A 144179-nucleotide genomic window follows, 5' to 3' on the forward strand; every position below is an offset into this window, starting at 1 on the left:
CCCTCCTCGAGCGGGGGACAAAGAGAGTCAAAGTCAACGGAGTGATGAGATACGCAACTCCACTCCTGAGGCGAGAGGGTATGCCTACCTTCCACGCCCCAAAAGAAGCGACGGAGCGGTATCTATTGAACACAGAGCGGCGCCTAGCCAGAGACCACGCTCAAGCTACTGTGTACCGCGCTGAGATTGACAAGCTAATCACAGCGGGACACATAAAGAAAATTGACATTAAAGAGGCCGATCAGACGACCGAATCATGGTACGTGCCGCACCACAAAGTCCACCACAACGGCAAGGATCGTATTGTGTTCAACTGCAGCTACCAGATCGGATCACAAAATCTGAATAAAGAGCTCTTGCCCGGCCCAACACTCGGCCCCTCTCTACTAGGCGTGTTACTACGTTTCCGCCAAGACAAGGTGGCCATCAGCGGCGACATCAAAGGGATGTTCCTGCAGGTGCGACTAGTGGAGGAGGACAAGCCCCTGCTGCGGTTCTTATGGAGAGAGAGGATCGGGGACGAGCAACCATCCATCTATCAATGGGAAGTCCTCCCTTTCGGAACCACATGCACCCCATGCTGTGCTACGTTTGCACTGCAAAAACACGTCGCAGAGGACCCAGCAGTTGATGAAGAGGTCCGACAAAGTGTAGGAAATAGTTTCTACGTGGACAACTGTCTGCAAAGCGTCTCGACGCCAGAAGAAGCCGAGGCCCTCCTACTCAAGCTCCGCGCCTCCCTGATCAAAGGCGGCTTTGATCTCCGGCAGTGGGCCAGCAGCGACCCTCAAGTATTGCGCAGCCTCTCCCCAGAGGACAAGGCAGCAAGCAGCGAGACCTGGATGGCGACCATCCCAGGAGAAGCCCAAGAAATGACATTAGGACTAGTCTGGCGCTTCAAAACAGACTCGCTCCATTATAAACACACACCCCTGACCAAGGAGCAGGGAAGGTCGACTGCACTACCGACCACAAGACGGAGTGTATACAGAACACTCGCCAGACAATATGACCCATTGGGATGTATTCTACCTTACACCACCAGGGCAAAGATGATTGTAAGAGCGTTATGGGACAAGGACCAGGGCTGGGACGACCCCATACCCGAACACCTTGCCTCCACATGGAGAGAGTGGGAGACAGAACTCAGCTCACTCCCAGGTGTCAACATACGCCGCAGCTACTTCCCACCCACAGTGAGGCCGGAGACGTGCCAGATGGACCTGCACGTCTTCAGCGACGCCTCCGAAGTAGCCTACGGTTCAGTGGCCTACTTGCGTGCCCGAGAGGAGGGAGGAGAAATACATACTGCCTTCATCCTGGCTCGCTCAAGAATAGCCCCCCGCAAGCAACAATCTATCCCGCGTCTAGAGCTCTGCGCAGCCCTAGCAGGAGCGCAACTCGCCACGTTAATCCAACGTGAACTCACCATTCCGGTGCAAAGAACAATCCTGTGGTCAGATTCCATGACCGTACTCACATGGATCCAGTCCGATTCGTGTAGATACAAGGTCTTCGTGGGAGTCAGAATCACAGAGATCCAAGATTTAACAGAAGCAGCAAGCTGGAGGTATGTGGACACAAAACACAACCCAGCTGACGTCATCACCCGGGGAATGTCCCTGGATGACCTCACCCGTCACAATCTATATAGTGACGGGCCCGAGTTCCTCAAGCTCCCGGAAGAAGAGTGGCCTACACCCACCCCACGGGAGGCGAGTGAAGAGGAGGCAGAGAAGAAGAAATCTATGTTCTGTGGGTTGACACACACACTCGTCCCCACAGATCCCAACATAGACGACTGCCTCACCCTTGAGAGTGCGCAGCTAAAGACATTGCTGTGGCACCACCCAGAAGTTCAGCCCACTACTGACATTACTGCAGCTAACTACGAAGAAGCAGAACTCCTTCTGCTACAGCGAGCCCAGAGAGACTCGTTCCCCGACGAGCTAGACTGTCTACAGGGATCAAAGCCAGTCCCGTCAGACAGCAGACTGCTCCACTTAGCCCCTGAGAGCGACGCCCATAATCTCATCAGAGTGGGTGGTCGTCTGAGGAGAGCCCCAGACTTACCGGATGACGTCAAATACCCGATAGTCTTAAACAGCCGACACAAGGTCACAGAGCTTATCATAAAGAAATACGACGAGGATGTGCATCACGCCGGAGCAGAGAGAGTCTTCGCGGAGATCAGACGTCGTTATTGGATACTGCAAGGGAGAGAAGCAGTACGACGCTTCCAGCGGACTTGTCTAGACTGTCGTAAATGGCGAGCACAGCCCAGTATACCCCGGATGGCTGACCTACCCCCCTGTCGCCTCCGACTCGGCGACAAGCCCTTTCACTCCACCGGTATGGACTGTTTCGGCCCGCTGTATGTAAAGAAAGGAAGAGGGACTGAGAAGCGGTGGGGTATTGTATTCAAATGCATGACCACCGGAGCGATACACATAGAACTCCTTCCAACCATGAGCACAGACTCATTCCTTATGGCCTTCCGGAGATTCACATCGCGGAAAGGGAAACCGTCTATATTATTGTCTGATCACGGGACAAACTTCAAAGGCGGAGAAAGAGAGCTGAGAGAGAGCTTCCAAGCTATGGGCCCAGAACTTAAGACCCACCTCGCTCCATATCAGATTGATTTCCAGTTTAATCCCCCGAATGCACCTCACTTCGGTGGAACTTGGGAACGAGAAGTACGTTCAATAAAGACAGCCCTGTACGCCGTGCTTGGGGCGCAGACCGTGGCGGAAGAAGTCCTCACGACAGTCCTCACGGAGATCGAGGGAGTATTGAACTCAAAGCCCCTCGGTTACGTCTCAAGTGATGTAGCAGATGTCGACCCAGTCACCCCCAACACTCTCTTGATGGGGCGGCTGGACCCCGCGCTACCACAGACAGTGTACAGGCCTGAAGAAGCGAACGGCCGAAGAATGTGGAGGTACAGTCAAGTATTGGCTGACAAGTTTTGGAACAGTTTCCTACTCCACTATCTACCGTCTCTACAGACCCGCCAGAAATGGGTGAAAGAAAGAGACAATTTGACAGAAGGAACAGTCGTCATGATTATCGACCAGTCACTACCCCGAGCTATGTGGCCGGCCGGCCGCGTAAGCAAAGTGATCACTGGTGCCGACGGAAAGGTCAGAGCGGCAGAAGTGCTCGTCCAAGGGCGGACATACACCCGGCCCGTGGCGAGGCTGATAGAGTTGCCAAGGCTCCCCGACACTCTTGATGACGACCATGACCCCCTGACTTTGTGAACTGCCTACCCTCACAACAGACATTGAGTAGTGGACAGTGCGGTTAATCTGTCTCTGCTTATCTAATTAAGTGGGACTAATTAGGAGGCGGCTGTTACGAAGGATCAGATTAAACCGAATATATATATTTATTGATTGATATATATTGCATAATATTTGTATATCGTTTGATATCCCTTGTGTATTCCTTGTACATATACACGGAATATCCCTTTAACCTAGTACAGACCATAATATTTCGTTCTCCTATTGGACAGCGGTCCCTTAGGCGCCATTGCCATACCCCCAGGGTCTAGTTCAAAGTCACCGTCAAAGACATGCCTAGGCATGAACGGCTCTGCGCAAGGATACGAGACAGGAATAGGACTGGTACTAGTTTGTTCACCTAACGTATAAATACGGCGCAGGTGAATACAGAAGTATGTTACCCAATAAGTTGAAGCCTCACCCACGATACAACGTGCGGTGAAGTATGGCCTGTTTGGCCCCAAATAGAGCATTGAGACCGCGTGCGAATTAATAACTGAAGTATCAGAGTTTAACGCTGTACCGTCGAGTTCGACCTATTCTATTAATTCAGTAATAGTCTATTTATGTATAGTGTATCGTGCGGCTACCGTTCTACAGTGACCAGCATCACCAACGTTTCCTCGTACCAGCTAGTGTGCTTATCCAGGCTGGGCAGCTTACCCTGGCGCCTTCACCCGAGGAGCCCTAGACGAGGACCGTGTGGACATGTACACTGGATAACCTACCCGACGACTACATAGCCCTTTTCGGCTGGATTATATTTGCTTTGGTCCTGTAATTGATGGAGCGGAGAATCGTCTACACCCACAATTGTGTGGGATTTACCCTGTGAGGAGCAACGTCGAGCCCGCCTCTCAGAAGCCTGAGGCTGGCTAGCTTTCTTCCATGCGGAGCTGCATGCCACGGAGAACAGCTGTTATTCGTCTGCGGATCAAGAGATTATTGCACCGTCTCCTGTACTTGGAGTCTCTCTATTCTTCGTTGACCCAGACTCTACTACCGACAAATCCTCTCCCCTTGCTGGCTTACAACCGGAGGGACCCTACCAGTATCTCCCGCTGCCTTACTAGTGTACCATAGATATAATTCCTAAGATTCAGGTTGTATTCATTATCTCCTGCGTAATATGAGAATGGACTTACGTTATTGATTTGCTCACGCACATTCTGTCGCCTTATAAGCGCGACCCCTACGTAAAGTATTGTTATATACTATCATTGCTGCTAATAAATACTATTAAACCCAGTTTTGTGTGGAACCGTGTCATTGTGGGAAGTGTTCATCTAATATACCTGTGTACTGTATGGCCAGTAGTAATGTACATAAGACAGTAGTGGTTTAATGATACCATACTTATATAATACATCAGGGAATTGTACCCCTCAGTTACATACATGGTGGAATTTTTTATTCAGTGTATATACGCTGAAGCGAGATATATGCAGACAGACAGCTGCTGAGCAAGCCATAACGAAACAGAACTGCAACGCTTCTTCGGTTTTGCAACTGGGGGAATCTTTTATAACTGTTTGATAACTGTTTTTATCATGCTATTTCATCTCGGCAGCAGCAACGTTCAGCTGCGTGTCGATCTTTCATCAGGCTGTAATCTCGTCTGCGTAGTGCAAGTCTCACCTGCCGCAAAGCAAGGCGTGGCTGTCGTGATATCTATCTACGTCATGAAGTAAATTAAAGGGCAGTGCTGTAATTCAAAGGATTTGGTACCCAATAATATGAACTACTTATGTTCTTTTCTTACATAATAGCATTAACTATTTATGTTCTTATTCAATGGCATTAACTATTTATATCCCTATGACTAAATAGTTATGAATCTGAAACCTGGGTTACATCCTCCCCTTCTATCCTAATGCACGTCCCTGTGCATATTATCCCAGGACTACATTATCACAAACCTATGGGGTTCTTGGGAGTCGGAGTCATCTAAAGAGTCTGTGATTACTGAGCTTAGACTCTGCATTAGTGACTGGATTATCGTTACTAGTGGGTTTCCTAGTCTGGGATAAATCAGGACTTTTGGAGGTTCTCTATGTCTTGTCGACCTTCTTGGGTGTTCATCTCTGACATCTCTTTCCTTTTCTTTTTCCACATTGTCTTGGACATTCTCCTGTCCATCTCTGACATCTCTTTCCTCTTCTCTTTCCACATTGTCTTGGACATTCTCCTGTCCATCTGGTTCGGTTTCCGGTTCATTCATGTTAGTATTGTTCTCCTCTGAACTCATAACTGGTAAGGTCTTTTCAGGTAGGTTGTTCTCTTCCTGATCCATTAGTAATTTTCCCGATCCTCTGTATCTGGATCAGGTAAACTGCCTTCAGTAGGTCTCACTGCGGATGGGATAGTCTTGTTCAGTGTCGTCGGGTCATCAGTTGTCCCTGGAGCTCCCTCAGGAAGAATGACTGCGTCTGAGGGGTCTTGCTCGACAGTGGGCACTGGAAAGGGTTGTGTTTCCACCACTAGACCTCCATGGTCATAGTGATAAGTGAGATCAAGATAGTCATCATCTGGGTCTTCTCCCTCTGATTCATTCGAGCTTTCTTCTCTTGGGCTCTGTCGAGTTCTTGGTCACTTAGGTTTGTCTTTTACAGTTGGTCCATCTTCCACAGGGGTAGTAGGAAGGAATCCGCAAGGTACCAGTAGGTCTCGGTGGAGCGTTCATAGTGTACCATCTCTGGTTTCAGGTCTCACTACATAGACTGGGACATTTCCAGTTTGTTTCACTACAATGTAGATATCTGCTTCCCACCGGTCTGCTAGCTTGTTCTTGCCTCTGATGCGGACGTTTCTGACGAGAACCCTGTCACCTTCCTGCAAGGTAGACTCAACAACTCGTTTGTCGAATCTTGCTTTGTTACGGTCCGCCGTCTTCTTTGCATTTTCTGTAGCTACTCTGTAACTTGTTTCAAGGTGGGATCTCAGACTGCGGACGTACTGCGAGTGTGAGCCTGGCTGGTAGTTGACAGGTAAGTTGAAGGCTATGTCCACAGGCAACCTTGGCTGTCGCCCGAACATCAGCTCATACAGGGTGAATCCAGTAGTGTCCTTCTTAGTACAGTTGTAGGCGTGTACTAGAGGTTTGATTCTCCAGGGTGCCCAGCATATTAAGCAGGGTCCTGTTGAAGCGTTCAACTGGGTTTCCCCTTGGATGGTACGGGGTAGTTCGTATCTTTTTGATGCCGGCTAGCTCACACAGCTCTCTAATTGTGCAGGACTGGAAATCCGCACCTTGGGTGCTGTGGAGCTTCTCCGGGATACCATAGTGGACAATGAAGTGGTCCCATAGGCATTTAGCGCCTGTCCGCACTTTTTGATTTGCGGTAGGGATCGCTATTGCGTATTTCGTAAAGTGGTCCGTAATGACCAAGATGTCTTTTGTGTTACTTGAGTCTGGTTCCAGGCTGAGAAAGTCCATGCACAGCAACTTGAGTGGTCGTGTGGCTGTGATGTTCACCAACGGGGCAGCTTTCTCTTGTGGAACTTTAGGCCGTACACATCAGTTGCAGGTCCTGATCTTTGTTTCTACTTCAGCTGACATTTTGGGCCAATATAATCGCTTTCGGACGAGGTCTAGGGTTCGGTCCACGACCATGTGGCCCATGTCATCATGAAGGCTCTTTAAGACCATAGGTCTCAGGTCTTCAGGCAGCACAAGTTGATGGTGGGTCTGTGCGCCTTCTTGTCTCTTCCGGTACAGGACTCTGTCCAATATTTCTAACCGGTTCCACTCTTTTAGTAGAAGGTAAAGTTCAGGGATTTCCTTTCTGAGTGTCGGTGGAGGTTTCTCCCCTGACTCTACAAGCTGTAGTACTTGACGCATACAGGTGTCGGCTCTTTGCTTGAATGATCAGTTATCAGCGGAACGACGGGTAGGCCACCCAGCTGATCTTCTCCTTGGAAGCTGTCTGGGATTGCACATGGGTGGAGGGCAAGTGATACCACCGATGCAATGCTGGATGGTGTCTCTTTAGAGCCGTTGTTGATCACTTCACAAACTAAGTGTCTTTCGCAGATGGCTCTAATGATGTCTTCACTCATGTTTGCGTGCTCTGGTTCAGGGAGGTGTCTTTTCACAAACTGTTGTATTCTTTCCATCTCTTTTCTCAATATTGGGTCATCAGCTGGTCTGCTGTGTGGTCGTCTGGACAGCCCATCAGCATCTTGATTCTGTTTTCCAGCTCTGTATTGCATCTGGAAATCGAAGGTTGATAGATCGGATAACCATCTGTAGCTTGCAGCATCAAGCTTAGCAGTGGTAAGGACATATGTCAGTGGGTTGCTATCAGTGACAGCGAGAAATGGTCTTCCGTAGAGGTAATCCTGGAACTTCTCAGTTACCGACCATTTTAAGGCAAGGAACTCCAATTTATGGGCAGGATACCTGGTTTCACATCTTGACAATCCGCAGCTTGCATAAGCGATGACACGCTTCTGTCCTTGCTGCTCCTGGTAGAGGGCGGAGCCGAGACCTAGTGTGCTTGCATCTGTGTGCAATATGTAGGACTGTTTGGGGTCGGCGAAACCGAGAACAGGGGCAGTTGTCAGCCTTTCTATGATAGCGTCGAAAGCTGTCTGGCAAGCGGGGGTCCATCTGTCATTGAAGGGATCTTTAGGGTCGTAATACTTCTCGGTGTTCACTGTAGCTTTTCCGTGCTTCTTTGTTGGAGGGTATCCGGCAGTACAAGTGCGTTGAGGGGTTTCACTATCTTTGAATAGTCTTTGACGAATCTACGGTAGTAACCGCAGAATCCTAGAAATGCTCTCAGTTCTTTCAGTTTGGTTGGCTTTGGCCAGGTTTTGAGTGCGGTTGTCTTTTCTGGGTCCGTTTCGACTCCTTTCTCAGACACTATGTGGCCTAGATACCTTACAGAGGTCTGGAAGAATTTGCACTTTTCGGGTGATAGTTTTAGCCCATACTCTTTCAGATGGCTCAGGACTCGCATGAGTCTCTCCTCGTGTTCCTCTAGCGTTGAAGAGAAAACGATCAGATCGTCCAGGAAGACGAGGGCTTGCTTCAAGTTCAGTTCTCCCATGCACCGCTCCATAAGCCTCTGGAACATGCTTGGGGCATTTGTTATTCCTTGAGGCATCCTATTGAACTCAAAGAATCCCAGCGGGCAGACAAATGCTGTCTTGTGCTTGTCCTTTTCTTCCATTTCGATCTGGTAAAAAGATTTGAGATCTAGCACTGAGAACCATTTGGATCCAGTCAGTGCTGAAAAGGAATCCTCCAGGTTGGGCAGGGCGTATGAGTCCTTTACTGTTTGGAGGTTCAGTTTCCTGTAGTCTATGCATAGCCTGACATCGCCGTTCTTCTTCCTGACGACTACAATTGGCAACGAGAAGGGTGATTCAGATTCTCGGATGACTTCAGTGTCGAGGAGCTGCTGAATGTGGTTGCGCACAGCTTCTATATCTTGAGGGTGTATAGGTCTCACCCGATGTTTGAATGGTGTCTTGTCATTGAGATTTATGTGATGCTTTATCTTGTCAGTGCATCCGAAGTCGAGATCGTGGTGTGCGAAAACTTCTTGCATGGAGTTCAGCCGTTCAGTTATCCTCTCTTTCCACTCTTGGGGTACTGGAGAGTCTCCAAAGTTAAACTTGAGCTTTGATTTTTGGTTAGGGTCTGTCGATAGTTCTGCGTCAAGTGTCTTGAGGGACTGGACACTCATGACTGCATGTATCTCGGCTATCACAACCTTCGGGGACAGGGTGATATCGTGGTCGGACTCGTTCTTGAAGATGACTTTTATACAATGTGGCAGTTTTCGTGGTAGCTCTGCTAAGCCATCTGATACCAGTATTCCACCTGGCAAGGCCGTTGACCTTGGGGACTCTATCATCACCCAACTTCCTGCGTTGGTTGCTCTGCAACTCACTAATCCCTCAAGGACTTTGGTCTGACCTGGAGCGATAGTTTCAGGGTCTTTGCTATGTAGTTTCACTTCACCCATGCTGGAATCCGCAGACTGTTTATGTCTGGCTCCAAGGGTTTTCAAGACTACCTTGTAGCCGTATGGCAGGGATTGGTAGTTCTGAGATGTGGTGTCTGCGTACTGCTTGTACAGGATATCTAGGGCGTTTGTGCCTATCAGCGCTGATGACAGAGAGGAGCACATATCAGGCACAATCAGCGCTAGGGTGGGCGCTTCGATGTCTACTCCGAACATGCTCTTGGGAAACTTGATTGTAGTTTCGACGTAGCCGAGGTAGGGCATTTCCTGACCGTTGGCTCCTTCCACTTCAAGCAGGTCGTATAAGGAGTGGATGGGTAGATGAGACATGTTCTCTTGATAGAAGGAATTCGGGATCGTTGTCACTTGGGAGCCTGTATCGAGTAAGCAGCTGCACTCTTTACCTTCTATGGTTACTTGTGCAGTGCATTTAGCTCCAACCAGTCCTTTTGGTAGGGCTACTTCTTTGGTAAGGGAGGCCGAGCACATATTGGAGGCTCGCCACTTCCGTCTGGGACATCTCTCTCGTGACTCAGTTCCTGCCTGTCCCTCAGCAGAAACTGTCTTTAGTTTAAATCAGGCTTGGAGGCTTTGTTTTCAGCGTCCCATGCATGCTGTTTTTCCTCTAGTAATTTCTTTTTCGAGACCACCAGAGAGGGGTTTGGTTCACTCTCACAGTGGGGTCTTATGTGTCCATCTTCTCCACATCTGAAGCAATACCCGGGTCTTGGTCTATTGCTTGTGTAGTTCTTTGGGTTTGGAGTCTCTGACTTTTGGGACTTGGGAGTACCTCTGTCAGTCGTCGGCTTCGGTTTAACTGATGCCGGGGCTTCTTGCTTGGGAGCTGGCCTCGCTTGTCTTTTCTTGTTGTCGTTCGGTATCATTCTTGTGAGCTGTGTCTGTAGGTCTGCAACTAGAGCCTTTAAACTTTGGACTTCGGAGCTGGTGTCCGGAATCGGCTGTGAAGTGCATTCCTCTTTGCATTGGTTCCAGATGCCCTGGTAGTCAGTGTTAATTTTGTTGACTAAATTGATGACGAAAGATCACCAGTAACGTTACATTGTTTGTATTTCCATCTAGCCCGTGTTAGCTAGTGGCTAAGCTAGCTCACGCTAATGTGGCTAACTGATCGACCTCTCCCACACAATTAATGACATGTTGCGGACAGCCATACCGGTGACAATGTTTAGCTTTTAGTGCCAAATGATAATAGTCTGAGGCGGAGTCTCAAAAGAGAATGTTGAATATTTATTTTGCATTAAAAATCACAACAGAGAGCCTCTGCTACTACAGTAGCCAACCTAAACGGAGCAGCCTGGATAGGAAGTGCGCAACAACGTATAATGTCCATGTGGAACCAACGTGCCAACAACAACCATTCCGTGGGTGAAGCATAGTTGAGCATAGAACTTTTAATGTTATTACTAAAAAAGAGTATATATAAAACAGTAGCTGTAAATGTATGTTTTATGTATGCACCGGTATTGGATCAGTATAACCAGACCTAGACCACCTCTAACTCTAACCCCTAACCAGACCTAGGCCACCTCTAACTTTAACCCCTAAGTTAGAGTTGTGACTTAGAGGTGGTCTAGGTCCGGATAGGGGTTAAGAGTTGGTCTAGCCCTTTACATCCATCTATCTAAATCAGGGGTGGGCAATTATTTTTCCCAGGGGGCCAAATGAGCAACTGAAAATATTTTGGAGGGCCGGGCCAAAATTCCGAACTCAATTATGCATAATACATTTTATTTCTATATAAAAAGCAGTAAATGGCATTGTTTTGAGCGCTGGTAAGAGTGTATGTTATTATTTGGCAATTAAAAGGTGAGGTTAGCTTTAAAAAATATCATTTATTCAAATAGAATTTCCAAAATGATAAACAAAATGTGAAACATTTAACTCATTTTCAGTCACATTAATAACAAAGGACATTTTGAGTTTCATATACTATTGAAACAAGGATCTTCTTAGCTTTCGAAAGATATTACATCATCTTTGTAGCCAAAATAAACAAGACATGTCACTGAACTGTGTAACTGTGTAAAGAAAAGTGTCCCAGTTTTGTAGCCTTTTTGACTTTACATGCCGATATTAAACATTTAATGTTTTCAGAACTGTGCAAAAAATTATAATGTGTCCCATTTCACTTGTTATATTTCCACATTTTAGTGTTCTTCAGTTCTTTTTTTTTACTGTGCAGAAAAAAAGAAAAGGATCAAGTGTCCCATTTCACTTGTTATATTTCCACATTTTAGTGTTCTTCAGTTATTCTTTTTCATTCAGTGTGCGAAATCCAGTCTCTTTTGAGCTTTAACAAGTCCATCAAAGTCAGGTTGAATGTCTGAGGTGGAGATGCGAAGCACAGCTGACAGATGTTCATCAGTGAGAGAGGATCTGTACCTGGATTTGGTAAACGTCATGACTGAGAATGTCTGTTCACATATGTAGATGGATCTTGAAAACGCCTTGAAAATTCATCATGCAGTGCTCCTAACATGGATTACCTGTGCCGGTGATCAGCTGATGGTTTGACTTCTTTCAGGGTTTTCATGTCTTCGAGATTGTTGCTGCCTAGTTGCCTTGAAATTAATTGCAAATAAAAAAAATATAATCTACCTACCTCAGTTGTGAAAAAACCACACGTTCGACAGTTTTTCGGCTTGCCATTGCCCCGACTGCTTTGTTGTTGAATCAAGTAAAATCCTAGGTAAGCGTATATTGTGCGTGTGAACGTTGACATGAAAAAAAAAAAAAAAAATTATATAAAAGAAATATATATATATATATTTTTTTAATTATCATGTAAATGGTAAATGGCTGCTTTTTTATATAGCGATTTTATCCAAAGTGCTTTACAATTTGTTACTCACATTTTACCCATTCACTCACACATTCACACACCGACGGCGGAGGCAACCATGCAAGGTGCCAACCTGCTCATCGGGAGCAATTAAGGGTTAAGTGTCTTGCTCAAGGACACATCGACACGCTGCCCGGGAGGAGTGGGAATCGAACCGGGAACCTCCGGATTGCCAGATGACTGCTCTATCTCCTGAGCCACGGGCCGGTCAGAATCATCCCGCGGGCCGTATTTGGCCCGCGGGCCGTACAATGCCCAGGTCTGATCTAAATAATAATAATAAATTATAATGAATGCTTAACTACCCCTAAGTTACCCTAACCAGACCTAGACCACCTCTAACTCTAACCACTAACCAGACCTATTCCATGTGGCACTTTAACACTGATCTCAGAATGTGATTTTATATAATGTTTTTATGCAAGCAGATTGCAATCAGTGTGTACTACTACTAGTACTACTGTGTGTTCTGTTTACTTAGTTTACATAGAATAAACCGCTGCCAGACACAGCAGAGAGAGAGAGGACAGACATGACAGAGAGGACAGACACAGCAGAGAGAGGACAGACATGGCAGAGAGAAAGGAAAGACACAGCAAACAGAAGACAGACAGAGTTCAGCGTCGTCTCTCTGGTCAGAAACAACGTCACCACATCCGTAATGCTCTCTTTGATGCATACATTGGACCATGTCTACACCAACATATACTGTAGGAGCAACAATACATTGGACCATGTCTACACCAACATATACTGTAGAAGCAATAATACATTGGACCATGTCTACACCAACATATATACTTCCTGTGTATCACTTGTGCCGCCGACTCAGATTCCCCTAGGTTAAAAAATAAATATGCAATTTAAATCAGAAAATGTTCCATGTTGACTATTTCTGACAAGTTTTTTTCCATTAACTAAAAATAGACAAAAATGTCATCCGTTTTCGTCGACTAAATCTAGACTAAAACAAAAAAGACAAAATTGAGACAAAAACTGACTGCTCAGACATTTAGTTGACTAAAACTGACTAAACGAAAAATAAATGAAGATGACTAAATATGATGAAAACTAAAAAGGAGCACTTGACACATGACTAAGACTAAAACTAAAATGAAAATAGCTGCCAAAATTAACACTGCTGGTAGTTACTCAATACCCTTGGTTTTGAAACGTTGAGGTACTGTCTCATGCGGCATTCTTTGGAAGAGCGCTTGTCTTCTGCTGTGCGGAGTAACAGGAGGAACTCTGCAAAGGTAGGTGGGTTTCTCTTTCTCTGTTCTAGCTGCAGCTCGGTTATCATGGTGTTGTCCCAGCAGCCTCTGATGAATTGTCTTAGAAGTTGCTGATCAAGGTCGGTTGCAGCTACTCCTCCTCTTCTGTAGGTGGTATTCAGCATCACCTGTAGTCGTGGAAGGTAAGCTGAAGGTTTCTCTCTATTGTTTTGCATTGTATGGAGGTACTTTGCAAAAAGGTCATCTCCATCTTCGACGGTTCCGAAGGCGGAGTCGAGGATCTCCAGGTACATTCCTGGAGGACATTCAGGTGTCAGGTGTCTTATGATGTCAATGGCGGGTGCCATGAGGCTATCTAGGAATTTCCGGGACTTGTGTAGATCAGACAATTTTGTGTCTTTGAGAAGAAGCCCCACATTGGAACGCCATGTCTCGTAGTCCACTTCTCTGTCGGGCCGAGGTCTTCGCCCAGAGAAGAGTCTGAGTCTCAGTGATGCTTGGCTGTGCATGGCTGAGTCTTCGCTTCGCACTATGTGCTCCACAATCTTCTTTTGCACCTCAGGTGGGTTGACATCGGAGAGTTTCAGAGCAGGTTGTGCATTCTCTTGAGAGCGCGCTGGTGAAGGAGACCGGCTGTGCTCTAGTCGGACTTGCTGCTCTGGGATTGTTCTGGGTGAGGGGCTAGCTTGTGTTGCAGCCCCCGGAACATGTTGGTCTGCCATTTTTAATAATTCCCCACCTGTTTCTTCGTCAGTTTGGGGTTCAGGATCGTTCAGGGTGAGGACGTCGCCGATGGTGGAGAGTTCTCTCCTAAGGACTTCCGTGAGGTTTCCGCCACTCTGTTTCGCTATCTCCTTTAGGTCTGAGAGATAAGTCTGTGTAGCCGTGTTGCTGACTACAGGTACATAAACGATGGCTAAGTCTCTAATGAGGTAACTAGCGTTGGCCGTGTCTAGTCGGTAATGGGAAAGTGTAGCACTTGTGTCACTAACAGTAACAGCTGTTCACCACGGGCACAGTTCTAGGTTCGAATGAGGAGAGGAGTAATATGCACAATTAAAATAATAGTAGACCAGAGACAGAGTTATAACAATGACCGGTATTTTATTCTCAAGCGCGCTAGCTAGACAGTTACAATACATACAATGAGGTAGAGTGAAGTATCCTTTTTTAGGTTCTTTCATTAACCACTCCTTTCGGGAGGGTTAGTTCGATATCAAGTCCTAGGTTGATTGGATCAACACATTAGGTTTGGTTCAGACGTCTCTGAGGTTATCTCTAGCTAAAAGCTAGGTTCAAGGTTGGATATTGGATCTATCCTTTTATCATCAGTAAACTCTATATCAGTTTATCATTAGTAAACACTATATCAGTTTATCATTTCAATAGGTAAATGTTTAAACATGTTAATTTAAACCTTGAATGCAAATACCTTATTAGGTGAAATGCACCTTTAAACTCTTCCCTTGAAGGTGAAACACAAACAAAGTACCAATAGAAATATTCCAGGTTATAGGAATGCAAATACCTTATTAGGTGAATTTACCATTTAAACCATCTTTCAACTATAATCAATATGTCATCAATGGGATTCAGGTATCTTACTGGGCGTATTTACCCTTTAATTCTCCCTCTGATGTAAACAGCGACTCCTACAGTTCGGTCGGGGCGCCTGCTAAGCGTGGATAGGACCTGAGTGGGATAGTGTGATCCTTCCACACGCTACGCCCTCTCAGGGAGGATCCGCGCTGCCAGGTGAAAAGAAGTGGTTGATTGGCTGGACATGTGTCGGAGGAAGCACGTGATAGCCTCCACTCTCCCAGATGATCTGACTGTGGGGGGTATGTGCGCAGCGACCAGGAAGGGGATTGGGAATTGGCATACGACTAACATTGGGATGGGAGAAAATCGGAGGAAAAATGGAGGGGGAAAAAGATCAATAAAAAAAAAGAAAGAAAAGGATATAGGTCAGTTCAAACCTTGGAAGTTCTTATGATTCAAGTTCAATCAGTTCAATCCTACCGGACTGTTGGTGTAACAGGAGTTGAGCAACAGGGGTATTCACATCAGGCTGGCATTAGCCTTGAGCTATATCAGAGGTTCAGTGGGTTGGCTCGCCATCTTGTATCGGTCCGGCACACCGCCTCGTCCCACGTGGGCACACGTGGTGATGGGTGGTCTGGAACTGCTCCCAGGGTGGAACGGGGGTGCTGGAAAAACCTAAAAACCTGGCCTGCCTCAAGCAGGCATTCAGAAAATAAAAGCTATTTACCATCTTTTATCGCTTCATCATCCTTTCATTGCTTTCAGAATGAATAATCAACCAGGCTACTTTTAGCTATGCCAAGATAACGTAGGCTACCTTGTCATGGCACGTGGGAATATCATATGTCCCATGCTAATTTAGGCTAAAGTGCGCTAGCATGTGGAACGTTCCCCACGTTCATATTAAACTCTCAAAAACATTCAAAATGTACAGTATATAGACCTTGTTCTTATCGTACAGCATATCAATACAATTATAAGTACTTCTGAAATGGTTTCTTTCTAGTTTTCATTTAACCAAATTGGCTTGGAGCTTCACTAGCATGACTCAGAATGAAGCTACGTTAATTAGCTTTAACGTTATTAGCTTGTAGCATGGAGCTAACCATTTTGCATATTCGACAAATGAACAGCACAATGTTGATGAAACTCACCAAAACCGCAGGCTACTTTAACTGCAACGCTTCTTCGGTTTTGCAACTGGGGTAATCTTTTATAACTGTTTGATAACTGTTTTTATCATGCTATTTCATCTCGGCAGCAGCAACGTTCAGCTGCGTGTCGATCTTTCATCAGGCTGTAATCTCGTCTGCGTAGTGCAAGTCTCACCTGCCGCAAAGCAAGGCATGGCTGTCGTGATATCTATCTACGTCATGAAGTAAATTAAAAGGCAGTGCTGTAATTCAAAGGATTTGGTACCCAATAATATTAACTACTTATGTTCTTACATAATAGCATTAACTATTTATGTTCTTATTCAATGGCATTAACTATTTATGTCCCTATGACTAAATAGTTATGAATCTGAAACCTGGGTTACATGACCACATGTGGGGACCAGGGCTAAACCAATTAAGACTGTCAGGCCACCATTATAGGGCATGGGATAACCCCACAGCAGGACTAAATACTGGTGCCTCCATATTATTTAAATACTGGTGTCTGCATATTATTTAAATACTGGTGCCTGCATATTAGGGACTATGTATGCTTTCTTGTATATAACTTACCCTTTATTGTGTATATATATATATTTATTTTATTTATTTAACCTTTATTGAACCAGGCAGGTCAATTAAGAACAAATTCTTATTTACAATGACATCCTGGTGAGAGGACAAAAGGGCCTCTCGGAGGGTAAAGGACAAATGGAAAAATAGAAAGAAAAGAAAATGATAAAAAGAAAAATAGAACAATCCAGTGAGTATAAAGCCCTATACTACCTAAACCCTATATTGAAGTAACGACAGCACTGGGGGGTTGGGGGCATAGCGAGCTGGGCAGCAGGTCCATTCCAGGGCCTGTCTGGGACCTTCACCGCAAGGTGAGGACTCCTCCATTGTCCATAAGCTAACAATAATGAGTTAAGCTCTTTATCAGGTTTACTGCAGCCACCCACCACACATTGACACAGCCCCAGGTTTGCATTTGAAAATGTACAAGAGGGTTTCACTTTTATTAATGTGCCTGCAGTGCAGTTCATGTAACCTAAACCTTTCCTAAAAGAGTTGTTCGCCCAGGTGTTTGTTGGTGTCCGTCTCCACCTGCCTCCCTCCCACTGCCCCTCTCGCCGCGCCGCAGGACTAAGTCTTCTCTGGGGGGAACCGTAGCTGCAGCCATGTCGTTCTTCGTGAAGCAAATGTTGGGCAGTAAGTTGAAGAATATGACGGGCGGAGCGGCTGAGGGAGAAGGTGAAGCGGCAGCGCCTGGGAAGGAGACGCCGGAGTCCAAAGGCATGTCCAGAGAGGAGTTTGAGGAGCACCAGAGACAGCTGGCGGAGGAGAAGTGAGTAAGAACATCACATTACAGTCAAATGTATTGTCATCTGCAGCATAATTATGAAGAAAATTATTATTGTTAAAAAGAAGACCATTATTATTATTGTTATTATTATTATTACTACTACTACTACTACTACTACTACTACTACTACTACTACTACTACAACTACTACTACTACTACTACTACTACTACTACTACTACTACTACTACTACTACTACTACTACTACTACTACTATAAAGTATTCTGTATTTTATTATGACGAATAATAAATAAACTTGAAACTACTACTACTACTCATTTAATGTGTAATACTTTTCATTGTTTGTTAGATAGAGCTTGCTGAAACAAGTCCTAAATCGAATGTATTATTATTATTATTATTATGAACTCACAACAGGAACTTGTAATGTAAACGGTAAGATAAGATATTCCTTTATTGATCCCCTTGAGGAACTTCGGGCATCATAGCAGCATGGGGGAGGGGGGAGGTACAGGTATGGGCAGGGTAATAGTAGAAAGACATAAATATAGGCAATACAATTAGATCTGACTATAATATATGAGAAAAATAAACAGTGCAAACAAAGGTGCAGATGAGGATCTGTATGCCCTATTGGTTATATTATACTTTACTCTCAATAAATATAGGCAATAAAACATTTTATCTGAATATATACAGTACTATGAGTAAGAGTAAAAGTAAACGGTATACACAAGGTACCCAAACTGGCATGATATAATCAACTTGTGAGAAATGAAGTCTGCCTTCAAGTCTAGTAGTTCGTTTACACATGGACATTGAAACAGGTCTTTCTGCATATTATTATTATTATTATTATTATAGCATTTTATGCATTAACTCTTGTGCTTCACTAGAGGGCAACCTAGGTATTAGTGTATGTATGTGTTGACATGCGTGTGTTTGTTGGTGTGTGTATTGTTGGTGTGTGTATTGTTGGTGTGTGTGTGTGTGTCACACCATGTGATATATTAATTAGCCTAACCAGCTTGATTAGCCTCCACATGTTCTCCAGCAGCTATAGTAGCTCGTGTGTGACACTACTGTTTACAGAGTGTCAGTCATGCTGGGCAGTAGGTCATTCATAGATTAGGGACTCAGAGTAATTGACACCAATTATAGCCCCTGTTGACTTCGATTTCAATGTGTGTGTAGGTGTGCATACATGTGTGTGTGTGTGTGTGTGTGTGTGTGTGTGGCTGAGTATGTGCATGCGTGCGTGTGTGTATGTGTGTGTGCATGTGCATACGTGTATGTGTGTGGCTGAGTATGTGCATGCGTGCATGTGTGTCTGTGTGGCTGAGGACGTGCATGCATGTGTGTGTGTGGCTTCCTGTTGCGTATGTATGACGTGTGTATCGTGGCAGGAAGGGAGGCTTAGGGAGAAGCTGTAGGTGAGGGTTTATTTTCCTGTGTGGCTGAAGTTAGCCTGAGCAGCAGATTAGGGTCTATGTATAATAAGCAGAAAGAGCTCTGGTCTAGCTGCTAGACAACCACTATTAAACACATCTCTCAGCAGGTAACTGGGGCAAGAAAAACAAAAGGCTAGGTTAACTTTTAATCTCAGGGTAATCTGGTTGTGTTGGGTCATTCAAATCAAGACAACATGCAAAGAGTCACTGACTAAACACGATCAATCGCTCTACAGAGCTCTATAAGTGGCCTTCTGATTTGTTCTCACAATGACGGATCTAGGGATTGTGTTTGTATTTTTTTTTATTTTACACAATGAATGAGTGACCAGGGTAATATTCTGTATTGATGCAGGAGATGGTCTATATCTATATAATAGAACACTATGGAGACAGCAGGGAGTCTCAGATTAGATTAGATTTAAATGTATTGTCATCATACAGCACAGTACAATACAACAAAAAGAAGTTTGGCATCCTAGTAATCTCATCCTAGTAATACCACAAAGAACAGATATCACCTAGTAATACCACAACAAACAGATAGCGCCTAGTAATACCACAAAGAACAGATAGCACCTAGTAATACCACAAAGAACAGATAGCACCAATACTACAAAGAACAGATAGCACCTAGTAATACCACAAAGAACAGATAGCACCTAGTAATACCACAAAAAACAGATAGCACCTAGTAATACCACAAAGAACAGATAGCACCTAGTAATACCACAAAGAACAGATAGCACCTAGTAATACCACAAAGAACAGATAGCACCTAGTAATACCACAAAGAACAGATAGCACCTATAATACCACAAAGAACAGATAGAGCCCAGCCTAGTAATACCGCAAAGAACAGATATTTTTTTCTTTTCACATGGCGCTGCTAAGACCGGCTGCCTCTCTGTGCGCTCCGTCGAGACTGTGCTTACTTTTGTTAATATTTATAGTTTTAAGAGTTTTGTTTGTACCAACGGTTGGTGCATTTAATGTGTATGACCGTCAGTCACTCATAGACATTGGATTACGGGAAATTTACCAACTGGATTACTCTCTGGATCAGCTCACCGAACAACAACAATGGCCTGCTGAGATCTTGAGGACAATGGGACCAGACCTCCTCGGCCCACGTAACAAAGGAACCAGGCGACGAGGAAGGAGAGCTGGCGTCCGAAATAGACTGAGATACAGGCGACACAGAATGCCACTGCCCAGCATATTGCTGGCCAATGTACAATCAATAGACAATAAACTGGATGACATCAGAGCAAGGATTCAATTCCAAAGAGATGTTAGAGACTGCAATGTTCTCTGCTTCACCGAGACGTGGTTGACGCCGGACGTCCCAGACCACGCCATTCAACCAGCCGATCACTTTTTCATCCACCGCAAGGATCGAACAGCAGAATCCGGGGACGTCCGGCGGGGAGGTGGGATAGCCTTCATGTTGAAGGAGCTTTCGAACCACTGCTCCCCCAACCTGGAGTATATATCCATCAAGTGCCGGCCTTTCTTTCTCCCAAGAGAGTTAACGTCGGTCATCCTGGTTGGAGATCCCACCATAAGCAAACACAGGCGACGCGCTGTCCAAACTCCACGACGAGGTAAATAAGCTCCAAGCAGCTAACGTTGATGCTGCTATTGTGGTTGTGGGTGATTTCAATAGCGCCAACCTGAGAAGAGTATTGCCGGACTTCTACCAGCATGTGACTTGTAACACCAGAGACGGTAACATTTTAGACCATTGTTACTCGCAATTTAAATGTGGTTACAAATCTCAGGCTGCCAGTGGATTCGGCAAGTCGGATCATGACGCCATCTTCCTTCTTCCAAAATATAAACAAAGTCTCAAGCGCGCCCTGGTAGTCTTGCAAGAGGTGCAGAAATGGTCTGTGGGATCAGAGGAAACGCTACAGGCTGCACTTGAATGTACAGACTGGGGGGTGTTCCGAGATAACACAGATAACATTAATGACTACACAGAGACAGTGCTGGACTTTGTTTGTACTTTGGTGGAAGAAACAATCCCCACTACCACAATTAGAGTTTACCCAAACCAAAAGCCCTGGGTAGACAAATCCGTCCGTGAGGCTCTGAAAGCATTTACCTCAGCCTACAACGCCGGGCTTGTGGCAGGCAACATGAATGACCACAAGGTGGCGAGATGCAACGTGAGGAGGGCAGTGATAGAAGCAAAGAGGCCGGCAATGGGTTCTGCTGAACCGTTTAAGATCTGGGGTCGGTCGCTTTAAAGCATCATTAAAGAAGTGGGGCCTGGCAGACAGCGCTGCATGTGAGTGTGGAGACCCTGAGCAGACTGTTGACCACATCCTGACCATCTGCCCCCTATACAAACCACCCTCGGAAGCCAGCCTCTTTGATGTGGGAGTTAAGGGCATGGCTACAAGATACAGAGTTGGACCTCTGACGTTACACAAAAGAAGAAGAAGAAGGGATAAAATTGAACTTCAATATGAACAGGCTGACTCTAGAGCTATGTGGCAGGTCCTCAGAACGATAACAGATTACAAAGGCACCTCCCTCAAGCTGAACAGTGACAGCTCCTTAGCAAATGATCTCAACACCTTCTATGCGAGGTTTGCCTACAAATCCACTGCAATGGAGGGGGGGGGACACTGCTGATGGAGACTCAGTGTTCAGGGTAAAAGAACATGAGGTGAGGAGGACCTTTAACACAATGGCGCCCAACCACGGAGATCTCCGTGTTCCGATTCCACCTGTTGTGGACAGAAGCACGGATATATCTGTGGCAAGTTTTTATTGCTTTTATTCCATTTTAATAACCTATTCAAGGTCGCCGAGTGGCACTGCAGATTTACCCTACTCTTTGAATTCGCCAACGTGCAATACCGGCCAGATCCTCTTAGGGGCGCTATCGCGATAATAGAGTGTTCCCTGTGGCAGAAGTTGTCTTTTTTTTTTTGGATCTCTAATGTAGTTTTCTACTCATCTGAAGTGATAGCTATTGTCTGTTGCACGGGATACGTTTTGAATTGCGGATTTCACTATGCAATAAGGGGATTTATCATCAGCCAATGGACATATCGATCTACCAGATGGCGATCGATAACGGGGAAATACTCGAGGGGATCCAACCGGCTCATGGTAAGATCTTTTTCACATAAATTACAGCCCGATCGAGACTTGTTATGATACGATACGATCGGCCTATGTGGCTAGTTAGACGAACACGGTTATTGGTAATCAATAATAAGAAACTATGTCCCCCGCCCCCCCCCCCTTTCATGCATACATGCTTGAGGATCGTGCCGATCATATGCAGTTTGAGTTTTAACTGTAGCATCTGTATAACGGAAATGCCATTGGATATAACGTTAGCAGCTATTAGCCCTTTATCTAGCCTTCCAGAAAATATACTAGACCAAATCCTGTATAACGCTTATATTCACGGCGCTATAAAATGAGAAAGTATTGATGAATTATTTTTTTCTTTAAGCCATTTCGAAGGGACGGTTTATGGACTCAATTGACAATGAGAATGGACAGATAGCAATACTATAAAGTATAGATTTAGCTCTACAAACAGCCCCACGTCTGTTTACATTCACTCAATCACTCAAATGCTGGCAGTTCGACTAAATAGACACTTGTCAACCATCATTCACCCTGACCAAACAGGGTTCATCCTGAATAGGTTTTCCTTTTTCAATGTCAGACGCCTCCTCAACACCATGTATGCTGGTCAGTGGTCATAGTAGGACCAGTGGCGCTGCGATTTTATCACTTGACACACAGAAGGCGTTCGTTCAGGTTGAGTAGCCTTATATGTTCGAGTCACTGCATAGATTCAGGTTTGGTGATACATTTATATCCTGGGTGAAGCTTATATATGCCAGTCCAACATGCTGGCAGCATAAACTCTGTCAAGAGTTTTACATCTGGAATTATAAGAATCACAGAATCAAAAAAATTCACTTGCAAAAACCTAAGTCTGCCAGTATTTAGGCACTACTACTGGGCTGCCAATGTTAGGGCCCTGTTGTACTGGCGGCGTGAATACTTTGGGCAACCAACATGTCCTTCCGCGTTGCTCTGATTGGCCAGCGATCGGCCAGCCCTCTACGCTCGTGTTCCCCCTACGGTAGGGTGACCAGGTGTCCCCCTTTTGGTTGTACTGTCCCACCATTTGACCAAATGTCCCGCGTCCCTCATATTGAGAGGATGTCCCTCTTTTCGAAGCAAAAAAAAACATGCGTCTAAAAGCCCCTCCCTACAGACAGTAAACGTAGCAACCCGCCTCTTGTCCACACACATTGCTCTGATTGGTTATAGTACTTTAGCGTGCTGCTTACCTGCTTGTGACGTGACTGAGACTGAGTCGTGCCGCTACCTCATATCGCAAATCTGATTGGTCAAAAAAAACACAACAACATTACAAGCGAACTAGTTCAAGATGGAAAGCAGTAAAAAGAAACGGACCTGCAGTTACAACCAAGACTGGCAAACGACACATGACTGGGTGAGGCAGATGGCAGGCAATCCGCAGCAGGCTTTCTGTGTTTTGTGTCATAGTTCGTTTTCAATTGCGCATGGAGGAGAATACAACTTGAAGCGCCACAGTGGACGTGAGTCTCACTTGAAAGTGGCTCACCAAAAAGAAACATCCAGATCTATGTATACTGTAACTGAGGGGTACAATTCCCTGACTGTATTGATAAGTATGGTATCATTAAACCACTACCGCTTTATGTACTTTAACTACTGGCCACACAGTACATGATATAGATATGATGAACACTTTCCCACCATGAAACCAAGTCCACACAAATGTATAAATCGAATATTTAATATATAGCAAAGGGTATATACAACGTTCACTTAATGACATTTATGATTTGAATGCACTTGTAAGGCAAATGAGTATTCGTAGGCAAATCAACATTGAATGTCCAATCTCTGGTTACGCAGGAAGCAAGTATACAACCTGGTTCTTTAGGGAACTATAGCGATGGTACTTAATGGTTATAGCTGGATAGACTAAAGGGGGGTCCTGCTGGTTGTAAGTCAGTAGGGGGGGGGGGGTTAGGAGAGCCGCCGGCGATATCCCATCTGGCCAACGATTTCTTGGGAGAATTCAGAGTGCTGAACACGGTGCCCACAGAACCTTGGTCCACAGATGAATACAGTTGGGCCCTCTTGTAGACGGTAGCTGCCGGTCCACAACGAATAGACGTGAGGCGACCTCACTCGGGGTAGAGCGCCGTCTCACCTGGACTCCTCTCGGGGGGTAGTTCCAACACTCACCAGTGTTGGCTGTTATCCATGGCATAATCAAAGCACCCAAAGCAAGTAGATAATCCAAGCCGTGTAGGGCTCGCCGTCGTCCGGGTAAGGTAATCCAATGTGCAGGTCCACTCGTCCTAGCCCAGAACTCCTCGGATGAAAGCACCACACGTGGTCTGCCCAGCCTGGTTAAGACTCTAGATAACGCGAGGAAACGATGGGGGTACTGCTCACTTTATAACTCTAACCGAACGATGCACCATACATAATAGACTATTATTAACTTAATAGAAATACGTCCCACTCGACGGTATAGTGCCAAACTATGACAATTCAACTATTAATCCACACGATGTCTCAATGCCATTCTGAGGCCAAGTTGACCATACTGCACCACACGTGTATCGTGGGTGAGGCTTAACGTCTTGCCACTAGGTTGGAGGGTAAAGAACTAAGGGCTAAGGGACTAAAAGAAAGTTCTACTTTACTTGCGCCATATATATATGCGCTGTGAACAAATAGTACCATTCGTATTTCGGCAGACGTATTCCTACGCGGAACCGGGGCTAGTAACGACATGTTCGTCGGCACGATTGAACTTGAACCAATGGGCTTGGCTGCTGGCGCCAAGTTCTTGTCCAATGAGAGAATGAAACTATTATGGGCTGTTAGTAGACTAAAGGGATATTCAGTGTATATGTACAAGGAATATACAAGGGATATCAAACGATATACAAATACTATTAAATATATATCCATAAATAAATATATATATTCGGTTTAATCTGATCCTTCACAACAGCCGCCCCCTAATTAGTCCCACCTAATTAGCTAAGCAGAGACAGATTAACCGCACTGTCTACCACTCAAGGTCCGCTGTAAGGGTCAGTCAACTCACAAAGTCGTGGGGTCATGGTCGTCATCGATAGTGTCTGGGAGTCTGGGCAGTTCTATTAGCCTCGCCACGGGTCGTGTGTAAGTTCGCCCTTGGACGAGCACCTCAGCTGCTCGGACCTTGCCATCGGCACCGGTGATCACTTTGCTTACGCGGCCAGCCGGCCACATAGCTCTGGGTAGTGACTGGTCGATAATCATGACGACTGTTCCTTCTGTCAAATTGTCTCTCTCTTTTACCCACTTCTGGCGGGTCTGTAGAGACGGTAGGTAGTGGAGTAGAAAGCTGTTCCAAAACTTGTCAGCTAGTACTTGACTGTACCTCCACATTCTTCGGCCGTTCGCTTCTTCAGGCCTGTACATTGTCTGGGGTAGCGCGGGGTCCAGCCGCCCCATCAAGAGTGTGTTGGGGGTGACTGGGTCGACATCTGCTATATCACTGGAGACGTAGCCGAGGGGCTTGGAGTTCAATACTCCCTCGATCTCCGTGAGGACTGTCATTAGGACTTCTTCCGCTACAGTCTGGGCCCCAAGCACGGCGTACAGGGCTGTCTTTATAGAACGTACTTCTCGTTCCCAGGTTCCACCGAAGTGGGGTGCGTTCGGGGGATTAAACTGGAAGTCAATCTGGGATGGAGCGAGGTGGGTCTTAAGTTCTGGGCCCATAGCTTGGAAGCTCTCTCTCAGCTCTCTTTCTCCGCCTTTGAAGTTTGTCCCGTGATCAGACAACAATGTAGACGGTTTTCCTGTCCGTGATGTGAATCTTCGGAAGGCCATAAGGAATGAGTCTGTGCTCATGGTTGGAAGGAGTTCGATATGTATCGCTCTGGTGGTCATGCATTTGAATACAATACCCCACCGCTTCTCGGTTCCTCTTCCTTTCTTTATATACAACGGGCCAAAACAGTCCATGCCTGTGGAGTGGAATGGCTTGTCGCCGAGTCGGAGGCGACAGGGAGGTAGGTCAGCCATCCGGGGTATGCTGGGCTGCGCGCGCCACTTTCGGCAGTCTAGACAGGTTCGCTGGAAGCGTCGCACCGCTTCTCTTCCTTGAAGTATCCAATAGCGACGTCTGATCTCCGCGAAGACTCTCTCGGCTCCTGCGTGGTGCACATCCTCGTCGTATTTCTTTATGATCAGCTCTGTGACCTTGTGTCGGCTGTTCAAGACTATCGGGTACTTAACGTCATCCGGTAGGTCGGGGGCTCTCCGCAGACGACCACCCACTCTGATGAGATTATGGGCGTCGCTCTCGGGTGCCAGGTGGAGCAATCTGCTGTCTGATGGGACGGGCTTTCCTCCCTGTAGACAGTCTAGCTCGTCGGGGAACGAGTCTCTCTGGGCTCGTTGTAGTAGAAGAAGTTCTGCTTCTTCGTAGTCAGCTGCTGAAATGTCGGCAGTGGGCTGAATCTCTGGGTGGTGCCACAGAAATGTCTTTAGCTGCGCACTCTGTAGGGTAATGCAATCATCTATGTTGGGGTCTGTGGAGGCGACTGTGCTCAGTCCACAGAACATAGGTTTCTTGTTCTCAGCCTCCTCTTTACTCGCTTCCCGTGGGGTGGGCGTAGGCCACTCTTCTTCCGGGAGCTTGAGGAACTCTGGTCCGTCACTGTAGATGTTGCGACGGGTGAGGTCATCTAGGGACATTCCCCGGGTGATGACGTCAGCTGGGTTGTGTTTGGTGTCCACATACCGCCAGCTCGCTGTTTCTGTTAACTCTTGAATCTCGGTGACTCTGACTCCCACGAAGACCTTGTATCTGCATGAATCAGACTTGATCCATGTGAGTACTGTCGTGGAATCTGACCACAAGATTGTTCTGTGCACCGGAATGGTGAGTTCACGTTGGATTAACGTGGCTAGATGTGCTCCTGCTAGGGCTGCGCAGAGCTCTAGACGCGGGATAGATTGTTGCTTTCGTGGGGCTATTCTTGAGCGAGCCAGGATGAAAGCGGTGTGTATCTCTCCTCCCTTCTCTTGGGCACGCAAGTAGGCCACCGATCCATAGGCTACTTCGGAGGCGTCACTGAAGACGTGTAGATCCATCTTGCATGTCTCTGGCCTCACTGTGGGTGGGAAGTAGCTGCGGCGTATATTGACGCCTGGGAGTGAGCGGAGCTCCGTCTCCCACTCTCTCCATGTGGAGGCAAGGGGTGCGGGTATTGGGTCGTCCCAGCCCTGGTCCTTGTCCCATAGTGCTCGTACAATCATCTTTGCCCTGGTGGTGTAAGGTAGAATACATCCCAACGGGTCATATTGTCTGGCGAGTGTTCTGTACACACTCCGTCTGGTGGTCGGTATCGCCGTCGACCTTCCCTGCTCCGTGGTCAGGGGTTTGTGTCTATAGTGGAGCGAGTCTGTTTTGAAGCGCCAGACTAGTCCTAGTGTCATTTCTTGGGCTTCTCCTGGGATGGTCGCCATCCAGGTCTCGCTGCTGGCAGCCTTGTCCGCGGGGGAGAGGCTGCGCAATACGTGCGGGTCGCTGCTGGCCCACTGCCTGAGATCAAAGCCGCCTTTGATCAGGGAGGCGCGTAGCTTGAGTAGGAGAACCTCGGCTTCTTCTTGAGTCGAAACGCTTTGTAAACAGTTGTCCACGTAGAAACTGTTCTTCACACTGTGTCGGACCTCTTCATCTGCTGCTGGGTCCTCTGCGACGTGTTTCTGTAGTGCAAATGTAGCACAGCACGGGCTGCATGTGGTTCCGAAGGGGAGGACTTCCCACTGGTAGATGGCTGGGTGCTCATCTCCGATCCTCTCTCTCCATAGGAACCGCAGCAGGGGCTTGTCCTCCTCCACTAGTCTCACCTGCAGGAACATCCCTTTGATATCCCCGCTGATAGCCACCTTGTCCTGGCGGAAGCATAGTAGCACGCCTAGTAGAGAGGGGCCGAGTGTGGGGCCGGTCAAGAGCTCTTTATTCAGATTTTGGGATCCGATCTGGTAGCTGCAGTTAAACACAATGCGATCCTTGCCGTTGTGGTGGACCTTGTGGTGCGGCACGTACCATGATTCGGTCGTCTGATCGGCCTCTTCAATGTCAATCTTTGTCACGTGTCCCGCTGTGATTAGCTTCTCAATCTCAGCGCGGTACACACTCTCTTGAGCGGGGTCTTTGGCTAGGCGCCGCTCTGTGTTCAATAGATACCGCTCCGTAGCGTCTTTCTTTGCGTGAAAGGTGGGCATTCCCTCTCGCCTCAGGAGTGGAGTTGCGTATCGCATCACTCCGCCGACTGTGACTCTCTTTGTCCCTTGCTCGAGGAGGTTTATGGCGTAAATGTCTTCTTTAGAACGAATGTCTTTCTTTTCGTTCTTAAAGGGCATTGTCTCTAGTGTCCATAGCCTCTCGACATGCTGCAGGAGAGTGGTGTCTTCTTCTGTCACTCTGGAGTGGAGGCAGCTAGTGGCTGCTGTTCGGTTGAGAGATTTAGCGAGGGGGCCTTGTAGTGTCCATCCTAGGCGGGTCTCGACTGCTGCAGGACAGCCTCTGGGTCCTGTATGGACCCGGTCTATCGGGACTATGAGGTCTGCATGGTCGGAGCCTATCAGCAGGGTCGGGGTGGCGCCGTCTATGAGCGGGATAGGTAGTTGACGCAGGTGCACATATTTATCCATCAGCTTGGCGATGGGGTAGGTGTACTGTGATAGTCCTATTTCTTGGCTGGTGAAAGCATTTGTAATCCTATACCGTCGCTCTGGCTGCCCGCTTGCTGCGATAGTGAAGGAGACATTCTCGCCTTTTATCGTCTTTAAATCTCTTCTTATTGTCCGAATCGTCATTTGGTTCTCGCTCCCCCGCAGTCCCAGCTGGGCCGCAGCGGACGCGAGCAGAAGGGTCTTCTCTGACCCGTCATCAAGGACGGCGTAAGTGTCCATGACTTTATCTTGGTAGCTCAATGTTACACGGACTACCTTTAAGAGCACTTGGGCGCCGCTGCTGCTGGCAGGGTCAATGTACATGACACTTGCCTTGGTGCTGCTCGATGGTGCAGGTGCAGGCTTTCTTCTGTTACTGTCGTGTAGGACATCTAGGTGGGCTCCGTCACACCGACTGCACCTCTTCTTTAGGCGGCACTCGGCTGCCATGTGACTGCGCGCACATCGGTAACAGCGCCTGTTGGACTTTATCCATTGACTCACTTCTTCTGCATTCATCTTGGTGAACAGGTCACATTGTGACAGCCAGTGTTCCTTCTCGCAGTACGGGCACACCATCTTCCACTTCTCTTTCCTCAAGGGGGTACTGTGGTTCTTACTGCTCGGTACTGATTCTGATTGGTGCATGACAGTCACCGATCTTCTTCCATCGTTTATTCTCCTGGGTCCCTCTCTGGAGCTTGGTGTGCTCCGCACGAACGTATCCAGTCGTAAGCTGCTGACTTCTCTCGCCAGGAAGTCGGCTAGATCGAGGAGGGATGGTTCGGGACCGTTAGGATCACGGTGGTCTCTCTGCCGCCTGAATCGCTCTTGTCTGGCGGGTGGCAGCTTCTCTAAAATCCTCTCGACGTTAGAGTTGGCGTATAGCTTGTGCATACCCTTTTCTCGTTGCGCTCCCAGCATCCCTACCAGGGACTGCACTTTTATAGACAGGTCGTCTAATGAGCGATTGTCTGTTGCTGGGGGTAGGCGGTCAATATGCCTTATCTCTTGGATTACGTAATCCCATATACGTCCATATCTCTGGTCCAGCGCTGCTAGAGCCGCGGTGTATGGGGTTGTAGAGGTGGCATAGGCTAGCGCTATATTGTGCGCTCGGGGTACTTTCAGGTGCTTCAGTAATATTGCATACTTGTGGCGTTCGTCAACGACATCCACCATCATTGTCTCTAAGCACATCCGGAGCTCCGTGTACTGTGCTCGATTCTCATAGGTGAAGTCTGGAAACGTCGGTGTGCCAATGTATGACGCCGTGGATGGCTGATACATCGGCGAGCGTTGGGGGAGAGGCCTCTTAGGCGAGTCTCCTCTTGCGCCTCTCTGTGGGCTGGTACCGGCAGGGTACCATGGCCCGCTGGTCCAGGTGCTATTCCTCGGGGCTGGTCGTGCGTCATGCTCACCCGTGAATAGAGTCGGGGGTCTGTAGCGCAGCGCCGCGGGGGTATAGCCTGGGCTGTACTGGACCTCCTGGTCCGGTGGAGTACTGTGCTGTCGTCGGGCTTGGTTCTCCTCCTCTCCCTCTTCTTCTTCTATCAGGTCCTCTAGATCCTGTAGTCGTTTATTTAGCTTCTCCGCAGTGTATGCCGCTCCTTCCTTGTAGCTGGGTCTCGCTTGGACCGGTCGGGGAAGGGGGTCTGCGGGGGGTATAGGCTTGGTCTGTTGGTCAAGTTCAGGGTCGCTTGCTCGGTTAGGAGACGCTGCCCTTGACTGTTGTCTCGACGAGTTCCTTGAACCCCTGGCGGAGGGAGAGGGTGTTGCCTTGAGGATCAGCTGCTCCATTAGCTGCGCTTGTAACTTGTCGCGCTCGGCTTGTAGTCTGTCGCGCTCGCCCTGTAGTCTGTCGCGCTCGGTTTCGCGCTGGATGAGAGCGAGGTCGCGCTCTGTTTCTCTTTGGGCACCGGCAGCGGCACGCTGGGTGTCTGCTCGGTCTCTTGCCATATTCTCTTCCGTCTGAAGGCGTCTCATCTCCAGGTGTATGCTCTCTTCTTCGCTCCGTTGCTGTGTCTGGAGTCGATCGCGTTCACCCTGAAGTCGATCGCGTTCACCCTGGAGTCGATCGCGTTCGGTAGAGGCTGTCAGGCTGACGAGGAACGCCTGTGATAGCATCCTCTCCGCTTCGCTGGGGGAAGACGGTTGTAGAGGTGAGCCGCTCCTGGCTGTACTCGTTGGGGAGTCCTGGAGCTCTATCTCCTCGGCGCTCTCCTCCTCTTCTTCCGTGCAGAGTTCTCTCTCTGTAGGGTTGTCTTCCTCCCGGGGCTGGTCGGGGACTACTTCTTCGGTATTGGCGGGGGGTAAAGGCATGTCAGCTCCCTCCTGGTCCCCACCGTGAGCTTGGTCAGTTACATTAGAACCCACTAGGGCCTCTGTGGTCGGGGTAACCTGGTCGTTAAGGTCAGACATAATTTTACTTTCTACTTTTACCGCGTTTACCGTTTGTAGAAGGCTAGGTAGTTGACTGACAGCGTAATCCTCTAAGTACTGAGGTGTCTGTCGTCTGCGCCGCGGGCGTTCTACGTTAGGAGGACCGTTTCGTGGAGTGTTCATCATAGGCCATTTCAATATTAATAACACTATATTAATATTACACTAGTTACCCATCCGGTTCGAAGGACCAATTGTAACTGAGGGGTACAATTCCCTGACTGTATTGATAAGTATGGTATCATTAAACCACTACCGCTTTATGTACTTTAACTACTGGCCACACAGTACATGATATAGATATGATGAACACTTTCCCACCATGAAACCAAGTCCACACAAATGTATAAATCGAATATTTAATATATAGCAAAGGGTATATACAACGTTCACTTAATGACATTTATGATTTGAATGCACTTGTAAGGCTAATGAGTATTCGTAGGCAAATCAACATTGAATGTCCAATCTCTGGTTACGCAGGAAGCAAGTATACAACCTGGTTCTTTAGGGAACTATAGCGATGGTACTTAATGGTTATAGCTGGATATACTAAAGGGGGGTCCTGCTGGTTGTAAGTCAGTAGGGGGGGGGGGGGTTAGGAGAGCCGCCGGCGATATCCCATCTGGCCAACGATTTCTTGGGAGAATTCAGAGTGCTGAACACGGTGCCCACAGAACCTTGGTCCACAGATGAATACAGTTGGGCCCTCTTGTAGACGGTAGCTGCCGGTCCACAACGAAGAGACGTGAGGCGACCTCACTCGGGGTAGAGCGCCGTCTCACCTGGACTCCTCTCGGGGGGTAGTTCCAACACTCACCAGTGTTGGCTGTTATCCATGGCATAATCAAAGCACCCAAAGCAAGTAGATAATCCAAGCCGTGTAAAAATAAATAATAAATAATAGATTGGATTTGTAATGCACTTTTTGTTCGCTGGGATCCCAAAGTGCTACACTACATGGTTAAAACAGTTAAAAAATAGAATAAAATAGTTATTAGTAAAACAAATAAAATAAAATACAGAATAAAAATAGAACATAGTTAATTAAAAACATAGTATAAACAGACAATTTAAAAACAAAGCGCAATAAAATTTAAATAAAAAGCTAACAGTCAAAGGCCTTTTTGAACAGGTAGGTTTTCAGGCCTGCTTTAAAAGAGTCCAGGCTCTGTGGTGCCCTCAGCTGGATGGGGAGGCTGTTCCACAGGCGTGGTGCAGCCGTGCAGAAGGCTCGGTCACCCATGGTGCAGAGCCGGGTATTGGGGACCTGAAGGAGCAGGCTACCTGCGGATCTGAGGGTGCGGGTGAAGGATTGTGGAGTGATGAGTTCCTGAAGGTAGAGGGGTGCGTGTCCGTTTATGCAATTATGGGTGATCGTAAGGATTTTGTAGTTGATCCGGGATGAGACGGGGAGCCAGTGTAGTGTAGGGCTCGTGTAGGGCTCGCCGTCGTCCGGGTAAGGTAATCCAATGTGCAGGTCCACTCGTCCTAGCCCAGAACTCCTCGGATGAAAGCACCACACGTGGTCTGCCCAGCCTGGTTAAGACTCTAGATAACGCGAGGAAACGATGGGGGTACTGCTCACTTTATAACTCTAACCGAACGATGCACCATACATAATAGACTATTATTAACTTAATAGAAATACGTCCCACTCGACGGTATAGTGCCAAACTATGACAATTCAACTATTAATCCACACGATGTCTCAATGCCATTCTGAGGCCAAGTTGACCATACTGCACCACACGTGTAGCGTGGGTGAGGCTTAACGTCTTGCCACTAGGTTGGAGGGTAAAGAACTAAGGGCTAAGGGACTAAAAGAAAGTTCTACTTTACTTGCGCCATATATATATGCGCTGTGAACAAATAGTACCATTCGTATTTCGGCAGACGTATTCCTACGCGGAACCGGGGCTAGTAACGACATGTTCGTCGGCACGATTGAACTTGAACCAAGGGGCTTGGCTGCTGGCGCCAAGTTCTTGTCCAATGAGAGAATGAAACTATTATGGGCTGTTAGTAGACTAAAGGGATATTCAGTGTATATGTACAAGGAATATACAAGGGATATCAAACGATATACAAATACTATTAAATATATATCCATAAATAAATATATATATTCGGTTTAATCTGATCCTTCACAACAGATACGTTTCTTTTTAAACCAAACAATGATAGCCAGACGGACAAGGTCACTGCAGCTGAGATAACAAGTGTCTATCACACAGTACAACACTCCCATTCATACAGGTCAGCCGACTGTGGTAACCTTTAACCTTTGATTTAAATCTATTCGGTGAAGACCATGGCAGTTATTCTAATATAGAAACACAATTTATTTGTATTATTATTTTTTTATTATACTACACTGTTTTCCCTAGTTCTGTGTTAACAGGGAATATCAAACACAAGACATTCCTGTCAAGTGATGACGTTTGAATATTTAAAACAGATGTTAGGTGGTATTTAATTTGTATTTATTTTGATTTAACCTTTAACCTTTGATTTAAATCTATTCAGTGAAGACCATGGCAGTTATTCTAATAAAAAAAATTACATTATCTATCTGTCCCACTTTGTCCCACCAAAATCGTACTGTTGTCCCACTTTGTCCCACCAAAATCTTACTGTTGTCCCACTTTTGGACGTTTTGCATCTGGTCACCCTACCCTACGGCGGTAACGCGCGCATGCGAATTTTTTTGACTGCACTCACACGCCGCGCGAGGCTAATCGCGGAAATGTAATGTTATGTTCGATTCCGTAGAATACATATCAAAACAACATATTTATCAAAACAACTACCAGATTCACTCATAACGTTATTTTGCATGACAACACAGCCCAGCTGTCAGAAACTGTACATTGTAACGTTATATAACATAACGTTATATAATGTTATTTCGCGTTTTATTCATAACGTTATTTCGCGTGACAAAACAGCCCAGCTGTCAGAAACTGTACATTGAGGGGGTTTGAATCACTGTACATTGAGGGGGTTTGAATCACTGTTTACACTCCCCACGTACCATGTTCTACATATAGAACCTCATCTCATGCACCGGTTTGAATCAAAGCCCTATCGAACGTACTCAAGCTCTACTGTCTTTAACTATAAATGTTTACACTCCCCACTTACTGTACCATGTTCTACATATAGAACCTCATCTCATGCACCGGTTTGAATCAAAGCCCTATCGAAAGTACTCAAACTCTACTGTCTTTAACTATAAATGTTTACACTCCCCACTTACTGTACCATGTTCTACATATAGAACCTCATCTCATGCACCGGTTTGAATCAAAGCCCTATCGAAAGTACTCAAGCTCTACTGTCTTTAACTATAAATGTTTACACTCCCCACTTACTTACCATGTTCTACATATAGAACCTCATCTCATGCACCGGTTTGAATCAAAGCCCTATCGAAAGTACTCAAGCTCTACTGTCTTTAACTATAAATGTTTACACTCCCCACTTACTGTAGAACATGGTACATGAGTATTATAGTATATAGGGATGTTGCACTTGAGCACCACAGGTTTCACAACGCAATTATTGTTATTATTATTTACAAGACTGGGCATTTATTTAAAAAACATACATACCCTGACCACATAACAGATATTTAAAAGGTAATTAACAGGCATGTTCTGCAACATATATCCACTCTTGAACAATGAAAAACTCCTTTTTCTTCTATTTACAAATAAGAGCAGCTCTGAAGGCTCACGTGTCCCCCGCGTGTATTAACCTGGGGGAGCCTCATGCGCATGCGCGGCAACGAGCACCTGGGGGGGGGGAGCCTCATGAGGGGGTAAACGAGCGTAGAGCGCTGGTATTCACGAAGGAGAGCGCTGGCCAACGCTGGCCAATCAGAGCAACGCGGAAGAACATGTTGGTTGCCCAAAGTATTCACGCCTAGTACTGGCGGCAAGGGATTGCAGGTGAATTGACTCCCGGGGCCCCCTTGTGGCCGAGAATGGAGGCCAATTCTGTTGTCAACTCATCCTTGCCAGCCATGCTATTTGTTAAACCAGGGAATCCCGGGACCTTAGGAAGCTTGAATTTAAGTTTCTCATGGAAAAACAACTGCAATATGGCCTCTACTGAGAAGATTAGAGAAGAATGGCAGGGGGAACTCGGTATTGATTTATCTGACACTATTATGGGAAAGGAGTTTGTCTGTAGTACAACTCTGCTCAGTTAATATTAGACACCAGTTGATCCAATTTAAAGTTGCACATCGTCTCCACTTTTTATGTATTTTTACTTTCACTGTCTGAGTGTGTTTGTTTGTCACGTTTGTACAATGTTCTGATTTTTTTTTATAAAATATATTTAAAAAAATATATAAGATGAGCGCTGGTAAATACATGCAAAATCCTCATTTTGTACAGTCACTAGTATGGCACCAGGGAGGACGGGGTTAAAGAGGCCCAGGCCAAGTCAGACACCAGGCGTCCAGGGTTGCGGGCCCCAAGACGGAGCTGCTAATCTTTTAAACAGAGGGTCAGTGCCAGGCCACTCTTAAATAGACATGGGTCAGAAGCAAAACCGACATGGAGAGTTGCCCGACAGAGTAGACGTATTAGCATGGCAGCCCGTCCTTTATCTGCACTTGCTAAACCACTTTGAAAGTCAGACAACATTGAAGGAGCTCTCGCTTTGCCATTCACGCCTAATTTCATTACGCAGTGAGTGTGCATGGCTTTTGGAGGTTCAATTGGTTTCAAGTTCACATTCCTCGCATCGTCAAACTTACACCTCCATCAATGTCTGAACAACAGACACAGGTCAGTCCTGATGTGAAAAGAATATATCTTTTTTTCAATGGTCTTCATTTTATTTCCATATGCAGTTCCAACCTTTATTTAAACCCAAAGGTTTTTTGTTACTGAACATTTGTAACCAATCATTAATTAAACTGGACTTTTAAAGAAATCTTTATTCGTAGCACATATTGCAATGTAGTCATGCAGCGACACACACATGCGATGGGTGACACACAGGAAACACACACATGCGATGGGAGACACACAGGAAACACACACATGCATTATTTAAAAAAAAAGAAAATCTCTGCGCTTGCCCCATCCCGTCGTACTTCCCCCCAAGGGCAGCCAGGAGCAGACACGGGTTGCGGTGTGGGGCCGCGACCGGGGACCAATTCAAATGCTCCTGTCAGTCTTCGTCAGGGATGCGACAGCGTTAGTGATCTGTTCTGCATGTTCTGTGTGGGATTTGTCTCTTTTTCTGGAGGGGAAACCATTGCGAGCATGGGGAGAACATGCAATCTCTACACAGATAGGGCCGGGACTCCGGGAGATACTCCACCTGGGTACCTGGCAACCCGGCAACCTGGTCCCCAAGCGGGATTTGAATTCAGGACCTTCTTGCTGTGAAGCAACAGTGTTAACCACAACACCACCGTTCCGCCATGATTAGGCTACGTCGTGTATCAACATCGCCGACTTCTCCTAGGAGGATAAAAGGAGGATGTTGCTGCCAGTGCCATCACATCACATCATTGTGAAAGATTGGGGTTTAACACAACCTGAGCATGTGCCATACCAACCGCCTCCCACTGGAAGACTTATTGGTGACAAGCCTCCAATATATTAGCCTTGGATTTCTGATTTGGACACCAGACATGGGAGAGCGTTCAGGGGGTATTTCCTGGTGGGAAGCTTGGATATCCAATACATCCGACACCACATGAATGCAGAATCAGTATGGGTGATGCTAGATCACACTGTGTCATCGCTCATCTGCATTTTTATTGGGGCTCGTCAGTCTTTTGCCAAGCTGTAAAGCTGCAAGTCATTGTAATATTAACCATAACAGTTGTTTATAAACCTATGACTCTAACCTTAACCACTCTCACTACCTAGAAATAAAAAAAAAAAAAAAACATTTTCTTCCTGGCCACGGAATCTAGCATCTACCAATCAGTGTGGCTGCCCATTGATGATGTAATAAAAAAGGTTTAATCTATCCCACAATGCAAAGCATTTATCCCACAATGCAAAGCATTATTTTGCGTATTTTGCATTAGCACTGACATTTTCTGCTAAACAAAGCATTAATACTCACATTTTCTAACAAACAAAGCATTAATACTAACATGTTCTACCAAACAAAGCATTAATACTAACATGTTCTACCAAACAAAGCATTAGTGCTAAAATGTTCTACCAAACAAAGCATTAATGCTAACATGTTCTACCAAACAAAGCATTAGTGCTAACATGTTCTACCAAACAAAGCATTAGTGCTAACATTTCCTACCAAACAAAGCATTAATACTCACATTTTCTACCAAACAAAGCATTAATGCTAACATGTTCTACCAAACAAAGCATTAGTGCTAACATGTTCTACCAAACAAATAATTAGTGCTAACATTTTCTACCAAACAAAGAATTAGTGCTAACATTTTGTGAATCCATCAATCATTCAGGGATGTAGTTACATCAGTGTTATGTATTAAGAAGTTTTTTTTGTGTGAAAAGTAAGTGATCAGAATACACAGCATCACCTGCAATAGTAACATTTACATTTACATTTACATTTAGTCATTTAGCTGATGCTTTTATCCAAAGCGACTTACAAGTTCTGTACGACAAGTCACCAGGAAGGGTACAACTCTTTCAGCTAAGTAACAATGATCAAACAGTGCTGAAACTTGTGTGCTGCAGTATTGAGTGCATAGTCATAAGACATATTAGTATAGTAGGAGGAGTGCATGGTAGTATAGGTCTACTTTTTCTCCTCCATTTTAACAGGGGCTATAGATCAGCCATCCGTAGTGTGAAATGCTTTACTTAGATAACGTAGTGTGAAATGCTTACTCAGATAACGTGCCAGTAATGTGACAGATAGTTTTGCTTGTGGGTAAGATAACCTTGGAGGAAAGCTTAATCCAGAGCCACCTGCTCCCCTTGCCTACCCTTTAACCCCTTAATACATTCTCCCTCTGTTGGTGTCCAGGGACTGGGGTTAAGGTACCTTTTATAAGTAGGGAGTTGTAACAAATTCAAATCCAACATGTTTCCTTAAGCGTTCCAAGTCAGGGACATAGGCTACTGACATAGACTATTGACATAGACTACTGACATACACTACTGCGGCACAGTGCTGTAGTGGTTAACACTACACTGTCGCCTCACAGCAAGAAGGTACAGGGTTCGATTCCCGCTTGGGGACCAGGTTTCCGCATTGCCAGGTACCCAGGTGGGGTATCTCCCAGGACTTTCTGTGTGGAGTTTGCATGTTCTCCCCGTGCTCACAAGGGTTCCTCCCCCGATAAGAGAAACCCAATGGAAAAACATGCTCAACAGATTGCTGACGCTGTCGCGTCCCTGACGAAGACAGGCAGGAGCACTTGGATTGGTCCCCGGGCGCGGTACCTCGCCGGCGCCCTGTCTGCTCCCGGCTGCCCTTGGGGGGAAGGACGACGGGATGGGTCAAGCACAGAGCTCAATTGCATCGGCGACCCTAAAAAAACAGTGCATGTGTGTGTATTCCTGTGTGTGTGTGCCGCCCATCACTGCATGTCGTTGCATGCCGAATAAAGACTTCTGAGTTAAGTCCTGCATTATTATTATTATTATTATTATTATTATTATTATTATTATTATTATTATTATTATTATTATTATTATTATTATTATTATTATTATTATTATTATTATTATTATTATTATTATTATTATTATTATTATTATTATTATTATTATTATTATTATTATTATTATTATTATTATTATTATTATTATTATTATTATTATTATTATTATTATTATTATTATTATTATTATTATTATACTGACATACGCTACTGGCATAGACTACTGATATAGGCTACTGACATACTGTAGGCCAGGGGTTCCCAAAGTTTTCAGGCCGCGACCCCCGAAATAACGGTGTCAGAGAGCCGCGACCCCCACTCTTATAGGAGGTAAAAAAAATAAAAAAATGTAATTATAAATATATATATATTTTTTTTATAAAAATGGAAATGTATGGTTGAAACATGCAAACGTTCAAACGCACACACACTAATAAGCATTGGAGGCTTTTAACCAGGGCTGGACTGGGGAAATTCAGGCCAGGAAATATAGTGCAAAATATAGCCCCAGTTAGGCCACTTTTTAAGCGGGGGGTCTGGGGGTCCCCTACCAGGAAATGTTTTGTTACAAAGACTTCATTTCCTGCATTCTAGTGCCGGAATTTTTTTATTTGTACCCTTTAAATGCCAGTGTTTGTGATGGCATCACAAATTATTGTTAAAAAACAGGCTAGCATATGTATGATTAGCAACAACACTGATTTTGATGGATTTTCTGTTTTTTTGTAATGTCAGATTGAAAAAAATACTCACTCTTACCATAAGGGACTAAATTGTCGTCTTCAAAAACGCCATAAAAATATTACTATATGTTGAAATACCCTTTTTTCTTTTATAAATCTTTTATTCAACTTCAGCCCTGATCATAACACCACATATAATTTTATAATTCTAACCCTTTAACACATTCCCGGCCAAGCACGGACATGTCCGTGTTTCGGCTCCAACGGTAGAGGGCCAACCACGGACATGTCCGTGGCAAGGTTGTTTTGGCTTTTATTCCCTTTTAATAACCTACTCAATGTCACCGAGCGGCACTGCAGATTTACCCTACTCTTGGAATTCGGAAAAGTGCATTACCGGCCAGATCCTCGCAGGGGCGCTGTCTCGATAATGCAGTGTTCCCTGTGGCAGAAAGGTGTTTTATTTTTTTGGATCTCGAATTGACTTTCCTGTTAGGGTGAATCTATCCGTGTAGCCTGTAGCTTGGAATACATTTTGGGACGCGGAATTCAGTACACAGTAAAGGAATGTCAGCCAATGGACATATGGATCTACCAGATGGCGATCGATAACTGGGAAATCCTTTTTGGGATCCAACCGGCCACAGGTAAGATCTTTTTCACGTAAATTACATGCTGATCAGGCCTTGTTATCATAGCCAACCAGGCGATCAGTGAATGTGGCTACTGAGGCTAACGCCGTTATTGGTAATCAATAATCAGAAACGACGTCCCCCGCCCCCCCCCCCCCCCTTTCATGCATTCATGGTGGAACATTATATCGATCATATGCATTTAGATTTTTTGCTCTAGCTTCTGTAGGGCCGAAACGCCATTCGATTTAACGTTAAAAAAATCCAAGGCCTGTATCTCGTTTTGCAGGAAATATACCAGACCAAATCCCATATAACGCTTATATTCAAGACGCTATAAAATGGGAACGTATTGATGAAAAAAATATTTCTTTAAGCCATTTTGAAGGGACGGTTTATAGTGTCAATTGACAATGAGAATGGACAGATAGCAATACTATAAAGTATAGATTTAGCTCTACAAACAGCCTCACGTACAATGAAACCTTATTATGATATGCTGGCCGTATAGAGTGGGCCCGTCTAATCCCTGTGGCCGTCAATGTGTTAAATGCCAGTGTGTGTGATGGCATATATTTGCAATATATCAAATGCAAAGTAGATTTTTCTGGGGGGGGGGGGGGGTATTACAGGCTAGCATGTGTCAATGATTAGCAACAACACTGATTTTGATGGATTTTTTGTTTTTTGTAAGGGTCCCGCCTCCACCAATCACATGCGGCTCCCTTTGTGTGTGTGTGTGAGCAAGAGAAAGAGAGAGAGATAGTTATCCAACTTGTGTGAGTTGCAGTGATCTCCTGGTTGTTCCCCACATAGGTTATCTAACTATTGCACAGCTGCAACTAGAAACACTGGCCTGGCCTGCTTCTAAGTTCAGTGGCCTGATTGCATAAAAAAATAATGTGTCTGAAACAAATGTGTTTTTGAAGTCCTTCTTGGCCAGGTCACTCTTGTAAAAGAGATTTTAATCTCAATTCGTTTTTCATCTGGTTAAATAAAGGTTAAATAAAAAATTAAGAAAATAGACTACCGATATAGGAGCCATTTTGGATCCCAACCTACCGTTATAATTTTAAATAAAAAAGGCTATGAGACGCTCAGCTGTTACAACCACACCATACATAATTTCTACCATGTGATCTATATGCATGCTCCTTCCTCCCTGCTTAAAAAGCTGGATTCAGGGGGGCAGGTGGCGCACGGAGATTACGTTCGTCACCAACACCGGGAGACACTAGGATTCGCCTGTTCGAATCCAGCTCCCGGCGTTGCTATCAGCTTGGCTGTCCTCTCACGCTGATACAATTGGCTGTATCAGGGGGTGGGAAGCTGAAGGGTGGGTCCTGGGCGTTGTGGACAGCGACCCCTACAGTTCGGTCGGGGCGCCTGCTCAGCGAGGGTTGGATCTGAGGAGAGATAGTGTGGCCTCCCACACGCTACACTCTCCCCGGTGAGAACCTGCGCGGCCAGGTTGGCCTGCCCCAGGCTGCACATGCGTCGGAGGAAAGCATGTGACAGTCTCCGGTCTCCCGGACCAACAGTAGGGGAAAGTATGCAACAACCAGGAAGGGTGGGATGGGAGAAAAATCGGGAAAAAAGGAGGGGAAGAAAGATAATAAAAAAAAAAAAAAAAAAAGCTGGATTCTGCGTACCATACGTTTTGTAACGGGTGCAGGCTCTCGCAGGGGCGTCCATTTGGTATGGCAAGGTATGGCACTCGCCATACCTTGGCAAATAAAAATGTAAAAAAAAAAAAAAAAAAAAATTACAATTTTTTATGTTGATTTAGAATTCGAATGTCAACATTATGAACGAAGCTTGGAACTATTCGGTACAGCCCTAGCATGTTTTGATATTGTCAATTATCTCACTTTTACTAGGTGACTTTTGCTGTGACTAACTGAAATATGCCCAAAAAAAAGGAAAATGGACATAGGGAAGTTTTTTTTATCAAAGGGCAGCAGAGACAAGTGATACAGGGACACAGGTAAGGTCTGGTTTAGTGATTATAATAGTGCAGTTCAGCATTCAGTAACCCATACTTTTTGTGAATGTGTTTTTGTTACTACATTCTGTTGAACACAGACCTCAAAACCGTATCTAAGGAAAATTGGCTCAATTGCAAGAAAAGTAATAGACAGTTATGATATTACATTCTGCATAATTCGTATGCAAAATATTGTGGTTCCCTGCTTCAGTCTGTTGACACATTTCTATACTAAAAATGCTTGTGTAGTCATGTGTCATACCTAAATGTCATATAACTAAATTGTATAGAAACAACTCACCAAAAGTGACTATTGCACAACTGATTTGACAAAAAAAAAACACCAAGGGGGGGAAACCCCCCCCCCCTTCGCCATACCTTGCCTCTTAGTGAAAGGACGCCACTGGGCTCTCGCACCCACCACTGCACTCTGTATCAGTCCTTAGGATGGTCCTCTCTGTACCAAAAAAGACAATCACACATGTTGATTTTTATCCTTAAGTCATTGCTAGGTAAGCTGCCCTTATATATCTCCAGACTTCTGTCCTTTTATACTTGCTTTTTTAATACCAGACGAGCAGCAAATGGGATGCTTTTAAATGTTCCTTTGATGCAGTCAGAGCTTGGTAAAGCTGCATTCTCCCACTATGCTCCCTTTTTATGGAATACGCTGCAAGTAAAACTTTGTCTAGAGGAACTTCCTACTGTAAATGCTTTTAAAGGTATGCTACGATTAGCCCTTCACGAAGCATGTAACTGTTTTACCTGATGCTATTGTTGATGTGATTATGCTCCTTGCCACTGCACAAATTACCTTCTGTATTTATATTTGAATTATATGTTTTTTGTTTAATGCCCTGTTTTATGTTGAAACTTGTTGTGTGCCGTGTTGGTCAGGACTCCCTGGAAGAAGAGATCTTGTATCTCAATGGAACATTCCTGGATAAATAAAGGATAAATAAAAAATACCATGATGTTTGAGTTGTCTGGGATATCTTGAATTCACCCTGAACGACGCTGCCTCGACACATCCTTTGCGTTGACACAATAACTGGAATCATTTAACTTAACCCTCAGTTGAAATCGTAAAAGCATTTAAAAAAGAAAATCTTTTGAAAAGCACAAATCGTAGCAAACACAAACATTTGTGTGAGTGCATGTCCTTGAAGATCAGTCCAGTGTCCTGTGATGGGGATCAGTAACCGCTCTACAGAATACGTCAAGGCCTCTAGGTGGCAGTATACACATGAGAAGAGCCTATTTCCCCTACACACGTTGTAGAAGATCATCTCACTCAAATGGCGTCTGATTTTTCAGAGACTTTATACATTTCTATGGGACCTATGCAGTTCGCCATATTGGATTTCTGGTAGGGATGTCCAATATTATCGGCCTACCGATATTATCGGCCGATATTGGCATTAAAATGTCAGAAAATATCGGTATCGGTTTTCAATAGAGAGCATCCTGACTGGTAACATCACCTCCTGGTTTGGGAATAGCACCGCACAAGACCGTAGCAGTTCAGCCGAACGCACAATTGGAGGTGGGCTTCCCACTCTCCAAGACATTTACAACAAGCGTTGCAGGGGTAAGGCGAAGAGAATAATCAAAGACTCTAGTCACCCAAACAACTGCCTCTTTGAACTGCTGTGGCCAGGCAAGCAATGTCGGAGTCTCATGGCCAGTACAGAGAGACTCAGAAAGAGCTTCTATCCCCAGGCCATCAGGATGCTCATTTATTTACATTTATTTAACCTTTATTTACCCAGGCAAGCAAGTAAGAACACATTCTTATTTTATTTATTGTCAAAAGTATGCATAATGTTGTGTTAATTCCACAACAAGAGATATGTAATGTTAATTACCTGAAATTATTCAGTTTCTTGGGGGGGGGGGGGGGGGGGGGGGGAACCCCGCATATATCGGTATCGGAAATTAAGAGTTGGACAATATCGGTATATCGGTAAAAAAGCCAATATTGAACATCCCTAATTCCCTAATTAGAATGTTCGGAAAATCACTTTTTACCCAATTCCCCCATGGCTGTTCACCAGATTCTAACACAACTTGCTATGTGGCATCTAGGGACCAACCTCTTCCATACTGTACTGTAGGTCTATCTGTATGACCACCACATCCAATCAAATCTTGGAAACATTTATACTAAACAGGAAGAGATGTGTTATTTGTGTCCAATTTGCACAAAAAGAAAAAAAAACATGCTCTTTAACTCTTTCTCTGCCATACGCATACCCGAGATTTATCGGGTTATCTTGCCATGCATTGAATGGGTTTTGGTCCTTTGATATTTTCCTTTGATCCCTGTTGTATACTGTCAGCCGGGGCCATCTAGGTGTCTCTGATTCATATGCCTACGTTGGAATTGCAATGACGATCGAATATCACCAGGTGGCAGTATCGCCTACCTTTGAACTGGAATGGCTTGGTGTGGATACACGTTTTCCTTTTTATTTATTTTTTGGCAAGGGCTCCTCCTCCTGCCTGAATAGAGAGATACAGCGATCGCCTCGAAATGTTGTTGCTTGAAGCGTATTTCCCATATAAACTGTATACACTGGTAATCGCGATGGCGATGCGATCACTTGGAATTATTATTTTTGGAATACCTTCTGGCTAAGGTAAGGTATATTCTATGTCTACTGTATTTTACCAAACCTGAAACATGTTTTTGTAACGATCACAGTTTTGTGTTTTACCGGACGTAAAACATGCTCGACAAACACTATCACAGTTTTGAGTTAAAACGCCCCCTCCGTATTTGGAGCTTCAGGCAATCAACCAGAATGATTTGGGCTTATTGCATATAATGTGTCATATCTCGCGATCTATGGAAAAAGACTGGATTATTCTGGAAATGGGGCGATGTTTAGCGCGTAGCGTGTAGCAAACTACAGTGTGTAGAAATTAACTAATTAGTCAGTAATGGACTATGAACAATGCCTGTCAAATGAGCCATACTGTCCAAATATCTAGCAGTCACCGTCAATGTGCGTCAACTAGATCTCCCCTTTGGAAGGGTGCAGGCGATCAACTGTTTTTATCCGGACCAAAGGAAACAATTCCGACTTTTGCTTGAGGATCTCATATCCAAACACTCAAGCACTCCAATGTTACTACCAAACAGCCACGGGTGGTCAATTAGACAGCAGGTAGCTAGTCACTAGTTAGTATTCACACTCAGTTAACAGTTAGTTAACAGTCAGATAACATTAGTCAGTTAGATTATTTACCTATAATGTAAACGGGAAAGAAAACGGCATTCAATTAGCCACATGTGCTATGCATATACAAATGATAATTGTGAACATAATCAACGCATAATTAGAGATAACAATGCAATGTACTGTTAGCCAGTTAGATCGCCCACAGGGATTTTCTCATTACAGGCCTATGGCTATGAATGTTGCTTAAATAGTGCGTCACGCCGACGCTGGATTAGCTCACCTGTCCACAGTCTCAGACGCATGTTCCGGTAAATGCCCACTAGGTGGCACCAGATGATAAATAATACTTGTATAATAAATGTCTCTATAATAATAACGATAATAATAATTTCTCTGTAGGAATGGCGTAGGATAATTCTCCACATACTATTGTCTCCATAGCTATAATACAGAACACACGATGGGTCTACAAACATCGCTAAAATGGTCAATAACACTGGCGCCATTTAGTAAAGATGACAAAAGCTTATGGCAGTCAATGAGTTAACGGCTTCTCCAGTCATGATGCAATTTGAACTGTGTTGTCCTTTTGTGATGTTCTACTAATGTTAGCAATATGAATGTGATACGTTAGACACTATGGCGCTCGCAGACACAGACTGGGACATGTTTCAAGGAAGCGCCAGTGACGTCAGCGAGTACGCTGATACCGTTGTGAGCTACATAACAACAGTAGATGACAGTATTGTCCTCACGAAAATGGTGCGGGTGTTCCCAAACCAGAAACCTTGGGTGGACAGTACTATCAGAGCAGCTCTGAACTCTCGCACCACGGCTTATAACCTGGGCAGAGAGTCAGGAAATATGGAAGAGTACAAGGCTTCAGTCTACACTCTGCGCAAGGCTGTTAAACTTGCTAAGAGGACATATGCTGATAAACTGGAGACACAAATGGCACAAAACGACACAAGAGGCTTGTGGCGGGGACTGAAGACAATAACTGACTACAAAGTCAGCGCCCCCTCAATGGGGAGCGGCGACGCCTCTCGCGGACAAACTCAACTCCTTCTACGCTCGGTTCGGTGTAGACAGTGTCGCCGCTAGCCCTCTGGCTAGTGACGTCACTGGCGCGCCGGCTGTTGTGGAGGGGGGGGGGCAACCGCGGGGGGGCGGGGGCGCTCTCTCGTTGTCGGAACACAGTGTGAGAAGAGCATTTATGCAGGTGAACACCAGGAAGGCTGCTGGCCCAGATGGTATAACAGGACGCATACTTAAGTCCTGTGCCAACCAGCTTGCCCCGGTGTTCACCGCCATATTTAATCAGTCCCTGGCGGAGTCGGTGGTCCCTGCCTGCTTCAAGATGTCTACCATCATCCCTGTACCGAAGAAACCCTCCCCAACATGTCCAAATGACTACAGACCGGTGGCACTCACCTCTGTGGTCATGAAATGTTTCGAGAGGCTGGTCAAGGACCACATTTGTGCCTCCCTCCCCAGTGATATGGACCCTATGCAATTTGCATACAGGACAAACAGGTCCACTGACGACGCAGTCTCCCAGGTACTGCACAGCACTCTCTCCCACCTTGACCGTCAGAAGGGGGGCTATGTGAGACTGTTGTTCATTGACTACAGCTCAGCGTTCAACACCATAGTCCCCACCAGACTGGTGGACAAGCTGATCGAGCTGGGTCTGAGCTCCGCCCTGAGCGCCTGGGTACTGGACTTTGAGTGAAAGACCCCAGGCGGTCAGGGTGGGGGGTCAGACCTCCAACACCATCACCCTGAGCATCGGGTCCCCCCAGGGCTGTGTTCTAAGCCCCCTGCTGTACTCACTCTACACACACGACTGTGTGGCCAAGTTCAGCTCCAACTCCATAGTGAAGTTCGCAGACGACACGGTGGTGGTGGGGCTGATCTCGGACAACGACGAGAAGGCCTACCGGGAGGAGGTTGAGGTACTGGAACGCTGGTGCCAGGACAACAGCCTGCTCCTGAACATTGGTAAAACCAAGGAGCTGATCGTGGATTATAGGAGAGGACAGCAGGAGACACACACACCACTGATGATTAACGGGGCTACCGTGGACAGGGTGAGCAGCTTTAAGTACCTGGGGGTCCACATCTCAGAGGATCTGACATGGTCAACACACATAGACACAGTAGTAAAGAAAGCGAAGCAGCGCCTCTACCACCTGAGACAGTTAAGGAAGTTCAGAGTATCGGGGAAGATACTCCAGTCCTTCTACTCAGGAGCTGTAGAGAGCATCTTGACCGGAAACATCACTGCCTGGTATGGAAACAGCACGGCACAGGACAAGAAGGCCCTACAGAGAGTGGTGCACTCAGCCGAGCGTACCACGGGTATTGCGCTACCTCCCCTGCAGGTTCTATACAACAAGAGGTGCAAATCCAGCGCCTGCAGAATAATGAAAGACCCCCACCACCCCAATAACAGCCTGTTCCAGCTGCTGAGGTCAGGCAGACGCCTGCGAACCCCAGCTACTAGGACAGAGAGGCTTAGGCTCAGCTTCTTCCCCCAGGCCATCAGAGCCTTGAACAATGAACATTGAGTGCCACAGAACACTGAACTATCCACACACAGGCACACACGAGCGCACACACGACACGCACGCTATGCGCGCTCGCACACTAGCAGCCACTTTAACACGAGCGGGCACACACTCACGCCGCACACACGCACACTTATGGCCAAGAGGAAAGGCCACTTTAAATTAGTATAACAACAGGAACAGTGTATTGCACTACTAAAGCTACCTATCATGTTCTATATGCTCTGTAAATACTATGTACAGATACCGAGATGTCACACCATGTTACCTGTTACCTGTTTATTGCACAATGTTGTTTTTTTATTGGATTCTATTATATGTTGTACCACTGTTTTTTTTATTGGATTCTATTATATGTTGTACCACTGTATTGCACATCGTCGCGGGCAAGACCACCCGCATTTCATTGTATACTTGTATGCCGTGACAATTAAAACTCTTGACTTGACTATGGCTGCCATTTTGATTTATGCAAAAACACGTCCGTGCATCGCCACCATTTTTAAAGCCCTGAGGAAGAACGTTGGAAGGCCAAACCATTTGACCAGATTATGGGTCAAAAGGTGACATTAAGGAGTGTGGGCTTTTTGGGCATCTACCCTTCATTGTCGGCTCTCTTCTATAAGCCTTATCTAACTGGGCGGTGCAGTGGTTAGTACTGTTGCCTCAGGGCAAGAAGGTCCTGGGTTCACAACCCAGCAGGAGGCCTTTCTGTGTGGAGTTTGCATGGGTTTCCTCCCACACCACAGAAACACATACATGCTAGGTTTTCTGCCATTGCCAAGGTACTGGCATTAATTTACGACTGGAGTTGGTCCCTGGGTGCCGCACTGTGTGGCTGCCCACTGCTTTTAATAGTTAGGATGGGTCAAATTCAGAGAACGAATTTCCCCAAGGGGATTAATAAAGGCTCTGGATCTGCCAGCGATTTTAAGAAGAGGTATGACAGGTAAACAGGACTTTCAAATTCCTTTCATATCATGCGGCTGGGTGGCGCAGTGGTCTAAGCACTCGTCACCAACGCGTGAGACACCGGTATCGAATCCGGCTGTCAGCGTTGCCTCCGGCTTGGGCCGGCCGTCATACTGACTCAATTGGCAGAGTCAGCGTGAGGGGAGTCGATGGGTGGTAATCTGGTCGTTGTAAACAGCGACTCCTACAGGTCGGTCAGGGCGCCTGCACAGCAAGGACAGGAGATGTCGAGGGTAGTGTGAGCCTCCCACACGTTACAACTCGCCAATGAGAGTCTGCCCTGGCAGGTGAAAAGAAGTGGCTGGCTGACTCCTCATGTATCGGAGGGGACATGCGATAGATTCTTCAACCCTCCCTACGACCGACCAGTGGGGGGCACATGCAAGCAATGATCAAGACAGGGGAGGGGGGAATTGGCACGACTAAATTGGGATGGGAGAAAAACAGAAAAAGAAGGAGGAAAAAGTGGATAAAAAAAATTATTCCTTTCATATCAGAATTACATTTGACATGTTTACCAATTTTGCACTTGTATTTACGTTATTAACACATACAAATGACCCCATCTGCACTGAAAAGGACGGAAGGACTGTATATGGAGCTATGAAACCTTTTAATAATGGCAACTCTTGAGGTCTGTTTTCTTTCTGCAGTGAGCTGGGTTTGACTACAAAACACATGGATGATGCTGCCAGAGCCATTTAGTGATGCTTGATGGTCATTGTAAGAAACGGGCCCCATGCACTTAAGGCTATTTGCAAGAAGGCTAAGATAGAGCTGCTAACTCACTGTTACATGGACACACAATCCTCAACAAGGTTTTGATTGAGAAATGTAATTCTAAAGTGAACTGCTCCTTTAAAAATCTATGCACAAACCATAGTACATTTACCATTGTCCGGCAAAACAACATTTGAAAAAATAAATGAAATGGGAAAAGAGGAACCCCCCCCAAAAAAACAACAGCCAGAAACTGTACTGTTTACACAGGCTGTCTAATTCCAACTGTTTTCCACAGGCTTGAGCGCGACAAGGAGTTTGCCACGAAGAAGGCGGAGAGAGCCAATCTGAGGGTCTTACTGAGAGACAAATACAGACTTCCAGATGTAAGGAGCCACATGAATGTCACTTCCATGACTGTGAATGTCACCTTCCATGACTGTGAATGCCACCTCCATGACTGTGAATGTCACCCCCATGACTGTGAATGTCACCCCCATGACTGTGAAAGTCACCTCCATGATTGTGAATGTCACCTCTATGACTGTGAATGTCACCCCCATGACTGTGAATGTCACCCCCATGACTGTGAATGTCACCCCCCGATGACTGTGAATGTCACTTCCATGACTGTAATGTCACCTCCATGACTGTAATGTCACCCCCATGACTGTGAATGTCACCCCCATGACTGTGAATGTCACCCCGATGACTGTAATGTCACCTCCATGACTGTAATGTCACCCCGATGACTGTAATGTCACCTCCATGCGTTGCATTAATTAGCATCACTTTGCAAAGTCCACAGTTAACAGTCAAGATTGTCTGAATGAAGTCAGTCTGTTGCAGCCTGATGACAGCAGTCATGTCTGAATGATGTCAGCCTGTAGCAGCCTGCAGACTGATGACAGCAGTCATGTCTGAATGAAGTCAGCCTGTATCAGCCTGCAGACTGATGACAGCAGTCATGTCTGAATGAAGTCAGCCTGTATCAGCCTGCAGACTGATGACAGCAGTCATGTCTGAATGAAGTCAGTCTGTATCAGCAGTCATGTCTGCAACTCTGCATCATCAAAATAGTTGTAAAACATGCATTGCAAGACTCTATAGCCAGTACTACATATTGTCCAAGCTCCTTTCTGAATCCACTAGTTATTTTGACCGTCCTCATTAGTACATACTAGTATTCGCGTCAGATGTGGACCAGAAGGCCCAGGTGTTATATTGTGTCCCGGCCCATAGTGGACTAGGCCTGGGAATGTATTTAATACATAAAAACCCAAGATACTTGTGCCCTAATGATAAGGATAAATGCTCAATGAAGAAACCCAATCCCCTTGCCACACATCGACGCTACTCAGTTTATTGTGAGGACTGAGAAAAGAGGAGGGTGGTGACCTGATACCCAGGAGGACCACCCTCAAGAGCCAGACCAGGCTTCACTCCACCCAGTTCAAGTTTCAAGTTTCTTTATTAGTTGTCATACAAAAATACAGAATACTTTTTTCTGTTTTGCTCCTGAGAGTGTGCTAGATAAAAATAAAAATAGATAAAGTAGAAAGTCAAAAGTATGTAAACAAAGTGTAAACAAAAGTGTTCATCAATATACATATATACAATATACAGTACAATACAGAGTAGAAAAAAATAGTAGCTGAGTTACAGTAAAATACAGTATACTGTACAATGTGGGAATGGGATGAGGTACAACTTAGGGTAAGGTGCAATGAGGTATGAATGAGGTATGAGTTGTAGTGCAAATCTCTTTACCAATAAAATAAAGTGTGTTAAAGTGTCTAAAGTGAGTGCTACAGTGAGTTGTTTATTTAAAGTGAGTGTGTATGTGTGGATGTGTGTGCTGTGAGTAGGGATGGGTACCTTTCACATTTGAACCGATACCGGTACCGGTACCTGTGAATCGATACCGGTACCCAACGGTACCTTTTTTCGGTACTTTAGTCTCAGTCGTAAAAATAAATCCAAACTTCAAATAGCTACAATTTCGACAGTTTTCGGCTTGTCATTGCTCCGACTGCTTTGTTGTTGAATCAAGTCAAATCCTAGGTAAGCATATATTGTGCGTGTGAACGTTGACATGAAAAGAAAAAAGTAAAAAAAATAAAAAAAATTAAAAAAAATAATAATAATAAAAAAGATTTTTTTTTATTTTTTTTTATTTTTTCGGTTTCTCACTTGATTCGATACTCGGTAGTACCGACGTGTTTCGGTTCGGTACCTCAAAAGTACCGAATTCGGTACCCATCCCTAGCTGTGAGTGTATTTTTTTTTTGATCCACTTTTTCTCCCATTTTCAATTTTTCTCCCATCCCAATTTCGTATCATCCAATTCAACCCTCCCCTGTCTCGAACGCCGTTTCTTGCCTCCCACAAGTCGGCTGCAATGTGGACTAAGTCATACATAGCACGAGTCCCCTCGGATACTCGAGGTAACAGCAGTCGCATCTTTTCACCTGCGCGGCTCGATCTTTCAGCGTCAGGGGTCTGCGCTTTGGAGGGGCGCTGCCCCCATCGCTTCCTGATTCTACTGCGCAGGCGCACCAACCGACCTGTAGGAGTCGCTGTCCACAACGCCCGATCCCCACCCATCAGTTTCCCACCCCCTAATACTGCCAATGTGTATTAGTACGGACGACCAGCTAAACTGAAAGCAATGTGGAGCGCTGGGCTCGAACAGGTGAACCCAGCATCTCCAGTATTCATGGTGAGCGCCTTGCCCACTGCACCACGTAGCCGCCCTTGCTGTAAGTGTATTTAATGGATTGTTACATAGTGTTATTGTCGTTGAGCATCCTGATGGCCTGGGGATAGAAGCTCCTTCTGAGTCTCTCTGTGCTTGCCAGCAGTGCTTGCCTGACTGCAGCAGTTCAAAGAGGCAGTTGTTTGGGTGACTAGAGTCTTTGATTATTCTCTTCGTCTTACCCCTGCAACGCTTGTTGTAAATGTCTTGGAGAGTGGGAAGCCCACCTCCAATTGTGCGTTCGGCTGAACGGGCCACTCTCTGTAGTCTGCTACGGTCTTCTGCGGTGCTATTCCCAAACCAGGAGGTGATGTTACCAGTCAGGATGCTCTCTATTGTGCTTGAGTAGAAGTTCTTCTTCCGTCGATGCTGAGGGGGCTGTAGTCCCTGGCCCCCGTCCTTCTAAAGTCCACAATCATCTCTTTTGTTTTGCTGATGTTCAGGGAGAGGCAGTTCTCCTGACACCACTGCGCCATATCCTCTACTTCTTCCAGGTAGGCCCTCTCGTCGTTTGCAGAGATCAGGCCCACCACTACTGTGTCGTCAGCAAACTTGATGATTGTGTTGTTGTTCCACTGTGCCACACAGTCATGTGTGTACAGCGAGTAGAGGAAGGGACTCAGAACACAGCCCTGGCCCCTGTGTTGAGGGTGATGGATGAGGAGGTGCAGTTGCCTGCTCTCACCTGGGGTCTTCCCGTCAGGAAGTCCAAGACCCACTGGCAGAGGTCATAGTTCAAGCCCAGGTCCCTGAGCTTGGCTACGAGTTTGGAGGGGACTATGGTATTGAATGCTGATCTGTAGTCGATGAATAGCATTCTCACATAGTTCCCCTGCCTCTTGTCCAGGTGTGATGCTGCTGTGTGCAGCACATGGGCTATGGTGTCCTCCGTGGACCTGTTGGGGCGATATGCAAATTGCAGGGGGTCCAGGTTGATGGGGAGGGAGGAACAGATGTAGCCCTTCACAAGCTTCTCAAAGCACTTCATGGCTATGGAGGTGAGAGCTACGGGGCGATAGTCGTTGAGGCAAGCAGGCTTGGATTTTTTGGGTACAGGGATAATGGTGGACTTCTTCAGACAGGTGGGGATGAGTGGATGACAGCCTGTTCTAAGGACAGGTTAAATATGTCAGTGAATACCAGGGCCAATTGGTGGGCACAGACCTTTAGGACGCGGCCGAGGATGCCGTCCTGTCCTGCTGCCTTCCTGATATTCACTTTCTTAAAGGTCCTCCTCACCTCATGTTCTGTTATCCTGAACACTAAGTCTCCCAATCCCCAATATTTATAATAAAACTCAAGATGCCCTAATGATAAGCATAAGTGCTCAATGAAAAAACCCAATTCCCTTGCCAAACATCTATGCTACTCATAGGGGTCAAATAAAAGGTCATCATATGTATGTGTGTGTGTTTGGGGGGGGGGGGGATAAGTACCTGGTTTGTTGGTTATAGAAGCGTCTGACAATCATTCTAAACTTTCTTTTAATTTCTTTTATTTTTTTACCCCTCAAAGAGTCCTCAGGATGATGCAACAGTTCAGATGGCAGGAGATGACCTTGACCTGCCAGAGGACCTGGCCAAGATGGTAGATGAAGATGAGGAGGAAGAGGAGATCAATGATTCACTTCTTTTGCAACTTCAGAACATGGATGTGGATGCGTTAAAAGCCAAAGCCCAGACCACAATGGCAGAGGTGAAGCAGGTCGCTGAAGAGAAGTGTGCCATCATGTGAATATGGTGAAAGGCTTTTCGACAACCACTCCTCAGAGGTTTGGTCATATGAACGTTTCAGGTCAACTGAACAGATCATTTTTTGTTGTGAAACACTTAATTGCTAGTGATTTTATCCCAGCAAGATGCATCTTTGCTATTTTTACAGGTATTACAGTTGCTATCATAAATAAGTATGGTCATAGAGGGTATCCTTGGCTTACATGTTATTTTCCAAAAATCTAATTTTACCATAAGAAATCATATCTTTTATACATTACATTAACTATTATATCTTGAAAGAGTTGATGGATCTCTCAAGAAAAGATGAATAAATTGTTTTTAAATGAATGGTGATCTTTTTTGTGAAGACTCTCAGCAGTTATACTATACCATATACAGTAGGTAAAGGGTGCCAGCCAGCCAATGAACTTGACTTATGGGTTGACCCAGGCCTTATCTTACAAGGATGGGCCTAATCTGTGGTGAGTAGAAGGTGGGTGAGGCTTAACCCCTTGATGGCTGTTGTGACAAACGAAAAGATTACAAGCTAAAGTACATCAATGTTTCAAAAGGTTCTGTCTCTCCTAATGGAGCCACAAGAAAGGGATTAAATGATAACGAAACAAATGCAGGCACTTGTCCTAAGTAATACCGTCATCAAGGGTAGGGTTCTAATTGTATTCTCAGTGAAAAAGAAAATCGACATCATCCGATTCAAGGCGTCACAAAAACTCCCTGCATATGGTTCTTTTATACACCATGATTAGTAACTAGTAACTACACAATGTTAAGTTAAATTCATATTTGTTAAGAATTCATATTTGATCATTTTCAAGATTGGGATGAAAATGCAGTGTAATGCAGAATTTAACGTTTTGCCTTGTAAACTATTTGCCCGTTCTGATGATTAACAGACACAATACATTTTTGTATATTTTACTTTACTTAAAATGCAATGGTACAAAAAGGGAAATAATCTTGATAGACTAAACCTAATCCACCTAGGAATAGCAGCCTGGCCACAGACACTATGGGCTGGAGAACAACGGATGGACCGAACCTTCCCATTCTGAATGCAAATATGTGGCTAGCCCTACGCCATTTTGAGAAAGGAGAAAAGGGATCAACTCTACGAGATAAAGGGAGGAACCCGGCCATCCACATCCGTGAACACATAGGACAAACTAGAAAAACCCCTTTTCTACCAATTTAACCGTGTGAGATTGTGTGGATTAATGTTTTGAGTTACTGAAAATGCTGGGACATTTCAGACCAGCAAGTATTTAATAATAATAAATAATATGTACACCAAAGGCAATATATAGATAAAACAGAAGTAAAAGATAAGGGTGTTTTTTTTTTTTTTTTTTTTAAATTGGACATGTTTTAGTCCTTTTCAACAAGTTAATATGGGTCTTTGAGGTCCCTAAACATGTATTTTTTTTGTATTATAGCAGCCTCTATATCTCTGTTTCAGTCCTGTTCTCAACGGGCTGTTTCTGTGCCTGTAACGAGTGAGCTGCCTTGATCGTACAAATACGATTTAAAATGATTGTACATCTAGCAGTGATGCACGATCCTGTACTGTCAAACTTTCAGATCAAATGAAAATCAAATATGACTCAAGATCCGGCAATAGCATAGCAATCTTACCGTTAAAAATGTTGTCAGAAACATATTTTAGGAGAAGATCTACGAGCAAGCCGTTATCTTGTACACACGCATTTTTATCTCTCTTCAAATGCACATACAGTACATGCACGTATGAGGTCTTACTATACGGCAAATGTGGCTGCAATTCTGAATGGCTTGTTTCAATAGGGAGGGTTCTCGTCATCAGCTGAACTGCAGAAAAGGCACAATGTACATATTTAACATGTTCTCAGTGTTGGGACAACCCCTCATTCTGTAAAAACAATGTACATATTTAACATGTTCTCAGTGTTGGGACAACCCCTCATTCTGTAAAAACAATGTACATATTTAACATGTTCTCAGTGTTGGGACAACCCCTCATTCTGTAAAAACAATGTACATATTTAACATGTTCTCAGTGTTGGGACAACCCCTCATTCTGTAAAAACAATGTACATATTTAACATGTTCTCAATGTTGGGACAACCCCTCATTCTGTAAAAACAATGCAAAACACAGAAAAAGGACATTTTGTGTTTCCTGTAAACACAGGGCACAGCAAAACTATGTTCATAAACGGCCACACGCACATATGAAACAATCAAAGACAAAAAAACGGAATCTAACCAAATAGTGTAACGAGCATCGTGTAACGAGCATCAGCTAACGAGTGGGCTATTTTCTGAGCCTTTAGCTCCAGCTGATCACATGACCGGTCTCTGGTCGTTTCCCCTGCCTTTCCATCATCTCTGTCCCGCCCCCTGCTGCTCCCCATCCCCCTTTCCCCTGTAAGCTGACACAGCGCCTTTAAACGTTAGCTGCTTTCTTCCTAATAGGATCACAGGGGCTTAAATTGACATCTGATAAAACTAAGCAGCTTGATAGCTACGCTGTGCCCTCTTAACCAATTTGTGCTCAATTAGGATAATGAGGAAACAAGCAAAGAGGGACAGCCTTAATATATTAACGTGATAAAATCATTATGAACTTCCTTCGCGTATATTGAAACGTTACTCCATTACTCGCGGCACTTGGGAGGTACCGTAATGGACCATCAAGTGGGTCTTATCCACTTGGCCGTTCAGTCAGAAAAGGATGTGGATATGTGAGTTAGATGTTCAGGGTAAAGAGCACAAGTAAAACGTGACTGTCAGGGACTCTGGACACAGTTGTCTGTCATAGGGACTCTGGACACAGTTGTCTGTCATAGGGACTCTGGACACAGTTGTATTGTAACACAATTTACAGTGGCACATTAAAGGTGCTGTAAGTGGTATTTATTTTTGTTAGAATAAGTGTTAAATAGTTCTACACTGATCTAGAGTGTTTGATCAGTAACATGGGTCTCCCAGCTACCCTCAGGTACCCTCAGCTCGGAACTCGGCAGAATCTGCACCTGGCTCGCTGATAACAAACTATCATTACAAAATGGTATCCAATGTAATCAAAAAAGTCAACCAACGAACTAGATTCTTGTACTGGATCTCCTCTCTGGTAAACAAGAATACCCTGAAGACTCTAGCAGGAACACTCATTCAAGGGTACTACGACTATGTTTGCACCTCATGGTACCAAAGCACCTCAAAGGCGCTAAAAACAAAATTACAAACATCACAAAACAAACTGGTCAGACTACTGCTTGACCTTACTACTAGAACCCACCTCACCCCTGCCCACTTTGACAACCTTAGAGTAGACGACAGAGTACAGCAACTTGCAATGGGCATGGTCTACAAGATACACCACTAAGGTACTCATGTACATGTCAAAATACTTCCCAAAGGTCAGTGAATACCACGAACACAACACCAGAGGGAGCTCCACAAATCATGTTAAACCCAGATTCGGCTCAAACAAGGGATTAAACACACTTCGCAATTATGCAACTGTAACCGGTCTCGTATTGCTCTGCGTTGTGTTTCAGATTCGACCCCTGTTAAGGGATTGCCCCGAGTGGGAGTTGAACCCCGGTCTCCCGCGCCGCGGGCGACATCGCAGACCACTATACCAAGAGGTGAATTCACTTCTTGGTAATGTGTCTGGATGCCTTTTAAGGGGGAGTGAGTTTAACTTGCAGTACCGCTAACGTCCACAGTCACTTCACAACACTTGAAGTCCATCGTGACTGTGGATAGACTCGCGGTACCTCCGTTACACAACAACAATGTGGAACCTCTCTAAAAGAGCACCTACGGGAGACTGCAATCCGAAACTGGCCCCTGTAAATGTCCAAACTCAACCCCCTCCAATGTACAGTCCCCCCCCCCTCCACCCCGCCTACTTTTCTGGTATCCCGTTCCCACTTTATCCAATCGGCAAAGATTGGCACACTCGAAAAAACTCTAGATATTTAAACTTATTTCAAGAAATCTTACCAAGCCAGATTTGCTTACTGCATTGGCAGATTATTTTACTTGTTTCAAGCACATTACTTGCTTAAAACTGTTTTTTATTTCTTATTTTTGTCAGACCATTTTTGCAATGTGGAGTCCTCTCTCCTGATTGGATAAAGTGGGAACAGGATACCAGAACATGTATTTTGTGTTTACTGCAGAGCAGAGGAACTGGGAGACCCATGTTACTGACCAGACACACTTGTTATTAAGGTTATTATATTATAATATTATAGGTTATTAAAAAAGAAAATGTAACAAAAAAAGACCACTTACAGCATCTTTAATTAAACTATTAAACTAAGACTATGAACTCATAATCCCACAGTATGAAGTATTCATTTATTCAGGATTCTTTCAAGAAACTGCCAAATATAATATATGATTGGGAGAACACTTCACAAAGGATCTTGAAGGTATTTATTCTTAAGATTCTAGGAGGTTTTTTGGCCTAAATTGCAACAAGATGTCAACATGTCAACACAAGTGGCAATGCTGTATTTGATACAACACCCTCAAATTTTAACTACTTATATATTTAATATTTTGTGTAAACAAATATTTGTGCAGTCACTTTGAATACAAATATATAGTTGAGTAATCGCAAGCTTTTCCAGAGCTAGAACATAATGTAATATTTACCTCTGTATTCAATATACATATATAAATGGGAATAGTTTATAAAGTATGTATACAGTACAATATATGGTCCTCTGAAATATAACAACCACAATGCAGACTAAGAAAAAGCACAAGTACCACATTTTTAAATATAAAATCAGAGTTATATATTTTAACTGTATAATAAAATAGATAAGATGGGCAGGAATCCAAATATGGGGCAAAGCTATTAATTTTTTCAGGGTATGAATTTGCGGGTTTCCGCTGACTGGGCAACAGTGTGTAAACACTGAGGCACTGCATGGTGTGGTTTCTGCCTACCTGGATAACTGAATAATGAAGCTAATTAACACCCTCCTCTAAGTCAAGTCATGCCTGCCTAAAGGTATCACTTTACTAAGGCAATTAATAACGTGTCACCTACATAATGACTTAATTTACGACAATTATCTATTTAGGAAAAACTTTGAAATTCTTCGTGCCGATACATACTTAACCCTTTACCGGCCAAGTAACCATTTTTGGCCACTTCCCCATACAATATATTTAGCCAGGTTGGAGAGGGGGGATCTTTAATCTATGAAAAAAAATTCTTCCAGCCAATCAGCACAGGTCAGGCTATGACACAGATATTGTCACCATCTGACCAATCAGGATAGATCATGGGGATCTGCAACTTCCTTCTTTTCACCACATAAAAAGAAATCAAAATCCATTATTTCCTCAACAAGTCATGGTGAGTTGATAACATTTACTAATTTTTGCAGTTGAACAATCATTGTAAAGGATGGGATAGGTGTTTTTGCATAGGATTAGTGAAATCAGGATTTGTTGTTAGCTAAAAAGTGGTGAAGCCATAAACGGTCATATGCCCCTTCAGGTGAAGTGACAGTGTCCATTTTTAGACATATGCCCGATGCATCTAGTCAGTCACACTTAGGGTATTACTTCTACCATGTAGTGCTGTAGTGCCATGTAGTACCCTGTAGTACCATGTATTGCCATGTAGTACCATGTATTGTCGTGTAGTACCCTGTAGTGCCATGTAGTACCATGTAGTACCCTGTAGTACCATGTATTGCCATGTAGTACCATGTAGTACCATGTAGTACCCTGTAGTACCATGTAGTACCATGTAGTACCCTGTAGTACCCTGTAGTACCATGTATTACCCTGTAGTAGGGGTGTAAAGGTACACGTATCCGTACCGAACCGAACAAGTTTCAGTGTGTACCGTACCGTACCGAACGGCTGTGTAGTGTACCGAACAAATACAATGGTATGTTAACCACTAACGACCGCCCACCGGGGGCTGTTTTTTCACAAGTCGATTATTCATTTCAATATAGAATATTCGTTGACAGCCCTACAAGTACAATTAGTTACTGCACACTGCATCACCCCTGAGTGGAACATGGAAAGCCAAACTTTCCCCCACTGTACCGAAAACCCGTACCGAACCGTGACTTCAAAACTGAGGTACGTACCGAACCGTGGTTTTTGTGTACCATTACACTCCTACCCTGTAGTACCATGTAGTACCATGTAGTATCATGTAGTACCATGTAGTACCATGTAGTACCCTGTAGTACCCTGTAGTACCATGTAGTTATATAGTTTTGTCCGCTATTCTTATTTGGGCCTTTATCGGCTACTGTTGCCATGGCAACGCAAATTCAAGAAAACTCCAAATACATTTTCTTATTTATTTTATGTTATGAATCAGCCTGCCAAGTTTCATAGATATGCCCCCTAAGGAAAAATATGCCCCACATGTTTAGGGGTACCGGTCGAGTTTACGGACACTTTGGTTAACCTTAATTTACAGGGGGAAAATCAAAATTGTTTTATTTCAAAATTGTAGATAACTTTTGAAATAGCACCAAAATATCATTCTAGAGTTGAAATTGTGAATTTCCAGGTATTTCAAGAAGTGACCGGTAAAGGGTTAATAATGATGTTGACTGATGGAGGCTGCAGGTCTGTCGTCTCCTTCCTCTCTACCTGTAAAAGGTGACAGGACGACGCGTGCATGGCGTTCACTGTTTGCCTGACTTGCATTAAGCTCACCATATGGTGGCAAGCACAAAGCCCTGCTAGATAGGGTCATCTGTGGCACTTCCATGACCGTGGAGAGCGAAGGTCCGTTTCTCAATGGATTTGTCATCTAGGAGGGTTAATAAACAAATTTAGCCGGGGTGTATTATTTTAAAAGGCGGGGAAAATTTGTGAGAGACCAAAATTAAACTAGTTAGTAGTTATCTGGAATATCTTGTTTGCTCGGTCGTGTCAAACAACATGCACACATGAAGAATGGTGACACCTGCCTGATTGACCCCCTGGGGATGAGATACCTGTGCGTGGAAGGAAAGGCCCATTGAAGGCGGTTGTTGGTGACAAAAACATATTTGAAAATGATCTCAATTATCCGAGATGCCCTTGATTTAACTTGTCAAGACACACAAATAACCTCAGATTTTTATACTTACTAGGAAGCAATGCAGGTGCTTCCTATTTTCATTTAGGTGCTTCCTATTTTAATTTAGGTGCTCCCTATTTTAATTTGGGTGCTTCCTATTTTCATTTAGGTGCTTCCTATTTTCATTTTGGTGCTCCCTATTTAAATGTAGGTGCTTCCTATTTTCATCTTGGTGCTCCCTATTTTCATTAGGTGCTTCCTATTTTCATGTAGGTGCTCCCTATTTTCATTTAAGTGCTTCCTATTTTCATTTAGGTGCTCCCTATTTTCATTTAGGTGCACCCTATTTTCATTTAGGTGCTTCCTATTTTCATTTTCTCGGTTGCCGCACCCACCCTCTGGAACTCACTCCCTCCAAACATCCGTAGTGCTACATCCCTGCACTCCTTCAAATCCCAACTCAAAACCCACCTCTTCACCAAATCTGTAAATGACCCTGATCCCCTTCCCTTAGCTGCCCCCTCCTGTTAAGCACCTTGGGTATCCTCAAAGGTGCTATATAAATCTAAGATTATAGAAGATATTATTATTATTATTTAGGTGCTTCCTGTTTTTATTTAGGTGCTTCCTGTTTTTATTTAGGTGCTTCTTATTTTTATTTAGGTGCTCCCTATTTATTTAACATTAACATTATGTGTGTTATCTTGCCCATGTGGATGTTCATTTTACAACATGTGATTTGACATCCTATTACGTGGAGGAGTCTTTCAGCTATGAATTAAAAAGGAACTGACAACTTTATATTACAATATTATAAAACATTATGAAACATTATAATAACATTATAAAAGCAACAGTTTTATACCACTTTTCCATGTTGGATGTTCCGTTTGGAACGAGAGCTTAAACTTATCTTTAGATAGATGAAGTGAGGTCAGAGGAAATCTCTAGTGAAGTCTTTAGGCTCATTAAGGTTAGGGTTGATCTCTGTGACACTTAGCTGTACCAGCTTTGGGTGTGCCAGGTGGCTATGGAGAAACCCAGAGGCTACAGTAGAAGAGTCCTGCGACCCCAACCCAGGCTCAACCTGTGCCAGGCCACGCCAAGGGCCGCTAAAGCAAGGTTACTTATCTAGTAATGCTGTATATACTACATATATATACCGCATATACCTATCCTCACCTGTACATACCTGCACGTAGTCCCTTACTATATCTATATCTGTACATATCCTACTCTTATTAGTTACACTGCTGGTCAGTACTGTCTATATTTATATAATACAACTCTGTACATACATCTGATTAGCAATACACTACTAATTTGTATATTTTGTATCCAGTTTAATCACCTGTACATGTATATTGCTGTTGCACTTTACTGCTACATTTGCACTCTGGTTGGATGTCAAACTTCTTTTCGTTGTACTGTACTTGTGCTGTATAATGACGTTGTATTGTGTTTTTAAATATTTAAATGTTCAAATGTAAATAGTTTAGCATTGTCAGTGTGTAACACTCTCACTTGGAACATTGTATTGTGGCTTTACAGAATGGGGCCAAGGCGCTCAACATTGAGTCATGTTGACAAATTGCTCAAACTTGGCCATAAGGAGGATAATTGTTAAATTATATTTACACTTTAACACAATGTCATTTTGACTGCTCTTTGAGTTTCAGTACAGTTGAAAGATGTCATTCAACGTAAAACACAAATAACAGCAACTCTGGAGCTCTCCGATATCATGTATCAGGAAATGAATAAAAACACAGAATTTCCCTGACACAAAAGAAAGTAAATAAATATTAAACCAGAAGTTCTTCACGTTTGTTTTTTATTGTTGCTTCCCACTACTAATGGGAAGGTCCTTATGGACAAGGACCTGTTTGAATAAAGCTGTTTGACGAACACAAGTCTTTACTGTGTGGAACTACTCTAGCTAAAGACCATCTCTGTGTCTTTTCTCCCTGACATTGTCCATAATGAAGGGATTAGCAGAACCTCTCAGTACGAGCCATTATCTTTCAGACAATAGCTTTTTTGAAAGAAAGTTTTGTCAAGGCTTCATTAGCAATGGCCTCCCTCTGTGGTCTGAATGCAGGGCACATTTGGAGCAATTACTTGACCAGAAAACAACTGTCAATCATTCTTAAAGGGGAAGGATTCCAATTAATAAACCTCTTAAATCATCTGGTTTTACTTCCATTCCCCTACATGCTTGGGTGTCCTGTGTGGTTAAAGAGGGGTTTGTCAAGACAGAAAGAGAATTCCATGCGCTTGTTGCACAGGGTTCCAATAGCGGCTCCTTTGCTCACTTGTGTGCACTGTGCAGGGGATTTGAAGGATTTAGCGGGGAGTAACAAGTGGCTACAGGACCTGTCGGAAGTGTCTTTGCTGTCATTTGCCTACTTATGGGCTTGAGAGGCAACATGCGCGCATGCAGCCTGTGATATTAACCTGAGAGAGGTAAGGTAACTTCACCTGCTTTACTGGGGGTTATATAACGTTGTTTGTTTAACTACACGTACGTTAATTAGTTGTAGCTTATTCCAGATAGTGTAGGATGTGTTACTTTTTTTCGTTTTACTACTCTGAGGATGTTTTTGAATATCTTAGATAATAAATAATAATACATATATATATTGTTTTGGAGGTTTATATTTATTTGACTGTCGTGGAAAAAAAGACATATAGCACTTCTACCACAAAACTCAAAGTTAATTAAAAAAGTCAGCCATCCATCACTTCAGTTAGCACTGCTAGCGGGTATCGTTAGCGTGTGGGGGGTGTATATTCAAAGGAGTCATGTAATATTCAACTCCTTGTATATAACATTTTCATTAGCTGACCGCATTTATGTCACACGTTGTCACATGTTTATAATAAGCGTTGCAATAGATGGTTATGCAGCAGTAGTATCAGAATGCAGTAACATCTTACATTATTTCGTTTGAGACCATCACTATGTCTATAGTCTCAAACTACAAGGCTAAGACCATCACTATGTCTAGTCTATGGACTACAAGGCCACTATTCTATTAACAAACACTTTTGAAGGATTTATATAATTGATGAATGTGTTTTAAAAATATATATATATTATTATTATTTACTTTTTTAAATCTTTCAAATAGCTTGGTTTGGACAGTGGACAAATATATGGACAAATATGGACCTTGTACTCAATACACCAAAAACAAGACATGTACTGTACAGGAATTTGTCGGGCAATGGTGCAGAGACACTGACAAGACAGTCAGCCTACTATAACACACACACACACACACACACACACACACACACACACACACACACACACACACACACACACACACACACACACACACACACACACACACACGCACGCACGCACGCACGCACGCACGCACGCACGCACGCACGCACGCACGCACGCACGCACGCACGCACGCACGCACGCACACACACACACACACACACACACACACACACACACACACACACACACACACACACACACACACACACACACACACACACACACACACACACACACACACACACACACACACACACACACACACACACACACACACACACACACACACACACACACACACACACACACACGCTGGTACAGCAACATCAACAACAACAACAACAGGATGTGAGCGATGAACAAAATAGCTTAATTAATTCTTTTTAGAAAACAAGTTCAAATAAGTACTTTGTTTGAGTTGTATGCTGGACAATGTAACCTGTACGCCATTACTTATTTCAACTTCACAATCTCTCTCGTCTCTATTCAACCACGCAGGATGATAATAATTCTCATTCATAATCACATTTTGGAAGGACGTTTTCGAGAAAGATTATCAAACGTATATAGCTTCGACCGTGTCACAAGAATTTTCTCACTTTCCCTCTTTTGCAGATACAAAACGTTCAATGCCATCAAAGTGATCCAGCCCTCTCACTATAGGCCTCGCAGGCAGTCTGCCTGCACCACACGTGAAGAGGGACCAGTGCTCTGAAGGACAGCTAATCCACCTTTATCCCACTTGGTGTCGGCGGGTCGCGCTCGTTCGAGGGAGAGAGCGTCTCTACTTAAGGGGCACGAATGCATTTGTCAATGGATACCTTGGGAATGGTGGACGATGGCTGCTTGGACAATTATGACATGGCAAAAGGCGCGGGCTCCAGCAACGGAGGCCGGGTCCACAGCATCGACGTCATCCTGGGGTTCAGTAAAGACCAGGAGGACCCCTTACTCCAGCCCGTGGGGGACGTGGAGGAGCACAAAACCAACGGGGACAACCTGGGCACCCCTGGGAAGTCCGACCCCTATGGACACCTCCCAGGCCTGGGCGACGGCACGCAGCACTCCTCCTACCACGGTGAGTGTGTGAAGACCCAGAGTACGCCGTGCAGCCTATCTGTGGATAAAAAACACATTACCCCCCCACCAGCCCACACCTGTAAAAAACCTGTTCGTTTTTGACATTATGTGCCAATTAGATATGAAATATCATCAGATTCAAGATATTTATCTGTCATATGCACAGTTAAACAAACAGTCACACCGTACAATGAAAATTGTACTTTGCTAGTCCCCCCTTCACACAGAATCACAAAATAGACTTTAACTATAGACTAGACTTTAAAAACTTGCTAAAATAAAGAATCTTAAAGAGATAAATAAAGTATAAAAATAAGGCACGAGTGACAGTATTGCACATTCAGTTCACAGTGTAGTGGTCGAAGGATGTAAAGTACACTATGAATTGTTGCAAATATTGACAATAAAGGTAGTGGAGGTGACAGTGAAGTCACAGCAGCAGTCAGAGTGTCTGTGTATAGCGTTCACAGTTCAGATCACCTAATTATGTTTGAAACATCAGTAAATATTAGTGGAATTATCACAAATCATATATCCTCAGGCCCCCACGTACACTTTGTGTTAACAAACAAGTTGATTAACAAAAAGAATCGTTACTGCCACAATCTTTTTGTTTTGTTTTTGGTGGAATTGATGTAAACACTGCATGCGTTCTACAGCACACACCAGTCACATCTGTTCACATGGCACGTCACAGCATGCTTAAAACATGTTACAGGGCCGGGCCAGTTGAAGAGGTGGCTGATATTGTATGGCCTCTTTCAATGAAATTAGAGAGACATTACGTTAAAGGGACACTTCACCAAAAACAATGCTGATTCATTATGCACAGAATCACACACATATCCCAGAATGAAAGAAAATGCAACAGGGATTGGGGATTGCTATTTTTTCGTACATCGCTTCGTTAAACTGCAGTAACAACACATGTATTCAGTGTTTCCCGATGACATCACTGGAAGACATCACTCATTAACTCTCAAACTAAACAAACGTGTGCAAAACAGTGAAGAGTTTTGGATTATGTGTGAGATGTGCAAAATAAATCAGCATTGTCTTTTCGGTGAAGTGCCCATTTCAAATTTGCATCGCTATTTTGAATTGTAATTATTATATGATAGTAATACACTTTAAAAGGAAGGTTTGGGATTGTTGAGAAGCCCATACATAGACCACCGATCACTACATCAGTTACAGTGTGCAAAAATTTTTTATTCCAATTTTAACAGTGGCAGACTGCCATCTTCATATATATGCAAGCAACCAAAACAATCAATCCATGACAAAGCTTACAATAAGGGGAAAGGCATCCAGCCATTCTCGTTTGAAAGGAATCCAAGGGAGTGTCATCGTTTCTCTATAAATTGTCATGGCTTCTCCTAAGCCTCATAATACCTTTTAGTGCAGAACTTAGATTTGCTTCAAATGTATTATACAGCACAAGTACCGTACAACGAAAATAAGTTTGGCATCCAACCAGAGTGCAAATGTAACAGTAAAGTTCAATAGTAATATACAATGTACAGGAGATTAAACTGGGTATAAAATATATACATTAGTACTACTGAGTAATAGTGCTAATCAGATGTATGTACAGAGTTGTAGTATATTAATATGTACAGTGATACAGGTATAAAGACACTATGGCCAATACTGGCCAGCAGCAGAGTGGGTAAGGGATATGTACAGACATAGATAGTATCTACATATGTAAAAAGGATTACTGCATATGCAGGTATGTAGACAGATGTGGATAGATTATATACAGTAAGAATAAATATATGTACAGTATATAGTATATACAGCATTAATGTACATGCTATCATACAGATGTATGGGATATGCAGGTGTATAAGTATGTATATATAGAAGGATTATATGCAGGTATATTCAGACAGATACATAAAATATAAATATATTTGAGCACTATTGTTATCATAAAGAGTTATATGGGTAGACTATAGTATGATATGTAGGTAGTTATGATTACTATGATTAGAGAGTATAGGGCAGTTGTAGACAGTGAGAGCAGTAAGTATAAAAGTTGAGTATAGGCAACAGAGTTCAAAGTTCGTTCAAACTTTAGGAATGATTTTTTTGAAAGTTTGTTTATTCCAACAGTCTATTGTTAATTTAATTATTCAGTTTGTTTGTTCCAGCAGGTAGCCTGTTGTTAATTGAATGGTTCCGTTTGTTTGTTCCAGCAGGTAGTCTATTGTTAATTGAATGGTTCAGTTTGTTTGTTCCAGCAGGTACTGTAGCCTGTTGTTAATTGTTAATTGAATGGTTCAGTTTGTTTGTTCTAGCCTGTTGTTAATTGTTAATTGAATGATTCAGTTTGTTTGTTCCAGGAGGTAGCCTGTTAATTGGCTCACAAACAGCATGTTTACAAACAGTCCCAAGCCCTCTCACACTGTACAACTATCTATTTTTATTGGCAGTGCTTTGATTGATTGATTGAAAACTTTATTAACAGATTGCAGAATGGGTACAGTACAGTACAGCTCAATACACACAATTGTTAAGGGGATGCAGACCAGAGAAAGACTTTCGTCTCGTTTACATCAGGGTACCCCATTTTCAATTCATCATAACATATATGACATACACGACATACAGATAGACAGTACTGCTACATCTATACATTTATGACATACCAGAGAATTATAGAATAGCTTGCATGCAATGCTACTGTATGAACCCTGTGACTTGCAATAAGCTAACAAATGCTAACAGGAGGCTGATACCAATTTCTTTGGAAACAGAAATAGGCCTACTGTCACAAAGACCTTTTGAATGTCATGAGACCGGGCCTTGTAAACAAGTTGGGTCTCTAAAATGATAAATTAAGTACTGCAATCTCAATCATCTCTAGTTATATATTGTCTGTGGTGCTGCAAAACAAACATAAAAACTTACATTGTGGCATTATAGGCTGCAATCCAATCAAAAAGAAAATGGCAAAATAGTAAATGCAAGAGTCTGATTTAAGCACATACAGAAGTTGAACTTTAAAGCCTTTGTAAAATGATTCCTACTAAATAACAAAATGCATAAATATTGGACACAAATTAAAAAGAGTATTAACATTTATACTGTATATATATATATATATATATATATATATATATATATATATATATATATATATATATATATATATATATATATATATATATATATATATATATATATATATATATATATATATATATATTTTTATTTATTTTTTACACCCATCCCTTGAATATTAATCCCACAATATAACCTTTGTCAAAATGAATCAGTGGCTTTGATGGGCAGGGCTTATGAAGATGAGGTGATGTAAGTCTACAGTGTCCAGCAGTACTGTTTAAATTTGGTTTATAATAAGACACATTTACCCCCCCCCCCCCAAAAAAGATAAGAAAGCTGGAGATTTAATTGAACTAAGGTGAAGCCTAAATAGCTGAGTAAAATGTGACCTTCCATAAACTGCAAGTGACTTGCCTAGTCGTCTGTTTCTGATGTCATGAATTGCCTTTGCTAGTTGGTTTCTATTTGTCAAGTTATTCAGCTCCGAATTGTGCCATCACAAGATTTTAGGCAAAATGACCTATTCCTGGTAAATACAGTACCAGGGGCGTCTAATGTGGCCATAGTCTACCAGACACAACAACCATTATGGTTAAATGTGCTGTATCATTTTGGATCAAAGAACAAATTAAATTGTGGCTAAGTTTACAAGACACCCTTGTAAACTCAGTGCTTTAGTAGCACAGTAAGTACACAGCTCTTTCATTAAATTACAGCTAGAAATACTCTAATATTGAATATTGCTTTAGGAAAAGTTAAAGTCTTATAGTATTAAAATATTAGCATTAAACATGAGATACTTCAACAAAACTTTTTAAAAAATGCCAAATAATGCCAAAAGTTCTTGTGTTTCTTCCCAATGTTCAAACTTCAAAGAATCGATTTCTAAAGATATAGACTTTAGATAGATAGTAGTAACATTTTGTGCAAAACTATGTATTTCAAAGTAATCGCTAACAGAATTTAGATGCAAAAGAGCAAACCTATTTCTTTTTAAGAGCAAACGTTTCCTAAAATGGGAACAACCAGTAAATGCAGAACCTGAACGACCCAAGAGTTCAATCCCAAGTTTGATCATCGGTTGATAAGAGGGTTAACAAGGGGAAACAGGCTGATAAACAGTATTTTATCTCATGCAGCACAGACATAGCTTGCATTACTGGCTACCATGACCTGAATATTCTAATTCCACGAGGGTGTTGTTGTGGCACATATTCCACAAGCGAGGCATGCATGTGACCTATTACAGCAACAATTAATTATTTAAGCGGTACAGCGAGCACCGGGAGGGGATCTCTTTTGCCACTTGGCATCGCTACTCCAACCCAGTGATCTGATGACCATCTTGCCCCAATAGATTTTGGCCTGATTAAGGAGCTTTACTTCACCCCACACACATGGTTCGCTTGCACTTCATCCATCCGTTTCTCAGAAGAGACAATCGGGTACTTGGGACTTGGTGCAGTGGCCCAAGTAAAGTCCCCCTGTTAGATTAGAGGAGGCGGAGACTCTCGGGTTTAACCAGTAGCATCTGGTCCCGGTGGGATTACCGTGAGGGAGGAATGCATGGAAAGACGTGGCGTCACTTGAACAAGGCCTGCATGTTAGTTCCCCTCTCCAGCCCTCTAAGGTTCACACTGCAAGCCTTAGTGCTCAATTCTGGTTTAAGATAAGATGAGATATTCCTTTATTGGTCCCCTTGGGGAAATGTGGGCGTCATAGCAGCATGGGGGAGGTACAGGTATGGGCAGGATAATAGTAGAAAGACATAAATATAGGCAATACAATTGTATCTGAATATAAAAATATGTTCAAGAATAAACAGTGTAAACAATATAATTAACTCTGAATATAAAAATATGAGAAAAATAAGAGCAGAAGTGTGTATGCCCTATCGGTTATAGTATATATTTATTGCTCAGATCCGATTTTTTCGTTTGGTTGTTTGTTCACATTATTATTATATATATGTAACGGATGGTATCGTGAAGCGCAGTCAAGAAGGGCTTGGGTGAGTAGCGGTGCTATGGGTTAAACTCACTCTCACATCCTCAAAAGACGCATAGACCCATTAGTTATAGGAGTGAATTCACCTCTTGGTATAGCGGTCTGTGTTGTTGCCTGTGACGTGGGAGACTGGGGTTCGACTCCCACTCGGGCATCGAAGTTTAAGGTGACGTTGTCACAACCGTTACAATGGTGCCATGACCCGGATGCCTTGGGTGGAGTGGATTGAGTTTGAGAGGGTGAGTGTAACGGATGGTATCGTGAAGCGCAGTCAAGAAGGGCTTGGGTGAGTAGCGGTGCTATGGGTTAAACTCACTCTCACATCCTCAAAAGACGCATAGACCCATTAGTTAGGAGTGAATTCACCTCTTGGTATAGCGGTCTGTGTTGTTGCCTGTGACGTGGGAGACCGGGGTTCGACTCCCACTCGGGCATCGAAGTTTAAAGGGGAACTATCTTATAAATGGCCTTTTTGAGTGTTTAGCATTGTTTCCTAGCTATGTGAACTTATATTAATATGATCTATGTCAAAATTCTCATATTGGCGCATTCTTCCAATTCTCCTCTCACAATATTCACCCTCACTGAACTGAGTCATTTGAAAATGTGCCTATATGTGATGTCATAAAGACACCGCTGCATGTTAATGTTCAGGCGAAGACGACGCTGCGCAGTGGTTTAGGAGCCCAGGCTCAAAACAGCTCGAGATCTTGAGGTAGAAAAATGCTGTTTTTGAGGACTTGATTAGAAATACAAAACAATGAATAAAAAAAATATATATATTACAGAGGTGTTCCATAGACTCACAAGAATTGTGTAAAAGTGCCCAAATAGTGAAAGAAATAGTAAAATAGTTCCCCTTTAAGGTGACGTTGTCACAACCGTTACATATATATATTTTTAAATGTGGTCAATATCAGATTCCAGGGTGAACTGGTCACGCTCCTAAACTGACCCGCATGCGCAAATGAACAATAACGATGATGGACGTAAACATGGAGGACACTGAAGTCACAGTCTATGGTTTAATTCCTAATTTATGAATGCAGACCTGTATCTGATTTAGGACCACATATAAAAGTGATTTGTGCTGTTCACACCGGTATGAAAAAGAAAAGAAAAACAGGTCGGAGTCACAAAAATCAGATTTTGGCCACTTTTGCCTGCAGTCTGAGCATATAACTGTGTACATCAAGTTCTTTATTTGTCAAATACACAACAATAGAGGGGCATTGCGCAGGTAATGAAATGTTTGTGTTTCGAGCTCAGACTCAACCGTGCATAATTAGAAAGCAACAATAAATACACGAATGGTAACAATAAGTAGTAGTAGTAAGATAAAAATATAAAATGAGATAAGATGAAATTTAAAAGTGTCTTGCATACGTGTATACAAAGTGCAGTGCAGGGTGTGTTTGTGTGTTCAATAACAACAAGTAGTAGTGGTAAGATAAAATAAAATATAAAATGAGGTAAGATCAAATAAAACAGTAAATTAAGGGTACAACATAGGGTACATACAGGGTAAATAGTTGGTATGAAGGGCACACAGAGAACCAGTTTTTAAGGCAAGCGAGAAAATTAACAAAAATGTTATTTTGTGATCAGGTAAAAGAGTGGTAAAATGTATGATTTTGTCCAATGAGCTGATATGTAATTTAGATGGAATCTGAACAAAATCTCTCAATGTTATACACCTCTCTGAATAACCTCTCTGACATGTCGCGCCCTTTTTCAGAGTCAGGTCTTTTCTCCACTGACAAGTGCGACGGGGAGCTGAGCGACCTCCAGAAGGGGACGGACAGCGGCGAGAGGTCCCCAGAGCCTGCTCAGGAGGAAGACCACCCCAAGAAGAAGCACCGGAGGAACCGCACCACCTTCACCACGTACCAGCTCCACGAGCTGGAGCGGGCCTTCGAGAAGTCCCACTACCCAGACGTCTACAGCCGAGAGGAGCTGGCCATGAAGGTCAACCTCCCGGAGGTCCGCGTTCAGGTAGGGACATGCTCTCCTGGCCTGTGACGGGTTTGTATTGCATTGTGAGATTGATAGGGGTGTACTCTACAAATTATAAAAAATTTCTGATTCTAGATCAATTAAAATGTTTAGGTCACGATTTTGATAAAAATGTATTCAAATGACAGAGATATACATCTCTAGGATTTTGCCATCAAGTTAGGCAGTGATCACATTGGACGCCTTTTCGAATGCACCTGTGCCTTTTTCTTATCGTTTTTTTAATGTTTTTGTTGCGATGGGCGTGCGTCTCCTCCAAACTATGCACCTCGCGTTTTTGAAGCAACACTTTTCGGGCGCTCTCAGTTGAAAAAAAGTTTCACCAACGTCAATATCACCTTCTTGTCGCCGGACCAATCCAATCATTTTACAAATCGGAGGTATCTGAAGAGAAATCGACAGAAAAACCAATCGATAATGGAGAAGCTAATTTTGTCAGTTTCCAACAAACCTTGTTTGTACGACCAGGTCTTACCACAACCGAGATATGAACAGCAAGGCCTGGGGGCCTGTGAGTAGTAATGTATGTACTGTAACTTACCTAACATTAGCTGAGGTAGCAACAGTAATCAGTAGTAATGTACAGTATGTAACTTACCTAACATTAGCTGAGGTAGCAACAGTAATCAGTGGTATTGCTCATTGCACCCAGTGCACTTTCGATTCTCTACATACACCGCCCACGCCTCGTGTTTGAGCACAAGACAAAGGCGGCCAACGTGAGCAGTCTTAATTTGTACGATAATCGCTCTAACGTTCCAATTGTTTCTAACCGCACATCCGTCTCTCGTCAAAGGTTTGGTTCCAGAACCGCAGGGCCAAGTGGAGGCGCCAGGAGAAGATGGACACCAGCACCATGAAGCTCCATGACTCCCCCATGCTCTCCTTCAACCGGCCCCCCATGCCCTCCAACGTGGGGCCCATGACCAACTCCATGCCCCTGGACCCCTGGCTCACCTCGCCCATGTCCAGCGGCAACCCCATGCACGGTATCCCAGGGTTCATGGGCTCGCCGCAAGGCCTGCAGAACGCCTACCCCAGCCACGGCTTCCTCAACACCCCCCCGGGCATGGTCCAAGGCATGCAGTCCATGCCGCCGCCGCCGTACCAGTGCCCGCCCAGCTTCAACGACAAATACCCCATGGAGGACGAGCGGAGTTCCAGCATCGCGGCGCTGAGGATGAAGGCCAAAGAGCACATTCAGTCCATGGACAAAACGTGGCAACATATGTAATCTAGGAGACGTTCTGGAAAGGGATTTTTCAGCTGCTCCAGTGAATGTTTACACACACCCCCCCCCCCCCCCCCCCCCCTCCATCTCACGGTGTCACGGTGCAGTGAGGGGGAAACTGCTCTTGGCGCCGGGGGAGTGTGACTGTTGGATATTTTTCAAGAGTGACAAGATTTGACAGTTTTGTGCATCTCTCAAAATGAACTTCCAGTGGACAGGGGACTTGGACGTCGTGGACTTCGAACGACGATTTTCTGAGTAAGCTGAAGGGAAAACATTTGTTTGACGAGAAGGATTTTACCTTTTTTCTTTTGGACCTTCTTCTTACCACACAAAATTGCTAATTACATAGAGTCACATTTTTATATTGTGGAAATAATGCTTGATTTGAGAAGACAATAAGACAGACGTAGAGATACGTGGTGTGATGAACCGCTGCTAAGTATGTGTCCAATGTTTCAAGTAATTCATCATAAAACAAAATATATACATATACATTTTAAAAAGGCCCTTTTTCAGGAGTCCCTGACAGAGGAGGTTTTAAGAAGTCACTGAGCGTAATCGGTCGCAGAGGCTAATTTGGGCAGACAGGCATACCTCTTAACACCTAATTACCGCTTTTAAAGCGATTAACCCCAGGTTTTCTATGATGGACAGAATGCCCTCAGATGCCCCCCCATAACCCTATACCAGGACTGACAACCCGTCGGCTCTGCCCCCCCCTCCAACAGGCAACGATGCCCGTTTAGACTCGTCTCTTGGTGCATAGACTTAACACATGAATGTTGTTTCTTATTCTGTACTGTAGAAAGCCTTGCATATCCTTATTAGTAAAAGCTTGATCCTTGCTGCATTTGTTGACACAATGTTGATTGGAGTGCAGGGGATTTAGTGCTGGAGAGTTAATGAATGCTGGCGACTTCTCTCCTAACGGCACCTTGATGATGATGATACGCTGATAGCTGTATCACATCGCAGCCGTTTAGAAGGGCGATTTCTTTGCACTGAAGTTGTTCAGAGACACAAGTTAGTGGTCAGCTTGTGTGTGTGTGTGTGTTTGAGTTTATGTGCATTTGTGTGTGGAGTCGACATAGATGGGTAGCAGACCGTAGAGTCACTCCCTGGGTCAATGCATTTCTCAGCACTATTGAGTCCATCTTTGTGGCGGTGGTTTCTTGTAAGAATTCGGTAAAAAAAAAAAACACAAAACATAACATAATTTTTTATTTAAGTTCTCCAGATCTCACACGACAGAAATAAAATGCATGAACATAATCACCCAGCCACTCCTTACATGAAGTGCATTTTTTTTTCTAAGAGAGTACAAGTTGTGAAATGGACTTCGGAACGCCCATATTTTTCAAACAGGAGTTCATGGAGACCTTTTACCCAATCTTTCAGTGGTTTGTCATTGTGATTAGCTGAGGGTTAACTGAGAAATATCTAAAGGCGATGACCTTACATGGGCAGAATCTTTTTTTGAAGCAATGGAGATGGACATTACCATTCTTAACCGGGACCAAGACAAAAGTGAAAAGATGAATGCGGTTCATCTGAAAATACAAAATACTCTGAACAAAATCGCCCGCCTGCATTACCTCAAAATGTTGCTTATGTAATAAAGCCTATAGCACTCTCACACATGCTATTCTTTATTATCATTTTTTTTTGTTAATAGATTTTGTTATGAAAAGCCAAAGAACAAATTGCAATTTTTTATTGACTAGAAGACATTTATGACGTTGCTTCAAGTTGTTCATCATGTTTAACCGTTTGTTACCACAAACTCACGTGTCCTCTAGTCTATAGATTCCCCACCTTCCATGTTCAAAAAGGTATTGTAATAAAGATACGGTAGAAAACACTTATCGCGCGTGGATTCTGGCATGTTGTTCTCTCCCCCCCCCCCACATGCATTAGTGAGTCACCAACATGACTTAATGCTGTTAATGAGTGCCCGATGTACAATAGGCCAATGTAAGCTGTGACAGAGGGAGCTAGCCTGGAGGGGGGGGGGACCTGTTGTGTTCCTCCAGCCCTGCGGAGCCTTGCCAGGCCGTTAGGCAGATGAGGCTCCACTCCATCAAGCCTCACCAGGGGTGTCAGGCAGGGGCCGCTGGGGTTGGTGCTCTAATTGCCCTCCGGACCTGCTATGGTAGCCTGTGTGGCCCCCGGCGCTTCGCTTGTTGCTGTGTTGTGGACGTACATGTGTGTGTGTGTGTGTCTGTACATGTTTCAGGGCGGATGGAACGCCAGACGGATGCCGCACCGGTCACATGTCGAGGCGGGAGAATTGATATTGACCTGGGATGGAACTTTGAGAGCCTGGAAATACGTGTCCCAAGTCAATAACAAACATGGTATGCGACTGCGTACAGATAGAACCTTGGAACGGGTTCCACTTTGGCCAGGGGGTGATGCATTGCACCCCCACGCCCGAGAGGAATTGTTAGGGAAATCCTTTGGTACTAATGCAGGACAGGTGCAGGGGTCGGGCTGCTTGTTCTACCATGGCTTGTACTGTACACACACACACACCCTCCCAGGATAGACGTGAGGTTAGTGAGGTCAGAGCAAGTGAAGAGATTAGTGTTTGAATACTGGACATTCTGGCCTTGTTGGCTTCTTTAGACCCCACCCCCCCTGCTTCAGCTATACATTCTAAACTGTTACATCGATTCGGTTCGTTTTGCACAGCTAGACAATGTGCCACAGAAACTTCAGCCCTTCACGATAAGCGTATTTGATCACTCAGTGCAAACAAAATCAGTGTGATGATAACCGAAGAGAGGGAAAATAACTGAAGGGATGGCATTGTGTTTTGTGTTGCATGCTGATGTTACTGATGACAAAATTACATTGTTTATCACCGGTTATCATTAATTAAGTTACCGGAAAGTAACTTTCCCCTCACCGCACCTGCACCACAAGGACATTAGACAGCTACGGCTCTACAACACCCCAGAATTTGGAAGCGAAACGCTCTGGAAATTAATTACACACATTATCTGTTATTTTGCTTGGCGAAGCGTGACCTTAGCTGGGGCCCAGGCTCCAGTTAACAGGCTGACTAGCAGGACGCGGCCCATGGTGGAAATAATAAGGGAAAGGAGCGGAATTAATTGAGTTTGATTAAGAATGCTTTTCAAAGGGACACTATTTTCACCCCTTGACATAATTGGGGACCGGTCGGGGGGCGATTTGATGGCTGGCGCCAGTTGCTTGTCTTCTTCCCCCGATGGTGACTTGGAGAAAAAGGATGTGTCAGTCAGGCTGAACCCTGACCCTCCACTGACTCACGCAGATGTCCCGTTCACCACACTTTACACACACACACACACACACACACACACACACACACACACACACACACACACACACACACACACACACACACACACACACACACACACACACACACACACACACACACACACACACACACACACACACACACACACACACACACACACACACAATGAATGCACAGGCTACACACAAAACAAAAAATATATATGTAAAGGCTCTACTCCATTAAGGATGGCAGTTACAACACAGACACACAGCGGCTCTATAAACACAATGTTCTGTCATTCACTGAAGACAGTGAAAAGCCAAGCTTCTTATAGCTGTGGCTTGAAAGCGAGCGCACGCTTGTGAGTGCACCTCTATAACACACACGTGCACAACATATGACACTTATACTGCCCAACAAGGGCTAACTGCAGTAACTACAAGTGTGATCAAAATGTAGTTATTATGACTGAAATTGTACCTTTGGATATCCGTTTCATCTTTCCGGTTTAATCTTGAACAGTAGAAATTTCAGTAACTACAAAATCCAACTAAAACCCAGGGGAGACCACAGTACGTGTATGGAACTTAGTTCCCTGGAGCTTTGGGATTGTACCAGGGCAAGGCCAACATTTTTTGTTGCAGCCGCAGTAATAGTAATAACAGTTTGGTTACCCCTGAAAAGACAACGCAAGCTATTTAGCGAGACAGGACTAGTCAGTGCATCAGAATCAGAAAGGTCTTTATTGCCAAGTCGCTTTCACATACAAGGAATTTGATTTAGTTGTTTTTGGTGCGACATTGACGGACAGACAATTATGGTAGAATAAACATTTTTAAAAGTGGAATAAAATAAAATGGAATATAAGCTAAATTAACATAGAAGCACAATAGAATAAAATATAATTATAAAAAAAAAAGAAAAAAAAAAAAAAGGGAAAAGGCCAGGGCTGTACAACTGTAGAAGTATATACACTAATTAGAATAAAAATAGCAATACAGTGTTGAATATTTAGCAGGGCTGTGCAATCAGAGTTCTATTAGCAGCGCACGGGCAGTTGACCAAAACCATTGCTCTTGCTCTGTACCGCTCTGGCTGACTCATCCTGAGGTTTGCCTAATGGGAGCAGACAGCACAACCATAACCAGATGTTAAAACATAGGCCTACTTAATAATCTTGCATGACACACTATGATAATGTATGCACTCGTCTTGATCATCTTGATTTAAGCGTCTTTGAGCACCTGGAAAAGCGCTATATAAAATAGATGTATTATTATTATTATTATTATTACTACAAGTATTACAACAATTTAGACATTTTCTAGATTTGATTGATACATTCATTGCTATTATAACAAGAACATATAGTATTACAGTACATATCTTGGTCTAAGAACTAGATTTCAGTATATAGTCTAAATCTCTAAATCATATAATGCAAATAAATTAACAAAAAAATAAATAAATCAAGTTTTTCTCAATTACTAATCTATTTCAACTTTTAAAACGTGCAGACATCCATAAATAAAACAATGAAATACAAATGGAATTCAATGTAGTAGATTAATCCTCATATTGAAAAGGCATTCAATTTGTAGTTACTGCACGTTGCCTTTGCATTACCTTTATAACTGTTTAGGGTAATACAAAGGCAGAGTGTAGTATCTGCATTTTAGGGACATAGGTCAATTATACTTCATGAATATTTATATAATATGCACATTACCACTTTACTACCTACATCACATTTGGGTGGACAATTCTTCTCAGTTTCAGGATTAGTTAGTATGGCAGTCTAGATGGTTTCACTGGAATTCTGTGAGAACAGTTTGGACCCAAACGTATTTCCTGTCAACTATTGCAACAGGAAATAAATGTGGGTCCTTTTAGAATGTTATTGTTTTCAGAAGAATTCCATTGTTATTCTGTTGCCAGGGAAACAACTTTGGCCCCTTATATTTCCTGTCAGCTATCGTATTAGCAACATTGCAACAGGAAATGAACTTGAGCCCGTTTAGAACGTTACTGTCAGGTTTGAAAAGGTCTACACACTCAGCCAGGCTTTTGATAAACACACCACTGCTTGGTTTTCAGGTTAGTTCAGTGTGTGCAAAATAAATAATGTGTAAGATGGGTGGGCGGTACCCTGATCTACAAACGCTGAGCTGGAGGAATCAGGAAGCCTATAAGATGGCGGCACACACCCAAAATAATAATGGAAACGAAAGAAACAGGGGGGAAATTCCACTAAATAATAATTACCTACAAAAGAAAACGAATAAATCACAACTTTGGCTGCACACCAGCCCAGTAGTCAGACACAAAAGTAATTCGTTATTTCTCACACGGTTAATAAATTGCCACAGGGCAAAACATGCACTCAGTCCAATAAGATAAGATATTCCTTTATTGATCCCCTTGGGGAAATTCAAGCATCATAGCAGCATGGGGGAGGGGAGGTACAGGTATGGTCAGGATAATAGAAGACATACAGGCAATACAATTATAGTACAGTAGAAAAGTTAAAATAGGCAGTGTAAACAATATAATTAACTCTGAATATACGCTTATGAGCAAGTAGGCAGTGTGATCAAAGGTACAGATGAGGGTCTGTATATATGCCCCATCAGTTATACATCACAGTAAATATGGTTACAATAAACACTATCTAAATATATACAATGAGTAATTAAAGTAAACAGTATACACCTAGTAGTTCGAGTTCTGCTGCCGTTAGTTCTCCGGTTGCTGGCAGCGGTCCCTGCCCACTGTTGTTAGCCTGATGGCCACTGGCACAAAAGGACTGGCCGAATGCCCGTGGTTACACAATGGCATGCATAAACACCCAGCCCAGTGATTTTCAGGTTAGCTCAGTGTGCGCAAAATAGCTAATGTGTGTGTACCACTGATCTATAATAAACAGTGGTGTGTAGATCTATATGTGTGTAAAAAGAATTATAATATACTGTATATCAGGTCTGTGTGTATGTGTGTGTGCACATGCTCCAGGGCTGCTTTGCATGACTGCACTCTTAAAAAAAAGAAAATTACGGGACATTCACTGTATTATTTTACAGATAACTTTTTGTTTATCTACTTTAAGTGTAAATACCATAAAAATACAGTAAATAACCTTTGATACAAATATTAACCATTAAATAAAGGTTGTAATCTGTAAATTGATTTAATAAGAAATTATCTTTTTTTTTACAGGATTATTCCATTGCTTAATTGTCTTGAATGTTAAATTACATGTAAAACACAGAGAATATACATCCTTTTACTGTATGTGAAAATAAGGCAACTTTCTGTTTTTCGCTGTTAAACTTTAAATATAATGTTAAATAATGTTAAAAAAATTAAATAATATAATTAAAAAACAGTAAAAACCTTCAGTTATTCTACAGGTAATATTTTTTTATTTTTTTTTATTTTTATTATCTTTTTCCCCCTCCTTTTTCCGATTTTCTCCCATCCCACTGTTAGTCGTTATGCCAATTCCCAACCCCCTTCCTGGTTGTTGCGCACCCCCCCCCCCCTACTGTTGGTCCGGGAGGCCGGAGACTGTCACATGCTTTCCTCCGACACATGTGCAGCCAGCCGGCAGCCAGCCTGGCAGCGCAGATTCTCACGGGAGAGTGTAACGTGTGGAAGGTCACACTACCTTTTTCCAGATCCTACCCTCGCTGTGCAGGTGCCCCGACCGAACTGTAGGGGTCGCTGTCCACAATGCCCAGGACCCACCCATGGCTTCCCTCCCCCTAACTCAGCCAAACGAGTTAGTATAGCGATCAGCCCAAGCCAAGGCAATGCTGACTCTCCGGGAGTCGAGACCGCAGCCTCTTGCATTGGTGACGAGCACAATCTCCGCTACGCCACCTGACCGCCCTAGGTAATTCTTTTTAAATACATGTATTTGCTTAATTGTGTTGAATGTTTGAATTACATTGAATTGTATGTAAAAACACATAAGATACTCATAATTTTACTGTATGTGAAAGTAAGGCAACTTTCAGTATTTAAAAAAATTATGATCAAACACCTTCAATAAAGTGACAGCACTTAAAGTTCAGCAGTAACACTGTTATTTCACAAGTTTTTGCTACATTTACGATGAAACACCTTCAATTAAGTGACAGAACATACGGTTATCCTATAACCATAGTTATATGAGTATAGCGAGCGCTCTGCGCTCAAGTGGAACATATCCTATATCAGTCTAAATACTGAATAAATGTCTCCACATGTACACACCCATCCGCCTGGCCACACCCCCATCCGCTCCTCTACATAAGCAGGGGTGTGACCATACTAACAGCTCCTTCCCAAGTCTTTCACCACCGAAGGCGAAGACCACGAGGTCCTCAGTGAGTCCAGCGCAGAGCGCTCGCTATACTCATAACTATGGTTATAGGATAACCGTATAGTGATCAAGCGCTACGTCCGGCTGCCTGTCTGTGCGCTCCGTCGAGATTGTGCTTACTTTTGTTAATATTTATAGTTTTAAGAGTTTTGTCTGTACCAACAGTAGGTGCATTTAATGTGTATGACCGTCAGTCACTTATAGACATCGGATTACGGGAAACTTACCGACTAGATTACTCCCTGGATCAGCTTTCTGAACCGCAGCAATGGCCTGTGGAGATTCTGAGGACAATGGGACCAGATCCTGACCCCAGGAACAAAGGAATCATCAGGCGGAGAGGGAAGAGAGCTGGGATCCGTAATAGACTGAGAACCAGACGACACCGAACGCCACTACCCAGTATATTGCTAGCCAATGTACAATCAATTGACAATAAACTGGACGACATCCGAGCAAGGATTCAATTCCAGAGAGACGTTAGAGACTGCAATGTTCTCTGCTTCATTGAAACGTGGCTGTCGCCAGGAACCCCAGATCACGCCATCCAACCGGCCGATCACTTCTTCATCCACCGCAAGGATAGAACAGCAGAGTCCGGCAAACAGCGTGGAGGAGGTATCGCCTTCATGTTGAACAACAATTGGAGCGATCCAGCCAACGTGAAGGAATTATCGAACCACTGCTGCCCCAACCTGGAATATATAACCATCAAGTGTCGTCCTTTCTTCCTCCCGAGGGAGTTAACGGCGATCATCCTGGTCGGAGTGTATATTCCACCGCAAGCCAGCAATAGTGCCGCGCTCTCCAGACTCCATGACGAGGTAAATAGAATCCAAGCAGCGAACGTTAACGCCGCCATTGTAGTAGTGGGTGATTTCAATAGCGCCAATCTGAGAAAGGTTTTGCCTGACTTCTATCAGCATGTGACTTGTAACACCAGAGGCGGTAACATTTTAGACCACTGTTACACGCAATTCAAGGGTGGCTACAAGGCTCATTCTGCTAGTGGCTTTGGTAAGTCTGATCACGCGGCCATATTTCTTTCACCAAAATATAAACAAAGAATCAAGAGCACTCCTGTAGTCTTGCGAGAGGTGCAGAAATGGGATGTGATGTCAGAGGAGACGATCCAAGCTGCGCTTGAGTGCACAGACTGGAGCGTGTTCCGCGACACAGATAACATTAATGTCTACACGGAGACAGTGCTGGACTTTGTTCGTACTTTGGTGGAAGAAACAATCCCCACTACCACAATTAGAGTTTACCCAAATCAAAAACCCTGGGTAGACAAATCCGTCCGTGAAGCTCTGAAAGCGCGCACCAAAGCATACAACGACGGCCTGGTGGCAGGCAACATGAATGACCACAAGGTGGCGCGATACAATGTAAGGAGGACAGTGACAGAGGCGAAACGGCGCTACAGGGATAAAATTGAACTCCAGTTTGAACAGGCTGACTCCAGAGCTATGTGGCAGGGGCTCAAAACGATGACAGACTACAAAGGCACCTCCCTCAAACTGAACAGTGACATCTCCTTAGCAAATGACCTCAATACCTTCTATGCGAGGTTTGATGCTGGTAATAACAACACCAGCCCACAAGCCACGGCAATGGGGGGGGGGGGGTCTGCTGCTGATGGAGACTCAGTGTTCAGGGTAACAGAGCATGAGGTGAGGCGGACCTTTAAAAAAGTGAATATCAGGAAGGCAGCAGGACCGGACGGCATCCCCGGCCGCGTCCTAAAAGTCTGTGCCGACCAACTGGCCCCGGTATTCACTGACATATTTAACCTGTCCTTAGAACAGGCTGTCATCCCCACCTGCCTGAAGAAGTCCACTATTATCCCTGTACCCAAAAAATCCAAGCCTGCTTGCCTCAACGACTACCGCCCTGTAGCTCTCACCTCCATAGCCATGAAGTGCTTTGAGAAGCTAGTAAAGGGCTACATCTGCTCCTCCCTCCCCATCAACATGGACCCCCTGCAATTTGCATACCGCCCCAACAGGTCCACGGAGGACGCCATAGCCCATGTGCTGCACACAGCAGCATCACACCTGGACAAGAGGAAGGGGAACTATGTGAGAATGCTATTCATCGACTACAGCTCGGCATTCAATACCATAGTCCCCTCCAAACTCATAACCAAGCTCAGGGACCTGGGCTTGAACTATGACCTCTGCCAGTGGGTCTTGGACTTCCTGATGGGCAGACCCCAGGTGGTGAGAGCAGGCAACTGCACCTCCTCATCCATCACCCTCAACATAGGGGCCCCCCAGGGCTGTGTTCTGAGTCCCCTCCTCTACTCCCTGTACACACACGACTGTGTGGCTCAGCGGAGTAGCAACACAATCATCAAATTTGCTGACGACACAGTGGTGGTGGGCCTGATCTCTGCCAACGACGAGAGGGCCTACCTGGAAGAGGTCAAGGTCCTGGCGGGATGGTGCCAGGAAAACAGCCTCTCCCTGAACGTCAGCAAAACAAAGGAGATGATTGTGGACTTCAGGAGGTCGGGGGTCAAGGACTACAGCCCCCTCAGCATCAACGGGGCACCGGTTGAGAGAGTGAACAGCTTTAAGTACCTCGGAGCCTACATATCCGAGGACTTGACATGGACCACACACATTGACAGTGTTGTGAAGAAGGCACGACAACGCCTCTACTTCCTCAGGCGCCTAAGGAAGTTCCAAGTCAGTCAGAAGATCCTTAAGAACTTCTACTCATGTACAATAGAGAGCATCCTGACTGGCAACATCACCTCCTGGTTTGGGAATAGCACTGCACAAGACCGAAGCAGACTACAAAGAGTGACACGTTCAGCCGAACGCACAATCGGAGGGGGGCTCCCCACCCTCCAGAACATTTACAACAAGCGGTGCAGGGGGAAGGCTAAGAGAATTATTAAGGACTCGAGCCACCCGAACAACTGCCTCTTTGAACTGCTGCGGTCAGGCAAGCGATACCGGAGTCTCAAGGTGAGCACAGAAAGACTCAGAAGAAGCTTCTATCCCCAGGCCATCAGGCTGCTCAACGAACAATGAACACTACACAACAACCATCAAACGCACATAGCACACACATCCACACGCACACACTCACTTTAAACAAACACACTGTAGCACCCACTCCCCACACTTTATAGCACACACTCACTTTAAACAAACACACTGTAGCACCCACTCCCCAAACTTTATATTTGTTGATGAAGGATTGCACTACAACTCGTACACCTTACTGTAAATTGTACCTAAATTGTACCTCATCCCATTTCTGCTTTGCACTATATAGTATTGTACATTAGTACACTGCATAGTTGTTGTGAAGGATCAGATTAAACCGAATATATATATTTATTTATGGATATATATTTAATAGTATTTGTATATCGTTTGATATCCCTTGTATATTCTTTGTACATATACGCTGAGTGTCCCTTTAGTCTACTAACAGCCCATAATAGTTTCATTCTCTCATTGGACAAGAACTAGGCGCCAGCAGCCAAGCCCCTTGGTTCAAGTTCAATCGTGCCGACGAACATGTCGTTACTAGCCCGGTTCCGCGTAGGAATACGTCTGGCGAAATACGAATGGTACTATTTGTTCACAGCGCATATATATATGGCGCAAGTAAAGTAGAACTTTCTTTTAGTCCCTTAGCCCTTAGTTCTTTACCCTCCAACCTAGTGGCAAGACGTTAAGCCTCACCCACGATACACGTGTGGTGCAGTATGGTCAACTTGGCCTCAGAATGGCATTGAGACATCGTGTGGATTAATAGTTGAATTGTCATAGTTTGGCACTATACCGTCGAGTGGGACGTATTTCTATTAAGTTAATAATAGTCTATTATGTATGGTGCATCGTTCGGTTAGAGTTATAAAGTGAGCAGTACCCCCATCGTTTCCTCGCGTTATCTAGAGTCTTAACCAGGCTGGGCAGACCACGTGTGGTGCTTTCATCCGAGGAGTTCTGGGCCAGGACGAGTGGACCTGCACATTGGATTACCTTACCCGGGCGACGGCGAGCCCTACACGGCTTGGATTATCTACTTGCTTTGGGTGCTTTGATTATGCCATGGATAACAGCCAACACTGGTAAGTGTTGGAACTACCCCCGAGAGGAGTCCAGGTGAGACGGCGCTCTAACCCGAGTGAGGTCGCCTCACGTCTCTTCGTTGTGGACCGGCAGCTACCGTCTACAAGAGGGCCCAACTGTATTCATCTGTGGACCAAGGTTCTGTGGGCACCGTGTTCAGCACTCTGAATTCTCCCAAGAAATCGTTGGCCAGATGGGATATCGCCAGCGGCTCTCCTAACCCCCCCCCCCCCCTACTGACTTACAACCAGCGGGACCCCCTTTAGTGTATCCAGCTATAATCATTTAAGTACCATCGCTATAGTTCCCTAAAGAACCAGGTTGTATACTTGCTTCCTGCGTAACCAGAGATTGGACATTCAATGTTGATTTGCCTACGAATACTCATTTGCCTTACAAGTGCATTCAAATCATAAATGTCATTAAGTGAACGTTGTATATACCCTTTGCTATATATTAAATATTCGATTTAAACATTTGTGTGGACTTGGTTTCATGGTGGGAAAGTGTTCATCATATCTATATCATGTACTGTGTGGCCAGTAGTTAAAGTACATAAAGCGGTAGTGGTTTAATGATAGTCAGGGAATTGTACCCCTCAGTTACAATTGGTCCTTCGAGCCGGAGGGTAACTAGTGTAATATTAATATAGTGTTATTAATATTGAAATGGCCTATGATGAACACTCCACGAAACGGTCCTCCTAACGTAGAACGCCCGCGGCGCAGACGACAGACACCTCAGTACTTAGAGGATTACGCTGTCAGTCAACTACCTAGCCTTCTACAAACGGTAAACGCGGTAAAAGTAGAAAGTAAAATTATGTCTGACCTTAACGACCAGGTTACCCCGACCACAGAGGCCCTAGTGGGTTCTAATGTAACTGACCAAGCTCACGGTGGGGACCAGGAGGGAGCTGACATGCCTTTACCCCCCGCCAATACCGAAGAAGTAGTCCCCGACCAGCCCCGGGAGGAAGACAACCCTACAGAGAGAGAACTCTGCACGGAACAAGATGAGGAGAGCGCCGAGGAGATAGAGCTCCAGGACTCCCCAACGAGTACAGCCAGGAGCGGCTCACCTCTACAACCGTCCTCCCCCAGCGAAGCGGAGAGGATGCTATCACAGGCGTTCCTCGTCAGCCTGACAGCCTCTACCGAATGCGATCGACTCCAGGGTGAACGCGATCGACTTCAGGGTGAACGCGATCGACTCCAGACACAGCAACGGAGCGAAGAAGAGCGCATACGCCTGGAGATGAGACGCCTTCAGACGGAAGAGAATATGGCAAGAGACCGAGCAGACACCCAAAGCCGGTGCCCAAAGAGAAACAGAGCGCGACCTCGCTCTCATCCAGCGCGAAACCGAGCGCGACAGACTACAGGGCGAGCGCGACAGACTTCAAGCCGAGCGCGACAAGTTACAAGCGCAGCTAATGGAGCAGCTGATCCTCAAGGCAACACCCTCTCCCTCCGCCAGGGGTTCAAGGAACTCGTCGAGACAACAGTCAAGGGCAGCGTCTCCTAACCGAGCAAGCGACCCTGAACTTGACCAACAGACCAAGCCTATACCCCCCGCAGACCCCCTTCCCCGACCGGTCCAAGCGAGACCCAGCTACAAGGAAGGAGCGGCATACACTGCGGAGAAGCTAAATAAACGACTACAGGATCTAGAGGACCTGATAGAAGAAGAAGAGGGAGAGGAGGAGAACCAAGCCCGACGACAGCACAGTACTCCACCGGACCAGGAGGTCCAGTACAGCCCAGGCTATACCCCCGCGGCGCTGCGCTACAGACCCCCGACTCTATTCACGGGTGAGCATGACGCACGACCAGAGGAATAGCACCTGGACCAGCGGGCCATGGTACCCTGCCGGTACCAGCCCACAGAGAGGCGCAAGAGGAGACTCGCCTAGGAGGCCTCTCCCCCAACGCTCGCCGATGTATCAGCCATCCACGGCGTCATACATTGGTACACCGACGTTTCCAGACTTCACCTATGAGAATCGAGCACAGTACACGGAGCTCCGGATGTGCTTAGAGACAATGATGGTGGATGTCGCTGATGAACGCCACAAGTATGCAATATTACTGAAGCACCTGAAAGTACCCCGAGCGCACAATATAGCGCTAGCCTATGCCACCTCTACGACCCCATACACCGCGGCTCTAGCAGCGCTGGACCAGAGATATGGACGTATATGGGATTACGTAATCCAAGAGATAAGGCATATTGACCGCCTACCCCCAGCAACAGACAATCGCTCATTAGACGACCTGTCTATAAAAGTGCAGTCCCTGGTAGGGATGCTGGGAGCGCAACGAGAAAAGGGTATGCACGAGCTATACGCCAACTCTAACGTCGAGAGGATTTTAGAGAAGCTGCCACCCGCCAGACAAGAGCGCTTTAGGCGGCAGAGAGACCACCGTGATCCTAACGGTCCCGAACCATCCCTCCTCGATCTAGCCGACTTCCTGGCGAGAGAAGTCAGCAGCCTACGACTGGATACGTTCGTGCGGAGCACACCAAGCTCCAGAGAGGGACCTAGGAGAATAAACGATGGAAGAAGATCGGTGACTGTCATGCACCAATCAGAATCAGTACCGAGCAGTAAGAACCACAGTACCCCCTCGAGAAAAGAGAAGTGGAAGATGGTGTGCCCGTACTGCGAGAAGGAACACTGGCTGTCACAATGTGACCTGTTCACAAAGATGAATGCAGAAGAAGTAAGTCAATGGATAAAGTCCAACAGGCGCTGTTACCGATGTGCGCGCAGTCACATGGCAGCCGAGTGCCGCCTAAAGAAGAGGTGCAGTCGGTGTGACGGAGCCCACCTAGATGTCCTACACGACAGTAACAGAAGAAAGCCTGCACCTGCACCATCGAGCAGCACCAAGGCAAGTGTCATGTACATTGACCCCGCCAGCAGCAGCGGCGCCCAAGTGCTCTTAAAGGTAGTCCGTGTAACATTGAGCTACCAAGATAAAGTCATGGACACTTACGCCGTCCTTGATGACGGGTCAGAGAAGACCCTTCTGCTCGCGTCCGCTGCGGCCCAGCTGGGACTGCGGGGGAGCGAGAACCAAATGACGATTCGGACAATAAGAAGAGATTTAAAGACGATAAAAGGCGAGAATGTCTCCTTCACTATCGCAGCAAGCGGGCAGCCAGAGCGACGGTATAGGATTACAAATGCTTTCACCAGCCAAGAAATAGGACTATCACAGTACACCTACCCCATCGCCAAACTGATGGATAAATATGTGCACCTGCGTCAACTACCTATCCCGCTCATAGACGGCGCCACCCCGACCCTGCTGATAGGCTCCGACCATGCAGACCTCATAGTCCCGATAGACCGGGTCCATACAGGACCCAGAGGCTGTCCTGCAGCAGTCGAGACCCGCCTAGGATGGACACTACAAGGCCCCCTCGCTAAATCTCTCAACCGAACAGCAGCCACTAGCTGCCTCCACTCCAGAGTGACAGAAGAAGACACCACTCTCCTGCAGCATGTCGAGAGGCTATGGACACTAGAGACAATGCCCTTTAAGAACGAAAAGAAAGACATTCGTTCTAAAGAAGACATTTACGCCATAAACCTCCTCGAGCAAGGGACAAAGAGAGTCACAGTCGGCGGAGTGATGAGATACGCAAGTCCACTCCTGAGGCGAGAGGGAATGCCCACCTTTCACGCAAAGAAAGACGCTACGGAGCGGTATCTATTGAACACAGAGCGGCGCCTAGCCAAAGACCCCTCTCAAGAGAGTGTGTACCGCGCTGAGATTGAGAAGCTAATCACAGCGGGACACGTGACAAAGATTGACATTAAAGAGGCCGATCAGACGACCAAATCATGGTACGTGCCGCACCACAAGGTCCACCACAACGGCAAGGATCGCATTGTGTTTAACTGCAGCTACCAGATCGGATCCCAAAATCTGAATAAAGAGCTCTTGCCCGGCCCCACACTCGGCCCCTCTCTACTAGGCGTGCTACTACGCTTCCGCCAGGACAAGGTGGCTATCAGCGGGGATATCAAAGGGATGTTCCTGCAGGTGAGACTAGTGGAGGAGGATAAGCCCCTACTGCGGTTCCTATGGAGAGAGAGGACCGGAGATGAGCACCCAGCCATCTACCAAGGCGCGTACTCAAGCTACGCGCCTCCCTGATCAAAGGCGGCTTTGATCTCAGGCAGTGGGCCAGCAGCGACCCGCACGTATTGCGCAGCCTCTCCCCCGCGGACAAGGCTGCCAGCAGCGAGACCTGGATGGCGACCATCCCAGGAGAAGCCCAAGAAATGACACTAGGACTAGTCTGGCGCTTCAAAACAGACTCGCTCCACTATAGACACAAACCCCTGACCACGGAGCAGGGAAGGTCGACGGCGATACCGACCACCAGACGGAGTGTGTACAGAACACTCGCCAGACAATATGACCCGTTGGGATGTATTCTACCTTACACCACCAGGGCAAAGATGATTGTACGAGCACTATGGGACAAGGACCAGGGCTGGGACAACCCAATACCCGCACCCCTTGCCTCCACATGGAGAGAGTGGGAGACGGAACTCCGCTCACTCCCAGGCGTCAATATACGCCGCAGCTACTTCCCACCCACAGTGAGGCCAGAGACATGCAAGATGGATCTACACGTCTTCAGTGACGCCTCCGAAGTAGCCTATGGATCAGTGGCCTACTTGCGTGCCCAAGAGAAGGGAGGAGAGATACACACCGCTTTCATCCTGGCTCGCTCAAGAATAGCCCCACGAAAGCAACAATCTATCCCGCGTCTAGAGCTCTGCGCAGCCCTAGCAGGAGCGCATCTAGCCACGTTAATCCAACGTGAACTCACCATTCCGGTGCACAGAACAATCTTGTGGTCAGATTCCACGACAGTACTCACATGGATCAAGTCTGATTCATGCAGATACAAAGTCTTCGTGGGAGTCAGAGTCACCGAGATTCAAGAGTTAACAGAAGCAGCGAGCTGGCGGTATGTGGACACCAAACACAACCCAGCTGACGTCATCACCCGGGGAATGTCCCTAGATGACCTCACCCGTCGCAACATCTACAGTGACGGACCAGAGTTCCTCAAGCTCCCGGAAGAAGAGTGGCCTACGCCCACCCCACGGGAAGCGAGTAAAGAGGAGGCTGAGAACAAGAAACCTATGTTCTGTGGACTGAGCACAGTCGCCTCCACAGACCCCAACATAGATGATTGCCTCACCCTACAGAGTGCGCAACTAAAGACATTTCTGCGGCACCACCCAGAGATTCAGCCCACTGCCGACATTTCAGCAGCTGACTACGAAGAAGCAGAACTTCTTCTACTACAACGAGCCCAGAGAGACTCGTTCCCCGATGAGCTAGACTGTCTACAGGGAGGAAAGCCCATCCCATCAGACAGCAGATTGCTCCACCTGGCACCCGAGAGCGACGCCCATAATCTCATCAGAGTGGGTGGTCGTCTGCGGAGAGCCCCCGACCTACCGGATGAAGTTAAGTACCCGATAGTCTTGAACAGCCGACACAAGGTCACAGAGCTGATCATAAAGAAATACGACAAGGATGTGCACCACGCAGGAGCCGAGAGAGTCTTCGCGGAGATCAGACGTCGCTATTGGATACTTCAAGGAAGAGAAGCGGTGCGACGCTTCCAGCGAACCTGTCTAGACTGCCGAAAGTGACGCGCGCAGCCCAGCATACCCCGGATGGCTGACCTACCCCCCTGTCGCCTCCGACTCTGCGACAAGCCCTTTCACTCCACAGGCATGGACTGTTTTGGCCCGTTGTATATAAAGAAAGGAAGAGGAACCGAGAAGCGGTGGGGTATTGTATTCAAATGCATGACCACCAGAGCGATACACATCGAACTCCTTCCAACCATGAGCACAGACTCATTCCTTATGGCCTTCCGAAGATTCACATCACGGAAAGGAAAACCGTCTACATTGTTGTCTGATCACGGGACAAACTTCAAAGGCGGAGAAAGAGAGCTGAGAGAGAGCTTCCAAGCTATGGGCCCAGAACTTAAGACCCACCTCGCTCCATCCCAGATTGACTTCCAGTTTAATCCCCCGAACGCACCCCACTTCGGTGGAACCTGGGAACGAGAAGTACGTTCTATAAAGACAGCCCTGTACGCCGTGCTTGGGGCCCAGACTGTAGCGGAAGAAGTCCTAATGACAGTCCTCACGGAGATCGAGGGAGTATTGAACTCCAAGCCCCTCGGCTACGTCTCCAGTGATATAGCAGATGTCGACCCAGTCACCCCCAACACACTCTTGATGGGGCGGCTGGACCCCGCGCTACCCCAGACAATGTACAGGCCTGAAGAAGCGAACGGCCGAAGAATGTGGAGGTACAGTCAAGTACTAGCTGACAAGTTTTGGAACAGCTTTCTACTCCACTACCTACCGTCTCTACAGACCCGCCAGAAGTGGGTAAAAGAGAGAGACAATTTGACAGAAGGAACAGTCGTCATGATTATCGACCAGTCACTACCCAGAGCTATGTGGCCGGCTGGCCGCGTAAGCAAAGTGATCACCGGTGCCGATGGCAAGGTCCGAGCAGCTGAGGTGCTCGTCCAAGGGCGAACTTACACACGACCCGTGGCGAGGCTAATAGAACTGCCCAGACTCCCAGACACTATCGATGACGACCATGACCCCACGACATTGTGAGTTGACTGACCCTTACAGCGGACCTTGAGTGGTAGACAGTGCGGTTAATCTGTCTCTGCTTAGCTAATTAGGTGGGACTAATTAGGGGGCGGCTGTTGTGAAGGATCAGATTAAACCAAATATATATATTTATTTATGGATATATATTTAATAGTATTTGTATATCGTTTGATATCCCTTGTATATTCTTTGTACATATACGCTGAGTGTCCCTTTAGTCTACTAACAGCCCATAATAGTTTCATTCTCTCATTGGACAAGAACTTGGCGCCAGCAGCCAAGCCCCTTGGTTCAAGTTCAATCGTGCCGACGAACATGTCGTTACTAGCCCGGTTCCGCGTAGGAATACGTCTGGCGAAATACGAATGGTACTATTTGTTCACAGCGCATATATATATGGCGCAAGTAAAGTAGAACTTTCTTTTAGTCCCTTAGCCCTTAGTTCTTTACCCTCCAACCTAGTGGCAAGACGTTAAGCCTCACCCACGATACACGTGTGGTGCAGTATGGTCAACTTGGCCTCAGAATGGCATTGAGACATCGTGTGGATTAATAGTTGAATTGTCATAGTTTGGCACTATACCGTCGAGTGGGACGTATTTCTATTAAGTTAATAATAGTCTATTATGTATGGTGCATCGTTCGGTTAGAGTTATAAAGTGAGCAGTACCCCCATCGTTTCCTCGCGTTATCTAGAGTCTTAACCAGGCTGGGCAGACCACGTGTGGTGCTTTCATCCGAGGAGTTCTGGGCCAGGACGAGTGGACCTGCACATTGGATTACCTTACCCGGGCGACGGCGAGCCCTACACGGCTTGGATTATCTACTTGCTTTGGGTGCTTTGATTATGCCATGGATAACAGCCAACACTGGTAAGTGTTGGAACTACCCCCGAGAGGAGTCCAGGTGAGACGGCGCTCTAACCCGAGTGAGGTCGCCTCACGTCTCTTCGTTGTGGACCGGCAGCTACCGTCTACAAGAGGGCCCAACTGTATTCATCTGTGGACCAAGGTTCTGTGGGCACCGTGGTCAGCACTCTGAATTCTCCCAAGAAATCGTTGGCCAGATGGGATATCGCCAGCGGCTCTCCTAACCCCCCCCCCCCTACTGACTTACAACCAGCGGGACCCCCTTTAGTGTATCCAGCTATAATCATTTAAGTACCATCGCTATAGTTCCCTAAAGAACCAGGTTGTATACTTGCTTCCTGCGTAACCAGAGATTGGACATTCAATGTTGATTTGCCTACGAATACTCATTTGCCTTACAAGTGCATTCAAATCATAAATGTCATTAAGTGAACGTTGTATATACCCTTTGCTATATATTAAATATTCGATTTATACATTTGTGTGGACTTGGTTTCATGGTGGGAAAGTGTTCATCATATCTATATCATGTACTGTGTGGCCAGTAGTTAAAGTACATAAAGCGGTAGTGGTTTAATGATACCATACTTATCAATACAGTCAGGGAATTGTACCCCTCAGTTACAATAGTATTGTATATTATATGGTAACTCAGTTACGTCTATTATGCATCGAACATTGTACATATGTCTATACTGAACACTGTGACCTCATTTTCTACTTCTAATTTACATGCTATACTATGTTATTTGATACTATCTTGTCTAGCACAGTCTCTGGAGCGTAACAGTAAGAAGCATTTTGTATGAAAGTATTCTGTACTTCTGTATGACAACTATTAAAGAAACTTGAAACTTGAAACTATATTTCGTATTAGCTTACGCTCTGCGCTCAAGTGGAACACAGGAGCTGAGCAGAGTGGAAGCTCGACAAATGTACCCGTTGAGGCACCCCACAACCATCAGAACCGGGGAGGACCAGAGCCCCCGGACACCCCTAGTGGAGGACGGGAGGGAATCGGATCCGACTGTGCGAAGAGGGTTTAGCAACTCAAACGCACAGGGTGAGCAGATCGTGGGACTTACCTTCCCACAGAAGAACCCACGACTACACAGGCGTGCAACCCACATGCCACTAGGGAACGATCGGGAAGAAAAAAAAACCTGTTACAACCCCTAATATCATGGGGTCAAGGTCAAGAACCCAACCCCGTGGCAAGGCCGTAGCAGCGGAGCGCGAAGGAGGACCCAGCCCCAGGAAGGGTCAGGACCCCCCGGAAAAAGGGGGCCTCGTGGCGTGTATGCTTTCTACAACGCAGTTGGGTTTCCGGGTTCCTCTGATTGGCCACTAAGCCCACGTGACCCTATGCTATTACGCCCCCCTTATCGCCGCCAGTTATCGCTTACGCCCGCGCATGCGCATGAGCCGCGACAAGCCCCTCAGCCAGCCAGCAATACTAAACTCCAGTTAACCTAATTTATACCGTAACAAATCATTAAAAAAATATACCGTTAACTGGAATATGTTGTTTCTTTACACATATGTTGGATTATGTAATTGGTTTGTCATGACAAACCAATAAAAAATCGCGCAACTCGGGCTTCATCAGAAAGATCTCTGCGCCGAGAGGCATTCTATAAAGCTGGGAACTAGGTTAGTCCTTCTCAGCCAACCTCAGCACGCGATTGGCTGAGGTTGAGTAAAATGCCATGGTAAGCCAATCAAAGGTAGAGGTGGGCGGGTTCATCCAGTGTCTGCACACAGCGCGACAACACAAACCAGTCAACGTGAGACCGCGGTCCGTGTACGTTTTGATAGTTGTTTTGGTGGCCAAATAATCCAAAACTAATCCAACGAACAACACACGCGAGCATTCAATGACAGACAGCGGGTCCATGAGCGTTTTTGTTCACTCTAGTCTTGTGTTAGTTGTGTGTTGCACTGCAGTAGTGGAGGCTCTACTCTGCTGACATAGTGCTGCACTTCCTGGTTTAATAGCACAGTCTTCAGGTGCTCAGAGTCAGATATATATATATCTGTATGTCATGCATGTCTTAAATGTCATGATTAGATTTGTACATAATCCAATATATTTAAAGAAACAACATATTCGAGTTAAGAGTATATTTTTTTAATGATTCGTTACGGTATAAATTAGGTTAACTGGAGCTTAGTATTGCTGGCTGGCTGAGGGGCTTGTCGCGGCTCATGCGCATGCGCGGGCGTAAGCGATAACTGGCGGCGATAAGGGGGGCGTAATAGCGTAGGGTCACATGGGCTTAGTGGCCAATCAGAGGAACCCGGAAACCCAACTGTGTTGTAGAAAGCATACACGCGGCCTGGTGAGGCCAACGACGCCGCAGCATCGAGGCCCCACCAGGCGGTCACTAGTGACACCACCCCCCACATCGCCAGCGTATCGGACAGGGCCCATCCAAGAGCAGGCCCTTCCCCCCTACAGCACGCTGCCCTGAAGGACTCAAATAGGCTACACCCCCACAGCGGGACCAGGCAGCGCACCGGGGAGACAACCCCCAAAGAGGTTGATCCCTCAATCCAGGCAACAGGTCAAAAAGACTCAACCTGAGCCTGGAGCACTGCGGACAAGACAGGCGCCTAAGGGGTCTGCTGAAAACAGCACCCCGGCAGAAGGGGCGTTCGGTATGCTGTGCACGATTGGCAGACGTCATGAAGGGTGCGGGGGCACACTTGCAGGCAGACGGGGTCAAGCCCGGCCTAACCCAAGAGTTGACTCCGCTACCAACACACCTGGAAACCAACCACCACCTAACAGGAGGCGGTTGTTCGTACAGTATAACCCCCCCAAGAAAAAACTCCAAAACACAACTGCGGGTATACACCGGCTATACAGCAGTACAAGTGTTTCAGTTCTCAAGAAGGGGTTAACCCAGGCCAACAGGTCGACGAGAACGAGTCCGGACCTGGGCCCGGCGGACCGGGACGTATACAGGGATGCCAGAGGGGTACAAGAACCACCTCGACAGCCCCCTCCCAGCCCCGCCAAGCAGGAGAAGAGAGGGGCGAAAAAAGAATGGAGAAGGACCAGGCTCCTTTAACACAGCGCAAGGTACAACACAATATGGACCAAGCAATAGTGAAGGATAACACACAGTGACATAACCACGAACACCTCCATAACATCAACCCCTGCAACGCCCGGGCCAACCCGTCAAGTCCTTCAGGGTACCAGAACAGCAGATCTGCGCCCCGGCGGACAACGGGTTAACTGACCTGGTCCGGCGCGACCAGAACCAGTCCCGTGTCCTAATCATGCCACCATCCCCAGTCCTAAGAGGGGGGTAGGTACGCGTGTCGATCCAAAACATCACAGAGGGCGCCACCAAGACAGTCAGAACATAAAGCACCGCGCCCGGTGGCCCACCCCAAAAGCGTGAGACCCCTCCGCCAATGCTTTGATCTATTCCGTTATCTCCCCCCAGAGATGAATGAGAATTCATCGAGACTAACCTAGTACACTGGCGCTCGGAAGAGACAAACTCCATCCTAGTTGCCCCATAAAAACGCTGTTTCAATGATGAGCAAGCAACCAAGGCGCACAAGCCCATGCATGGTTCCACACAGAAGCACCCAGGGCCAGCACTATGTACACGTCGAGACCCAAAACATATCAATGGTAATTCTAACAAGAACCCAGATAACGTTCCCTCCAAGCCGCCTGGGAGAGCGGCAGGAAGCTGGCCAAGACACAGATATGGGTCCCATATGACGCGTCCGAGGGAAAACACCCCTGTCAACCCTGCCCTGTATAAAAGAGAGGAGACAGGGAACCCCCAGAGAGACTTCCCACGTGAGTAATAATTGAAAAGATATATGTAACATTGAGCTACGTGACCAAGCTCAAGACATATGCAACAGAGTGCAGAGCAGAACTTCTTTTTAAGTTCTCACGCACCGCATAACTCATTTTGACAATAACAGAGGTCCACAACATAGAGCCTGAAAAGAACTCACGGAAGTCTCACAACCAATAGAAACGCACCCAGTGACGTACTATATGGCGGGGGGAATTCCGTGACCCACCTGCCCAAATATGGCGTGGGACCAGGGAACTCCCTCCCCCCCCCCTCTCCCTACCCTGTGACGCGCTGACCCAACAGCGTGACAGGAAGCCCGAAAGACAGGAGGTCCAACCCCCTGACCAATCAGAGAAAAGGGGAGGGAGGGTTTATCAGTTCACCCCCTCATGACCCCTCACCCCTGATACGATGTAAAGATAAGCAGAGCCATGATACCAGTCATAGCGTGCTACATGAAGCGCATGTATACCTGTTTAAGGCAACAGCTTCACATACAGTAGGCTCATGTGCAAACCTGCCACCTGAATTTCTACACCTTTACCCTAAAGGAAGAAAAAACACAGACCAAGAGAGGGGCCAAGGGCCCTGGTACAAGAGCTTACACATGTAACTTCTGTAGGCCAACACCTAACCCAGTTGTGGATCTTAAACGTCGAAAACGATACACACAACCCTCCATCACAACATAAAAAGAGCAAAAGTACACTCTCATGGGGCGCCCTCGTGGCGCATACCATAGTGCCTCGCGCACCTACGTGGCCGACCCGGGTTCGATCCCAGCTCCCGTCGTTATTTGTCGCATGTCCTCCCCACCTCTCCTCCCGTTCGCCCTCTCCTCTGTCGGTCCTGCGTGACCAATAAAGCTGTAAAAATGCACAAAAGAAATACAAATAAAAAAGTACACTCTCACTACTGTAAGAGGAACGCTGTTTTTCATGATGAGAGAATACAAAGTCCTCGATTAAGTACTGGTCAGAGGCCTTGCTACGGTGGTGTAGTGGTTAACACAGCAAGAAGGTCCAGGGTTCGATTCCCGCTTGGGGACGAGGTTTCCATGATGCCAGGTACTCAGGTGGGGTATCTCCCAGGCCTTTCTGTGTGGAGTTTGCATGTTCTCCCCGTGCTCGCAAGGGTTTCCCCCCCCGATAAGATAAACCCAATGGAAAAACATGCACAACAGATCGCTAACGCTGTGGCGTCCTTGACGAAGACGGACAGGAGCACTTGGATTGGTCCCCGGGGCGCGGCTCACGTTGACGCCGTATCTGCTCCCGGCTGCCCATGGGGGGAAGGACAACGGGATGGGAAAAGTGCAGAGAGACATTTCATCTGCAACTCAGTGCATGTGTGTGTGTGTTCCTGTGGGTCGCCCATCTCACGTGTGTGTGTTAAACTGGATGACAAATAAAGACTTCTAGTCTAACCAATTATTATTATTATTATTTGCTAAGTCCACATGACAGCGACCAACAATTTTCAGAAACAAAATTGCCTCTCTCTAAGCAAGAGCACAACCCCAGCAGAAGCTGAGGGATTACACCGTATCCCCAAAAACATAGTGAATCAACACACATCTTGTAAACAAAATCATATTTGAGGGGAAGGGGGGCCCAGGGGAAAACCGGGGGGAAAACCCACCCCTCACCACCTTACCCCTGATACGACGCCAATGTGTAGAAGAGTAAGCTTTACATCATGCACGCCAGCACAGCCTAAGACCTTGTTTGAACAGGCACAGCCCTGCTTATGTGTGAAAAAAACTTGCACTTGTTATTGTCATCATTACCCTCAAGTAAGAATAACAAGCTGAGAGAGGGACTCATCCCTCGATCACATGTCACTATGCACAGTATTGTAGGGTAACCCAGCCAGTTGTGGGCTCAGCCACGTTGTCTAACGTTACATGAACACACACACAACTTCATACAACAAAAACCCAGTTAATTTTTACTCACGTAAAAAACAACACTGTTTCTAGGTAGAGAGAAAGGCACAAGCCTTGGCCAACGCTACCCAAGCTATACAAAGCGACCAAGACAATTCACACACAGCAAATGGCGTATCTCCAAATGTAGTGAAGTAACATATGGTTTGCAGACAAAGACATCGTTATTAACAAAACATTCGGGAGGGGAAGGAAGGAAGAGTGGGGTAATGTCCAATGGACATCTTACCTGCACCAATGAACGCAGGGCGCAGGGGCGGAGCTATAGGCGCGGCTGGGGAGGCAGCTGCCTTAGGGCCCGCCCACCGTCTGGCGGGAGGGGGGGCCCGGGCCCCGGGCCCAGGCCCGGGACTGAATGGAGTTGCCGTTCGCGTGTGGGACTGGATCGAACACAACTGGTGGTAACGGCAACTGGGACTGGTGCGTTTGTTTTGATTCTAGGCTCCTCCCGTTTTGCCAGTACTGTGGTACGAGTACGACTGATAGCGTGTGGTTTAGGAACAGGGCGTTTTGCACAAATCCAGCGCTCCCTTTCCTTGGCTGTGACGTAGCCACGTAAATCTCACAAGCAGCGCGGAGGTGATATTTTTCTCTGATGTCGCGTTCACGTTACGTGGGAAGAATCGGAAGAATCAGCTTCCGACTGGGAAAAACCATTCACGTCAGCCTCCTAGTTGTAATTCCTACTAGGACATATGGGATTTTTTATAGACCCCGATATCTCCCACTTCGCGTCACGAATTGCGGAAGTATGGATGTGGGCGTTTTGATCGAGTCAATGCGTGAAGGCTTCCTAGTTGTAGCAACGAGATGTCCTCTGGTTCTTCCGCTTCTTCCCACGTAACGTGAACGCGGCACAAGCAGCGCGGACGTAAACAACAAAGATGCCGTCGGTACTAGGAATAGTTTCAGAGGAAAAAGATCGCTTGCTATTTGTAATAAATGCAATGCAGAAGTTCCACGAGGAGGGAAAGGGGCAATAAGCTATAACACATCCAACATAATAAGTCACCTGAAACATCACCACCGCTACCATGGTGTATTAAAATCCGAAGACGCCGAGCAGCTAAAGGGGACATTTACCGAGGACCAGCACACAGTGTGGATATATTATGATTTAACAAGTCTTATCTGTCCAGGACGATGACAACATTATTGCAGGTAAGCTAACTAGTACTACTAACGTTATCACGCTAGCTTGGATGCTAACTAACGTAATGTGAATGAATGAATGAATGAATGAAAACTTTATTTAACAGATTGCAGAATGGGTACAATACAGTACGGCTCGTTAAGGGGATGCAGACCAGAGAAAGACGTTTGTCTTGTTTACATCAGGGTCCCCCATTTTCAATTCATAGTGATCATAGAAAACATATACGTTACCACCTAGCCACAATCTATGGTATTTCTAGGTTACCACATGGGTGGCGCACGTGAACACTTTGTGAATTATGTGAGGGTGTATCATGATGATGGTAATTTGGCACTTAACGAACGTTACCTATCTCTTTGCCGTTTTGCATAGTGCACTGCATAGTACCAGAGATGACAAAAGTTATGTGGTAACATAGGTCGCATCACTGCCAGTAGTCGGCATATTACCCAATTCTGACTCTGGTATTAGTCAACTAACGTACTGTTAGCCAGCTACTGTAATAACGAAACTGAAATATCTAATGATGATAGTCAATCATAAAGACAGAAAACACTCTCATCACAGACAAGCTGGATCTGGCCAAATACCTAAACATGTCATGGTGAATGAATGAAAACTTTATTTAACAGATTGCAGAATGGGTACAATACAGTACAGCTCAATACATACAATTGTTAAGGGGATGCAGACCAGAGAAACACTTTCGTCTTGTTTACATCAGGGTCCCCCATTTTCAATTCATTATAACATAATGACATACAGATAGACAGTAGTGCTACATCTATACATGACATACCAGATTTGCAAATGCAGTACTGTTTGTGATACGAAAAGAGTCCAGAAAAGAGAGTATATACATTTGACGTATTATTATTGTATTGTGATATGTTTTGTTTCATGTTGGATTTTTTTTTTTTTTTTTTTTTTTTTTTTTTTTTTAATAATACAATAAATATCGGGGGGGGGGGGGGGGGCCCGAGCTGTCAATCTCGCCTCGGGGCCCGTGGGGCATTCCAACCGCCACTGGCAGGGCGAAAGGCCGCAACACAGGTTGGTCTCCACGTTGACGAAGGCCTCTCGCTGGCGGGGCAAAAAGAAGCAATGACCGGAGCCTCGCTCCGGTGAGACGCCCCCCTCCTGCAGCCGGTCATGGTGCAGGCCTGACTACATCTTCTGTCAAAGATGATGTCGTAGTCAGAGTGCCAGGGCCTATTCTCACGGCTAATGCCAATGGTTGTAGCACAAGCTAACAGCTAACTCTAGGCTAACTGATAGCATCAAGCTAACGTTCCCAGCCGAGCGAAAACGGGTAGCTAACGCCATTGCTAAACAGCTAACTGGCTAACAGTTAGCTCAACCCAGCTATCACTAACCACTAGCTAACGCAGAAGCAAGCTAAGCGGCTACCACTGAAAACTGTACAACGTGAGAAAAGCAATACAGGCCAACACTTCAGACAGCCGCTGTCTTTTCCTCTTCTCATCCAAAGAAAGAAGGGAAAAGAAGGCAACACACGTCCCTCTTCAGAACGGTGTTTACCAGACACAGCGGTGCCGGCAACAAGTCCCTCACGGACTAATAGCCGACTTGAGCATGGAGATATTCTCGTAATGAAACACCAAGCTCACCTCCCTCGCACCGGGTGCTTTTCATTTTTTTTAACGGGGCCAGCACGGCGACAGTGGGTATCCGTTTGTCCAGAGACAATTGAACCGCAGATTCGGAATCACGGTCCCAGGAAAACAAAGCTCTTACTCGATGAGAGCTAATGTTAACATGGGCATCAAACTAGAACCCCCTCCACGCCGCTAAGGGGCAGCGAAAAATATCCTAGCCTGGAGCCGGCCTTCGTAAGCTGTGTAGTTGTTCCCCCCACAACCAACACACCTGGCGCCCGCGTTGCAAAACATCACCCGCCCAGAGAGGCCGTCAGCCCTCACATGGCAGAGCACCTCCCAAGCAAAGTGTCCAACTGCAGAGCCGGAGGTAATGCCGGCGGGGATTGCTCAGCGACACAAGCCCCTAATACGAAGCGCCGGTGGAAGTCAGAATGATCATCATCTTCTAGACACTCTGGTGGCGAAGACATTATCGCTGTATTTCCTCGAAAAATTGTGAGAGAGAAAACAAAGATATAATGTCAACGCAGCTCCTTCTCTTCAACGTAGCTCCTTTCCAACTATTTCGGCACTAAACTCAAGTGGTGTATACAGACACTTGTCTGGTGAAAATAAGGAAGGAGCTGTTAGTATGGCCACACCCCTGCTTATGTAGAGGAGCGGATGGGGGTGTGGCCAGGCGGATGGGTGTGTACATGTGGAGAAATTTATTCAGTATTTAGACTGATATAGGATATGTTCCTGAGCGCAGAGCGTAAGCTAATACGAAATATAACTTAAAGTTCAGCAGTGAAACACTGTTATTTTACAGGTTTCCTCATAATTATTACAATCAAAGTCCTTCAATTAAGTGACAGAGCTCAAAGTTCAGCAGTGAAACACTGTTATTTCACAGGTTTTTCCTACATTTACGATGAAACATCTTCAATTACGTGACAGAACTTAAGGCGCGTTCACACCTACCCTGTTTGGTCCACTTTAAAGGAAAACTCAACATTTTGGAAAATTTGCTTATTTGCCATCTACCCTGGAGTTAGACAAGAAGATAGATACCTTTTTTCTTCTCTGTGCATGCAGTAGGAGTAGGAAGACGCGCATGTTAGCCTAGCGTAGCGTCAGTCACTGGAAGTAGGGTCCTCCATTAGCCTAGTTACCAACGTCTTCCTACTCCTACTGCATGCACAGAGAAGAAAAAGGTATGTATCTTCTTGTCTAACTCAAGGGTATAGGCAAATAAGCTAATTTCCCAAAATGTTGGAGTTTAATTACTTTAACACAAACCGAACTATTTTGAGGACCAAACAACCGAACCATGGTCCTCTTGAAAAGTTTGGACTCTGTCCGTTTCAATCAAACTATATTACCTAATCCAGGAAGCAATGTAGCCTACAGTGCATTGCAGTGTGGCTCTGAAGTCAGACTCGTGCCGCTCCGTCTCTCCTCTACTCGCGCCACGCGCGGACAGTCTCTCTCTTTCTCTCTCTCTCTCTCTCTCTTCTCTAGACTGGCGCCGCGCACGGACAGTCTCTCTCTCTCTCTACTCTCTAGTCGACTTGCGCCGCGCTCGTAATGACAGTATCTCTCCCTCGCATTACACTGTCGGCAACTGTTTACGTTTGTGAGTGCTATAGTCCAATGTATGAACGACTTGGCGACTGAATGTCCTTTGTTTACAAATTAGATCCGCACCAAAAAGGTAGTGTGAACGCAGACCAAAATCAAACAATGTATCATTTTCACATTTGGTCCACCAGAAATCCGCGGACATTTTGAGGTGTGAACACGCCCTTAAAGTTCAGCAGTGAAACTGTTATTTTACAGGTTTTCCCATAATTATTACAATCAAACTCCTTTAATTAAGTGACAGAACTTAAAGTTCAGCAGTGAAACAGTGTTATTTTACAGCAGGTTTTCCCATTATTATTACAATCAAACTCCTTCAATTAAGTGACAGAACTCAAAGTTCAGCAGTGAAACACTGTTATTTCACAGGTTTTTCCTACATTTACGATGAAACACCTTCAATTAAGTGACAGAACTTAAAGTTCAGCAGTGAAACAGTTATTTTACAGGTTTTCCCATAATTATTACAATCAAACTCCTTCAATTAAGTGGCCATTGTCCACTTAAATGAATAGTCTGTTTCGTTTGTAGAGGTGTGAACACCAAAGTCAGATTATTTAACACCAACGTCAAGGCAGTCCTACTATACGGAGCAGAGACGTGGAGAACTACAGCTGCAACCATCAGGAAAGTGCAGGTCTTCATTAACAGCTGCCTGCGGAAGATTATCCACATCCGATGGCCAGACAGCATCAGCAACTGCGAACTCTGGCAGAGAACAAACCAGCTGCCCGCAGAAGAAGAAATTGCACCCGGATCAAACAGGCTTTATTCCTAATAGACATATTTATTACAACTTAAGACGGTTATTCAATATACTTTATACGAAACACAATACAGAGACAGTGGTGATTTCAGTGGATCACTTCGATCAGGTCGAGTGGCCATATATGTATGAGACCCTAGAGGCATTTGGTTTCTGGAAGGTATTTATTGACTGGATACGGATTTTGTATGCTCATCCCACAGCAAGTGTAGTTACTAACCAGGATATTTCTTCTCAGTTTCCACTATACCGTGGGACAAGGCAGGGAGATCCATGCTCTCCTTATCTTTTCGATTTAGTCATAGAAACACTAGCTACAAAAATTCGACAACATCCTAGAATATCACCTGTCTCCATTAAAGGGCAAAAGCATCATTTATCAATGTACGCAGACGACATTTTGTTATACGTATCTAACCCACAGGAGTCCCTTCCTCCAATTATGGAATTGTTTAATTATTTTGGCTCTCTTTCAGGTTTTCAAATTAATTGGGATAAAGTGAATTAATGCCAATACAATTAAATAAGGATAGCTCCTCATTGAACTCTGTCCCCTTTAAGATTACCAAAGATAGATTTACTTAGGAGTGACCGTTACTAAAAAACCTGAACTCTTACTTGAAGAGAATTGGAAATTAAAAATAAAACAGTTGAAACAGAATATAGATTTTTGAAAGACCCTCCCACTGTCACTGGTTGGGAGAGTAAACGCTATTAAAATGGTGGTTCTTCCGAGATGTACATACATCTTTCAGTCAATTCCAGTATTCATACCACAGCGGTATTTCAAAAAGTTAGACTCGATTATAATCCCCTTTATTTGGCAGAATAAAGCTGCACGTATTAGCAAAAAACACTTATGTAAAACAAAAAATGAGGGTAGCTTTGGTCTTCCAGACTTTAAATGTTACTACTGGTCTGCACATTTAAACAATATGGCTTTCTGGAGAAGTGCTAATCTTACGGAGGGCATGGAGGAGGTCACTCCTGTATGGCTCTCAATGGAACGAGCAGCCTGTCAGGGAACCTCTCTCCTAGCCCTTTTGAATAGCCCTGTCAAGATAAACAAATCACTATATGAAGGGAATTTTATAGTACATAGCTCCTTGAAGGTCTGGAAACAGATTAAAGCATACTTGAAAGCTCTAAATATGTATACAGACACTCCAATCGGTAATAACCATGCTGTTGTGAAGGGCCAGATTAACACTGAGAATCTACGTTTTATTGTTTTATATAACTTGTATATTATTTATATATATAAGCTATATCCCTTTAAGCCTCCGTTTGAATCATAGTAATATTCGCTTTCCTCATTGGATAATGCCCTTGACGTTCGCGGCGCCAAGGACCGCGCCCCTGAGTCAGGTTCAAAGGCGAGTCTGGACAAGTTGGGACATGCCTGGTGCCGGCGCATTGATTCCAGACGAGAGCTGAGGCTAGGCACTAGAAAGCCCCTTAAGTATATATATCGTGGAAGGTGCGAACAGAAGCAGTTTGTTCGTAATGTGTCAGATCTAATGCAGTAACGTGAAGTTCGTCTAAGCAAGCAGTGTACGTCTAAGTAGCAGTTGTATTAAGTAACGTCAAGTTCGACCTAACTTAGTGTGAAGTAAAGAGTCGTCATTTAGTGTGAATCGTATTACAGCAGTTCGTTCGGTGTGCAGCATTAACAAGCAGTTCGTTCGTGTAGTAACTAGTTTAAACCTTAGCAAGTGTGTGTGGACTTAATTAGTGCCAGCACACGAGGAGGGCCTAGTCTCAGAACTATTGGACATGTGCATATTGGAACCTACCGCGGCGATATTGTAGAACCACTATTGGTTGGATTATAGTGATTGTGGAACGTACTACCGTGGAGAAGAGCATCGTTAATACCCACTGTCGTTTGGATTAACCACCTTGAAGATCTTACCTCGGGCTAGCTTCGAGGACGAAGCTGGCTGGCTATCATCATTGCTATCGAGCATTGGATTACAGCTATTACCTTGCTACTGAGCACTTGGATTATAAGGACCGGATCCGTATGAGAACCCCTTTTCTTCAAGTGAACAGACTGAGTATCCGTGCCTTCTTCCTTCTCCTAGAGCTTACAACTCTGGGAGGATATCACCTGTCTCCAGCGGTACCCTCGTTTGCCCCCCTATATTGCCATCCCACGCCAGGCGGCGTTTGGTCTAGTATACCCAGTTTAGGAATTATTCATTCCCACTGACTTTGCTACTCACTGACTTTCTCATATTATTCGCCATAAAAGCGCGACTAAGTAATTCCCATTTTGTATATTGCTGCATAATAATAAATACTATAAATGATATTTCCTTGTCACCGTGCCGTCTATTCTGAGTGTCTGCCATATAATAACTGTACTGTCTGGCAAGTAATAATAATAATAAGTAGTAGTGGTTTAATCTATCACAATCTTTAATACAGTCAGGGTTTTGTAACCCCTCAGTTACACATGCCTTTAAGCCATCCACTATGGATCAAGGATTTGCACAGTGGAAGGTGAAGGGTATAGGGAGCTTGAAGGACTTGTACCAAGAGGGCCAGTTTCTATCATTCGAGCAACTGAAGGTCAAACACGATTTACCGTCAACAAATTTTTTCCACTATCTACAGATACGGAACTTCGTAAGGACTCATGTAGATACATGGTCAGACATTCCTCAACATCAAGCACTGGAAAATATAATTAATGTTAGACCAGGTAGTAAAGGGGCGGTGTCAAAAATATACCAGACACTTTTCAATCAGGTAATAGTTAGCACAGATAGATATAGGACTGAGTGGGAGTCAGAACTGGGGATACCCCTCAATGAGGAATTCTGGGAAACGTGTCTTACAAATATTCACCGGTGCTCTGTAAATGTTAGAATCAACTTGATTCAATTTAAAGTGATACACAGGTTGCACTACTCAAAGGTGAAAGTGAATAAGATGTATCCTAGTGTATCAGCACTGTGTAACAAATGTAAAAATCAAGATGGTACCCTTACACATCAACTCTGGTCTTGTCCCAACTTACACACGTTCTGGTCTGATATATTTGACTTTTATTCAAAAGCTTTTAATAAACAGTGGGAACCCTGCCCCTTAGTGGCCATTTTGGGCTATAGCGACGATGTCACTAAGTACTCTGACAATGAAAAAAGGCCGATATATCTAGGTGCTGTGTTGGCTAAAAAGCTCATTTTGAGACTTTGGAAGTCTGATGCAGCACCCTCATTTGAAATGTGGATGAGAGAGCTGGGTGAGACCCTCTACTTAGAGAATGTTATGGTTTGAAACCGACCCCAACAGCACGGCACAGACAGGTAGTTCAGAGTTAGCCAAACACTAGGGCGTATTTATTACAGAATAAAAAATGAGCCAAATAACAAATCAGAATTAACAAAAAGGAGAATGCCTTCGGCAGAGTTGTCTGCGGCTCTGCAGATCCTCCCGGTTTAGAGGTGGGGAATCGGCGCAGGCGCCACTACCTCTGCGGCTCTGCAGATACTCCCGGATCCAACTCGGGGAGGAAACGGAGAGATTCAAGATTCAAGATTCAATCGTTTTATTTCAAACCACAGTGTTAGTTTGGCTACATTTACCATTGTCCGGCAAAACAACATTTGAAAATAAATGAAATGGGAAAAGAGGACCCCCCCCCCCCCCAAAACGTTTAAAAATAAAACAGCCAGAAACTATCCACTGTTTGAAAAGGAGATGGAAGAAGCAAAGCTTATATGTTTCCATCCCCCATCAATAACTATATACTTCAGCAAGTATATGACACGATTACCAATACATATAATACCATACAATTTGCAAATACTTCAACTACACACAACACAATCACACATGCACACACACACACACACACACTATACTCTCATGTCACCCTTCAAATCATTCTCATATAATACGTTGGTCTTCCTCCCTGGTGTATTTTGTGAACACCATCATTTTGAATTTCCTCTTTAATATATTTATGGATTGACTGGATTTGATCTCCTCCTCCAGATTATTCCACAAGGTAACTCCACACAGAGAAATACACATAGCCTTCTTGGTTAGTCTTGAAGATTGCTGTTCCAGTTTGAGTTTCCCTCTAAGGTTATATCTTTGGAGTCCAGCTCTCTCACAGAACAATTTCTGTATCTTGTCAGGAAGGCTGTGGTGAATGACTCTGTACATGAACTGGGCAGTTTTGTAATCCACCAGGTCCTTTCATTTCAGAAATTAAAGTTTTAAAAACAAAGAATTTGTATGTGCTTTGTAGCTCTCATTTGTTACAATCCTAATTGCTCTTTTTTGGAGCATAACCAAAGGAAGTAGGTTGGTTTCATAGGTATTTCCCCACACCTCAACACAATAATTCAAATATGGAAGGACCAAAGCATTGTATAAGATAACAGAAGATTGTTGGTTCAGCCAATACCTTGACCTCCACATAATACCCACACTCTTTGAAATCTTTGTTCTTACATGGCTTATGTGAGGCTTCCAACAATTTTTTTCATTTATGATCACTCCTAAAAAAGTGGTTTGCTGTACTCTTTCAATAACGGTATCATCTATCGTAACTTGGATCGGTGTGTCATAATTACGATTTCCAAAAATCATTAGTTTTGTTTTGTTCAAGTTTAGAGACAATCTGTTTTTGTCAAACCACTTTTTTAATTTGACCAATTCAGTCATGGTTTCATTCAGAATCTGTTGTAAACTCTCACCAGAGCAAATCATATTTGTATCATCTGCAAATAACACAAATTTCATTGTTTCAGATACTTTACAGATATCATTAATGTACAAAAGAAACAAAACTGGACCCAAAATTGAACCTTGTGGTAAGCCACACCTAATATTCCTGTTTGTTGAGATGGCACTGCCCATTTGTACAAATTGATTCCTGTTACTCAAGTAACTTTTAATCCATTCCAATGCTATACCCCTAATGCCATATGCCGAGAGAGAGAGTGAGTCAATAATCAATCCAACTGTACACAGAGGCAGTGCAGTTCAGTCCTCCTTAGCTGAGTCCAGTATAAATCACAAGTGACTTGATCTTCGGTGTACCAACACACAAGTAAGCTGAGTCCAGTACAAAACAAAAACGGTACTTCTTCAGTGTTATCCTAACACACAAATTAGCTGAGTCCAGTACAAAACAAAAACGGTATTTCTTCAGTGTTATCCTAACACACAAATTTAGCTGAGTCCAGTACAAAACAAAAACGGTATTTCTTCAGTGTTATCCAAACACACAAAAAACAGATAATCCAAAAGGTTTGTCTCCAAAAACTCACCAAAGTGCAAACGCGTAAAGCGGGCAACGAGGCACAGCTCCAACGGATGATCGAGATATACACCAGCGGCGACTTCCAAAGATGTCCTGGAGAAGAAGTAGACGAGGCACAACAACGGGGGGGAACAGGCAATAGCAGTAGTATCCAAAACGACCCGACAACGATTGATAGAAGGCCTGAGTATATGAAGCCTCTGGAGCGCTAATTACAAACTACAACAGGTGCGTGATGGAAATTGGTAATCGCTCCTGAAGCGTGTGGCGGGGAATGGACCAATCATCACAGTACCTTGAAGAAGCGTGTGGCGGGGAATGGGCCAATCCTCACAGAATCCTCACAAGAGAGGCTTAGATTTAAAAATACAGGACGGAGAAAGGTGTTTGATACGACATGGGGACCGGTGTTGGACTACTTAAAGGGTCTGAGGGAGGATGAAGAGGATATATAAGCTCAAAATGTTACTCATATTACAGTAATTTCTCTGTTGTGTCTTGGCTTTTGGCCTTTTTCTAATGATATATAAAATGAAATATAAGTTCAAAATGTCACTCATATTACAGTAATGTCTGGACTGAAGGTATATTCGCTGTTGTGTCTTGGCTTTTGGCCTTTTTCTAATGCTCTGATTTTTATTTATTTTTTTTGTCTCTTTTTTATTTCCCAGCAAAAATCTAGCTTATTTAACTATCCTGTTTATATGTATGTATGGACCCGCCAAAGGAAAGAAAGAATGTTTATTTTTACTTTGAATCTTTTTTGTTATATGCCGCTGGACAATTGTTTTTGAACAAGAAAAAAATAAGATTGCATGTGTGCATCAATATGGAATGTAACTAAAGTAATGTGCAATAAAAATACTTATAAAAAAAGACGAAGAAATTAAGAAACGCAGATGGCGCTGGATAGGCCACACCCTGCGAAAGCCCGCAAGTAACATCACCAGACACGCCCTAACATGGAACCCGCAGGGCAAGCGGAAAAGGGGCCGCCTAAGAAACACCTGGCGCAGAAACCTGGAGGCAGACACCAAGACCATGAAGATGACCTGGAACCAACTGGAGAGAACAGCTCAAGACAGAGATGCTTGGAGATCACTTGTTGACGGCCTATGCCCCAGAAGGGGTAACAGGCGTAAGTACGTCACCACAAGCCCGCCTTTTACCCAGACTGACAGCCAACCATGTACCTATCAATTTGATAAGAACCGGGAGTGACCCTAACGAGAATGATACTCTGCATAAGTCATGCTATTTCATCGGGATAATAACTACATTGAGTGAGATGCAATAACCAAGTATTAAAGGTGCTATAGATAACATTCAGCCACTAGATGTTGCACTAGAGCAGCTATTCCCAAACTGGGGTATGCGTACCCCGAGGGGTACACGCAATGACAGGGGGTACAGAATGCGTTCTCGCTCTGATCAGCGGGAACGCACTGCGTCTCATGTGAATAGCCTATACAAAAACACAATTGCTCCGCGATAAAACGTAGGGCGGTCTGCGCGCAGCGGGGGGAAAGCTGACCACAATCCAGCTTTTGTCGCGGGCGGGCATGTGCCCGTGTGCAACATTTTCACGGCCGCCCGCTTGCCACTCCGCCCCTCTGATTGTCAGTCCAAGGTATTGAATAGCCCACTCTCACTGCCAAAAATAAACCCATGTGTTAGCGTTGGGGTAGGTGTGTTGGACCCATGCGCAGAGTAGAAGAGAGGAGACGGAATACAATGGTTGATTTTCACAATATAATAATGTCTTTATTGTGAATAGCGGATCACTCAGTAGCTCATAGCAAACAAAAAGGGTGAGAAACAAAGTCTCCACAAACCTTGTATAATGTAGGGAAGAAAAGGCGAGGCCCCTTGAATGGCCCTTCTAAGGTTTCTCTCCTCCACATTATTGCTAGGTTTTAGTGAGTTTTTCCTTACCTTTGCGTGGGGTATATCTGGAAGTGTTGCATTTATTTTAAATGTTTTGGACTTTATGGTGTTTGTTTTGTTCTTGATTTATTGTGATGTTTCTTCTCGAGTTGTTTAAAGAAGACATGTCCGGCCCATGGGGACATTAACATGTGTTGTCGGGCCTTACAAATACATTTGATTTGACAACAGGGACCTGGGCTTGAACTATGACCTCTGCCAGTGGGTCTTGGACTTCCTGACGGGCAGACCCCAGGTGGTGAGAGCAGGCAACTGCACCTCCTCATCCATCACCCTCAACATAGGGGCCCCCCAGGGCTGTGTTCTGAGTCCCCTCCTCTACTCCCTCTACACACACGACTGTGTGGCTCAGCGGAGTAGCAACACAATCACCAAATATGCTGACGACACAGTGGTGGTGGGCCTGATCTCTGCCAACGACGAGAGGGCCTACCTGGAAGAGGTCAAGGTCCTGGCGGGATGGTGCCAGGAAAACAGCCTCTCCCTGAACGTCAGCAAAACAAAGGAGATGATTGTGGACTTCAGGAGGTCGGGGGTCAAGGACTACAGCCCCCTCAGCATCGACGGGGCACCGGTTGAGAGAGTCAACAGCTTTAAGTACCTCAGAGTCTACATATCCGAGGATTTGACATGGACCACACACATTGACAGTGTTGTGAAGAAGGCACGACAACGCCTCTACTTCCTCAGGCGCCTAAGGAAGTTCCAAGTCAGTCAGAAGATCCTTAAGAACTTCTACTCATGTACAATAGAGAGCATCCTGACTGGCAACATCACCTCCTGGTTTGGGAATAGCACTGCACAAGACCGAAGCAGACTACAAAGAGTGACACGTTCAGCCGAACGCACAATTGGAGGGGGGCTCCCCACCCTCCAGAACATTTACAACAAGCGGTGCAGGGGCAAGGCTAAGAGAATCATTAAAGACTCCAGTCACCCGAACAACTGCCTCTTTGAACTGCTGCGGTCAGGCAAGCGATACCGGAGTCTCAAGGCGAGCACAGAAAGACTCAGAAGAAGCTTCTATCGCCAGGCCATCAGGCTGCTCAACGAACAATGAACACTACACAACAACAACCATCAAACGCACATAGCACACACATCCACACGCACACACTCACTTTAAACAAACACACTGTAGCACCCACTCCCCACACTTTATAGCACACACGCATTTTAAACAAACACACTGTAGCACCCACTCCCCACACTTTATATTTATTGATGAAGGATTGCACTACAACTCGTACACCTTACTGTAAATTGTACCTAAATTGTACCTCATCCCATTTCTGCTTTGCACTATATAGTATTGTACATTAGTACACTGCATAGTATTGTATATTATATGGTAACTCAGTTACGTCTATTCTGCATCGAACATTGTACATATGTCTATACTGAACACTGTGACCTCATTTTCTACTTCTAATTTACATGCTATACTATGTTATTTGATACTATCTTGTCTAGCACAGTCTCTGGAGCGTAACAGTAAGAAGCATTTTGTATGAAAGTATTCTGTACTTCTGTATGACAACTATTAAAGAAACTTGAACCTTGAAACTTGAAACAACAGTCTCCGCAAAAGTCAATACGAAAACAAAACACTTAAAGGTGACATGCATTATAAATGTCATTTTTCAGTCTCTAGCATTGTATTATAGTAATAGGAGTTAGTATCAGTGTTTTTGTGTCTAAATAGTAAATACCATATTGGCGGATTGCTCTCATTCAGCTCAGACCATTTCCTGCTCGATTTAATTAGGTCGTTCTGATTTGAGGCGCATGCTGACGTCAGTGGGCGCTGGGTAAGCGGACAGCCCACACAGCGATAGCAGAGCGAGTGGAAACCACTTCCTCAAACTGCGAGGCAGATAGTGAAACCCGACATCTAGACTGCATGCACTCTGCGAGGGAGAGAGAGAGAGATAGAGAGGGAGAGAGTGAGGGAGAGACAGAGAGAGAGAGGAGAGAGCCCGCGTGTGCTTGTTTAAACAGCGTTTCATTCTCAGTCCCGCTGAGTCCGGTGCTCTCTCTCTCTCTCTCTCTCGCTCTCTCCCTCTCCCCCCTCTCTATCCCACCCCCTCTCTCTCTCTCTCGCTCTCTCTCTCTCTCTCTCTCCCCCCCTCTCTCTCTCTCGCTCTCTCTCTCTCTCTCTCCCCCCTCTCTCTCTCTCTCTGTCTACCAGTTGCAGACTCTGGTTGACTGCCACTGAAAGTGCTTATGGGCGGAGCCCAGCCAATATCAGGCTGAAATCTTGAGGCTGGAAAATGATGCTTTTGAGTACTACATTAGAAATATAAAACAATGATTTTTTTTTAGAAACCTTACAGATGTCTTCCATACACTCACAGGAATTGTGTAAAGTTGCCCAAATAGTGCTAGGAATAGCAATGCAGGTCCCCTTTAAACAGGGAAAAACAAATGGGAGAAGCCAGTCTCCAAAAACGGGATAGGCTAAGATAACACGACACTTGATGGTGCTGCAGAGCACACACCAAAGTACATACACTCAATTATAATTACGTACACAATAAAGCAAACCACGGAACGAAACGTATCCTCCAAAACGGGAGCGATAAGGGTTGCTTCTAGCAAGAGTACTCACGTTAACGATGAGTGAACGACTGACAGTAACAGGGAGGACATAAAAGCTGGGGAAACACAGCAGGTACCAATCAGGACAGAAAGACAGGTAATTAAGCATTGGGCAACGCCAGGGCTTTTGCTCCCAGGTGAGAGCAAAACCCCAAACGTCACACCCATGCACCCTCTAGTCAAGTGTACCAACAGCGGAATAACATCACAATGTCAAATAATTTACATCCAATCACGTTACTCTCTTCCTATACAACCCAACATTGTGGAGTTATGCGCATCATGTCAAGCACACCCTTCTCATTGATCTGGTGAGTCAATCACAAATTGTGTGAGCTGATGTGCAAATAACATGTTTGATATGTGAGAGGACTTTTACAAGGATAAATAAAGAGCCAATTTATTGACAACTCACTCTGTTATATAATATATGCATCTTTATTTATATATATATATAGCAGTGTAGCAGGCTTACAAACATGGCAAAAATGTTAGAATGCGCTGTCCCTGGTGCTAGAGGGGGTACTCAGCTGTCCCTGGTGCTAGAGGGGGTACTCAGCGGGAGGTTGAATGTCTGAGGGGGTACGGGACTGTAAACATTTTGGGAATCACTGCGCTAGAGCACCAGCATCATTCATTTATCCAATCAGGTGCATTCCACATGGGGAAATGGGAAGTAGGTTATGATTAATTGAAAATGGGGGACCCTGATGTAAACAAGACGAAAGTCTCTCTGGTCTGCATCCCCTTAACAATTGCGTGTATTGAGCTGTACTGTATTGTACCCATTCTGCAATCTTAATACAATTTTCAATCAAAAGGTAAGGATACATGCCTGCAACATGTAAATAACTACATACATTTTAGACCCGCAAATTATTTTTAAATGATAAATTAATCATTTAAAAAAAATATTGGGGGGAACAATACTTTTATTCTACACTTTTCTAAAAGCTCTGTGTATGCATTATTAAAAAAATTATTACTCTGCATACAAATGTTATCTATAGCACCCTACCAAAGGTTGTCCAGTTCCTGTTAAAAACAGGAAAGCCCTCATGTGCAGGAACACACAAGAAGCTGTAGAACAATGGTATTTCATTCCCTCAACTTCCTAAAGATAAAGAAAGTACACTTCAAGTCAAAACCATGAATGGTATCATATATCATTGCATTCCTGAGACATGGGTTGGTAAGTAAAAAAAAAAAGTATTCTATTTATTTCTGGGGTTTCTGTATTTTTCACCTACACATTTTTCACAATTCCCTTCCTGGTCGTTGCGCGCATTGCCCCACTGTTGGCCTGGGGAGGGTATAGAACTACCACATGCCTCCTCCGATACATGTGGAGTTACCAGCCGCTTCTTTTCACCTGACAGCGAGGAGTTTCACTGGGTTCACTGAGTTTCTCTGGAGCGTAACAGTAAGAAGCATTTTGTATAAAAGTATTCTGTACTTCTGGATGACAACTATTAAAGAAACTTGAACTTGAGAACTTTGCGCTATTTCCCCCAGATCCCCTCCCTGCTGAACAGGCGACCGACGACCAGTAGGAGTCGCAGTTTATGTCGACCCCACCGGCTTACCACCCGCTAACACTGCCAATTGTGTTAGTAGGGACGACTGACCAAGCCGGAGGTACTGCTGACAGCTGGATTCGATCCCAGAGTCTCTGCGGTTGTAGGTGAATGCTTAGTCCACTGCGCTACCCAGCCGCACCTGTAAGTTGGATTTTAAAGGTGATGTAAGTGGTATTTTTTTTGTTAAAATAAGTAGTCTACATGTTAAAATAATAGTTCTACATTCCAACAGCCATCACTGATATAGAGTGTCTGGTCAGTAACATGGGTCTCCCAGTCCCTCCTGCTCTGCAGTAAACACAAAATACATTTTCTGGTATCCCTTCCCACTTTATCCGGAGAGAGAACCCCACACTGAAAACAATGGTCTGACAAAAATAAGAAATAAATATATCTAGGGTTCTCTCTCCTGATTGGATAAAGTGAGAATGGGATACCAGAAAATGTATTTTCTGTTTACTGCAGAGTGGAGGGACTGGGAGACCCATGTTACTGACCAAACACTCTATGTCAGTGATGACTGTCGAAATGTAGAGCTATTTAACACATATTTTAACAAAACAATTGTTACGGATAGTGTTGGTGGAGGACCCAATAGCTGAACAGGACGAGGAGAGAATAGGCAGACGAGACGTGGAGCCAGGGGTGTAGTAGTAAAAATAGGCTTTACTTCAAAGGAAGCAACAGAGGTACACGACAAGGGCACAAAAGTAAAGGCACAGCCGAGCTGGCACGGAGAAAAGAGTCAACTGACTACAAACGAAAACCTAACCAAAAACGAACTGTGACATGAAAACAAAGATGAGCAGCAACAAAACATGTAGTGATGTGACGTTTGAAGCGAGGCTTCGGAGCTTGTGTCGAGCAATCCAGCCTTTTTAATGTGGAGCCTGTATCGAGGCGCGTATCAGGTGACGTACTGATGACGTCCGAAGCCTCACTCGGGGGCGTACCGCGTCACTGATTCCGGAAATGGCTTCGCGATTTGCGCGAAATGTGAAGTCAAGTGTATAAGATGGAAAGGAAACGTAATGTCATTTGCCTATCCCTTCACACTTGTGTGCACATAGGACATCGTTACGTGTTTGTTTGCTGCTTGTTTTGCTATTTTTTTGCTAACTGCTTTTTTTTGCAAACTTCTTTTTTCACGGACGACTTTGCTTCTTTCTTTGCTGACTTATTTTTTTGTGATGGAGCCAGCACCAAAGAGGCGATTCATGTCCCCTGCATGGGACTATTTCGAGCTGATCTCTGCTAATAAGGTATGCTGTATGCACATAGTATTGCACTATTTTACTCTGTCAGTGTCTATTCTATCTTACTCTTTTTATTATTGTCTATTTTTTAAACTGAACCAAACCATAAACAAGGTGGCCTTTTGGGATGTTAGACCCTAATGTGAAACTGTCTGCACAGCTCATTTTATGCCTGTCTTTTTTCTGTTGTGAAGCACTTTGAGCTGCAGTTTCTGTATGACAGGTGCACTGCTAATATAACGTTGTATTATTATTATAACAGTGTATGCCTTGTTCTAATTTATTTCTTCAATGTTTTTTATTTTAAAAGGTGAAGTGTAAGTTGTGTTCCAAGGACTTTGGATACAACAACAACACCTCATCTATGCTGAGGCATTATAGAGCCGTACATGAGCACAAGGACACCAACCAAGGTGGACCAAGCTCAGGTCAACCATTTTAGAATGCAATTATAAGACAGCATACACCCTGCTACAGTACATCTGTAATTTAATACTGCTTTTGTTTTTGTCATCAGGAGAGAAGAAGGATGTGGATGAGGCCTTGGTCAATATGGTCATTGAGGATTCCCAGACCTTTAGTGTTGTGGAGGACAAAGGATTCAGAAAGCTGGTTCGAGCTTTGAATCCTACCTATGTTCTCCCCACAAGACAGGTGCGTATGTATGTGAGCACATATACTGTAGCATTCTACCCCATTTCCCTTTGCCATTCCAAGACTGTTCTCTTCTTTCCTTTAGGCTTTGAAAGCTATGGTGGACGACCGTTACAAGGAGTCCAAGGAGAAAGCTAAAGCCATGGTGTCTGAGGCAACTGCGGTTGCCTTCACATCAGATATGTGGACCTCCATCAACACGGATGCATATCTAGCGGTGACGAGGCATTTCATAGATGCAAGCACCACTTTGCATTCGGTTGTTTTGGGGGTTCTGCATTTCCCTGAGGCACATACTGCTGTCAATATGGCTAGAGTGAAAACAGAAATGATGTCGGAGTGGGGCATTACTGAGAGAGTGCATTGCATTGTGACTGATGGTGCAGCAAATATGGCTTCCTGTGTGACATTGCTTAATTTGCATCACGGAAAATGTGTGGCGCATTCTTTAAATTTAATAATTAAAAAGTCTCTTGACCAGAACCCTGTGCTGGCCGAGATCCGGGACAAAGGAAGGAAGATAGTGGGCTATTTTAAGAGCAGCACCACTGCAAAGGTGAGCTTCTTTATTTCATTGCAATATTCTAAATTATGCTGTTTTTTTTAAGTTGCTGCTGCAGTGACACTTGAATTAATCAATTATTGTTGGCTAATTTTATAGGAGAGACTGACGCAGGTGCAGAAACAAATGGGCCGGCCGACACTGAAGCTCATCCAAGAGGTGGAGACCCGCTGGAACAGCACCTACCACATGCTCCAGCGGCTCTATGACCTCAGGGAACCTGTAGGAGCAGCTCTGGCCGGCCTACGCACCGACATCGCCCCACTCTCACAGGAACAATATGACATCATAGCAGAATCCCTCAGAGTGCTGGCTCCATTTGACTATGCCACAGTTGAGCTGTCTGAGGAGAAGAGAGTGTCCGGCTCAAAGGTCATTCCCCTGCTGTCGATGCTACACGGCTTAGTGGAGGACGAAATGCAAACTGTTCTAACTCCAGAGAGCACAGCCATGGCTCAGAATATGAGACGACGACTGAGGGACATGCTTCAAGGCGTACAAACGGCAAGTATCTATACCCTGGCGCAGGGGAGTCCATTTGGTATGGCAAGGTATGGCACTCGCCATACCTTGGCAAATAAAAATGTAAAAAAAAAAAAAAATTATGTTGATTTATAATTTGAATGTCAACATTATGGACGAAGCTTCGAACTATTCGGTACAGCCCTAGCATGTTTTGATATTGTCAATTATCTCACTTTTACTAGGTGACTTTTGCTGTGACTAACTGAAATATGCCCCAAAAAAAAGGAAAATGGACATAGGGAAGTTTTTTTTATCAAAGGGCAGCAGAGACAAGTGATACAGGGACACAGGTAAGGTCTGGCTTAGTGATTATAATAGTGCAGTTCAGCATTCAGTAACCCATACTTTTTGTGAATGTGTTTTTGATACTACATTCTGTTGAACACACACCTCAAAACCGTACCTTGGACAGTTATGATATTACATTCTGCATAATTCGTATGAAAAATATTGTGGTTCCCTGCTTTAGTCTGTTGACACATTTCTATACTAAAAATGCTTGTGTAGTCCTGTGTCATACCTAAATGTCATATAACTGAATTGTATAGAAACAACTCACCAAAAGTGACTATTGCACAACTGATATCATTTGACAAAAAATAGATAGGAGGTGTACTGTATGTCAAATGTCGGTCATGTGGTGGAAGAGTTTAGTACAGTCACACAACAGAACACCAGTGTTTCTAGTAGATATGTTTATTAATATAAATAAACACCTCTGTCTGAACTGGTTCGACCAGCGCGTTGGTTCGACCAGCGCGTCTGCCGCGTCTCTCAGCGGATAAGGGCGTGTGCTAGGGCGGTCATGTGGCCGTGTGGCCAATCAGAGAAACGCTGAACGAAAAGCTGAACACAAGTTGGTTGCCTTTAATATTCACGAGTCCTGGTCGCCTATTGCTTAATAACAGTTTAGTACAGTCACACAACAGAACACCAGTGTTTCTAGTAGATATGTTTATTAATATAAATAAACACCTCTGTCTGAACTGGTTCGACCAGCGCGTTGGTTCGACCAGCGCGTCTGCCGCGTCTCTCAGCGGATAAGGGCGTGTGCTAGGGCGGTCATGTGGCCGTGTGGCCAATCAGAGAAACGCTGAACGAAAAGCTGAACACAAGTTGGTTGCCTTTAATATTCACGAGTCCTGGTCGCCTATTGCTTAATAAAGGCAACCCCCCCCCCCCCCCCCCTCCTCGCCATACCTTGCCTTTTAGTGAAAGGACGCCACTGCCCTGGCGACACTGCTGGATCCCAGATTCAAGAAAATTGGATTCTTTAGCCATAATAAGGCAGCAACTGCGGAGCAGAAGCTCATAGTGGAATGCACTAAATGCATTCGAAGCAGCGCTGCTTCTTCTTCCGCCTCCTCATCATCATCGGAAGCTCCGCAGCCTCTGACTCAAGGTATGTAATGGACAGACACATTGTACTTGTGTTATTGTATTCAATCACTGTTTGTCTATCCTAGGTACAAATATGTGGAGTCGTTTGGACACTGCAGTCAAGGAGGCCAGGACCCAGGGCCCGAGTGTCACTGCGGACGCAACAGTAGAGGTTCATAAGTTCTTATCCGAACCCAACACTGATCGGATGGAGAACCCCCTGGATTACTGGGAGAGACAAAGAAACGTGTATCCTAACTTATACAAACTTGCTGTAAAGTACCTATGTATGCCAGCATCATCTGTGCCCTGTGAAAGGGTCTTTTCAAAAGCTGGGGAAATCCTGTCAAAAAAAAGAAACCGCCTGAGCCCCAGCACTGTGGAAAAGTTGCTTTTTCTGAATAAAAATGAATGAAGTAACACAAGCACTTCTCCTCTGTCCCTGCTGTCATGCTGTCAGAAAAACACAGTCTATTAAACAATAGAATGTTGTAGTAACACAAGCACTTTCTCCTCTGTCCCTGCCATCATTCTGTCAGAAAAACACAGTCTATTAAACAATAGAATGTTGTAGTAACACAAGCACTTTCTCCTCTGTCCCTGCCATCATTCTGTCAGAAAAACACAGTCTATTAAACAATAGAATGTTGTAGTAACACAAGCACTTTCTCCTCTGTCCCTGCCATCATTCTGTCAGACAAACACAGTCTATTAAACAATAGAATGTTGTAGTAACACAAGCACTTTCTCCTCTGTCCCTGCCGTCATTCTGTCAGAAAAACAGACACAATGGGTCTCATTCTCGAACGAAGTTACGACAAAATATTTCGTAAGAAATTACGTTATTTGATGTCGGAAAAATAAATAATAGCTACACACACTGCAAATGACTCGGAATAAATAAATACATCAGCCACATAATTCTGTTATAATTTTATTGTTGTTCTTATTTATAGTTTGGGACATTTGCTTATTGTATACATTATAAGAGCCAGTGGATAAACATTCCACTGCTCATCTTACCGGTACGATGTTGCGTGTGACAAATAAACCTGACCTTGCAGGTGCACTTGAACAGCAAAACCCTGGCATCCAATTAACAGTGATTAATCGCGCCATGCGTAAAATGTATGGTCAACTCTGCACCCAAGGCTTACACACACAATTATGGGTAACGTCCAGCATAATTATGCTCGATATACGAACGCGCAATGAATAGGGAGCGCCAGTACAGGGACCACGCTGATCTCTTCGCCGAGAGTGACGCGTACCTGCTGGGACGCTTCAGGCTGCCAAGACCTGTGCTAATGGAGCTGTCCGAGACGCTGGAGCCACCACTGAGGAGCCAGACCAGACGCTCCAACCCTGTGCCACCGCACGTCCAGGTACTGTCCACCTTGGGCTTCCTAGCAACTGGAACATTCCAGAGGGAGCTAGGAGACAGGGTGGGCATATCCCAAACCTCCATCAGCCGCTGCATCCCACGGGTCTTGGCTGGCATCGTGGAGTTGACCACACAGTACATCAGATTCCCCTTTTCCGCCCAAGAGCAGATCCCAGTGAAGACGGCATTCCATGCCATCTTTGGGCTGCCAAACATCATCGGCACTATTGACTGCACCCACGTGCGCATCCTGGCACCCTCCCAGGACCCATACCTTAATCGGAAGCAGTACCATTCTATCAATGTACAGGTATGTTTATATTTTTTGTTTACTCTCTTGTTACCACTTCATCCAATTGGACAGCACCTTGCTTCCTTTTCTCATCTTACTTGTTTTTTCTTTTTTCCTGTGTTACTATATCTATCATTTCTTTTGCTTCTCTCTTCAAATAGAATTTATAATTATTATTTATTATTGTTTTATTAGGAGACCGTGGATATGCACTGGCCCCATGGCTGATGACCCCAGTCGCCAACCCTCACGCCGCGCAGGAGGCGGCGTATAACGAGCGCCATGCGCCACCCGGTCCACCATGGAGCGCACAATTGGGTCAATAAAGAGACGCTGGATGTGTTTGGACGCAGCAGGTGGCAAGCTGCTGTACAAGCCGGATAAGGTGTGGATGAAGGCAACAGCTGATAAATTGTTTTGGCCATGCCGTGTTAAAACATGTATGAGTGCCCACCTCAGCCCAATACAATCATATGTTGCATGTCATTTATTGTGGCTTATTTATTCTTTCCAGGTGTGTACGATCATCATGGCCTGCTGCGTCCTGCACAACATTGCGGAGAAGCGTGGTGTCCCGCTACCCCTCCAGCCACCTCAACAACCACCTGACCAGGACGCGTGTTGCTTTTTAACAGCGCAGCAGTGCAAGAATGTGACAATTTGACCATGTGACCGCGGCAACGCGGGAGAGCGGCAGTGCGGAAATAGGCTGTCTCTAAGACAAACTCTAACCTTAACCAGCTCCTTAACAGCGCCTAAACTTAACCGTTCTAACCTTAACCAACTCCGAAACAATGCCTAACCTTAACCTTAACCATGCCTAACCTTAACCGGCGAAAGAATACACGTTAAAAAAAAAATCACGTTAAAAATTTTTTTTTGATGGGATTCGAACTCGTCAACAACGGACCGCAGGACCGCAGGACCGCTGCTCTGCCAGGTGAGCTGAAGCGCCAAATGAAAATCATGGCGGAGGGCGGTTACATAATTCCGCTCGCTCTGCCGCTCCGCTCTGCGGTTGCCGCGCCTGCCGCGGGGCATGGCGCAGCCAATCAGGGAAAACGCGGAAGCAAAAGCAGCACTGCTGCGCTGTTATTAAGCAATAGGCGACCAGGACTCGTGAATATTAAAGGCAACCAACTTGTGTTCAGCTTTTCGTTCAGCGTTTCTCTGATTGGCCACACGGCCACATGACCGCCCTAGCACACGCCCTTATCCGCTGAGAGACGCGGCAGACGCGCTGGTCGAACCAACGCGCTGGTCGAACCAGTTCAGACAGAGGTGTTTATTTATATTAATAAACATATCTACTAGAAACACTGGTGTTCTGTTGTGTGACTGTACTAAACTCTTCCACCACATGACCGACATTTGACATACAGTACACCTCCTATCTATGTTGGGATTATGTTTGACTTTGGTCATGACAAAACAATAAAAATCGCTACAGTTAGTAACGCTGCCACCACCCACTTCAATGACAGAGCTTTCATATTTGCGAATGCATAAACTATATCTTAAATTATGGCGATGTGTCTAATATGGCTGTCGCAAAGTCATTGATAAGCGACAGCTATATTAGACACATAGCCATAATTTAAGATATAGTTTATGCATTCGCAAAATATGAGAGCGCTGTCATTGAAGGGCTTCCTACAACGGAGCGCGGCCGCTGCTGCTGCTGGAGCTGGACCGAGTCAAGCCGCGGGGCCCGGATAATAGGCGTGCTGTCTTAGTCCGACAGCAATTAATTGCACACATGTGAATAGATTATTCACATGGGTGCAATTAATTCCTATTTATAGGTGAATTAAATCTGGACCTGAATTCGACTTGCTTGCTTCTGTCATTATTCGATGCAGTTTACAATGTATATACCAATAACTAAACACATCACTCAGTAATACTCAAAGGGTGTCAGGGATGTTTATTGTGGGGGCAATTGTTGGTCTGGCGCTGCCAAACCCCGCTCCATTGTGGTATCGACCCACTCGCCGATGATGGCGAGGCGCACCAGGCTGGAAGCGGTTCTGTCCTGGCTGGCAGTGGCCCGCTCCAGACTGGCAGCGACCCGCTCAACACATGTGTGGTACTCAGTGGTGCAGTCGTAATATGGGAACTGGTTACACGCCACGTGCACGCGCGCTCCCGCGCATACATGTTAACTCAGTTGCACAGAACAGATGATTATTATGCATAACAATGGAGATCAAGCAGCCCCCCACCTTCTCGTAGGTTCTTATTATTATGCAAAGTCTAGGTGACAAGTGCCGGCCGCCGGCCGGGTAGCTTTCTACAACGGCCGGGTAATTATCATTGCGCGCACTTCTGCCCTGAGTGACTACTAATAACACGCCGTGTAACCGCGTGTGTGCACGACTGCACCCCTGGTGGTACTATTGGATGGAAAGCCTCAATGCTTCATGAAGCTTCATCTCGCCATCACTAAAAACATGGAACACTAGAATACACTTACTACTTAACTGGAGCACGATAGAATCAGGAACAGTAACATCAACCAGGAACATGGACATGAAACACAACAGCAAACACAAGCAATGAACAGACACTGGAGGGTAGGGAACACACACCAGATATAGGGGGAACAATTAACACATGAGAGACAGCAGGGCAATTAGCAAAACGAGACGCACATGGGGGTGAGACAACCAGGAAGGAAAACAGACACAAGAAAAGACTGAAACATGACGAGACCAAATAACAATAGTTACACAGACACAGGGGACAACACAAGACTAGACAACAGGGATTAGCACAGATAGCAGATACACAGGGACAGTACATTAAAGATTACAGACAAAACCAGGCATGAATGAATAACAGAGGCCAACAAAGTTAGTTGCGGCAGTTGCCCAATAGATGGAAGCAGAGGATAGTTTATCAGGGGATGGCAGTTCATGAGGCCAGGATGCCTGAATATTTTCCACAACAAAGTCGTGTTTCTGCGTCTCTGATTGGCCAGGTCATGTGACATGTACGCCCAATCGTGGGACCGCACGTTTTTGGATGGTTAAGCTTAGGCGCTCTTTCGAAGTTGGTTAAGGTTAGAGTTTGTCTTAGAGCATGGCGATAGAACGCATGCCCTGATTCCAAACTCTAACATTAACCAACTGCGAAAGAGCGCAGCTTAACCAGTGATAAACTAGGCGATAGGTAGTTTGTAGGCTGTTCGACCCGGAAATAGGCGCAGAACTTGTCGTCCCACGATTGGCGCCCATGTCACATGACCTGGCCAATCAGAGCGCAAAACTCGAATGCGGAAACACAAATTTGTTGTGGAAAGTATAGACGCGGCCAGGATGGACAGGAGGGGAGGGGGGAGCAGCAGGCGGAGTCTGGCCAGGGAACGCTGAACCCTTACAACAATACCACGTACAGCACCTTTAATAGCTGATTATTTTGTAACATAGACTACAAATATAGATTACCCTAGTCCGAGTCCAAGTCTGAGTCACCAAAGAAGAGCCTGGGTCGAGTCCGAGTCAAGTCCCCATTATAGTCAGAGTCCAAGTCATCAAGGTTGAGTCCACTCCACAGATGTCTGTTGAAGTTTGAGGTTGTCCCGGTCTTCTCTATCTACAAAAATAAGTGTATACACTATACTGTACGCTCTTCCTTCCATAATATGAACTACTGTGTGGAGGTGTGGGGTAATACCTACAAAGGCACTCTACAGCCAATATGCATCATGCCAAAAAAAAGCAATAAGAATAGTCAACAATGTAGGATATTATGAACACACCAATGACTTCTTTCTAAAGTTACAAACATTGAAATGTATGGACTTAGTTGATTTCAAAACTGCTCTAATTGTATACAAAGCCAGATATAAAATAATCCCAGGCAACATTCAAAGATGGTTCAGAGACAGGGAAGAAGAATATAACTTAAGAGGGAGAGGGAATCTTAAACAACCAATGGTACACACTATGCTGAAAAGCATGTGCATATATCCGTTGATTGATTGATTGATTTTTATTGTGGAGTAAAAGACAGCATCCAAGGGATAAAAACATGAGAAAGTGCAAGCACTTATTTCCATCATGGTCCCTGATTTTGGACATGGACAGACATCATAAAACATAGAGCATCATAATAAAACATACTAAAACAGAGCATCATAATAAAACATAGAGCATCATAATAAAACATAGATCATCATAATAAAAAACAGAGCATCATAATAAAACATAATAGCAACCCCATACAAAAACACTCCCTACCCTCTCCTTCCTGTGGCTATTCTATACTTCACTGGCGAGCCATTTCTTTGTGGCACGTTTGTGGAGTGAAGTTGTGGAATAACTTACCTGACAACATCAAAATGAGTAAACATATTGCACAATTTAAAAAGCAGCTTAAAAAATACATATTAGATAAATATAGAAATGAGTAATGCTGATAAACGAAGTTATGTTATATTGTGTTATTGTATTGTATTTACTGCTGTCAAGCGACTCAAGTTTTTTTTGTACTATAGAAAATTTTATATTATATAATGTATTATACTAAATTATGTTATATCAAGTAAAAATAATGGAGGAACACATTTAAATGTAGGGGGGTAGGGATCAATAAGCTTAGCTTCCCTCTACTCCTTTTTTGAACATGTCAACTAACTACATTGCTCTTGACTTTTTGTTTATCATTTCTTTTTTATTCTAGTTATTCTGTTTGACAAAGCTTGATATTATGATTTATTTAGAGGAATGTAAAGAATACATGTTCAAAAATAAACTTTTTCATTCGTATCGAACATCTAGCAGTGCTCTTGTTGGAATTTGATGTAAAATATGTGTAAGCAAAGTGCACGATTCGAGGCGCCTCTTTAGGCATCTTAAGTACTGAACATGAGGGTATCGACGTGAATCCCCATGTAGGTGGAACACACGTGTCTGCCCTTGCACGGAATTAAATAATGTTACGGTATTAATATAGCCATCAATATCTTATGTGAAATAATTAGGGCCTATTACAAAGAATATATAAAAAAGATAACTGTATTTATCAATGAACAAGTCTGAGTCCTCGTCTGCACCTTCCGAGTCAGAATGCAGTGAATGCTCGAGTCCAAGTCCAAGTCTGAGTCATCATTGTTCAAGTCCAAGTCGAGTCACGCAAGTCCTGAAAATCAACCTGATGCAATAACTGACAAGAAAATACATATGGGTCCAAACTGGTCCCTATAGCAACAGAACTCCAGTGAAACCGGCTATAGTAGGCCTAACATCAATTTGGATGTAAGGATGTAATGATTTGGAGTAGGTTTTTCAAGACTTCACAAATCTTTGCTGCTTATTTTTCAAATCTTTGAAGAAATTGAGATCCAAAAGTGGCCATAGACTGTGTAACATAATAAATATATATGAAGATATTTGTTCATGTTTCTTTTTTTACATTTTGGTTATTTTCTTTTATTTTATATGGGATGCTGCTCAGTAAAATATTTGTATGCTGCCTGACTGTTGTGTAATGCCTATTTGATTTAGATAATTCAAAACAAAAAACAAAACATATTGTCCTAAATATAGTCACTTAGTGCCACCTTGTGGCAATAAATGTATACTAGGCATAACGTGAATCTACAACAGGAGCAGTCCTCAATATGTCAGTACATTTACATTTCGTCATTTAGCTGACGCTTTCCAAAGCGACTTACAAGTTCTGTATGGCAAGTCAGCAGGAAGGGTATACAACTCTTTCAACTGAGTAACAAAGTTCATCAAACGGTATTGAAACTTGGGTGCTGCAGTGTTGAGTGCATAGTAGAGACATAATAGTATAGTAAGTAATATCACAAGGATGATTAATTGGTGGAAGAGTGCATGATAGTATGAATGAACGAATAAAAACTTTATTTAACAGGGATTCACATCTTTTTACGGCTGTGGGTAGGGCGTTCCACATTGTTGTGGCATAATTGCGAAATGTGTTTAGTCCCTTGTTTGTGCCGAATCTGGGTTGCACATGATTTGTGGAACTCCCTCTGGTGTTGTGGGCGTGGTATTCACTGACCTTTGGGAAGTATTTCGTACATGGGTACCTGTGTGGTGCAGTGTATCTTGTAGACCAGGCCCATTGCAAGTTGCTGTACTCTGTTGTCTACTCTAAGCCATTCTAGGTAGTCAAAGTGGGCAGGGGTGAGGTGGGTTCTAGGAGTAAGGTCAAGTAGTAGTCTGACCAGTTTGTTTTGTGATGTTTGTAATCTTGTTTTTAGCGCGTTTGGGATGCTTTGGTACCATGAGGTGCAAGCATAGTCATAGTACCCTTGAATGAGTGCTCCTGCCAGAGTCTTCAGGGTATTCTTGTTTACCAGAGAGGAGATCCGGTACAAGAATCTAGTTCGTTGGTTGACTTTTTTTATTACATTGGATGCCATTTTGTCACAGGAAAGATTTGCCTCTAGGATGGAACCCAGGTATGTAATTTCATCTTTCCTTGTGACAATATTGTCACCCACTGTAACTGAGAAGCCGTCGGTCTTGCTGAGTTTGTTATTTGATCTGAAGAGAATGGACTCTGTTTTACCCAGGTGTAATGATAGTTTGTTATCAGCGAGCCAGGTGCAGATTATGCAGAGTTCTGAGCTGAGGGTTTGTTCAACCTGCAACTTGTTCTTGTCAGAGGCCAGCAGGGCTGAGTCGTCCGCGAACAAGTTGCAGTCACAAGCTGATGACATGTCATTTGCATAAATTAGGAACAGTAGCGGTCCTAGTATGCTTCCTTGTGGAACACCACAGCTCACTGTGAGGGGGGGGGGGGGGTAGAGTACCATAGAAATAGAAGACAGTGGGCGGCTACGTGGCATAGTGGGCAAGGCACTCGCCACGAAATGCTGGAGACGCTGGTTTCGTCAGTTCGAGCCCAGCGCTCCACATTTGCTTTCAGTTTAGCTGGTCGTCCGTACTAATACACATTGGCCGTATTAGGGGGTGGGAAACTGATGGGTGGGGATCGGGCGTTGTGGACAGCGACTCCTACAGGTCGGTTGGTGCGCCTGCGCAGTAGAATCAGGAAGTGTCGGGGGCAGCGTGAGCCTCCCACGCGTTACTCCTCGCCACTGAGAGATCGAGCTGCGCAGGTGAAAAGATGCGACTGCTGTTACCTCAAGTACCGGAGGGGACTTGTGCTATGTATGACTTAGTCCACATTGCAGCCGGCTTGTGGGAGGCAAGAAACAGCGTCCGTGACAGGGGAGGGTTGAATTGGATGATACGAAAATTGGGGGATGGGAGAAAATATAGAAAATGGGAGAAAAAGTGGATAAAAAAAAAAAGAAATAGAAGACAGTAAGAAGGTAGTAGAGCTTTGACAACTAAGGACACACTCACTGCAGCTATATACCAGGAGGTATTGTCTTGTTTTATCATCCTACCTGTGGACAAGAAGCAGGAGCACTATGTGAGGATCTGACATGGACAACACACATAGACTCAGTCATAAAGAAGGCGAAGCAGCGCCTCTACCACCTGAGACAGTTAAGGAAGTTCAGAGTATCGGGGAAGATACTCCAGTCCTTCTACTCCGGAGCTGTAGAGAGCATCTTGACTGGAAACATCACTGCCTGGTATGGAAACAGCACGGCACAGGACAAGAAGGCCCTACAGAGAGTGGTACGCTCAGCTGAGCGTACTACGGGTATTGCACTACCACCCCTGCAGGTCTTATATAACAAGAGGTGCAAATCCAGAGCCTGCAGAATAATGAAAGACCCTCACCACCCCAACAACAGCCTGTTCAAGCTGCTGCGGTCAGGCAAACGCCTGCAAACACCAGCAACTAGGACAGAGAGACTTCGGCTCAGCTTCTTCCCCCAGTCTTGAACACTGAACTCTCCACACACGAGCACACATGAGCACACACACAACACACACACTGTATACGCCCACACACTAGCAGTCACTTTAACGTTAGGTTATGACTATAACCAAGTTCTGTTAGTATAGCGACGCTCGGCGTCACTCTCAGCACTGTCCTCGCACACGTGCACACGCACTGAATAAAGACCACAATGTACCTTTAATCCCAATATTTGTCTGACCACACCCCTATCAGCTTACCCATATAAGCAGGGGTGGGGCCACCCACTCGCCTCCTTCCCAAGCTTTCACCACAAGGCGAGATCAAGGGCTGCAGCGGCGTCGGACGCCGAGCGTCGCTATACTAACAGAACTTGGTTATAGTCATAACCTAACGTTCTGTATCGTATAGCTCTCGCTCGGCGTCACTTTCTGCACAAGGGAGGCCGAGCGAGAGCCATCGGCCGACAAATACACCCCGCTGAAAGCCCCCCACAACCATCAGAACAGGGAGGGCCGAGCCCCCCCCGACCCACCCTAATGGAGGGCACTCCCCCTATTGGGGGCTTCACGGGAGGGCGACGGACCCGACCGTGCGAAGAGGCACTCAAGCAACTCAACGCACAGGGTGAGCAGCCGTGGCTTGACCCCACGACTACACACACGCACAACCCGCATGCCACACGGGAACGAACGGAGGAAACAACCTCGTTACTGCCCCCAGAATCACGGGGTCAAGGGCAAACCCAACCCCGTGGCAAGGCCGTAGCAGCGGAGCGCGAAGGAAGACCCAGACCCACCAAAGGGACTGGACCCCCTGGAACGGGGGCCCGGAGAAGTCCATGATGCCAGCATCAAGACCCCACCAGGTGGGCACTTAGTGACCCCGCCCCCCACATCGCCAGCGTATTCGGACAAATGCCCCTCAGCCGAGCGGGCCCTGTCCCCCCAATAGTACACCGCCTGGCACACTGACCCTGCAGAACAGGCAGTAAGCATGGCCGTAAGCACACAAAAAAGGTTAACCAACGGAAGCAGGCAGCGCACCGGGGAAAAAACCAGGCAACAGGCTATTAACCCTAGCCTGGAGACTGCGGACGAGACAGGCGCCAGAGGGGACAGCTGAACACAGCCGCCCCGGCGGAAGGAGCGGAAGCTGGCGGTGTTGCATGACCAAGACTCCATTTAAAAAAAACCCACCCAGAGGGGTTGAGGCAGAGAAGGCTGACACGATTGGCAGACGTCATGAACGTGCAGGGGCACCCTCAAACGGTGAACCCGGGAGTTGACACTGCTCCAACACACCAGGGAATCAACCACCTTGGTGTTACCCAATGTGGTGGTTGTTCCTATAACCCCTCAAGAAAAAACTCCAAAACACACCTGCGGGTATACACCGGCTATACCGCAGTACAAGTGTTTCAGTTTTTCAAAAAAGGGTTAACCCAGGCCTACGGGTCGACGAAACATTACTTCGGACCGGGCCCGGCGATACGGGAAGCACAGGGTCACCAGAGGAGGTCAAAGACCACCCCAACAGGCCCCTCTTCGCCATGCATGAGAGAGGAGCGAAAAAGAATGGAGAACCAGCCCCTAAGCACACCGTACTTGGTATTCCCAGGCGGTCTCCCAACCAAGTACTAACCAGGACCAACCTGTGTAGCGGCCGAGATCTGACGAGATCGAGCGTGTACAGGTTGGCATGGCCGTAAGCCATTACGACAGTGCTGAGTAAAAAACGTACCCAACCAGGGTCTCCATAGTGCTTAACCCTGTGACACCCGGACCAACCTGGCATTTTTCCCCCTGAAAAAAGCCCAAGTCCCTCAGGGTACCAGAACAGCAGATCTGTATCCCCGGCGGACAACGGGTTCAACTGATCCGGACCAGCGTGACCAGAACCAGTCCCGTGCCCTAACCACGCCGACATGCCTACTCCAGGAGAAGGGGCAGATATGTGTGTTGATCTTAAACATGAAAAGAAGGCGCCACCCAGACGTTCGGGCGAACCGCGCCCGGTGGCCCACCCCCAGGGCGTGAGACCCCTCTACATATGTTCAGATCCATTCCGTCATCATCCCCCAGACATGAACGAGAATCCGTCGATGACAGAAAACCAGGTCATTGGATTTGGTCGTCGGAAGAGGAAAAACCTCCATCCCAGTTGCTTTATAAAAACGCCGTTTTAACCTCAAGCAACCAAGGCGTGCCAGTCAGTCGCCTGTTTACAGAACACCCCGAGCTAGCACTATACGTGCGTCGGGACACACCCACATCAATGAACAGGCTATTTAGACCTGTCATTGAATCCCCAAGGCGCCATGGGGAACGACAAGAGGGGTGTGACACTTCCTAACTCCAACTCTTTTTAGTAGAAAAGAAGGAAGCACCAACAGTATGTATCCCAGTCTACACAGCCGGGGGTAAAAAAAATTCACATTTTTACATCCCACCACCCTCCCATAGGAAGGAGACGGGAATCCCCAGAGAGACTTCCCACACGAGCTGTACAGATTGAAAAGAATATATTGCACCTTGAGCCATGTAAAAAATTGGATTTAGGGCTCTCCGGGGAGGAGGCACTGAACCCATACACACTCAATAATCGAATTGAATCGAATACATACACAATAGAGTAGGACTCCTTCTAGAGGGTCCACTCACCTTGACAATCTGAGGAGGAGGCTCTGTACTCTGAAGGAGGCTCCCTCACATGGAAGGAGGAGTCCCGACTCACAGAAGGCCTGAATAGGAGCTTGGTGAGGAGGAGCCCTGACCACCCCCCGAAACAGATCCATCACATGGACCTGAACAGCACACGGAAGTCCTACCAACAGAGACGCGCACAGTGACGTACTCTATGGCGGGGGAATTTCTGCTGTGCACATGCCCAATATTCCAGGCCGTGGGACCATGAAACTCCCTCCCCCCCCCCCCCCCCCAGGAAAGGTTACCAGTTCACCCCTTTACGACCCCACACCCATGATACGATGTAATGACAAAAAGAGAGTATGACACAGTCATAGTCAGCTCTATGAAGCGTCTGACAGCTTCACACAGCGCATGAGCTAACCTGCTATCTGATTTTTACTAAGGAAAAAACACAGAATAGAGAGGGCTCTCTAAGAGCCCCGGTCCAAACTTACACATGTGCTTCTATGGCCAGTCCAACCCAGTTGTAGGTCACATGACACACACAACCCATCATCACCTACAAAAAATGGCAAAAACACTCTACAGAGGAACGCCGTTTTTCATAATGAGAGAATACATAATTCTCGATTAGTATCGGCCACAGGCCTTGCTAAGCACACACGAAAGCGACCAAACAATCTTTTCTTTTAGGAAAATAAAGTTTCTCCAGCAGTCTTAGCACAACCTCAGCAATCAAGCTAAGGGTTACATCGCATCCCTACCACACAAAGACACAATGTAGTGCAACAACATGTCTGATAGGAGGATGAAGAAGTCCCCAGGGAACCGGGGGGAAACACAATCCTCCTACTTTACCCTTAATACAGCCAGTTAAAACAGGAAAACCTGTTAATATGTGAACACACTGTTCATTGTCATTACAGGCTGAGAAAAGAATATTCTTTACTCATTTGTCACTAAGCATAGCTTTATAGGTTAGTTAACCCCCTTAGTTGTGAGTACACGGTACATATAAACACACATGATGTTTCTCAACACAACAAACCAGATCATTTTCACATCTGAAACAACAACCCGATTTGCACGGAGAAGCTAAATACCTAGTGACAAGATAATTCACACACAACTCGCGTCGTATCCTAAATGTAGTGCAGTAACACTCGTTTTGGAAAACATCGTTATTTACAAAACATTTAGAAGGGAAAGCCAGAAGAAGTGTACAAGGTCTGGTCAGACCTGGCCTACCCGGAGCGTAGATCAACGAAGTGCAGTCTCAAGACACCGTAGAAAACACAGTCGTCCTGTGTTGTTCGATCTGGGCAGCATCGCCGCTCCAACCCGTCGCTACGGTCCCCTTTGTTGACGCAGGCTTTGCCGTCCTGGCCCAGGGCAGGTTCGACGAACATCCTCTGTCAAAGATGACGTCGTAGTCAAGAGTGTTTAAAACATGTTATAATCAAAGCACGTTCAACAGAGTAGCATTAAGCTAACGGCCGCTCCAACCGTCGGTCGCTACTGCCCCTGCCCGCGAGACGCTGAGCGAACGGCGCACGCGACCAGAGGGGAGCTCGCGGCGGCGCGCGAGGAGCCGGAGCTACCCCGCGCTGGGCCTTGGCCGATAGCAGCAAGCTAACGTTTCCTAGCTAACAGCTGACTGGCTAACAGTAGGCCCAACCTATGTAGGCCACGCAGTGATCACAGCAGGCTAACGCCACAGCTAACAGCTGACTGGCTAACCGCAAGCTAAGCAGCTATCACCTGAACTTGTACACAATGATATAACACTCACCCAGACAGGCCGCCGTTCTGAAACCCTCCTCACTTTTTAAGAGAAAAGATAAACAAGATGTTAACACAGTTTTACAACAGTGATTTTACCAACACCCGACGGAGCCAGCACAATACCCAACTGGCCTGTGTAGCTGACTTGAACACAGATCTTCCGCTATCGAACATCTATGCCCATATCTCCTCGTGAGGGAATACTCTCATTTGGATATGAAAGATGGGGCCTTAACACGGTGACAGAGAGATATCCACTCGTCCAGAAAACACAGGGATCACCAGTGTTAATGGTCGTGGCCCACTAGTTAAAACTATAATGGGCTTCAGACCAAGGTCTTCTGTCGCCTAAGAGGCTGAACAAAGGACCCTAGCCTGGGGCCGGTTTCATAAACATTGTCAATTAGCCCCCATAGCACTAACAGACAAGTGGAGCCTGCCAGCAAAACATAACTCACCAAACCTGGAACCCACCGCTTCTCACAACAGCGGCACGTCCTACAGCCCGGCTGTGTCTTTACCGCAACCAGCACACAGCAAGGACTGCAGTTGGAAAAGTATGTAGCGGCGCGAACTCCCAATACGAAAACCGGTGGAGGATTTTTAGAATGATCATCATCTTCCAGACACTCCAGTACGAAGACAATATCGCCGTATTTTCTCGAAAATAGTGAGAGAGAAAATAACGATATGATGTCAACGTATCCTTGCTTTCCAACTCTTCTCCTACCATCACATCACTTCAAGTGTGGGGATCTACCGAGGCACTTCCTTGTGGTGAAAGCGAGAAGGAGGCGAGTGGGTGGCCCCACCCCTGCTTATATGGGTAAGCTGATAGGGGTGTGGTCAGACAAATATTGGGATTAAAGGTACATTGTGGTCTTTATTCAGTGCGTGTGCACGTGTGCGAGGACAGTGCAGAGATTGACGCCGAGCGAGAGCTATACGATACAGAACCCATTCTCCACCACCACTTTGATTCATCCTAAACCGTCCTCTGCCAGCTCTATTTGTCTATGGAGATGTTCACCTTCTTTGCAGGGCTATAACTTTTTAAATTGTATTGCTAAATTGACATTACTATGGCCCATTCAACATCAATTATCTATCGTTCAGGATGTAGGAATGTTTTACTTTTTCATTCACACATTCATACTAAAATACCGTCCAGAGTATAAATATGTTTTTATCGTTTTTTGCTGTATTTCATAGAACGTGAGTTATAGGCCTAAACGTCATGACTCATCATCTGCTGGTGACCGGAGGGGGGGGGGGGGGGTCGTTTATAATGCAATGCCCGACGTTAAATGATTCATGTAGTATGGGTGATATATAGATCAGAACAGTTTGTATGGATAATAATAATCAAAAACGCTATAACTCATGGCAGCTTCCTCGTAGCGATGGGGGATGATACTGGAGCAAAAAGATCGCTATTATGGGATGTTGATCTATGCGATCCATTTCCAGGTTGTATAATACTATAAACGTCCAAATAATGTTGTTTATTGAGTTATGGCAACGGATCGATATCCAGTGTGTCAAGATGGAGTCCCGCGAGCGATAGCGAGTGGCCGGACGGAATAGCGTGCGGACCAAGCATTTCTGGTCACTTCCGGTTTTGGCAACTCGCCGATTGGCCAGCAGGTGGCGGTATTGAAGCGTTGGAGAGTTGAGCGGAGATCTACAGCACCAGTCAAGTCTCTGTGGGTGAAATGTGAATACCATGACGAAAATTTTAAATATTGATCTCAATGACGTGGTAATCAGTCATTGGCAGACAACGCATGGCGGAGAATGACGTGTTAATCAGTCATTGGCGGGAGATGGGTACACACACACACATGCTGCACACGCTCACACTTATGGTCACTTTACACAATGAAAGGTCACTAAAAAAAATAATAAAAAAAACGAGAGTGGTTCTTGTATAGTAAACAGATGGATAGCAAGCTAGCATAAGGACATAGTATAACTGTAGATTGTATAGTATAGCATTGTATAGTAGTGTACATAAGACCCAGTGCCTCATCTGTAGCTAACAGTGTATTGCACTATCACAGGACCTAGCATGTCTTACCATGCTTTTGTAAAACTCATGTACATATACCTGATATGTCCTTACTCTTATTACTTGTATTATTGCACAAATGTCGCATTCTCATTCTATTGGATTCTTATTATTGTATTATTGTATTATGCACAATCGTTGCGGGCAAGACCCCCCCGCATTTCACTGTATACTTGTATGCCGTGACAAATAAAACTCTTGACTTAACTTGAGGATACTGTTCATTGACTACAGCTCAGCTACGGGATCTGGACTTGAACTCCATCCTATGCCAGTGGGTGCTTGACTCCCTGACAAGTACACCTCAAGGGGTGAGGGTAGCCAGCTGGACCTCCTTGATCATCACCCTTTAGGCCCCTCAAGGTTGCGTTCTGAGCCCCCTCCTTTACTCCTTATGTGTATTATACACACATGACTGACTCTTGACTCCACCACCATTGTCAAGTTTGCAGACAACACAGCTATGGTAGTCCTGGCCTTAATGACGATGAGAGGGCCTACCTATAGGAGAGGTGGAGAATCTGCTGCTATGGTATGGTATGATCCTACATGTGGACTCTGAATAATACACCTGTATACTATCCGGATCCTACATGTGGACTCTGAATAATACACCTTTATACTATCCGGATCCTACATGTGGACTCTGAATAATACACCTTTATACTATTCAGATCCTACATGTGGACTCTGAATAATACACCTTTATACTATTCAGATCCTACATGTGGACTCTGAATAATACACCTTCCTACTATTCAGATCCTACATGTGGACTCTGAATAATACACCTTTATACTATCCGGATCCTACATGTAGACTCTGAATAATACACCTTTATACTATCCGTATCCTAAACATGGACTCTGAATGACACCCAAAAGATTTTCTGTATATGGTTTACCAGCATTCATTTGCACATTATCTCCATAGACTATATTCATATCTAGCCTACTGCTGTATCTATATTTAACTTTATATATATACTCGTTAATTTGCACAAAACCAATTTGAGTTTTAACAGTTCAAGAGATGTGTGTGTGTATCCCGGTGTGTGTGTGCCGATTAAAGACCCCCTAAAGAGGTCCTGCATTATTATTATTATATTATTACTTTCTAGTATAACATATTAAAGTTTTTGTCACCATCTGGTGGCCATTTGATGCCATTGAAACAGTAGGAGTTAGATTTTGTGTTGTAATTGTGTAGGGACTGTCCTGCTCCACTAGGGGCAGGCTTTTCTCATTCACTAGGCTGTTAATGCAGAGGAGCCGCTCATACATTATGACTGATCTCGGATCAGCAGCAGAGGACGAGAGTAGGGTCCAGCTGCAGCGCCGGAGAATCAACTCAAGGGGCAAGCCACAGAGAGCGTGCTGATTGGCGGAAAGTACGGACGTTTCTCGAAGTACTCTGAGGTGCAGCGTGATTTTTAAACGTAGCCTATGTGTGCGAAGACGCTCTCTGATTGGCTAGCCGCGTACAGCGAAGACCCTCTCTGATCACCTCACCCCTGCCCACTTTGACAACCTAGGATGGCTTAGAGTAGATGACAGAGTACAGCAACTTGCAATGGGCCTGGTCTACAAGATACACTACACGACCAAGGTACCCATGTACATGTCAAAATACTTCCCAAAGGTCAGTGAATACCACGATCACAACACCAGAGGGAGCTCCACAAATCATGTTAAACCCAGATTCGGCTCAAACAAGGGACTAAACACGTTTCGCAATTATGCCACATCAATGTGGAATGCCCTACCCAAAGCTGTAAAGGAATGTTAATCACTACTCACTTTCAAAACCACTCTCAAAGAACACCTATGGGAGACTGCAATTCGAAACTGGCCCCTGTAAATGTCCTAACACAACCCCCTCCAATGTACAGTAAATTACCTAGTATGGTTGTCAATATTCCAATGTACAGTTTTGCTTGTACAGTTGTACAGTGTTCCCCCCTCCCTCAACCCCCTCCAATGTACAGTAAATTACCTAGTATGGTTGTCAATATTCCAATGTACAGTTTTGCTTGTACAGTTGTACAGTGTTTCCCCCCCCCCCCAACCCCTCCTACCCAACCCAACCTCCTCCTATGTACAGTTTTTACGTCAAATGTATATACTCTCTTTTCTGGACTCTTTTTGTATCACAAACAGTACTTTATTTGCAAATCTGGTATGTCATAAATGTATAGATGTAGCAGTACTGTCTATCTGTATGTCATGTATGTCATATATGTCCTGATTAATTGAAAATGGGGGACCCTGATGTGAACAAGACGAAAGTCTTTCTCTGGTCTGCATCCCCTTAACAATTGTGTGTATTGAGCTGTACTGTATTGTACCCATTCTGCAATCTGTTAATAAAGTTTTCAATCAATCAATCAATCAATTGGTTTAGCGCCGAAGGGTCTCTTCCTCCTAACCCTAACCTTAACCTTAACCCTAACCTTAACCTTAACCCTAACCCTAACACTAACCTAACCTTAACCTTAACCTTAACCTTAACCCTAACCCTAACCCTAACTCTAAGCATAACCCACTTCGAAAGAGGGCCAAAGCATAACCACTTTGAAGCAGAGAATATATATGTACAAGGCGGAAGAGACCCTTCGGCGCTAATCCAATCAGAGAGGGTCTTCGCTGTACGCGGCTAGCCAATCAGAGAGCGTCTTCGCACACATAGGCTACGGAAAAAAATCACGCAGAGGTGCATGCCATCAAAGAATGAAGTGAGTGTGTGTTATTGGAATGATTGATTGATTGATTGAACATTTTATTAATGTCTGCCTTGTTTCGAAATGGTTATGCTTAGGCCCTCTTTCGAAGTCGGTTATGCTTAGAGTTTATCTTTAGAGCAGGGCAATAGACCACCAGCCCTGATTACAAACTCTAAGCATAACCGACTTCGAAAGAGGGCGACTTTGAAACATAGCTGTCAACATTGGGATTTGAAAAAACGGGAGAGCTCAGCTGCTCTCTGCTGAGCTGCCTCGTCGCTGCCATCAGCTGGTCAAAACCTGTATGTACCCAAGGACTGGGTGAACTACTAATTGCTACATTAAATTAATCAGATACCTGGTTGAAAGTGAAATGCTGTGTACATCCCTGCATTAAATGAATGGAAGTGTCAGTGTTTCTGTAGAGGAGATGGAACGCCTGCTCTTGTCGGCACTGTGCAGCCGTGGAATCGCAAGGCCATATATTTAGAATAGATAGAAAGGGCACATTGTGGTGTATCATAATTAATTTGTTGAATACAATAGGATTTTTATAACGTTGACACAAATTAAGGAATATTTACACTAAGTTCTCTTTGACCTCTTATTTAATTCATTCATTAATTTAATTGTATGTACTGTTTATATTGTACATAGTCCTGTGTGTTGTATATTTAAGCATTACATCACACGCAGGAGTGGTTTGTGACCAATAAACCATGCCTAGGGGTGGTTGTTAGGCCCGAGGCGCAGCCGAGGGTCGTTAGACCCCCCTAGGCATGGTTTATTGGTCACAAATCACGACTGCACGTGGTGTAAAGCTTTTATACAACTGCCAGATTCATCCAACCTTATTTCTATACAATAAACACACATTAATCGAAGATTTATTGAAAAAACCATCCGCCAGAAAAAGTAGTTCCCACAACTCCATGTGGAAGCAGCTTGAAGTGCATCCAACCAAACTAACACATCCAACTGTGTATTATTGGAATGATTGAGAGAAGTTGCCTCATGTGGAAGCAGCTTGAAGTGCATCCAACCAACTAACACATCCAACTGTGTATTATTGGAATGATTGATTGAAAATTTTATTACCAGATGCAGAATATAAAGTAGGTAAAACAAATTAAAACGTTTTCTTTGCCCTATAGGAAAAAAACGTTTTCTTCGCCCTATTTTTTTATTTATTTCTTTTAGCCTAAACTTAACCAGTTGGAAACCAGGGGTACAGTAATAAAAATTAGCAATCAACCAATCAATCAATTCAATAGACCATGCTCACTTAAAACAGCGCTGCTTCTCTCTCAGTCTGACTCCCCCGCTGTTGCAGACAGGAGTGTGTGTGTGTGTGTGTGTGTGTGTGTGTGTGTGTGCGTGTGTGTGTGTGTGTGTGTGTCACAGTGTGTGTGTGTGTGTGTGTGTGTGTGTGTATGTGTGTGTGTGTGTGTGTGTGTGTGTGTGTGTGTGTGTATGTGTGTGTGTGTGTTTGTGGGTACGCCAGCGTCGGACAGTGAGAGTGAACGCTGCAGTGCAGTCAGTGGGGAGGAAGTAGAAATTTAAATCTATCAATTAATCAATCAAACAATCCGCGATTTTTCTTTTGTTCTAGATAGACTCAAGACCCATCAATTACATCATCCAACATTGTTTAAAGGGCTAACACATTCCCCTTGACAGAATCGCTTGATATTTAGTCGTTTAGTCGCCATTAACATATCCATTTGTAAAGATTATTGGCCACCTTCTTGTGATCCGGCGGAGTGATGTGATGTGGGTCGGTTGTGGGCGGGTCCTGGGCCAGCAGCGTGGATTGTTGCCAATAAAGACGTGTGAATGGCCAATCAGAATCGAGAAATTTGCATGCCGTTGTATAATGTGTCCTATGTTACTTTTGTGTTTATTGTCTCTTTCTATATACACCGTGGGAAGGGGGGCACCTAATTGAATTTTTCTGTATGTCTTGCACAAATTGGAAAATGACTAAGTTGACTTTGACTTTTAACATGTGTCTATAGTGTCAGACACTAATTGTAATGTTAAAAACGGATACTGCTGTAATATAAAGTGAAATTCTACCATGCCTCAATGTATCAACTTTAAACATACACTAAATGTTAATGTTAGAAATGTTAATTTCCATTATTTCCACCATGTGCAACATTTCCTAAGAACAGCAATGTCCATTCTATCAACTCCAAATCTGTGCTATGAGCTCAATTCTCCCGGTGCATGCAGAAGTAGAATTGCTGTCTTGTTTTGGATGAATGAGTAGAAATGAAAAATGGAAATCTTCTTTTATTAAAGTAGTTTTGACATGTGATATAGATAAAGGTATTGTTTCATTGTGTATTGATTAACTTTACATTTGCGCTTCATTACTTTCAGTGGTGCAGTCGTAATATGGGCCAAGGCCAAACGCCACGTGCACGCGCGCTCCCGCGCACGCGCGCGCGCATACATGTTCCCTCGGTTGCGCACAGAACAGATGATACAACTTGTCTCATCCTTCCACGCAGTCGGGAGATCAAGCAACCCCCCACCTACAGCCTACAGGGCTTGTATTTGGTTGTCTGTATCCTATTATTATGCAAAGTCTAAGTGCCGGCGGCCGGGGTATATACGGGACGAGTCATTTTTGTGTCGTCGCACTGTATACCACGGCCGGCACTCATCACCTAGACTTTGCATAATAATAGGATGCGCGTACGTCTGCCTCAGTGACAAAGCCCAAACGTCGTTTGACCGCGTATGCCCAGCACTGCACCCCTGATTACTTTACAAAAGTTATACTGGCACATGGGTCTACTACAGCAATGGATTATGGGTAAATGCAATGTTAAAGCAGTGGCAATGTAAGACTGACTTTACATTAAACTAATGACTATAGTATAAAGTAGGGTATTATTTGGACTAAAGAATGATGTTGTCTCACCCTACTCGCATGTTGAGGGAGAGCACCATACATTATACAGAGCCGAGAGTGGGGAACAACCCCATGTTGCCCGACAGTTTTCTCTGCAACCTTCTTCAGGTCTGACTTTCTGTGCTAACAGTCTAATCTACACTGCTGCCACCTGTCGTCACAGAGTGGAATTGCAGCCATTTTGTATAAATAAAAAGAAAAGGGAAAAATACGGGAAAATATTTTAACAGGAGGACGGCGGAAGAGAAGGTTGAAATACGGGAGAATCCCGGAAACCGGGAGGGTTGACATCTCAGCTTTGAAAGAGGGCCTAACCAGTTCGAAACAAGGTGGACATTAATACAATTTTCAATCAATCAATCAATCAATCAATCAATCAATCAATCCATCCAATAACACGCTTACTTAAAACAGCGCACCTCCAAGCTGCTTCTATAGAAAGTAGGTTCGTACTTTACGCCAGACATACATCAGTGCGCGCCCTCTGTGGCCGCCACGCGTCTCTACAAATAGTAGCTCCAGTTCTGCAGACCCCTCTCTGATTGGTTGAGCTCCATTTCTGCAGACCTCTCTCTGATTGGCCGAGCGCGCGCATGCGCATGAGCCGCGACAAGCTCCTCTAGCCAGGAGTCGAAACTCAGTTAAGCTCCAGAGAGAGAGGCTGAAAACCCACAGTTGTTGCCCGCCGGATGGGAGCCGAATCTCGGATCCGAGTTTTCTGATGAATAGCCCCAAAACATGGAGGTCGCGAACGCAATTTATACGCATGGAAGTATTGATTACGCCATAACGAATCATTAAAAAAATATACCGTTAACTGGAATATGTTGTGTGTGCCTTTACACATATGTTGGATAGGATTATGTACTTGGTTTGTCATTAAAAACCAATAATAATTGCTCGCCGGCTTCGCTGACCAGAGCTCTCTCAGATTCAAAGTTTTAATTGCAGCCTGGCTGGAACATACATGTTTCGGAACCAATGTGTAACTAGACAGTTACAATATAACATTTATATTAACACTTTGGTTGCCTAAGGTTAAATTAATGATATACCATAGATTGCCAGCGCTATTTGTCTATGGAGAAAGTCCCCTTCTTTGCAGGGCTATAACTTTTTAAATTCTATTGCTACATTGCCATTATTAGGGCCCATTCAAAGTCCTATATGTATTGTTCATTGTGTAGCAACGTTAAACTTTTTCATTCACATATTCATAGTAAAGTATGGTCTAATGTATAAGTATGTTTTCATCTCTTTCTGCAGCTTTCTCCAGAACGTGATATATAGCCCCAAATGCATTATATTGATGATGAAATACAGTTTGATGGCAATCAGCGCGATATAAAAAATTCCAACTAGACGTACTTCTAGAAGTTACTACACGTCATCTGATGTTGACCGGATGGGCGAGGGGGCGTTTATAATTCCGTGGGCAGCGTTATACCAATCATCTAATGTGGGTCAAATGTTGATAATATCAGTTATTATCGAAGACGGTAACGTTACACGCTGAAACTCACCCCAGTCTCCGCGCGCCGTTGGGCGATCATCGTCGAGTAGAAATGTTATCATTATGGGATATATTATTACCCGGTCCATCTCCAGCTTGTATAATGGTATATACGTCCAAATCATGTTGTTTATCGAGTTATTGGCAATCGATCGCTATGTAGAGTGACGAGCTAGAGTCACGGGACATGTACCGAGTGGCCGGAAGCAATACGGACGTCTAGCAAAACCTCTAGTGCGCTTCCTGTTAAGCGATTGCGCCGATCGGCCACCAGATGGCGCTCCTGAACCGCCAGAGAGCTCAGTGGGTCCTGCTGATGGATCTCAGGCCAGCAGAGGGACATTATGAATCCGATCGCAGATTTTTGAAATATTGATATAAAGACGACGTACAGCGTCCCCCGGCAACTTTAGCATGGCCAGCAAAGACGTCTAAAGACGGCTCCCGGCACCCAAAGTGTTAATTGTGTCTTACTAATAATAACTAATTCCTTGGTCAATAGAAGTCTCTGTGATACTTTCTGAATATGATTTGGGAACATCAAATGGGCAGGCCGCGAAATAACATAACGTTACAATGTACAATAACTTATGTACATATACCGATATGCCCTACTCTGTTTACTTGTTTTATTGCACAATGTCGTTCTATTGGATTCTATTATATGTTATTACTATTGTATTATGCACATCGTTGCGGGCAAGACCACCCGCATTTCATTGTAAACTTGTATGCAAATAAACAACTTGTGACAAATAAAACTCTTGATTTGACCACCAGCCTCTCTCTCTTAAAGGTCAACCTCCACGTTGTATTTTTGTTCAATAAACAATGTGGACTAGGCCAACAGTGGCTTTCATGAAGAAGGGAAAAAAAAGTATTGAAATTGACCCAGTTTTAGCGTTTTTATCAAACATTTTGTCTGCCCAACACAATCACCACGCACGTGCATATTTTAATCAATGGTTCATAACGTGCGTGTGTAATCGAAATGATCGTCACAACAGGTGCAGGGCACCAGGGGGCTCACCAAGGGGCGCTGAGAGTCACACAGCTAGTGGCAGGCAGAGAGCCTTGCTACCATAGATATATGCTTGTTACTACTAGCCGAATGAAAATGTATCTGTTTCACCTCACTATTGCTCCGTGATTATAGCCATCCATCCATCTCTAAAGCTAACCACTATTTGTAAAAGCCACAACCACGTTACCATATTTGTA

At 44.9% G+C, this 144179-nt stretch overlaps 2 protein-coding genes across 2 annotated transcripts; both read left to right on the top strand.

The window, feature by feature from the left end:
- Positions 1 to 17252: 17252 nt before the first annotated feature.
- cplx4c (complexin 4c) lies at positions 17253 to 53976 on the top strand (the record flags this gene model as incomplete). Its single annotated transcript, XM_084328019.1, has 3 exons — positions 17253 to 17419; positions 49783 to 49870; positions 53758 to 53976. The coding sequence occupies 3 exons, from the start codon at positions 17253 to 17255 to the stop codon at positions 53974 to 53976; spliced, it is 474 nt and encodes a 157-aa protein (XP_084184145.1).
- Positions 53977 to 65124: 11148 nt separating this feature from the next.
- rx2 (retinal homeobox gene 2) lies at positions 65125 to 73735 on the top strand (the record flags this gene model as incomplete). The annotated part of the gene is made up of 3 exons (XM_084327153.1): positions 65125 to 65401; positions 72224 to 72480; positions 73298 to 73735. The coding sequence occupies 3 exons, from the start codon at positions 65125 to 65127 to the stop codon at positions 73733 to 73735; spliced, it is 972 nt and encodes a 323-aa protein (XP_084183279.1).
- Positions 73736 to 144179: the final 70444 nt, after the last annotated feature.

This window comes from Notolepis coatsorum (assembly GCF_963971535.1).
Source record: "Notolepis coatsorum genome assembly, chromosome: 13".
Classification (NCBI taxonomy): Eukaryota; Metazoa; Chordata; class Actinopteri; order Aulopiformes; family Paralepididae; genus Notolepis; species Notolepis coatsorum.